The sequence below is a fragment of the Diplotaxodon limnothrissa genome, linkage group LG19 (genome assembly GCF_057381915.1).
Source record: "Diplotaxodon limnothrissa isolate DT_005_m linkage group LG19, D_limnothrissa_male_GT1.1, whole genome shotgun sequence".
Taxonomy (NCBI): Eukaryota; Metazoa; Chordata; class Actinopteri; order Cichliformes; family Cichlidae; genus Diplotaxodon; species Diplotaxodon limnothrissa.
Genome location: NC_140614.1, coordinates 8,012,714 through 8,156,892, shown reverse-complemented (window position 1 = coordinate 8,156,892; position 144,179 = coordinate 8,012,714). Strand labels below are relative to the sequence as shown.

At 41.7% G+C, this 144,179-nt stretch overlaps 1 protein-coding gene across 1 annotated transcript; it reads left to right on the top strand.

Moving 5' to 3' along the window:
• Positions 1 to 53,090: 53,090 nt before the first annotated feature.
• Positions 53,091 to 116,414, top strand: fgfr3 (fibroblast growth factor receptor 3). The gene is made up of 19 exons (XM_085342938.1): positions 53,091 to 53,493; positions 57,814 to 58,039; positions 75,352 to 75,624; positions 78,818 to 78,883; positions 87,576 to 87,745; positions 95,954 to 96,077; positions 96,239 to 96,429; positions 100,616 to 100,760; positions 103,212 to 103,387; positions 108,019 to 108,024; positions 108,120 to 108,265; positions 108,450 to 108,571; positions 108,743 to 108,853; positions 108,941 to 109,131; positions 109,497 to 109,619; positions 110,026 to 110,096; positions 114,660 to 114,797; positions 115,786 to 115,891; positions 116,198 to 116,414. The coding sequence occupies exons 2-19, from the start codon at positions 57,892 to 57,894 to the stop codon at positions 116,360 to 116,362; spliced, it is 2,472 nt and encodes an 823-aa protein (XP_085199064.1). The 5' UTR covers positions 53,091 to 53,493; positions 57,814 to 57,891; the 3' UTR covers positions 116,363 to 116,414.
• Positions 116,415 to 144,179: the final 27,765 nt, after the last annotated feature.

The following is a 144,179-nucleotide window of genomic DNA, read 5'->3' as shown; positions in this document are numbered from 1 at the left end:
TTGGATGAAGCTGGAGTACCTGGTGAGAACCAACGCAGTGCTAACCAGTGTAGTTCCAGTTAACGACAAATTCAGATTCATAACAAACCGTGTATGACAGCTTTTTCATGTCTCTAAATAAATGTTGGTTTTTCAAATGGAACTGTTCCTTTCTAATGTGTCCTTTCCTCTTTGTTTTTTTTTTTGTTTTATTTTATGCCAACTGTCTACAAGTCGGTACATCTGCTGTAGTGGCCTCGCAGTGACTAAAGTTAGAGTGTTTTCCTTTTCTCCAGGTCTTTCACCCTCTCTAAGTTTTACTTTCTGGAGCCACACTATATAATTTTCTCTAAGCCAGCTGAGTCTCTATTTTTTTCCAACCACTAATTAATTATAATTCAGCGCAGTTTGATGCAGTCAGGCCAAAGGAATGCCGGAGCCTGCAAGTCGAGTTGGAGAAGAGGAGGCGGCTGACAGAGGGATGGATAGAGAGTGGGAGGGGAGGGAGGGAGTTTGTGGTTTCTATCTAGCTTGAATGCCCGGCCCATTGAAGCGAATTAATTACTTATATGACCAAAGACTCAGAGGCAAGGACATAACATACTGCTGTCTGCAGAGGTGTGACTATCGCGCCACAGACGATTACCGAGCCTTGTCTAACCTCGAGCGCTTAATTGCTCTAGTCCCGAGCTGGTGTTTGGATAAACCAGAAGAGCTGAGGAACAGACACTTAGCAACAGGTCTGAACTCTGACAAAGCCACTTAGCTGCCACAATACACTGTGTATGAGATTCATGTTTCCAAGCAATTATGGTGGAATCAACACATGTAAATGGACAATATACATATACATATGTATATATATGTACACGATTAATCCAAAACTGGGGAAATTTACTTGTAAATTTGAGACAGAAGAATAAATAAATAGAAAAATAGACACAAAAAAGCAAAAATATTGTACAAGACAAATTAGAGTTACAAAGTTACTATACACAGTAAAGTCCACTAGAATACATGTCACAGAGATTTTTATATGGACATAAAGTGCAGTGGATTAAATACACTTTTTTTTTTAGCAGGTGTTTATCAGATATGGTATTTTACAGTCTGACTGCTGTTGGTTCTACATCATCTGTTGAACCTTTAATCTAATGTGACGTCCCATGCCATGGATCAAACATAATTTACACAGTGATACCAGAAGAGAAAAGGTAAGAGTTTGTGTGTTCTTTGGCAAACCTTAACATTGCAATTTTTTTTCAGGTGTATTTCTCTCTGCTGACTTGACAAAACTGACGAGACTGCAGTTATTTCACTCATGTTACTTAGGACATCAGCTCCAGGTATGCAAACAACCCACCTGAATGTCAGGCAAGAACATCAATATTGACAAAAAAACACCAATAAGAACTCCACATTACAGCATATGATTGCATTTTGTATGACCAAGGGCCTGCTACTCTTTTTTAAAGTAAAATATAGTCTGCAGCACTTGTGTGTTGAGAAAAATGATAGATTTGCTTCTTAGAACAGTGGATCAGTGTGTGATTGCAGAAAATGTGAAAAGCATGAACAATGTGCAGCTGAATTGTGGAGTTAGACAATTCAAGTGTATTAAACAGTTTTGTTTGAAGAACTTTTTGGGCTGAGCAGAATCGGTCCACGATAACGTCCCAGGGTTGTTTCTCTGGCATGACCCGCCCCTTAAAACTATAACGTTATAAATACCAGAGCGCATTGGCACCAGTGGCTCCCGCTCCCAGCTCGACTACACGTATCGTTTACACGTCTAAATGTTAGCATTGGTTGACAATCATCAGGTGCCAAATCACCCACTGAACTTTAATTCCTATGAATTATAGGCTGGATATACTAGTCGCAGTGACACTGCCAGTATTTCATTTCCAAGAGCAAAATAATGAGTGAGGAATACGATGTAAAAAATGGTGCGATGACCCACAGCAGAAAACAGATGTTGTCAGCTATATGTTCTGACACATTGATTTTGAGTTTATTTCCAACAAGATCTGAGTCAGTATGATTTGGGGAAAAAACATTTGCTATAGGTTTAAAGAGCAAGCATCCTTTAATACAAAAAACATATGTCCATTTTTGCAGTGCTTAAAGTGGTAATTTATGGATTTGATTTACTGGAAGACGATATTAATGAAATGGGCCGCTTGCACTGAGGTGTGAAACCACAGCGTGGACTGTTGCACATTCTAACTGCTCACCCTGAGAGTGCAGTCAGAGAGGACGTGAAAAGGGAGAGACGCAGTCCACGTGAGCTCTTTTCTCCTCGTCAGAAACAAAAAAAAATTGCATCTCCAAGAACCTACAGTAGCAAATTTTCTGTGATTTCTTTTCTCTGCACAGCCACGGAATCAGCAGTTTGCCAGATCTTTCACCAAGCACACGTGTCCTGTTCTGCTCAGTAAAAGCTCTGGCTGCTGTTTGTGCACGGTAGCAAGAAGTACTAGCTAAATAATAAATATTCAAACCCATTTAAGGACCCTCAAAGCTGATGATTGAAATTCAGATGTCTGAAGGATGTGCTCATGTGTTATTCAGAAATATGGCCAAAGAAGGTATTCCTGCATGATGGAATTAGTGCTGTCAAAATTAACATTATTGTTTTATGTACTTTTATTTGTATCACTATATTTTATTTATTTGCCAGTGTTGATGTCTAAAGTTATTTTCTTTTAAGAATTAAAACACAACTGTGAGTACTGCCTGGAGGACCTATATAATCTTTTAAAGAGGATGAAAATAATTTCTCTTTTTAAATGTTTTTGAAAACGTATCACTGAGGGTGTCAAAGAACAATTTTTAGATTTTGGGAGTTGCTGATGGAAGAGTTTTGGTTTTTTTTAACACCTCTGTGTTCCCACAAAGCAAATATCAACAGAAAGTCTTGATGTTCCAGAGCAGTTAATGATACATTAAATTTCACTTTGTCATTTTCGTGCAGTCCATTAGAGAACCAAAAATGCCCCCATTTCCCATGTTCTACATTTCTGCGGTAAGTCTTTGTGCGTGCACTTACACAGCCTCAATAAAAATTTCCTCATTGATTTAGCAGACGGATCTCAGCTTCAGCCTGCTAAATCAGTGAATTTGCTGATGTAGGCCCGTGTGGGTGGTCTGGCTATTCTGTCTTACATTACGACTTGTTCTACGGGGCCGACGATGTCATCACTGCCTTGTCTGCATTGAGTTCACACAGTCATCACACACTTAGGGGTTGAGGAATATGATGAGGAGGGGGGGAGGATGATTTATGAACACTTTCAGTGTGTTCCAGTTTGCTTTCACACTGTCACTGACTGTAGTGCATTCAAGCTTGAGATACACATTATTCATCTTTCGCTCTGTGTTCATGAGAAGAGCAGCAACCAAAACAGAACTTAGCCGCAGGGCACTTTGGTCAAAGCAGACTTTAAATTGAGCAGAAGATTCTGCTTTGCAAATATTTTGTGAAGCTGAAGTGAAGTTTAATGAGACGCCTGCAGATCTTTGCTTTGTTTAACTGTATGTCAGGTGGGAAAAAAGAGAAATCAGCGCCACCGCAGACGTGGACCAGAATCCCTGTAGGAGAGCTGGGTGCAGAGAATGGGAGTGGATGAGATGGAGCCTCCTGCTGAAAGATCAATATTCTGAGCTAGAGTTGTCACGATAGTCACAGTTATTGTGACCAAAAGAATTCACAGAAATTCACAACTCACAAAAAAAGTCAAAATTATGCTTATTTTTTAGTTTCTTTGTCTTTATTAATTCACTATCCGGTCTTGAAGTGATGACGTGATGAATCCTGCTTCCAGGTCCAAACTCTACTCTGCGTTTATTAAGGCTGTTGTGTTGTTAACATGTTTTAATGCTTTGTACCTTGGTCTATTTAATCTGAACAAGTCCCTAAAAAAGGCAGTGATCACTGTCGGCCTCTCTCGGTTTTTATTACAACTGTTCATTTTAAAGCTCAGTTTTTAAAACCTTACGATCTAACTACAGCCCAGCCCATGCATAAATAAAAAAAATTATAGCCTGGTATTGTGGATGGATTATCTCAGTTGATCTCCTGACTGAAGTTTGGTCCGTTTACAGCATCCTGCCATACAACTGCATTTGTACCTACCACTGGGAACCCTCACGCTAACTTTTATCAAGTGGGAAAAAGTTAGCGTTCATCCTCCAGCTTCACTGTGCAATGTGTTTATATTATGCTAACCATAGCTGTGTAGCTAGCCACCACGTAGCACATCATTATATACAAGCTAGCCCAACTTCAGTAACCCTACAAACGTCACTGCTGTTTAGTTTCAAGTCTTCATTTATGTCAGAAGTGATAGCAGAGCTGTATGTTTTAATTTTTTCAGAAATCTCTCGGTCAGAACATGCTATATTATGTTTAGGTGGAAACTAGCGAGCTAACTCCCTGCTAACTCCGTTAAATTTCATTGTTTCTCATGGATGTTTGGATTTTAAACTTAATTGTTACACCTGGTGGAGCAGTAACAAGGTGAATTAACATGTCTGTTTTTTAATATGTGAACAAAGCAAACAAGCCCCACAAGGCAGTTTTTGCTATTACTGCTTACCCGTAAACTTTGTTATTTTTCGTTTTTGTCTCTTGTTCATGCAGGTTATTTCCTGAATAATTTGCTTACTTGAAATGACTTGAAAAGAATCGATATGATTGAAATCCTTGATCTACAGGAGGCCCTTCACTTCACAGAATTAATAACGTGTCTGACCTTTCTAACTTTACAGCAGGGCATCGGTAACAGTGGGTTGAATCCAGTAAAGTAGAGCCAGTGTTTTGGTCAGAGGTTACGGTAAGAAGCTCCCCGAATTGCCGTCCAGTTATAGCTCAGCAGTCTGAATAACATGCTGCCCAAATAACCCAGCGTACACACATAACACTCATAGAAAATACATGGTTAGCATCCTGAAAAACAGCAATATACTTTCACGCAAGAACCAATGCAGCTGTTTTACTCTCCCATTTTGGGGAAAGGCAGCTGTGCCGTGGGCATCTTCACCACAGGGTGGTTGTTTGCAGAGACCAGTTTAGACCTGTTTGTCTCACATCCATCCCTCCGGGCCCTCGGGTGGAAAAATTTCAGCCCCGTCCTATTACTGTTCAGCACCACAAAACCTGTACCCAAGTGCTTGATCGTAACTTCTTTCAAAATGAGCCCAACAAGAGAAATGCTTGGACGCGGAAGTTTGAGATCTCTGACTCAGGCTGGGTCTTCATAAACACAGAGCTGTATGTTAGAGAAAGACTTTATCCGGGATTATTTTAAACTTGAGTTTACCAGAAATTTCCGTTGCTGGACTGTAAAACTTGCCGTTATCCTCGGCTCTGTCAGACAGGGCATTTAAGGGTACTGATTTGTTTCTGGCAGTGTACAGAGAGGACTTTATTTGAACACCTTCATTCACACTTGTCCACATTTCTCTGACGTACAAAATGTGCACTCTCCCCCCCATTTCTTTCTAATTTTTTAATAGATATAAATACACACCCAGTTAGTCTGTTGTAAACCAGTTTTTAATGGGACATAAAACTTTTTTCCATCAACACCACGCAACTGCTGCTGCACACAGGAGCATTTAGGAGGTTTATACTTAAATACCTCCACTCAGGCTCCAGAGGAATTTGTCCATCACAAATTCACAAGAATTCCTGCATCACAATCTTCTCATTGTTTTCCTGACTGGCTCCTCTGTGCTTAAACTCTCCTGGAGCTCCAGCCTCACTTTCCCTGCACAAATTACGCATTTAACCTATGAGAAGCGTGTCCTAAGGAAAGAAGGGAGAAAATAGAAGTTTGGCAAGGAATCAAGGAATGTCAGTGCAAACAGTGGTGTTGCTCTAGGCGAAACAAGGTGTGGCAATACAAGTTTCAGATTAAGATGATACTATAAATAGATCTAGCTTTAACTCTGATTGCTAATGCCAATCATGTGGGAAACCTTCAAAAGACATTTCCCACCAGAAATGGATTTTTTTTTCAAGTGATCAGACTGTTCTGAGCCTTTTTTAACTGACGATACGTGGACTCTGTGGAATTGCTTTTGCAGGATAATTCAAGAAACCCTCGCAGAACTGTTTAGTACTGAATCACCAGTAAATGCATTTTTAAAAGGATGTTAAAGGGAATCTTGAGTTGCATACAACTTGATCAGTTTTAATTATGAGTGGCAATTGGGGAAAGAGCTATATCGTGTCTTTCAAGGTTACCGAGGAGCGTCAAAAAACTGACCTTGATGTATATTCGCCATACCCAGTTTAAAACCAAAACCAAGCTCAATGGTTAATGACTTTTGAAGTCAAAAATTGTAAAGCGGTGAATTTATTAGAGCCGAGGGCTGTTAGACCTCCACACAACCCAAAGTGTGCTTGCTGCTGGAGGAGTTGCCCTCACGTCTGCCCATTAAAAATAATCCAGGTTTAAGGCGCTTTATTGTTGGCTTCTCTTTACTGACCCAGAAAGCTACATTATATTGCTATTCAACTAGTCGCGCACATCCCCAGTTTATAATATCTTGAACCATGGCTTTGTAAGTAGCCACAGGATAGCACCTAGCCCAATTTCAACAACCCTAAAACATTAAAACATTCAGTAACCCTAATGGAGTTTTCTGTGACAGAGTCAGTCAGAACATGGCAATTTATCTTTAGGTGTAAATTGGCAAGCTAACTTCCTAATAACTTCTTACACCATTTAACATGGTAAATCTTCTTTTTTGCGGATGCCTGGATGTTCAACTGTATTGTAATACCTGGGAGAGCAGCCACACTGGTCGTTCTCTTACAGATGAAAAAATTTGGACTGTTTTTATCTCTCATTGATGAACTCTGTTGCAAAAAGCATGTGTTTGATTGTCGAAACCAAAGAAGAGTTTGGACTCGAAAATGGCTGATGAAGTCAGACTTAAAAATCAGACACTTCAGTATCTCGGCCCCTCCTGTACCAGATTTGTCCAACATGTTGTTGTTGTTTTTTTTTAAAAGAAATGTATCCTGTGTCCTGTTCCGTTGTTTTATCCATACTGTTACTTTGTCATTTTAATCCAGTTGACGATAGCTTTTTAAAAGTAAAAAATAAATGAAGGCTAGTCTTAAACAAAAGGTTTGATAGCTGTCATCAGGATGTAGTGACCAAAATATTAGAAAGTATAAGAGAATTGCCTGAAACATAATGACTACAGGTGATGATTACATATTCAGCACAGTGGATGTTCATTTCCATATGACGCGGCATGCACTGCACCGACCGCTAGCTAGAGCGAATGACCAATAATCTGTGTTGCGCTGGTCGCTGCGCTCTGCTTGTATGTCGTTGTTTTTGTGCCTGCCCTATGTGTACTAGATGTCTCGTAAAGAAGAAAGCTGTGTAACTATCGCTTTCCACTATCAGCAAAGCGATAGGAATGAATGGGTTTTACAGTGCGTGGCCATGTGTGCTGCATCCTTCGTGAAAGGGGCTTTACAGATGTTTTCAGTCAGTCAGTTGCTGTTCCCTTGCGTAATTCTCACTGATGGCTAGACTAAAATAAACACCCACTCTTACAGTAGAAGCGGCCATTACTACAAAGGTCAGAAGTCACAACAACAACCCTCGGATTTACTGAGATAGCAGCTAATAAACATGTCTGTGTTTCGTCATTTATACTACACTTTTTTTTTCTTGTAAGACATGACTGATTACAGCAGTCTGAGAGCTGTTTGTGTTCAGCAGTAGTATAGTGTTACTGCTGAATTGTTCATTTGGCACCGTTAGTGAGGATCTGCAATATGAGTCACACCGTCAGTGAATCATGTTTTGCCATTTCCAGGGATTATCTAAGACTGGCACATGAAAAAGATAAATGTTTCCTTTTTCACCTTTCCCTCCTTTGTTTCGGTCTTTCGTTCACTGCCTCTACTGTGTTTTAAATTGTTTCTGTCACTTTTATGCCTTTTTTTTAACTTCACGCTCCATAGATGCCTCTCCCACTCACACTTGCCTCTTTCATCCTCCCCTTGTGGCCTTCTTCTCATCACATCTTTTTCTTTTTGCTGTTTCCTCTTTAGTCTCTTTTCTTCAACCTTCTCTTCTTCCACCCTTCTCCTTCATGTTTCTTCTGTCCTCCGTCCCCGCTCAAATCCTTCTCCAGCGTTGTTTGTCGTGCTCCTCGCCCCATCAGCTGCTGCTGTGGTGGCTAGGAGGTAGACATACAGCCTCAGGAGATTGTGGTGCCAGGAAGACATAATAAAAAATAAAACCGGAGGGACGGATAGGAAAATCTATTAAAGGGACTTATTCACGTATAATGTGGCAAATATTGCTTTTGGTATCCCTGAATAATATTGTTATTATCCAGCAAAAAAACATCAGCCAAAGACTGTCTAACAGGCGGGAAACAAGAAGAGGCATTTAACTGCTGAATGTCATTCCCAGCTTAAATGAGTCTCTCTGAAATAAGGCGTACAAACAGATGACTTATTCACACCATACAATGCTTAACGAAATATCTGTTAAGTTTGTAGATTGTGTAACTGATGGTGTTTGTTTGTATTTACCAGGAGAAGTTAGGACCTCATGGTTAAAATATGAGGCTTCTTCTGAAGTGTTTAGTGTCTTTTAATTTGAAATTGCACACTTTCTTGTAAAATCTAAAATAGGCAAAAACTTAGAATCGGACTTTCCACATGTAATAAAATCACTAAAACTATACTGTGATGTAATAGGAATCTAAGAGTCCAATAACTGACAAGCACAGTAACTGCCACACACCATTACCACAATAGCTTCCTGTTCAGTGCTGACCCAGAAAGCTCAGTGAATAATGTTTTAAAGAGTAAAGGAAACTAGTATTCCTTACAGGGTATTAGCTTTATCTGATATGAGATAAAGTTGACATCACACTGAACAACCTAGCTCTGTTTGTGCGCCTTTAGGCACGGGAGTCTTTTAAGCTAAGTGTTACTGTTAGCATGCTAACATGCTTGTAGAATGCTAACATGCTACTGTTAGGGGTGGGTTTGATAATCGATTTATCAATTAAAATCGATTCTAGCTTGGATAACGTGATATCGATTCATTAGAATCCTGAATCGATTTTTTAATATAAATTTATTTTGCCCGAAACACCAGAATCTCAGGTTAAACCTCACAAATTTTCAACAACCACCAAACAGCTAAAACAGTAAATGAGAGCACGTACACGGATTCTGCGCAGAGATGTAAACACAAAGCGCGGACCCGACGGATCAGAATCAGTGAGATGTCGCCTTTCTCACACGACGGCACGGACACGGTCGGGGCTGAAAGCCGACAGCTCGCTGATTCTGATGTTTCGGCGGGTCCGCGCTTTGTGTTTACGTCCTTTTTGCGCTAGATTCAGAAGTTGTAGCTTTTATCTCTCTCCAAACAATATTCACTGAACCAGCAGCAAAAGAAGATCCAAACTACGCTTCACATAAACATCGTCATGAATCCCCTCTTCCTTTTGCTGTTTTGTTTCCACCATGATAAAATCACACTTCATGCACAGCTCTCTCTCTCTCTCAGTATACTTCAGGAACAGTTTCCCATCTAAAAATCTGTTTTCTGCATTATTCGCTTGCTTGTTATGCACAAGTCTACCGTTGTTTACAGCGCTGTCGGCCGCCGTTTTTTCCTTTTACTTACTTCCGAAAAGAAATCCTCATTTCTGCTGTTCAATACTGAATAAAATTTAAACTTTAAATTATGCAAAATTACCAGGAAAATCACCTTCATGTTTTTCTGTGTTTTATCCTCGGCTACTTTGACACAAAGGCATCTGCTGTGATGCTTGCACCTTTGATAAACTCTCGCAAGTGTTAGCTTTCTTTTTATAGATATAAAAATATAGTAATGTACTGATGCATGATCTCAATTATAATATTTCTGACTGTCTGAGGCAAAATTTCCCCGATTCGAATCGAATCGAATTGAATGAAATCGTGGGTCGAATAGATTTGGGACCTTGTGAATCGGAATCGAATCGGTTCTACAAATCAGTGACGATACCCGGCCCTAGCTAGCGTGTACATATTTAGTAAAAACAAAACACCAATTATAGCCGAGGCTGATGAAGATGTGAAATTTTGAGGGGCTTTTTTCTTTCACCAGCATGTTGGACAAAATCACATCTTGATGTGATGACAGCATTGTATGCAATCTCTGAACCAAAGTACTGCACAACCAATCAACAGATTAGCTTTCCCTGAAGTAGCAGGCCTTAAGGATGGGAAAGTGACTAAAAAAAACTATAGTTAGGCATGAGAATGTTGTATTATCCAGTTTATACTTTGCAATTTTGTTTAGTGATGATGTATAGTCTCCTATGGGGTGTGTATGACGAGTGTACTAACTGATTTAATATCTTTACTCAGCATGTTTTATCTCTTTGCATCAAGTTGTAACATATAGCTTCATGCTACATGCCTTCATGTTATTATTTACCTAGAGTGCAGCATCTGAAGCCTGTAAGTTCTTTGTATTCCCATGACTGTATGAAGGTGGTGACAGCACCAGTGGTGGCCGCCAAGGTGACGGGATTTTAATTTGTCTCGCTCAGCCTGCTGTCTGGCAGCGTATGTTAATCGCCGAGATGCCACTCTAACGGTTTAACAATAATAACGGACCTGTTTAATAGAAATGAATTACCATCATTATACAGCGAGGGCCTGCCGATCCCAGCAACTGTGAGCGCTGACACAGTCAGGGGGGGTAGACAGTAAGCTGGAGCTCACTTCTCTCCTCTGCAGTAAAGTGATAAATGAGGCTGGTGGAATACTGAAGACCTGGCTGCATAGATAGGCAGCTGTCAGGGTGAAAATATAGTTATACGGTTGCTCTCTTCACCACTTTACTTTTCTTGTTATTTAGCAGGTAATTGCACCAATCAAAGTAATCTCTACTATTTAGTTGATATGATAAAAGTGACTGAATACGATCTAGTCACGGTCACTTTTAGGATTACTGGGGAAATAAAGTTAGCCAGTATTGATTTCTTTCATAGCGTGAAATGGTCCTTTGACAGGCAACACACAAGAGCAGGGCTCAAAATGCATGATGCAGAACAACAAGGGTAGAGGACAAAAGGCAGCTTTTTAATGAGCAAAGAGGGTTCAGTAAACAGGACATCAATCCAAATCAAGCAAAGAAATCCAACACAAAGTACAAGGACAGTCTGGCACGAAGAGAGCAGAAGACAGACGAAATACAAAGAGGGAAGGACAACTAAACACAGATGGCACACTTTAGAGAAGGGCAGTTAATCACACAGGTGGGAGAACACAAGGACAAGGAGTGGACAGTCTAAAACAAGATAAAGTTCCAAATTAAAACATGGAGCTGACAAACACGAACAGAGACAACACATGACTAAAGGTGGCAGTTTTCTTAATTAATTTCAAGTAACTAAAAATTCCTCTTGGACAACGAAAAGTTATAGCACACCTAAATCCTGATGAAGTTCACATTTCAGGGTTTTATCCTTGCTCTGCCCTACATGGATATAAAAGATCAAATTAAAACACTAAAGCTGTGTGCATTTAAAACCACAGTTGGCAGCTCATGGTGCTTAATGACAGCTTTTGGAAAAATCATCTTTTGTTGCTGTCTGTCAAAACAGCCCGGTGACGGGTGTTTGAAATGCTTCTGTTCAGGCAACATTTCATGACAGACAATAAAATTAAATTAAGTTCAAACCACAGATCAACAAAGCCAAAGACACAAGCGATACATTTAAAGAAGCCAGAGCACTGATATGACAAAGAAAGAGGATGTGGCACAAATTTGCAGGTAAACATTTATTTTTACCCTAATATGCTGGATAACAATGACTGGAAGACCTCCAGCTCGTTCCCCCAACACGCAGCGAGCAGGTTCGTGTGCCTGCACATTTATGGCACGCCACCCAGCCAAAGAACCATTGTTTTATTGTAGCTTTACACAATGCGAGTTGTTAAGCCTGAAAATGAACTCACATTGAATCAACAGCAGCTTGGGCTCGGTTCACTTTCTACGATTGCTGTTGCAGGGGAAGAATGCGTCCACTTTAACAGACTATCAGGAGCTTAAAATGCACCTGCAGAAGAGCTGGTTTAATATTTTTACATGTTTTTAGAAACTCTCCAAGGTAATTTTTCAAGATATCATGTCTAAAAAAACTATAATTTGGTGTCCTTTTGTGTTGGCAGCTACTTTGTCTTCATTGTCTCATTTGTAAAAGAACACTTTGCACTCCTCCCACATACCCTCATTTATTTTGCTGAAACTGAACCACTCTTTTTAAAAAAAACCAAAAAAAAAAAACCCAAGAGGATCATCTTTCATCATAAATTCCTGATGAGTGGAGCTGAAATTATCTCACATGTAATGTGGTCATTGTTATGTTCTTACTCCTACAACATTTCAGAACGCTTCCACTTGTCAAAAGCAGAAAGCAGAAGGAAACAAACCGCGAGAGGCTGATTCACAGATCCCACCGCTGCAGACCTGTCTGATTCCATAAAGTTGTATATGCAAACAACTTCCCGTGCAGCCAAACTTCTTTAGGTAACAGGGTTGAGTGATTTTATTTTTGTCACCTCTCGGGTATGTATCTAGGTTGTCGGAACAGGTTTGTGCTCTAGCGCTTGGCGGCCTGGCTCTTTCGGCTCAGCTGCTGGTGATTAATGAGCTGTCAGTGTGGAGGGAGGCTTTAAAAGACAGCCTTCCCCTGGTCAGAAAAGATAATTACTGTTGATCACTCGCGCCGTAAGAGTAATAACTGTCTGCCTGTCTCTCTGCACATCTGCCTCTGCCTACGTGACTGTGTGCCTGCTTTTCCAGACTTTACCTCCTACCTGTCTGACTGTTTAGCTGTCTGCCTGTCTGAATTCGTGCCAGGTGTGTTACCAAACGGGTCTTATTGAAATTTTGTTTCCCATCATTTATGATTAAGCATAACAAAGCCTGGATAATAGATCTGGTTGAATTCTCTCACTGAGCTTTAACACAGAATGCGGGGGCACTAGTGGAAAAGGCTAATCAGAGGAAACTCAGTCAGAACTTTTGTTTATTTCCACATACAAAAATAGAAAGGTTAATAATTTTGAAAAGTTTCAAAGTTACTAAAAATGCAAAAATTTTCAATGTTTTCATTTCAGCATTAAAGGAAATCTGTACATCAATCCGTATCAATACATTGCAATCTTTACACATTTTAAATTAGAGTAGCAGTGTGAAGATTAACCTCAGAGAAAGTTTCAGGCTAAGGTCCAAACTCAGACTCAGACAGGATGAGACAGAGAGAGAACGGTTTATTGGTACATATTCAAAGGGAGACACAGTCCAGACTTACAATTAGATGCAGAACACTTGCAAAAGCAAAATGCAGAAAAAATCGTTTAAAGGTTCAAACGCAGCAGGTATGTCAAAACAGACGAGGGTGAGGACGGGGAAGCAGGGGAGTCAGCTACTGAACTCGCACTCATGCTTTCTGCATCATCAATAATAAGTAATATCAGGTGAAAACAGTGACAGTCTTTTATAGTTTCAATCCAAAAGAAAAAACAGCTTCAGTCTTAGAGAGCATATTGCAACTGAGTTATATAAGGATATAATAAAAAAGGGTGTCTGCAACTCTGCTATTTATAAAATCTGTCTTTTCTGCTGATGCTGTAGGTTTAAAGCTTCAGGAAGCCTTCAGTCTCTCAGACTTTGTTCACAGTCTTTGTTCTAACTAGAAAAACTGAGAGCTTGCACATTGCACTGCAAAATATGTGCTATATTTTAGCTAATGCAGCTGTGCCTAATGAATTACTGAGCTATACTGTTAACTATTAGGTGACACCAGCAGCATACAAAGTGGTTTCAAACTAAAAATGCCATTGATTTAAAGAAAATAGCACAACTTAGCCTGAAAGTTTCCATTTTTCTATGTTTTCTAGAATTGCAACTATAGTCCAGTTATTGCGTTTCTGTCTGAACCCAGGCTACAGCCACACTCTGTGTGAACATACAGGCTTATGTGTGGCTGTAGCCTGTTTTTCCTCCTGATCCTGACTTTGAGATATTCTTACACTGTAAAACAGACAAATGTGGCAGATCTTGCCCGAGAAAGCATTTGTGTGTCTGATTGCCCTGACAGTGAACAAACGTAAAAGGACCCAGTTCCTTCCTGTGTTTCTGCTTCCAAACTATGTGACAACAGGTTCTTTTTTGTAAGCAAAAATCAGCTATGCAGTGCACGCTGCACACCTGGTGGCTGCTTTGAGCTGCTTAGTTCTGCACACACATTTGTCGGGAAAATATACTGAGCAAGTGTTTGTGAAGAGCTGCAAATGTGTAAATATATTATAAATTGATCCTCTGCAAACCAGAGGAGAGGTTTTGCCAGAAAAAAAGAGGCTGCTTTAAGGGTATGAAGCTCACAGACATGCAGTAATGGTCTTCATCTTAAAATATCATGTGCTGTAAATTTTGAAAATCCTAAATTTCAAGTTCAAAAATGTTATTCTTAAATCATTGATGATTGTCCGATGAGCCCCTCATCCTCTCTGGATGCCCTTTTTATAGCACTGATACTGGCACTGACCTTTGTTAGTATTATTATTAAGCTTAGTGCCACTCTCCAAATTTTAAAAATGTTTTAGTTGCATCAAATTCAAAATAAGAACATGGACTTCTAAAGACAATAAAAAGACACAACTGATATCCTGTCTTTATACAATTTTAATTAAATATTTGCAGATCTTTTTTTTGGAAAGAGGATTGTGAAAATCAGTTTCATTTGAAGTAGTTGCTCACTGTCCCACTTTGAGCTTCTGCTTTTTCTTAGATTTTTCTTTTCCCTAAATCTTTTTATGTCCTCCCATTCAAACAGTGCCACTGTGCTTCATTTCCATTCTGCTCAGAAATATAAATATAGAGAGACAAAGATAAAGACCTTATTTGGAAAAGTGCCATTTATTCATTTTTGCACAACTGAGGCTTCACGCATCAAAATCCAAAGACTGTAAAGATAAAACTTTGGTTTAAAAGCACAAGTTGGTATTCCTCTTGAACTTTCAGTAAACATGCTTCCATGTGGCTTTTCTTCTTTGTCATCATTTCTCTGCAATCTTCCTTACCACAGTGCATATAGTAAGTTTACATATAGCTCTATGTTATGAAGCTTTCCATATATTAGCCCATATAAATCATCGCTCTGACAGCAAACTGCTCCAGCGTAATGACCCCTCTTTATGTGGGTTCTTCAGAGCCAGCCCTCGGTGCACATACAGATGCAATTACTTGAAGGATGACATGGCTTTCATGTGGTGCAAGCTTTCCCTCTATTGATTCACTTCATCTTTCAACTTGACTATTATCAGTTTGGATGTTTGTTTTTTTAAATCGTGTGCTCCTTGGAGAGCTCAATTCCTAAATGTATCGCCCTTTTGAATGCACTTTCTATAGCTGATATATAAGTTCAAGTTCAAAATGGCACAACGCTCTCTCTGGTTTAGGGAGAGAAGCCACCTCCAGTGGGGGATTTCACGGTCTCATTCATGTGTGATGGGAAGGCAGGGCATGAGTTGGACTGAGTTGGTGCAACGTCAGCAGTAATGCAGTACAGCAGAGTATTAGATGTTGCAGTGAAAGATTTACCAGTCCAGCTGCATTCCAACCCTCACCTATGGTCATGAGATTTGGACAATGACCGGAAGCTTAAACTTGCAAATACAAGCGGATGAAATTAGTTTCTTCTTTTAGATTGAGGAATTTGGACGGCCAGAGCAATCTCTGAGTTCAGATAATAATAATGGATTGGATTTATATAGCGCTTTTCAAGGCACCCAAAGCGCTTTACAATGCCACAATTCATTCACTCTCACATTCACACACTGGTGGAGGCAAGCTATGGTTGTAGCCACAGCTGCCCTGGGGCAGGCTGACAGAAGCGAGGCTGCCATATTGCACCATCGGCCCCTCTGGCCAACACCAGTAGGCGGTAGGTAAAGTGTCTTGCCCAAGGACACAACGACCAGGACAGAGAGCCCGGGGATCGAACCGGCGACCTTCCGGTTACAGATACGCTTCCCAACCCCCTAGATGAGTTATTTCGATCTGTAGTAGGCTACTGGTGTGAAGTCTTTGACCAAAGAATCAAAAACAGATTTTATGAGGGTCGCCTGAGAGCCATGTGCTATCTGTCTGGCACTGTGGAGCCATAGAGTATCAGAATTGGCAGATCCATCACTGGCACCCTGTGCTTTTCACAGATGAGGGCAGGTTCACCCTGAGCACAAGTGACACACATGAAAGGGTCTGGAGAAGCTGGGGAGAACGTTATGCTGCCTGTAACGTTGTTCAACATGACCGTTTTGGTGATGGGTCACTGATGGTCTGTGGAAGCATATCCATAGAGGTACACCCAGACCCAGGCAACGGCACCCAGGTATCAGGATGTCCTTGTTCCCAATGTCAGACCCTATGTTGGTTCAGTGGGTCCTGATTTCCTCCTGGTGGAAGACAATGCCAAGCCTCATGTGGTGAGATTGTGCAGGCAGTTCCTGGAGGATGAAGGAATTGATACCATTAATTGGTTCCCACGCTCGCCTGACCTAAATCCAATACCACACCTTGGGGATATTATGTTTTGCTCCATCAGATGCAACCAGGCTGCACCTCAGAGTGTCCAGGAGCTCAGTGATGCCCTGGTCCAGATCTGGCTGGAGATCCCCAGGAAACCATACATCGTCTCATTAAGAGCATGCCAATCAGTGAAGTATCTATCTACCACACATCATTCCTTGTATTTTACTTAACACTGTAAATGATTGCAGCATGCCCCCTTCTCAAACAGCCTGAAGAGTTTCCATGTTTTCACTAAAGAGACTAATCAAAGTTTCCCATTAGGATCTAAAGTGCATGGCAGCTGCCAAACATAACATTAAGTCAAGCTGACAGGAATGCAGAAATTTTCTATATATCCAATATCTCAAAAATACTTGTTTTTCTTCTTGATTTCACTCTCACTGTGACCTCAAAGTATTCCTTTTTGAACATCAGGTCATCAGTTCAACACATGCCTCTGAAATTGGCTCCTGGCACCGTCCTGCATTATTAAGTTTAGGGTGGGAAGCAATATTCCTCCTGCCCAAGAGCACTACAGCTTACTGGGACATCCTCAGCTGCTGGAGCCATATACAAACATTGGTTCCTTTAATTAAGGGTGGCAATGAAAGTGCAGAGTAATTAGTCACTGCTCGAGTCTGGGGGAAGAATGCAGCTACACCTCCACGAAGACGGAAAGATTTAAAGCTGCAGACCTCCAATAAGATGTGTTTATCTTTGATTATGTACGGTTCTCCCTTTTCTTTGTTTTGGCATTTAAATTTCTTGATGCGTGAAAATGAGCACTAATTACCCACAGTCGATATGATAGATGTAGACAAAAGAGGTCACATTTTTAAAGACTATCTGCCTGCCTACATTAAAACGGCATTGAAGTAGCATTAAAACTTGATTACTGATGACCTGAAGGCTAGGGATTAACCTCCAGTCTTTGGAGCTGATAATAGTTCATTAATAGAACCTGATATTAATAGCCTCAGTTGCTGCTGCTGCCAACCCACATGCATGTGCAAGCAACAGTTTTGGCTTCTTACAGAGAAAGTAGTTGTCTCTGAGATATGCAGCCAAGAGACATGGATGAGTGTGGGTTGCTGGGTGTTGTCTGAGATGGTATATTAGTGTGTGGGTGTGTATATTGTACTGTATATTAGTGGTAGCAATGTGCACTTTTAGACATCTGTAGTGTTATGTTTGGGGTTCAAAAACCGAACCAGCCACTGCCTAAGGACTTGGCATCGTCTTGCTTTTAGGTGCAACAGGCATGGACTTGCAAAGTATGTAATTACAAAATTGGATGTCTTACCAGCAACACAGCGATTTTGGTCTACTGCAGGTCTGATTAGCGCTCAAAGTGGCTGTAAAGGGATTTCTGGGATACCAGGATTTACAGATGCAAACAAGCAAAAAGCTGTATCCTGAAATGAGATTTGCTCACCTAAAAACTCTAATAGTCTGCCAACACCCATTAACCCCACAGATTTTTTTCATTAACATCCCAAGTTCATCTGCACTATTAAAAAAAAACATCTTAAAAAAACAGTAATGTTCCAGCAGCTGGGGCGCCAAAATAATACCGTAAAATAACAGAAAATAACTTCCTCATAAAAACACGGTTATTTTCAGTAATGACAATACAATTTGTTGCCCTAATTTTACATGGGATTTTGCCTTTTCCAAGTGCTTTTAAACATTAAATTTGGAACATTTTAATGTGATTAAACAATGAAATTACCTATAAACAAGGTCAATGAATGTGTCAATATGAATAATAATGCTTAAATTCACAGAAATATACAGTTAACAGTTGGGTTAAATAACATTATTTGATGTAAAAAAAAGTTGTATATTCAATTATATTTGATGTAATACTACATTATACAGCACAAAATAATTTGATTTATCTTTCAAAACATGTCAAAAAACTAGATATTGGCTTTAAAATTACAATTCACTGTTAATTTTACATAATATCACACGTAAATTTAGATTTGAAGCGTAATTTAGCATAAATTTCCTGAATATTTACTGGACTTTCAGTTTGAATTAAGTGTGCTCCCTGTAAGATTGTGGGTTTTATCTGTCACAAAACACCCAAAGAACCCTTATTAAACAAAACCCCTGATTATAATTACATCAAGATTATGTTAATTCTTGATCATATGTTGTGTATGAGCAGTTTGTAGATGTTTATTTTACTTATAAGACATGAGACATTGTTTCAATCATTAACATGGATTTTACTGACAAAAGGATAACCCTTCCTGGAACAATCCAAGAACAACTAACACTTATGCATAAACAAAGGCACGTAGAAAAAAGAATGTAATGCAAACGCACATTTGAGCCCCAAAGAAGGGGACGATGCCACCTCGAACGTTCATCTGCCTCCCCACATCTGGAGCAACGAAAAGGGGTATATTTGAGGCACATAACCTGCAGGTTTAGAAGTAGCTCTAGCTTTCTGAAAGTCTCACATTCAGGGCTGCTGCTGGCCATTTGGGTTCCCTTGGAGAAATTTGCAAAGTAATCATATGCAAAGAACAACTCGAGTAAAACAAAAGCCTCATTGTTATGCTGATTATACTTAACTGATAAGTATTGATATGTTGTAAGTTGTCACTTTAACACAAACTTTTACCAAAATAACTGAACGAATGGGACTGTGTTTGCAGAGCAAGCACCACAAGTGTCAATGCCTGTTACAATGAACTGAGATGAAGATGATACTTAAGACAATGCTACACCTAAAGCAGGACAGAGTGACAGAGAGCCTGTCAGCAGACAGTAACATACCAACTGGCTAGCACTAATGCTAGCTAAATGTGAATAGGATTTGCAGCCTATATTTCACTTTTCCTCTCTCAAGCAGGCCACCCGTGCTGTTGACATTGACCATGAACCAGAGACCAGTGTTACTGAACAACAGATATAGTTATCCTCAGGATAAAAATAAGAACTTTTTATGCTCTCCACTCATAGTCTGCAATCAACGTCAGAACCTTTGGATTGACTGCAAGGTTTTTCTTAGACGTGTTCCACTCCACTTTTGGATCCCTTGTCGGGGATCTGGCATCTGTCGAATGAAAAACAACAACTTCTTTAAGAAACTGAGGACTGGACTGTATGTGTTTTTTTACATTTGGGCTACTGGATAAGAAATGTTCGTGCAGTAGTAAGAGCCAAACATCAGGATAAGTGCGTCGCTAAAGATAGTGATATGGCCATTCACAATTGCCTGGTCCACAGATAACATGAAGTTCTCGGCTGCCAAAGTAGAGTTTCCTGTTGTGTACATGAACAAGAGACAAGGGGACAAAAAAAACAAGTCCACACATGACTCAAACAACTAACTGCAATGTTACAACTGATGTATATCAATTACGTACACTGGCATGCAGTTTGGGCCCTACGATCAACTACAAGGTGTCTAAACTTTTGCTGAGGGCCTTTTCCTTTTCTGTTTAAAAAAGTATGAAAATGATTTTATTTAAAATTAAATGTCATCTATAACTTTAAGCCATTTGGAGATTATTTCATCTTCTACTTGCTTAACTGTTCACATGAACTTAAATGTTGACCATGGGTGCCCAAACATTTACATTAAAGCACCACAACTGCGACAGGTGTAATCTTTTGACATCCTTAAATGCAGCACAATACTCACCTTTACAGCTTACTGAATAAATTTGAGAACTCACGCTACTAATCTGCAGGGGAAGAAAAAAAACCTTATGAATCATGAAACCTGCCAAAATCCAAATACATGTATGCAATGTACGTTTAAATGTAGTCAAATAATTCGCCTCAGCTGCTTTAGCCCTACTTCCTTTCCACAAAATAGAAGGAAATACCTGGCTTACATGTTCATTTTATTTTACAGGGCAAAGCTAGCACAGTGGGCTACTTCTATTTCCTATTTCTCTCACTTCCTCTCACATCACGCAGCACATCTTGGCACGCACGAGCTCTCTACAAGAGTGCAGGTGCGTTGCTAGAGTGGAACAGGTCGCCTCTTAGCTCTTAAGTTGCATACTTACTTTCACATTAAGACAAATGCATCAGTGGCAGCTGTCATCATGGGCCCCCTAACGGGTATTAGCGGTGTAGGAACTATCCACATAGCAACTGCTGTGTTTACACGGTCACAGAAAGCTGGCAGCTAACAAATTAGCGAACAACAACTCTGCTAGCTAGCAAGATAGCGGCTGGTCTAGCTGTATACTAACTGCACCTACACCTTTGCCTTCAAAGCTAGGGATTCCATGCTCAGTAAACTACGAGCCATAGTGGTCAAGCAATGCCAAGTTAATTCTACTAAGCTGAGTTTGATATACTTGCCTTGCAGCACTGCATGGATGATCTTTCAATCTCTCTCTTCCACCGCGCTTTCCACAGCCATACCCGCGACCTTGTGGTTGTCAGTTCTAATTCATTGGCCGATGTTTATGGTCATGTCGTTATGTGTCCGAACATCCAATGGCATGTCACATTGTTTTCATGACCGCGCCCTCACCCCAGGTGCAATGTATTTTCACAATCTAACTATGCATATGTACAGAGAAATATATTTGGGTAACAAGGAGATTATGTTTTATTACATTTACAGTGATTTTATGTTATTTTACATTTTACATGTGAAATCACAGTCGATTTATGTAAATTTGATGATATTGTGGAAAAACAGTACACAACTGTAAAATACACAGTAAAATAATTTGACATTACTATTTTTTGGAACAGTGTGGCTCATTGAATTGAGAATTAGGATTCATCAGTTACAACCATTTTAAAACCAGACATCTGCCCACTCATAAAGCATGGTAATAACTCGCAAATGTGATGGCAAACTCTAATCTGTTACTGAATAATGACTAACCAGCCCTGAAGTCTTAGTGGCTTTTATTCATACAAATATATTACATGATGTATGCACTTTTAGTAGATGTGTATTTTATCAGCTTTAAAATAATATTATCTGTAATCTGAGCAATTCTTAAAATTATTCAGCTGCTTTCAGATCTTTTCATGCCAAATGCACTGATGGCAGTGAAACTGTTACTTGGCAGCTCAGTAGCCAAAACTTTATACGACTGCAAACACATTTTTATGATTAATGATGCTTCTTGACTTAAAAATAAGTGAAAGTGCAAACAGTTACGTAAAGGAGTTTTACATTCAATCTTTTTTTCCCTATGTGATTCATGTACAGCAGAATGGACAATGCTGATACTGAACACTGTAAAAGTTTGATAATGAGATCCGCTTATGTGCAAATAATCTGAGTGTGTTAAAAACTCAGACTGACCAGCTTCAGACAGTTTTTTCTTACTCTTGGATGTGTTTGATGCCATAAAAAGGAAGCATCCTTAATATAGTCATCCAGGTCAAAGCCATAGCTATGAATGTAGAGGCCCCGCCCACCTGCTTTTTAAACCCACTGTTTATAAGGGGCAACCAATAGGAAGAAGCTGCTTATAAAAGTGGTTCTCAGACTTTTTTAGCGCACACCACTTCAGAAGCTTAAAAAAAAGAGTTCAACCTCTATCAAGATTAACTTTTAGTCCAATTTCTAAAATTAAAATTTCAGTTCATTTTCTCACCAAAAATAATGCTAACAGCTAACGTTTTCCTTGGGTTTATGATAGTTGTCTTGATGTATGCTCCAAGTAAGAAAATCCCAGAATTTTGATACGGTTCATCTGGACGTTGCAATCTAAGCAATTATGCATTTTAAATTTTCTGGGATTAATGTAGGTAATCCCCTGGTCACCAACACCCTGACTACAGTGGCTCTATGCCCCACCCGGTGGGACCCACCCTATCGTTTGAGGAGCACTGGCTTAACATGGCTTATTTCAGGCACTTCCTGAAGAGGCTACTTCAAATATAAGAAAATAAAGGATTATTTTGAACTGACTCATCCAACACCACTCTAGTAGAGTCCATAAATACAAATTTGGAACATAATAGCCACCTATTATGTTTTAAAAACCCAGCCAGTCACATGATCTACCTTATTGATGGGAATTTGCTCACTTGATGTGGAGATAACTTGAATTTTATTAGATGATATACTATCAGATAACAGGCATGTGAAACGACATATAATTGGTACCAACAGTGAAGACATTAATGTGTTCTTCGTTTCCAAACTATACACCAAACTAAAGCTGTTTAAATTAAACCAAGCAGCCAATGGACAAAGAGTCTTGAAAATTCAGCTTGTACTGTGCACAAACCCATCAGAGGTCACCATGCATCACTGCTCTGTTAATTGTTTCTCACCTCTGGTATTTCACACCTGCCGGGAAATGTCGGCACAGACCCAGCAGCCAGCAGCTGAGCCAGGGCATGATTGATATCTGTGGTTATTTCACTCGGTCCCTTCACCCGAAGGCGTGGCTGCACTGCGAGCCTCTTCGGCTGCTGTTGTCTCCCACGCGTGTTGCTATAATTCTTCACCGTTGATTGTTCTGGCACACCTTGAATGCTTTGAGGAAAGACAGATTGATTGCACATTTAAGTGCGAGAGTTCCCGAGCAGATATTCGGAGACACGCTGCATGCACAAACATACATGTGCTGCACGTGACCTAGCTGACACACTCACAGAAGGACTTCTTTGCCCTCTTAAATCTGCTTCAGTCATAAAAGGGCGGTGCAGGAGAGAAGGGTGTTTAAATGATTATTAATCTAGGACACAGTTCAGCCAACAACCTGATACATGGCTGCAAGCCAGCACTGGGAGCTGTAATGGTTTGTGTCTTGTAGAAAGGCGACTAGTGATATCCCAGTAAGAAAACAGGTTAGTCAGAGAATATTTTTCTAGTTTCCTGAGCTTCCAATACTCCCGACAGCTGTTTCAGTGGTAATCAGGTGTACACGTTGTACAGACAGGCTGTACTGAACACACCTTAATGAGTGGCGAAACCAGACTATGAATACACAATCTGCCATTAAAATACATATTTGTGTAACAAAATGAAACAACAACAGATGAAAGAGATTTTTTGAAGTGCATTTAACATAACATTTAACCTTAAACGGTCATGTGGCCACTTGTGCTGAATGAATCATGTTACGATTTTGTTTTGTCATGCAGTTCTTTCATTAAAAGAACATTGTGGTGGGCCTGAGAGGTCAAATACAGCAACTTAAGAAAACCCCAGCAAATAGAAACTGGAACAGAAGCACATAAAACACAGCGGTTTTTGTGTGTTTTGTAATTGAACAGCTAAAACATTCACAAACTACTTTCTTGTGTTTAGTGAGGGTCTTTTTGTGAGATTTACGGCACTGTTTGTTTTTATATTTCCGTTGTGTTTGATCCAGCGTCCATTGTGCTTTGTGTGCTTTTACAGCTATTCACTATTGGGTGTTTTCTTAAACCTGTAATGCCAAGTGTATCATATTTGATATATGAGTTTCTGTGAATCTGTGAGACCTATACATCTAAATTCTAGAATTTTTTTATATTTGGGAGAAGGTTCAATAAACACTCCATTTTCAAAAAATTTTAATTTCCTGGAAATTATTTCACGGTTCAAGCTTTACACACTTGTTTTAAGGTGGATTATATACAGGGGCGTAATTTCCAGGGGGGTTATGACCCCCCCCCCCCCCCCAATAATCAGACCAAACCAATATAACACCCCCAATAAAATTATGAACTATCTTGCATAAATAGGCTGTTGATTTTCTTAACTCATTTCAGGTATTACCAGCAAAATAGTTGCATGTTTAATCATCTGGGAATTTACCCAGATGTATTTATTTAGAGATCTTGACGCCCCCCCACCCCCCCAATGTTCAGCACAAAGTTACACTGATGATTATATAACATGAAAAACTGGTGTCAATGTATTTTGCTTTTCTACATCCAGAGAAATACTTACTCCGCTAACCTGCACCCTTTGTCTCCACGATAACCCACTTCACTGTGATGCATTTTTCTTGGGGAACTGGTATATTCAGCAGGTTAGACAAAGATTATGCGACCACAGGGAGAACATCTGTCAGAGAAATGAGACTAATGTACCACTTATTGCCAAGACACTTTTGATTAAGGCTCATTTGCATTGAAACAGTGAAGGCGCGTAGCTGAATTCAGGAGCTACCACAGCTGTTTACTGAAGTGTACTGACATGCATAGCTGCAAATTCATATTTATGAAAGACTGCACATTAGGAACACTTAACTTAAAGAAGACAAGGAGTTTGAAGGTACAGGGATGGAGACAAACATCCCTTTCTAAAAATAAAAAATACATAAACCTGTAAATTGCTACATTCCCCTTTGTGTTTTCTTCACGTTAAAGAGAGAGTCGAGTGTCTTGTTGCCCTTAACTCTTAATGCTAGTTTAATTGCTCTCTGACTCTGGCAGTGGTGTTGTTGTTAACAAAGCAGGAGAAATCTTCTCCTCCTGAAACAAAGAAATTTTGCTCAAATGAATGGTTTTTTTTTTATCCAGATATTACAAAGGCTCATTATAATCCTTCACTGATGCTCTTCTTGTGTTTTTCTTTCAATAGTTTGAATACAGTTCAGTCATAAGTGGCTAATTTATTTACTTAGAAGTAACATGAGTGAATCTGTCCAGTATGTACCTTAAATTTTAACCAGTTATTATTTAATTAATTAGGTGTTTGTAGTAAATAGTTTCATTAAACTTTTGAGCATTTTATCACACAAACAACATCAACTTGCACTGATTTCTGCTTTCTTTGTATCATTTTTAACAAAACCTCCCCTTGCGGTTTGAGAAATTGGAATTTACTACAAATTTACTCACTAATACAACCTTAAGTCACGACAAAAATACATGCATGCTCATTAGTTGCAGGTGTCTCAAAATCCCTGTCACTGTCTGTAGTATTGGATGTTAAGTTGCATATTGGATGAATGACAGAGAGTGTATTCTCAGCCTGCATGAATTCTTTCTAATAAAGGTACAGACGAGGAGAGACAGGTTAAAGATTCAGTGCAGATTCAGAGTCAGACCGGGCTTTATCTTTGAACAACAGTAGTCAACCGTTTCAGTAAATCCACCAGGAATGAAACATAATACTTTTGGGGTTTATTGTGGGAGGACTGACCAGCACTAACACCCTTTCCTCAAAGATCCTTTTTGTCTTAAGTGTTCAGTGGTGGACAGAGCAGAGCTAACAGGCGCTCCTAGCGCTTAGGCAAGCAGTTGTGAAAACACATGAACCCCGGCGCCAGGGATCTAACTGTGCTTTTTTGACCAAAAGCGAGAAGCTCTGGTTGAGATCACGGGGCTTGGAGGGGGCAGTGGGAAGGCCAGAGTGAAGATGAGGGGCTTGAAATTGTGGAAGATTATTGTCCGAGGCCTTAATCGGGTTTTTGAGGCAAGGCTCAGCGCCTTTAAAGGGGGCGGTTTGGAGTCAAATAATACTCACTCCGTCTGGAGTGTGGAACTCCTGTCAAAACAAGCTATCGTGAGAATGCAAGGCCTGGCTATTAGAGGGCACAGGGGAGGGGAAAAATCCTACCCACAAGACCAACAAAGGTGATTTATATGAAATAAAAGAGTGGAAGAGTGAATTCAAAACGGTTATTCAACGAAAAAGAAAAAATTATGGAGTGATACTTTATACTGGCAGTATTCAAACACTATCTATCATGGTAATATATGAAAAGGTATAAAATCTGCAAAAGAAATAATTGCAAAAAATGTGTTAGTACTTTACTGCTTCACAGTCTTCTCCATTAAACTGCTCAACAGAGAAATATAGTTTCATTAGAAAACAGTAGAAAACAAATACAACAAATTTACTTTGCAGACTAATCATGATCTCATTGCCCCATCCTTTTAGTTTAATTCATTTCAATTTTATTCATATAGTGCCAAATCACAACAACCCTCACCTCAAGGTGCTTTATACTGTAAGGTAAAGACCCTACAATGATAGAGAGAAGGACCCCTACAATCACAACCCCCTATTAGCAACCACTCGGCGACAGTGGGAAGAAAAAACTACCTTTTAACAGGAATAAACTTGAGCTATCAGCTACCTGCCACAACTGGTTTGTGGTGAGCGGAAATACAAGACGGGACAAGAAGATGTGCTGTAGAAGAGAGGCACAGAGGTGGAATCGAGGCACAGAGGTGGTTGTAGCTTAGGAGGTAAAGCAGGTCATGTACTAATCAGAAGGGATGTGGTTCAAACCTTGGTTGCTCCAGTCTGCTTCCCAAATATCCAAATTCTTCTACTCTGCACCTACTGGAGTCTGAATTAAGATTAAAAAGCATTTTTTTTAAAGTGCTTGTGTGAGTATAGGTGAATGCTCAGGTAGAGTAGAAAAGCATGTCATTGGCTGGGTCTTTTGATCCGGCATTTTGAGTTTCATACCTTTTTGTATAATGATGTCCTTGCTTGTATAGTTGAGGCTGTAGTTAGTTCTGTTTCCCTATTTAGTTCTTGTCTGCCGAGGTTCCTCTCATTCTGTCTTCCCCACTATGTTAGTTATAGTGTTGTGTCTTCAGTGTGCAAGTCTGTCATGTCCCCTGTGTCAGTTAGACGCCCTTTGTGTGTCTCAGTGTGCCTTGGTCCTCTGTGTCCCTTTCTGTGTGTCTGTGTTTATGTGCACATGTCCCTTCTCAGTTTATGTCTCCATGTTTCTTGTTTTATTTTGAAAGCCTTGCGTTTCATGTTCAGTGTGTTTAGTTTTGCTTCCCCTGTGGCGTCATGTTCGTTTGTATCGGCTGTGTTTCCCGTGCGTTTCCACTTCCCTCATTACCCTGGTGTGTGTTTCTGTGGTTGGTTCACCCAGTTTATGTTGTTGTTTAGTTTCGCCTTGCCTCTTGTTGTGTATGTTTCTTATTCAGGCATCAATGAATGGCTCGCCCTTTGTTAAATCATAGTTTTGTTACAAGTGTCTGCATTTGGGTCCACCTCCTCTCTCCGCTGTATAAGAACCAGTCCATCTACCATTAATGTGCCGGACAAAGTGCATATCATGAGGTCTGTTTTATTTATTAGTCCTGAATATGTTTAAATTAATCTTCCTTTTTTCTATTGAAGTTCAATAAAATGCCTTTAACTTCAGTATGGAGAGAAAATATTTCTTTGGAATCACGGCATGTATTTATATCCAGACTCAAGATTATTCAAATGGCAAGCTTGGATGGTATGCACTCCTACTGCATTCCAGTGCTTAGCTCGAGTTGCTGTTTTACAGGTGTAGCATGTGTGAGCGAGCATTTCAGCTATACACAGACCTTAATGACTTTACTTATGATTGTATGAAATATTACTTTGCAGCATTAAACCGGCCAAACTAACAATAGAGTGAAACATGAGGCTTTTAGATCAGAATTTGCGCCCTATCTGAAGCACTCTGCTGCTAGTGTTGTTCACGCTGAAGTGCTCTCAGAGCTCTTTCTATTACCATGTGTCATTTGCGGTCTTCTATTTTGGATGCGACCTATTTAAGAGTGATGTGTGTGTGTTTATGCAGTCCTTTCGCCCCCACAGAAACACTAAGGTTACTATGCTGCAGTAATTGCGCTCCCTGCTTTTAGCTGTCATAACACAAAATGTTTAGGCTCAGGGAGAACAGGCGAGGTTGTCAAACTGAACAAAACCGCTAACCAGACATAGTAACCCACGTTTAACTGCAGGGGATGGCTGGGCTGCTATATAGCATCACTTAAAGAGGGAGGGAGCATAAAAGTGGGCAACTGTCCACTCATACCAGACAATAAAAGAAGAAAAAGGGGAGGGAGACATATATATATATATATATATATATATATATATATATATATATATATATATATATACACTGTATGAGAAGAGGCAGAAAGGAGGGAGGGCTGACTGACCGACTTTGAACTTACTCCCAAAGAATGCTTTTGAATGTTGTTTAGCACATTTTAGATTTTGAGAGGCAGACAAAGGAAGTCAGATAGACACAAAAGCAGATGAAGTCTGGTAGACACGCAAGCTGAAATAGATACAGACAGTTAAAAAATGATAGAGCTAGCAAGGTCAAACAGAGTGATAGAATTCCCGATCAGCATGAGCTACAGTTCAGCTGTAACCTTTTTTTATTCAGGCTATCAAGCCTGGTCCACTCTGGTGTTATTACTTTGCCAGACTGGGGCTTTTCAGATGATGAGTGATACTGAGGACTCCTGGCTTTGAGTTAGCTTTGACCAATTTTTTGTGCTCAAACAAAATTTTTAAATGAACCACAAAAGAGAAAATGGTATGAGCTTGGTAGCTGAGAAATTACCATTTCAGTTGAATATGATGGTACAAAATTCCATTTTGCTCATTAAAAAAGTAACAACATCCACTAATGTGTTACTTTTTTGCCTCTGACTCTCTGGCTTTCTGGCTGTATAAATAAATAAAGTTTTAGGGACATGATGTAGTCATCAGTGGATGTGTTCACATCCTTGGCCACAATCTTTCCATAACCTTGTTAAAAAAGTTTATTTATTTGCTTCATCCCAGCTTTATTCATTGACTTCGAGCAGCTCAGAGAACTGCCATGTGCCCCCCCCACCACACACACACACACACACACTATCTATTAGAAAAATTTCTGGGGGGTTTTGTTTTGTTTCTTTTTTCATTTTTTTTTTACAATGGTTTGTTTGTTTGTTTGTTTGTTTGTTTGTTTGTTTGTTTGTTTGTTTAAAAAAACTATAAATTAACATAAAATTTCTGTTTTATGGTTACAGGACAAACTGTATTTTTTCACATTACAGGTGAGTCACGCTGACAAATTTCTTTAATTCATTACATCAGCATTTCTTGAAATTAAATGTCTTTTTATTATTTTAAATATTTTATTATAAATGGTCCTGGGTTCAGTTCTTGTTGTGAACTGGTGCTATAGAAATAAAACTGAACTGAACGTTATGATATCTCAGGAAATAAGTGTGTAATGAAACTTCTTTACACTGACAAAAACAGGCAGTTTCATTGGTCCTGCCCATTTAAGATTAAAGTAGGCCTATGTGGCCCACAATGTAAAATTAGCTTAAGAGGTTTTGATAATATTAGTGTACTATTAAACCCCTTGTTTCAGCTATTAAGGCCTCAGTCACACAGGTCTAGAGACCTGTCAGCGACCATCAGACATGAGGGAAAAGATGTATTCTCTATCTGGTGGGAAAGTAATTGGCAGGGCTAGAGAACAGTCAAAGGCCCCCTGGTAAGCACAGGTCTACAAGGAAAATTGTGTAATCTGCAACCAGTTGGCAAGTGGTTGTTGGAGGTTTCTTGCAGTTTGTAATAGCAGGTCACTGGTAGTTGGTTGCATACTGTAAACACTTGCAAGTATTTACAGTATCAGTATTGTTATGAAACCTAATATGGTCAGTTTTTTGGATTAAATATATAAGTGTAACTCTCTTGTAACATTGTGCAATGTTTTAAATGTAATTTAAAGTGGCTCTAAACATAAAACATTTCACGAGCACTAACATAGGTGACTGAAACCAAACAATTTATAATGCAGCCCTTTTATTTAATTAACAAGTTAATTAAATGCATTCATTATATTTAATTAATTGCTTTTAAAAGGAGCATGGATGGCTTATTTTGTTAAATGCCACGACTCCTCTCTCCTCGTACCCCTGTCTTACCTCCTTTGCTCACATCTCTGGTAGGAAGGACTAAGATGCCAAGAAAGGAGCCAAGGAGTCGAGGAGAGCTGTGCACCTTGAGAAATGAGAAAGTGGGTTACGGTGCAATCGATCTGAAGCGAGAAGTCAGAGATTTCAGGTTAAACGTCCCACTCAGAAGTTGGAGAAGCCACACCAAAACAGACTTCAGAGATGACAGCAGTGCATCTAAACTTATCAGTGGTGTTTTAAGTGTTTGAATCATTTCAATCAAAATCATTCGTGGATTGCATCCCACGTTATTCCATTATTGCACAGAAGCAGACAAAAACATCAGCGAGAGCCAAACATTCCTAGAAAAAGTGAATACTGCACTGAGGTATCTTAATCTATTTTCTTTGTTTCTAACTGCATTAGAGCCCAGTATCTACTCTCTTAAAGGACCATCCTCTTTTGTTTCCAAGGTAACCACCAACTGGCATCCTACTGAACCTCACCTACTATGCAACGTTAAAGTCCTTGCATGCTTTTGTATGGATTTCCAATTAAGGCTACTCGCCATTGTTAATCACACAATTACCCCCGGGACTGCAGAGAGCCTGTGAAATTGATTTTAAATCTTATAATCATGATTTTTAAATTTAGCCTCTTTGTACAATCAACAAATGAAGAATCTTTGTTGAAATAAAATTAACACTTGAGTTATTTGTGTTTGGTTTTGCGGACTGGTTAAGCACTACTAATTAGTCACTCTGCTGCGAGTTTGTTTTAAACATTTGAACAGTCTAATCATTCTTTACAATTACAGAAAGTTTTTAATCACCTGCCGTTTGCTGAAGAATTTAATTTGATCCACAAATTAAGAAAATGTTTCTGACGTGATTACTTTCTTTGTTTCCAAGTTCTTGTCACTGGAACGCAGGCTGAGTGGGTGTGTTGAAGGCAGTAGCTTATCCCCAAGGGAGGAAAGACAGGTACACAAAGAATGTAAAGACTGTGCCATATCAGATCTAAGCGTTGAGCTGTTACCTACCTCCTCTATGCTATACATATCGAGGATTCGGTTGCTTCGGAGTTTTGAAGAAAATGTACATATTTACATTGACAGGCTTCAAGAAGACTTAGATTCTCCCACAAACGTCAGCTGTCTGGAGTGACACTTTGACACCGCATTATTTTTAGCATGAGGTTTTGCATAATGTAAACATGTAGCCATACTTGTCAATGTGAATGCATATAAAATAGTACGTGTAAGCATGCTAGAAGTAGTTTAAGAACCATTTCTCCTGACTAGGTTTTTAGCGAGTTTTGGGGATCACATTTTTGTATATAATTTGTTTTTAACATTACAGATACAAATGCAAGTCCTGTTTGGCAAATATTTGTTTGATTGATAAGTCTGGATGGCACTGACATAGCAACATAGTTGAGGAAAAAGGGAAGGTAGTGATGTTTGCTATCTTGCTGTTAACTTCACTGTGAGATATTAGTTTCACAAAAAGGATCACCTAAAAGTTACAGTGCATAAATTCTCACTATAGATGTTGGTAGATTCCAGATTGTTTTTTACTTATGGCTCCCATTTCAAGTCCATTATCCTCGCTACAGTGACCACCGTAGAGCAAACAACTATAGCCTTTGCTGTAAATATGTCTACAGTGTCAATATGCCAGGTGTCTATATCTATTCTGTGAAATTTAGTGATATTTAGAAAACTCTGATGCAAGTCGATGAGCCAGTGAACATCCCTTCTGACCAAAGACAGTGATACTGAGGTCAGTTGTTGAGGATTCTGTCAGTAAGGACTGCTGTTTTTGCAGTTAGCTACTGTTAGCTGCTGTTAGCGGCTAACAGCAGCTAACAACATCCATTTTCTTTGAAGTAAATGTAACTTTATTTGACTGTGATGCTTAGTGAATAAACTCACATTTAAAATGAGAAAGTAATGAAACTGCTTATCAGATGAAAAGTGGGATTTTTAGGACCTTTAAGCCTAAAAATTATGCCTGTGGGCTGGCATAATGTTAGCTTATAACCAGTTGTTATTGTTGTTTAGCCAGCTTGTTGTCTGCAGTTTGGAGATGGAAGGATGCCATGTCCAGTCTTCTGACAATAAGTAACTGTGACAATATCTATAACAAATAATCCTTTTTATGCATGTTTTTGTATGTTAGGGACCTGACTCTAAATTCAGAAGCTCGGGCTTGAGGTGAGCAGGAAGAAGATAAAGTTTTAGTCAGATGTTAGTTGTGCTTTGTCTTTCCTTGACCTTTTCACTTCTTTGGTGAAGGGAACGCCATCTCAGATAATAAAATATAGGTACAATCCTTCAGTGTATCTTTTTGAGCACATTAAACATTGTTTTTTGTTTCCAGTAACATTAAAAAAATGACTGATGAAATTATGTTGCTTTAGTCCGAGATAATTTGAAGATCCAGCTGATTAACTTCACTGACCAGAAGATTTTTGACATCTTGGTGAAGGCACTTGTTAGCATACACACATTCAAGACAAAACTGATCGCACAGTAATTGTGTATGCAGTAAATCTGAGACAGTAATTTCACATGTTTTCCAGGGAGTTCAAGTGTGAAGCCCACCAAAAATTGACCACACATATCACACGTCAACCCAGGCTGCATTTCATCTTCATCTGAAACATGCATAATGTATAACATTGATTTCCATCAAGCTTTGAAGGTTGCACATAAAAGGTTATATGTTACATAAATGCAGATCTAAAAGTGTTTTATAGAGAAATCTGTCTTTTTATTGCTCCCTGCTGCAATAATCATTGCACTGCACAATCATTATTCAGCTTCTCATGTGGTCCCTGGTGGTCTAATTTACTTGTCTCAATTGCACATGCTTGTTTTAATGCAGGCTTAAAAAAAAACATGTCAGGCGTTGTGACCATAGCACAAGCTTCACAGGGTTAACAAAGAACTTAATACAGTTCTAATAAAGCCAGTGTTAAGTGTTAGAGTTACACTTACACCTGCCTTCTGTGTTACATGAAACCTGGTGTGAAAATAGACTTACTAAAGAAGCCATACATGTGTACATTTGTGTTGCACATCTACTGTTAACAAATCATGTTTGTCTTCTGGTCACTCACACTGAACGGCACATACGTGTGCATAGAGCATGTAAACGCTATCTATGAAAGACGAAGGAAAAACTTTGGTTGATGATGCATACATTCACTTTGAACTCAACAAAAATAAACAATGTTACCGCAGCATGTTTTTCCTTCACAACCTCTTAACAACGTCTTTAAACTGTTTAAAGTTTTGTATTTGTTGTGTCACCAGACTAAGTAGGTCTGCATATAAAACACAGCAGGAAGCTTAAGTTGAGCCATTAAGTTATTCTTAGTTTAAGCAACACAATATAGTCTTTATGTCATTCAAGTTATTGTCTTTCTGATACCTTCCATGCGAGGCTCAATCCAGCTCATGGCGAATTACATTTGATTCTGTAAACTCTTTGCATATTTACTTAAGAAAAACTTAGGGTTACAAAGAAAGTGGTGTAACTGGCTAAGAAACAAAACAGACTCTCAAACCTGATTTATATAGAAACTGAAGGACAGAACTTTACTGTACAGCTCACTTTGTGTGATTGACAAGTTAACAAAGCAAAGAAAGGGCACGCGGATTAGCTCTTAGCAACAGCACGGTGACAAAACAAAGTCAGAAGAATACACAGTAACGCTTGGAAATGAATAGATGGCATTACGTGGAGAAATGTCTATTATTGCACATAAAATACGGTAAGGGCCCTACAGGTATTTTTATTCATATTTACACTATTTGGACAAAAGTATTGGATCGCACCTCTTAATCTCTGAATTCTGGTGTTTATTTTCATTGCCAAATGTGTATGAAATCAAGCATTCAGCCATGCAGTCTGTTTTACAGACGTTTGTCAAAGAATCTGTCTTTCTAAGGAGCTCACTGAATCCAAGCGTGGTGTTGTAATAGGATACCGCTTTTGCAATAAGTAAGTTCATGAAGTTTCTTCCTTCCCAGATATTAGATAATCAACGGCAAGTGGTATTCTTGGAAAGTGAAAGTATTTAGGAACCAAAGCAGCTCAGCCATGAAGTGGCAGACCACGTGACATTACAGAGTGGGATTGTCATGTGAATTGAGCCCAGTGGGAATTCTGGGTCCCACAGACAGGCTGTATGTCCATGTGGCACGCAGATTACAATCAATCAATCAATTATTGATACTCTGCATCTCAACCTGTTATGTACATAAAGCAAACCTGTCTACCTGTTATCTATTCCAGCATCTCCACCACCATGGGCAAGACCAAAGAGCTTGTCAGGGAACTTGTTAATGATCTGAAGGCGTTTGGGATGACGGTCACCAGGAACATTACTGGTAACACACACTGTTGTAATGGACGACCCCCTGCTCAAGAAGGCACGTTTACAACCCAGTCTTAAGTTTGCCAGTGAACATCTAAATGGTTCAGAGAAGGTTTGGGAAGAACAGGACAGAAACGAACAGGACAGGACGACTTCACTACATTGAGGGGCCAACAGACTGGGCTATGTACTGTAAAATTTTGTACAAGAGCTTCACTCCATCAGGCCATGTCCCACTAATATGTTTTTGTTTGAAAACGCATCTTTTCGTCTACGTTTTGGCCTTCCATCCACGTTTTCAGACGAAAACGCCGTTTTCAAATCTATCCGGGCTAGTGTGGACGTAGCCTCAGCCAGAACACTAAAGGTGGGTCATGGATAGGTCTTCTAGGAGTGGCTAAATAAGACGCACATTAAGGTCATCGAGTGCCCTTGCCAGTCGCCTGACAGAAAATTTGTTGAGAGAGCTGAAGCTTCAAGTTGCCACGCAGCAGCCAAGAAGTCTAGAGGAGTTTCTCTGAAGAGGAGTGGGTCAAAATCCCTCCTAAGATGTCTGCAAACCTGATGACCAACTACAAAAAACGTCTTACTGCTGTGCTCGCCTAAGTCATGTTTTGGTTGAGGATCAAATACTTATTTCACTCAGTGACATGAAGATCAATTTATCACTTTTATATCATGTGTTTTTTGTATTTGGTCTCTCTGAATTAAAATAAAACTACCATCAAAAAGAGACTGTTTATCTCTTTTATATATATATATATATATATATATATATATATATATATATATATATATATATATATGTATGTGTGTGTGTGTGTGTGTGTGTGTGTGTGTGTGTGTGTAGTTGCTTTTTTTTTAACAATTTGGAATATTCCATTATAGTCCTGCACTTTCCCACAAGTTAGCCCATAACGTGGAGAATATGCTTAATCCCATGCAAAGTTATGACATATGGTCAGCGGCTTAAGTGATCTGGAGCCATCTTAAGATGTTAGTGGAATGCTATTCCCAAAGGTAAATAATGGAGACAATGCTCAGAAGATATGGGAAAATATTGACATGGCTGACCTCGCTACTTAACTGATTATGGCCGGTAACATGCCACAGCTGTTTATCTAATAGCTAGCAGTGTTTTGTTTTGTTTTTTAAATGTCAAAATCTCTGCTCACATTTTGGGGGAAAATCACAATTTTAAATTTGAAAACCAAGTTATGTGTTGCTGGTTTTGTGGGGACTATGTGGTTGTTAAAATCATTTTAACAACCACATAGCGTCGTTGTATTTATACACTTTAAATGCAGAAATACACCAACAAAATGAAAGAGGACAAACAGCCGGTGTAAACAGCGTAGATCTCAAAAGATTTTAGGTTTAGGTTTACATTGGTAATATAAATATAAATTAGCCTGTTTAAATGCTCTAAACTGGTACACACATCAATCAACACTCTTTATTCTCCCTCCTTTTCCCTCCGTGTAATCTTTGATAAAGGAACAGACAAACATCAGGAGACTTTTCACTTCACAAGTTACACTTCTGCACAAATAACTCAAACACAGTCAGAGGGCTAATCCTGCAGCCACAGGGCAAGAACTTAGCACAGCCTGCACAGGTCACCACAGAGACACAGATAACCATTCATACTCACATTCACACTTACAGGTTAGAATCACCAATTAACCTAACTTCACTAACCTTGTCTTTGGACTGTGGGAGACCAATATGACCCAGTATTGGACTGGTTTTAGCTGTCAGACAAAAGGTCTCGCGGTTGAGTCTAAAATACTTTGGTATGCTCAGGTCCTGTGGCTGCAAAAAACAAACCAAAATCATCACCCGTCCACCACTGTGCTAGACAACTGGTATGAGACGTTTATTCGGATATTCTGTTCTTGGTATTTCCCAAACGAACAGACATCTCTACCTTGGTCTCATCTGTCCCAAGGACATTATTCCAGAGGTGGTTTGTTCAGATGCAGCTTTGCAAACCTAAGCATGTTTTTTTAGAGAGAAGAGGATTTTACCAGACAACCCTTCCAAACTAGGAGAGGTTGGTTTTTCACACTGCTTTTGCATTTTGGCTTAGTTTTGTTACACAGATAACGATGCTGTATATTTATCTAAATTTAAGACCTGCTGGTGATCAGGTCATTTTTATCATGTGCAAAACCTTAGAACTGAAAATACTTTCTCTCACAACGACTGGCGGTCTGTTTAACTGAGATGGGTGCAGCTGTGTAAAGCACATGCTAAATTCTGATCGTATTATTTGTTCTTGTTCATACGTTCTTACTCATCTTTCTAACCAAAACTGGTCCAAGGCTGCTTCCAAGGCTTCCAATTACTGATTACCTGTGTGTTTCTCCTGACCCCACAACCCACACCATTACCGGGTTCCTCTAGTCATCAATGACGATCAATAGTCAATAACTCTGAAGGACACTCAGAATGTGCATGAGAATTAGGATTCGGGGTTTTATTTCAACAGCTATTCAGAACCAGATTTTAAGTGTTGATACAATAGAAAAACAATTATTCCGTTTTTTTGATTGGCATTTATCAGATAATTATGCTTGGCAACAGTTCTGCTAATTTAAATATGGGCTGCTGTGACAGTTCTTTGTTAGGCAGACATTGCGAAACTCTACTGTCTACATTTTGTCCTTTCTCTTAGTTTAATAGCAGCTGTGTGTTGTTTGGTAAGTTAACAACTGCAAACTGTAAAGAGGTGAGCACTGCAGGGCCCCCCTTTGTACCTTAGCAGAGCTGAATGGGAATTTGTCATCATCTGAATGAAGACAAACGACAAACAGTGAATAAAACCAGCCTGCAGCATGGCCACCTTCTCTAGAGCGTCATAATGTGCGACTGCAGATGTAACTACACATTTTTAAAGAACTATTGGGGGAAAATGATGGTGGTGGAGGTTTAAATTGTCTAAAAGCGAGAGAATAGCAGAAACTGAGCTGCACTGCGGTTTTAAATGAGACGTCTCTAATTGACAGCCTGCTCCTCCTCAGTGTTTCAGACGGCATCTTGTTGAGGGTTCTTCTCCGTTACGCCTGTTTTCTTTGCTGGCCTGTGAGTGATAACAAAACCCCCTCTTTAAAACACTCCTCAACACAACACCCCGCACCCACACCCCCTCATAAACACACAAACACTCTTGGTTTCACATGCCTGCGCACAGCGTGAGATGCAAGCAACACAAACCCCCCACATACATCATATCACACTGAGAAACGAGTGCAAGCGTGCACACGTTCACGTGCACGACGCACATGGACACACACAGCCGCATAATTTGCCATGCACACGCTCACACTATCTCACACACATGCACACACTCACTTACTCACATGCAGGGAGGGAGGAGTCAGCGCTAAAAGACTTGTAATTTGTGTTTTGCCAACAAAGGCTGGCTAATCCTGCAGTGGGCTTTGTCGCAGCTGCTATTTTGTGTGTGTGTGTGTGTGTGTGTGTGTGTGTGTGTGTGTGTGTGTGTGTGTGTGTGTGTGTGTGTGTGTGTGTGTGTGTGTGTGTGTGAAAGAGAAAGAGAGTTAGGGACAGAGCGAGAGAAAGACAACGTGGGGGTTAAAGAGAAGACAAATTTAAGTGAGGGATGAAGAGAAAACTCGAGGGAAAAAGTGTGAAAGAGAAAGCCAGTGTGAGAGTGTGTGCGTGTTACTCTTTGTCCCAGCTGTGTGTGCATATCTGTGGGGGGTGGCAGTGTGTATTTGTCGCCTCCTCCTCCTGCAGTTTTCTGCATGACAGAGCTCATTTCGGCTCATCTCCTTCTTATTCCCATGGCCAATCCTCCTCGCCCTAGCCCAGACCTCTGCTCCTCTGGCGGCCCATGGTGCCGAGGGGTCGTGGGGGTCATGGGGGGAGAGGAATGGAAGAGCGCAACGCTTGTTGGAGTCGTTTAGCTTAAGATGGAGATGATCTCTCTGATATCTGCAAGGGGCCTCAGCCGAGTCCAAATAAAGTCACCAATGTGTGACAGGTGGAAAGAGAGGGAGCTAATAGCTTTGGAGAAGTGAGGGGGTTTTCCTCCTCCAGCCTCCTGCCCATCCGACTCCATTCACAGGCTTAAAGAAACCACTGAATCAGAGTTATCCAAAGAAAGGCAAACCAGCGGGAGACTAATCAGATTTAGCCAAATTCATCAGCTGCCACAAAGTGTCTTCAAGGGGCACAGGTATCCTAGTTTTCGCTAGTTTTTATACTTCGGTTTTTTCCCGTTTTAGTTCCACAACATTTTGTTGTGTCAGGTTTGGGTTTTTTTTGTTTTTTAAGAACTTGCTGACAGGCTTGTGCACTCGATCCAGTGGCCTGAGGGAACCAACTGACGTGCAATCTGTAAATGCTGCTCTTTTCAACGAGCGGCGAAGTTGCGAGCCGCTCTTGGCAAATTCCCTCCATGTTGGAGCAGAGATTGTAATCTGCGTGAGGGTTTTTAGTGTTTGTGCGCTGGTATGAATGACAGAGTACAGCTCTGTAACAGTTTTTAATCTTTAAAAAACTGACATGCAGCAATAAAGAGGAAGATGGGTAGACTCTAGCTCAGCGGTCCCCAACCCCCGGGCCTCAGACCGGTACCGGTCCGTGAGTCGTTTGGTACCGGGCCGCGAGAGTTGAGGCTCAGGTGTGAAATGTATGGTTTTCAGGGTTTTTATCGGTTTTCAGCGTTATTTTGTTATCGTTTTTATCGTTAACTCGGTTTTCCTGGGTCTTTTCACGTGTGTTATGAATAAATCTTCTTTTTTCGGTACCGGTACTAGTTTTATTTTGTTGTATTTATCTGCGACACCATAAAGGCCGGTCCATGAAAATATTGTCGGGCATAAACCGGTCCGTGGCGCAAAAAAGGTTGGGGATTGCCATCTCAGCCACGTCATCACTTTTCTATGTGTTTTTTTTGGGGGGTTGTTTGTTCCTTTAGACCAATTTGAACCAGCGATCCCAAAAATATTCAAGCATATGTTGTGGCTCTGACAAATGCACACAGCACAATTTCACAGCAGTTTCCTCTGTGTGTTGCTGGGCATATCTACTTGTTACCAAAGTGAAGACAGAGGTAAGTGTATGTAGGTAAGTTATTTTTCTTGGCTTGTTACACTACGACATGAACTACCCTGGAATTTGTTCAAGAGTTCTGATAGGTTGAACCAGAAATCATGTTGTCACTCTTGATTGAAGGGTTAACAAAGTTGTGATGTTGTGAAATGTCACACACGTGGGGAGGAATAAAGCTTCGGAAACCTGATTGTAAGGCATCATACGTTTTAAGTGGTTTCTGTCAGCTGACTGTCTCTCCTCATTTACTTAAACCTAATGATCCTGACCATTGCCTTTATGCTCCAAAATCATAACCATGAAAGAAAAGGAAAGAGAAAGTATAGACATTAAAAGCATCATGACACTAAAACAGTAAGAAGGCCCTGGTTAGGGGATCGGAAAGGTCGGCTGCAGTGATAAGGTTTCAGAAGCTCTGCTATATCAGCTCTGTCCACGTAGAGCGTTACTTGTTAGTAACTGAATTTTAAACTCCATTCTGAATTTCCCTGGAAGCCATTGAAGGGACACGAGAAGAAGTGTGACATGTGACTGGCAGCTCGTTTTTGTTAGCAGGATTTCTGCTGCACTCTGCAGTAACTGGAGACGAGCTATGGACAATGCGCGTGAAAAGTGAATTGCAATAATCAAGGTGGGAAAATACTAAGGTGTGAGCTAGAATTTCCACATGACTGAATGACAACAAAGGATTAATACTGAAATATTTCTGGTGTGAAGGAAACAAGGCCTTCAAGAGTGAGCGCGAATCACCTAACCAGCAAACTGAAAGGAGGTGAGCACAGAAATAGAAGGTCTGTGGGCTGGTTGTTTGCTTTGTCAACTTTATGTTTATATGTAAAAACTACAAGAAAGATCATATGTGTGTCCTGATTAGGAAAGGGATTTATGTTGGTGTGTGGGTGGTGAGTTTCACATCATTTTATGGGGTAACAAGAAAGTAATGTAACAAGTAGTATAAGGCGATTCATAAAGTAACGCACTGCACGTGTGTAACAAAGTACTTCTCTTAGGTAACGATGGCAACGCTGGTCATAGAGACAAAGTTTCAGTATAAAGCTGCACCTTCACCTACAATATACAACTGTGACGTGTTCGGTGTTTCTCTGCCTTTAAGTGACAGATCGGGGACGGGTGAAAAGCACTGATGATTGATAAACGCCGTGACATACCTCCTGTCTGCCAGCAGCACTCCTTCACAGGCTCGTGCACTGCTGTTTCACAGGAATGCAGCTAAAACCAACGACCAGCAGTCGTCTATATGCAGACGCAAGGCTTTATGAATCATCAAATGCTCTTTGTTACACACATCAGAGACAGATAAAGCTTTAACTGACAGTTGCATGGAGTCTCGTCTGGACATATTGTTGAGTTCATCAGTATTATGCAGTGGCACAAGTTCATATAAACTATTGTTGCCACATAGATATGTCTGGACAATAGTGCCAGTTTTCAAAGTCGCACTGGTTTTCTTTTATGGATCAGTAAAAGAGAAGAAAAGACTGCGATTGTGGTCGTGGTTCAAAGAAATCTGAATTTCCCAGATGTTATTTTTCCTTGGGAAGCTTATTCCTAGTACAGTCCCTTTGTAAGTTTTCCCACGTTTGCTTTTGCACAAATTCTGTGCAGCCCGAAATCATAAAGTTCAAGTGTGACGCACAAGTAAATCGGTAGCATCGAAACAGTTGATGGAGTACACGTGAAGTCACCGTTGATGTGCTCATTCTGTGTTTAAACAGATTAAAGAATAAGTGCAGAGCAAAGCATGTGTGCACACCTGTTTGGAGGGTGATGAGGTAACAAGGCCTTGTTTCACTGCACAGCAGATGAGATAACATCTAGCTTGACTGGCGGATTGTAAATCAAATCTGACTAAAGTCAGTCATCAAGGCACTCTGTATGCCTGCTTTCACCGGGGCTTTACAAACAGGTCTGACAAGCAGTGTGAGTCTCTCCTCCACCTTCACCTCTCCTCCCACGCTGCTGCGCTTGCTGTACTGCAATCCAGTGGACGAGCCCAGTTCAGTGCGTAAAAACGAGAAACCCGGGGCACAGTTCCGCCTCTCCGCCCTCCCACTCAGTCATTAAAACAAGCCACATGCAGCCAGCGGAAAGAGAGAGAAACTATCTCGCTCCCGTCAGATGAAGGCAGCACGGATGTGCTCGTGTGATGAGAACATCTGAACAGATACCACACTGTATCACAACAAAATTATGAGGGAAGGCGGTGCCATTGTGTGTGCAGCCAGTATTGTTTTCACTGTTAAGCTTCATTAAGATCGCAATACCCACAAAAATTTCTACCCCTCCCCCAGCTCTGTGGTCATCCCTGCAACACTGCCACTCCTGTGTCGGTGTAATAGCATGGATGTGCACTGGATGCATATTCTGCTGCTCTGCGAAAACCCATCTCCTTTCCCAAATGTATCTTTCTTCCAAGGCTCTTGGTTGGAGCGGAGGCTTTTTGATGTTAGTAAAAAAAACAACTGAAGGAGCGCCTAAGAAGAAAATAGCGGGCTAAAAATAGCCTTTGGATGAGGCGCAGGCGGAAAATAGCCTTTCATCTGTCTTTGCAGCGTGCATTTTTATTTTTGCTGCTGTCCTCTTTGTCAATCACAGGGAAGTAAACCCTGATAATCTGCATGATAAATGATTTTTTTAGTACAGGTGAGATCAGTGAAAAGAGGTTCCAGCTGGACAGAATGACACTTTTTCTTTTGCAGCTGTTAAAATAAGTTGTTTTGTCAAACTGTGTTAGAGATTGTCTTTTTAATTGAAACTGAAAATGCCAATTTTACACCACGTTCCATGAATAATTGAAAATACTACTCGATTTATTTGGATGAAACAAAAGCAGCAACCCCTGAAGCTGCAAAAAATTGCAGTTCCCCAATTGGCCACTTGAGGCCTTGTCCAAAATATCGACTTCCATGTTAAAATGCCCAACTTTAAAGCATTTAAAAGCATTTCACATTCCAGTAAAAGAAAAAAAAGCAGCAGCCTATTCCAGCGTATCAAATTGTAACATTGTAAATGTAACCAGTAATGTAACCAGTATGTCTTTATGGCATTTTGGCTCTTGCTGGTAAGCCGAAGAATGGAAGTGCAGCATCTAATAAGGTTATTATTATTATGAAAAGGTTTGTTTTATCCACACAAAAACGTTTAAATAGAATAGAAACAGTAATTATTTTTTTAAACCAACTTAAAACTAAAGTTTTGCTGTTTGTGGCCCTGTTTTCTAACCATTTGTAGTCTTTCTCGCACAACAAAAATGATGTCAAATCTGTGGTGCTCAAATATGTGCACAGTATATCACAATGTGTTTCCCCCAGCTGTTATGCTGCTTAATTATTTTTATAAGAGGACCTTAAGCAGTTCCTGTACTTGATTCTGGCCTATTTCATCATCAGTTTCCACAATGACAGACTTGAAATGATTTCTCCTCCTATTACTGCACAGCAGAGAAAGTTACTCAGTCTTTGTTTTAGGGTGAGTGACACAAAACCAAACAAATTGGCATACAACAATGGTGCTGCTGATGTAGTTTCCTATCATACTTGCGCCATTCAAGCTCATCTCTCGCTATGATGCCATGATCCTCTTGCTTATTATCCTCGCTGCACGACCTCCACCTCCTTTCCACTTCTGTGTCACTGTATCAGCAGCAGCCTCAGTGAACATGCGACCAGATGCCTCTGTGCCTTTTAAAATGTAGCAACGGTGTGGCGTGATCAGAGCGCTGCCAAGGTAGAACTCAGATGCTCTGATAATGTGAAACTTTAAGGAGAGACAGCCAAGTTTATATAACCTCAATAGCAAAATGTACACACTGTTTTGGCTATGTGCCCGCTCACCACTGTGCAGTGCATGTTTGAGTAGTGAAATGTATAGTCTGCTGTCTGATGTGTGTCTTGGACTGTCCTTTGGAGCCGAACGTGGAGTCGTTTTGAATTTTCATCAGCTTCGGAGACAAAAAAAACCCTCCAAGTTGTCACTTTAGTAAAAGTAAATAACTCACAGTGGGAAATGACTGCAGTGCAAGAAAGAGAACGATACAGGATAGCATGCATTCTGATAAGCATAGGTAGGTCAAAGAGGGGAACACATATGAAATAATGAAGGGACAGACTGTGCAGCAGTGAAAAGAAAAAGAATAATGGAAGGATATACGAGAAAGGCTCAAAGGATAAAAGAAAGGACAACATAACAGTGATGTGAGCCCATAAAATCCTTAAGAATTCAACAAAAGGTTAAAATCTGCCATCAGTCAGTCTCATTTCACTAACTGATTTAAGGAGATTGGGTTTGTTAAACTGTTGTACTTCCTGCTGTATTTCGGCTGCTGTGTCAGTGTGGAGACATACAACAAAATGTTTCTCTGTAATCCAAACACACAGCAGCGCGTCTGCCATCTCCACCTTGATACGCTGAAGATCAGTAAAGCTTTTTGTCACACTGGCTGGCTGGCAGCAATGCAGCTGGCAAACTTTAAAACACTCTACAGCTGATACACAGCAGGCAGGGGTGATTTTTCCATACTCTATTTTCTTCTACTCTCTGCTTCTTGCCAAGAACTTCCAACTGCCTACTTAACCGAGATATTACTTGACATACAAGGCTAACCATCGGATAACGTTACTTCCTTTGATCAGTTTGAAATGTTTAAGTGTGTGCTGGAACTTGAGAGAAGACTACATATCAATATGTAGAAAAAGATGCCTTCCTGGAAATTATTTTCATTTGTCTGATTTTGCTTTCTTTTCTCACTCCTACAAATCTACAAAATATATATTTTGCCATGCAAGCACGGTGAGAAACTCATGCTCTGCGTCACACTCTGGCCTCACATAGAGCATTCTCTGTTGTTTGAGTTTGCTTTAAATATAAATGAATATGTGTGGCGTAGCATTTCTTTTTGTTTGCTCCTTGTAAACAGCAGATTTTCTCTGAGTTTTCTTGGATGAGAGGTAGAAATTAAGCAACCTGCTTTTTGACTCTAAGAGGTTTTGGGGGGTGAGTAGAAATACAAACACAGCTGAGGGCTTGCTTTGTTTGATCTGTTGACTCTCTGTTTTACACCTCAGCTCGTAATCAGAGCAGAAGGGAGGTAAAGCCGAATTTGGAAATGGAGACACGCGGAGTGTGCCAAGTACCCGGCATGGAACAACCAGGCCACTGTACACTGGGATAACAGAGAGATTTAGTATCTCAGTGCTTCTGTGCCAAACTAGCATTGAATAGCAGTCATCAAGGAACTTATTTTAATTCACTCAGAGGGCTGTTTTTATCCACATAAGAACATTTGCAACCTCGCACCCTCAGCCTCAGGAAGCTCCACTGTCACGCAGAGGGAAATAATCAAACTCAGATTACAAATCATAAATTTGGCCATTAAAATATGCAGATTACAAAAAGTAGCAAACATCTATACTGAGAATCTGTGTGCTAAAAGTTCAACCAAGAGATGCGTTCCTCATAAATGATGTATTCATATATTCCATCTAAAACTAAACTACAGGAAAACAGTCCGCCAGATACAAACTGAATGTTCATTAGTTTTTCGACATAAGCATAGATGAGGGAGGGAAGTGAGAGTAGTGCTGACAGCAGGAGTTTCCACACTACTGTAAAACTTGTATTTAAAAAAAAAGTGCTTTAAAGATATTCTTTTCTAAATATTGAATAATAAGCAGCTTAATAAGTAAAATACAAAATTAATGTGGGTATTGTGAGATGAGGCAACAGAGATGAATCAGATGTTAGAGAAATGTGGTGCAGTTTCTGCACCATCTGATATTTGTGCAGAGGATAGTCAGGACCTGTTTAGGGCCAAATTTATTAAATGGGACAAAATACTATGTGAGTGAAATCTCCGAGCAGCGTTCATAGGTGTGGTTAGCTTTACAGGTTATTTACAAAAGATGCAATGTTTTTAACATCAAGCACAAGAAATAAGACTTTCTCTCTGGTTTTAAATATTGGTGCAATGAGCAGCAAGCAGAATGACACAAACAGGATTTAAATATTCTCCTAAGTAAGACAGGAACTCCCATGAAGTAATGATAGTACTTTTTCTATGCCATTAGTAAATCTGGCTCTTAACATCCATAAATCTGACATCAAGTCAGCTGATAGAGGAATCCACACAGTGTGATGCTTCAAGCTAATTTCAACCAGCAGTGATGGAAGAAAATTCTCTCAGCAAGTAATACGAACATATTTCACAGCTAGCCGTTGAATATCTGTGCCACAGAAATGTTCCTTTACAGTAACATGCTTGCAACTTATTAATTACAGCTATTGCAACCCATCCACATTTCTTCCTACTGCTACGATTAATGTCACTGTCCACCCTGAAGGTCCTGAAGCCAAGTATGGTCACACTGTGGTCAAGCAAGTTCCTTCCTTCGTAGCTCCCCAAAGGAAAGTCGACCAACAGAGCTAGCATAAAAATGGCTTGTTGTATTAAAAGATTCTGCATCTGCAGGACTCTACAGAAAAAATGCCCTTTTATAATGCTGTTTTCTACCTAAATAACACAACAGTAGCTCAGCTTATAAGGCATGAGTATGTCTTTGATGTAATTAAAACCAAGAAAAAAAACCTTTAAACTAATTCTGTAGCCAACAGGTAGTCAGTGTGCTATAGCAAAGATGAAAGTGATACGTTTCATTTAGCTTGTCAAAAGTCTGGTAGAGAAGTTTGGAACAAGTTGGAACTGAGGGCGTAGTTTTGGCTGAGCCCCAGTGGAATTACAATAATCCAGACATGACAAGACAAAAGCACAGATGATGTTTTTTCAAGGTTCACTTAAGATTAAAAAAATATCAACTACAATAATACATTATTCAAGATCAATATAATTTTTTAGAGTTTGGTTAAATATAGATTTATTATAAATTTATTATAAATAAATAATAGATTAGTATAGATTTATTTAAACGATTTAACTTTCTTTGATATTCGTATGTCAGAACAAGGTTTAAAGTTAATTATTACATCTAAATCTAAGATCACAGGTTATATCAAGTCATAAAATAACAAAACATCTCTCCATTACTAACACTCAGGGGAACACATAGTTGAATATCATCTGCATAACAATGAACATTGATCCTATAGATTATTTCTCCCAAGGAAACTATAAATAGAGTATAAAATGGGGGTAAAAATGGGGAAATGATTTCTACTAAAATTACAAAAAGGAATGAAACTAGACAACAGCAATATGATTTATAACAACATCACAATCAGTTATATCAAATGCAGAACTCGTTCAAAAGAACATGATCTGATATCGGAATCTTCCTGTTTCTGTGCTGTGGGTTTGGAATCTGGATTGCTACTGCCCAAAAACATTTTACTTCAATAAATGTGTAAGTTTAAAATTGGTTCGTTCAGAAAAGGTTAAACTCCTGCAAAGGTTATAAGCAATAAAAAATATATTAATAAAAAGATTTTAATGGCCAAAGGTCGGGTAGGGTAAATTTTTAGTAATCAAAGTGGAAAAATGTGAATTCTCTGCTTTTTAATCAGGACAGTGAAAGGTCAAAATCAAGCAGATGTCTGGAGAAATATTAATTTTGACTATTCCATTTATGATTATCTCAATTATTCTGTACAGCATGCTTTACTGTTTTACTTTTTCTCTGTAAAATTGTTTTTTAATTGTGTTTTTGGGTTTTGCACAGAGGAAGTTTACAAAATGCAGCAGTACCGAGCAACCACATTAAAGCCATTCATTTGCCATTAACAAGGCAACTTAATTTCTTTCTCAGCTGCTCATTTTGCACAAGTGACTAAACAAGAATTTTATGCCCATCCCAATCTTTAGCCCTCCTGCTGTCAATAACTTAAACATTGCCTGTTTGCTCTGATCTGTTTGCAAATGTGCAATAGGCACCCAGGGGAACGGAAGCTCAGTATGTCCAAACTTTGTCTTGACGGGGCAATGAGTATAATCAAAAAGGAGATTTCATTTTTAATTGAAATTTGCAACTTCCAGCATAGTTCTGAAGTATCATATACTGCGTTGCCATCACAAATTTCCCAATTTCCTAGTTTTTGCATATTTTTCACACTTGAACGTTTCAAATCATCAAATAAGTTTTAATATTAGACAAAGATAACCTGAGTAAATACAGAATGGAGCTTTTAAATGAGGATTTCATTTACTAAGGGGAAAAATTATCCAACCCTGCCTGGCCCTATGTGAAAAAGTAACTACACCTCCCTTTAAATCGTAAATTAACTGTGAGTAACCATATTTTTTTAAAGCTGAGTTCAATTTCACTAGACACACCCGGGCCTAATTACTGTCAGACCTGTTGACTCAAGACATTCAAAATCATTTCTAAGGCTTTGGCATGATGACAGCCCTTATCTACAAATGGAGAAAAGGCGGTGAATGTTCCCAGGAATGCAGGTGTGACGTCACTCAGTCAAGGTCAGCGTTCATCATGAGACAATAAGAAAGAGACCAGGGCTGAAACCACTGCGGACCAAAGCGCACAAAGCCTCGTCTAACTGTTGCCAAAAAACATCCTGATGGGCCTCAAGACGTTTAAGAAAATGTTTTGTGGACTGACAAGACAAAAGTAGCAGGTTTGAGTCCTGTTACATCTGTCGTAAAACCACAGCACTTCAAAAAAGAACATCATACCACCAGTCAAACATGGTGGTGGTAGTGTGATGGTCTGGGATCTTTACCGGCACAACCACCTACTAGGTTTCGGGGTAATTACTTTTTCACACGGGGTCAGCTACGTTAGAATAATAGTTTTTCCCTTAATAAATAAAATATTTTTTTAAAACAGCCTTTTGTATTTACTTGGGTCATATTTGTCTATTTTTGGGGGGGAATTTTCTAAAACATGCAACAAAAATGTAAGACTAAGGAATTAGAAAGGGGGAAAACTTTTCTCAAGGCATTCTACTATTAATTGTCAACCATATTCTTATATTATTTAGAGAAAGTGACAATCGAGGAGTTCGTCAAAGAGACCACAGAGTCCTTGTGCGGCTCAATGCCACATTGAGAGCACAGTTATGTTGTGATTTACTCTTTTCGGTCTTTAGATGCATTGCTCTGCACAAACGTCCAGGGGCTCAGACTCAAGCTGTCTGTTTTGCAACTTCACCAACAAGCTCTCCACTCTCACAGTGACGAAAACACTAGCCCATAGAGCGAAAATGACTTGCAGCTCAGTGGTCTTCTAGAGAGGTGTAATGGCAGTGACTGTGCCAAACAGGTGGACTGGCTGTGCTCTATAACCTTTTCTCTAAAAAGCTCCCATAACGCCCAGCAGAGGAGAGACAATACAAAACTGTGTGCTGGAACCCCGCTGAGCCTCAGGAGAGTGTTCAGCTCACCTCACACTGCGCCTCAAACCTGTCAGCCTCATTCCGCTTTGAGGTGTGGGCGCCCATCGCAATTTGTGGTTACAAGGGAGTCGCTGCACGCATGCACTCGCATCGACTGTTTCCCTGTGTTCTTGGGTTTGGTCGCACAACTACTCGATTGCCAATAAGCTTGCTCTAAAAGATGCTGGGGGAAAAACGCCATACTAGCAATGCCCCAAATTATTTTGTGATCTAAAAAATAGTATTAGTATTATATTGTTGCAGGTGAAGCCCTATTGGTTGCACTGATCATGGTACATAGTAAATAGGTTGTGCTTATTATGAACCTGGCAAGCCTGTTTGTTTTATTAGCCTGGATTAATAGTCACCCATACTTCTTGAACTAATGTAAATTATGCAAATGCACCGACGTGTGATTTTGCTGCAAGCTGTCCTGTTTGCACTGAGATCTGAGGAAACAGAGCCTGATGACAAGCTGTCATGTTAGCAGCATAGCACCACTGTTTTCAATACACATAAATGGCCTCAAAAAACTCTGGCACGGTTTGCAGCTAGTGATAAAACCGAAGTGAAAGCTACAAGTTCCAACAAGTCAAACAGATATCCAACAGTCGGGGCTGTGTATAAAATGTAAATAAAATTAGAAGCCAGCTTGTTTTATTGTATAACCTCGCTTCCAGATAATTGACCTTTTTGGATTGCGCCTGCTTGGGCGCGCTTGTCTCTGGTTTCACATACTTTGTGTCTGGGAACGTTTTCTCTCAGAATAAAACTGTTTTTTCTCGTTTCCAATCCCATCATTCATCTCACAGCCCCTGTGAGTCATATAGTGTCTCGCTGGAGTGGTCTCAACCCCCTTGTTGAGAGCCGCTGATATACAGTATGTTAGCGGGTGCGTGTGACGACAGCAGTTGGTCACTAGCGTATGTGCAGGACCAAGAAAGCACTGCCGAGTGGAGTGCGAAGTGACCTCGGAGATCGACTCCCTCCCATTGTGCTGCATCTTTGTCTGGCCCGAAACTCCGGTGTTAATGATTAGCCCTGCTGCTTTTGTGCACCTCTTACAGACAAAACCAGTGCGAGTCAATTGGCTGTTGCCCACACAGGCAGTGTGCTGCGACGAGGCCCAAAGAGAAAACAATCAGGGCTGCCTGCTACTCGGGGTTATCAGTGAAAATATGTGCCGTGATAAGCTGAATAATGTAATGGGTGAAAAAGAAAAAAAAGAGAAAAACACAGAATTTATTAAAGCTGTCAGTTTCTTCTGGGCATGCCAGGCTTCGGATAATCAAGTTAAACTCTACGGACTCAGCGTTGTTGTTGTTGTTTAATTTTTAACTCCATTTTAAATGAAAAGGCCTCACCTTTCATCTCCTGCTGATCTATTCCCTCGAGGGGTTGGGTGGGGGGTGGGGTGTAAGTGTCTGTATGTGTGTGTGTTTGGGTGGAGGGGGTGTGTTATGTGTGTGAATACATATGTTTGTGTGAGTTCATTAGAAGTTAGAGTGTCGTGGGGGAGCTGGGAGGAGTTTTGTTTACGTGTGTGCGTGTGTGTGTGTGTGTGTGTGTGTGTGTGTGTGTGTGTGTGTGTGTGTGTGTGTGTGTGTGTGTGTGTGTGTGTGTGTGTGTGTGTGTGTGCACAAAGAGGTCATTTGGTCAGTTTGCCCATCAGTACTTGAGCTGTCTGACTGAGCATTCTCACCATCTGTATGACCTCTCCTCCCGACCGACTGGCTTTTGTTCCCGAGCTTGCCTGCCTCCCACCAGCGTTTCTCACAGAGCTCTGTAGTACGAAGGGTCACCGGGACTGGCCTTCATCATTAGTCTGCGCTCTTCGTCTTCACCAACATTAATGAGGACCTCTTTGTTCTTGTACCATTTGACTTTCCCATGAGGTCGGGCACGGGTACAGTATCACCTGTATGCATGATGTATGTAGAAAAATACAAAATAAAGCAGAATTCTTTGTCTATTAAAGCCAATGAGCAAATATTAAAGCACCCAAACATCTATATCATGTATGTAATTTAGATTCATGTCTAAAAACCTTCATTCACTCTCACACGTATGTCAGTTCGTGCACGTCTGACACATATTGTCACAAATCACTGCCGAGGAGCCCACCTCTGCTGAACAAATAGCGGCACACTCCTCAACCTTCCTCGCAGCCACTTAGCAGAGGTCTGCTGCGCTTTATGGTGTCATAAAGTTGCCTTCTCAAAACACAGTTTAAGAGATGTCGGTAATTGGTGTGTTGTTTGACGCAGAGTCGGGTGCTATCGCCTCTGTCCTGACTGCGGTAATTAGCCAAAGGCTGCAGTATATGGCAGATTAAATGGGTGGTTAATGGTAATTTGCTCTTCACTCAGCACACTTTGGGGTCTGAATGGTCAAACGTTTGCATTGGCTGGTCTCAATCTTGAATGACAGTTCTGACAGATTATCGCATGACTTACAGTTTCCACAGTAAGCTGTAATTATTAGACAGCAATAAACCTACTTAAGGGAAAAGTACATATTTAATAATGTTTAACAGTGGAAAATAGAGGCGGTAAATTTTGAATCAGCAGATGCAAGACAAAGATCAGCAAAGCTTACTGAAAATGCATTGCTTTTGGCATGTATCCCTCAGCTTTAATGGTGCTTACGCAGAGCTACGCTGTATGCACCATGCACCCCGAAAACCACTGGCTGCAACATTCTTTGATATTGAGAATCATAGAGAACAGTCAGGGAGACGAGCAAAAGAAGTGATGGCAGCCATCAGTATTACTTAGAAGCTTTTTGAACATTGGCTACACCAGAAGCTCACAAAGGTGGGTGTTTTAGGAGAGTGTGTTTTATTTAGTTTCCCGCCTTTTTAAAAAAAAAAAAAAGATAAATAAGTTAAAAATATTTTACAGTGGGGGTTTTCTCATATTTGTTATATCCAGGACAGATGGACACAATATAAATTCAACAAACTTCTGATCCAAAGACGTTTTCTGGTGTAAGTTTTTTCAGTGAACGGAACTGGTTGAGATCCCCCTCACTCTTATAGATAACTAAAAGTCTGCGGTCAGTCACCATGTGCGGACACTGTATTCATTTCCATACAGCACGCTTGTCTTCATTACATCTCAGAGCCATCTACTGGTGCCTCTGTACCCACGCTGAGTGTCAGACAAAAAATTCGGGGCTCATAAAGCAGCTCAGGATTCTCAAGTTTGAAAGAAAGAGATGGGAGGCGCTTGGACCATCCATCACTGGCTGCCTCTAGCGGACCCCGGAGGGGCGGCGCGCCGAAATCTGATCGCCCTTCCCCCGCTGCTGCTGTTTGTCCCAGCGGCGCGCAGGCTGGCAGAGGGAGGCATCGTGGACTCAAGAGGAGTGATGAGCGTCACACAATCGTACACGCGATGGTTCCGCCTTCAAAATAAAAGCTTGATATCTAATCGCCTTATTGAATAGGACTCTTTTTGATGACTCAATTGAGTCCGCCAGGCTGATTTAATTGAGTTTGCTGCTAACGACAGCTAGCTGTGCTTCACTTATTTGTCTCCTCAGATGGCTCTGTTGGTATATCATTTTAACATATTTTAAATTTAAATTTACATATTCATTTATTGAAGAATGCAATCAGATTTTCATCAAATACACTGATTCACAACTTAACAATGATGACAGGATGTGAGCAATTAAGCAAAAAATACAATTAAAAACAGAAAAACATAATAAAGACTCTTATTTAAGTACACACAAGTACTAAAGTGCATGAAACGATACGATATAACCATTGCTGCATTACAGAGTTCCTTTGTAGATGGCTCATAGGCTGGCGAGTGCTTTTTTCCCCTTACCTTTCCTGCATTTTCATAATTGAACGAGTGCCTCGGAGCAAAGCATGCGTCATCGGATCCGAGCCAAGGATTTTATTTTGAAAGTAAACCTGGAACTCCTCGTGTTTCCCAGCGGTGCACGGTTGACGGCAGCACCTTGCAACTCCTACTTCACAGACAGCGAGAGGAGAAGAGTCACCACTCTGCGTTGGTTGATCAGAAGCGACGAAACGCACCGAAACTGGCATCTGCGCCGGAGGAGACGCAAAGGAACCGCGCATCCCGCGTCCCCGTCCGCCTCGTCCACTCTGCCCCCTCGCAGGACAGGATGAAAGGACTTTGGAGGACTGGACACTTTGGACAACGCGGACAGCAGCGCGCGGCGGAGGACGGGATTTAGTGGAGAGAAGTTGGCGAAGACACTCGCATTCAAGTCGTGAGGGGGGGATTTGTGACTCTTTTTTTCCGCTGTCGCTAAACTGCTCTCCAAGCGCTGGAACGTGAGGATTTAAAAGTAGTTTTGTGGGTTTTTGTGAAGTTTACCGGAGACTAGAGGCTATTTCACCAAAGGAAAGCTTGGTGCCATCTAAACTCTGAAGGCTGATCTTTTCTGTCAAAACGGGATACTGTGGGTAAATATTATTATTATTATTATTATTATTATTATTATTATTATTATTATTATTATTATTATTATTTACAAGCAGGTTGCGCAGACTCAGACACATAAGTCTCACAGCTTCACTTCCTTGTAGATGAGGACAGGTTAGAGCTTTGAGCACTGTGTACACTGCGTGAGTCGTGAAGCAGCCCCGCGGCTGTGCCACAGCACAGGTGGCGTGGAGGTCCCTGTTTGTGCGCAATTGGCGCATCTTGGCCAGTGTCAGCAGACTCTGGAGGAATCAACAGTCAGTGCGCAAATCTATTGCCACGGGTTCGGAGCAGGAGCGCAAAGCGGCTTCTGTTGTAGCTTGTGGAGGTGTGTGTGTGTGTTGCTGAAATTACGCACGCTGTAAGAAAAAAACGAGTGGAAAAAATACTGTAAAACATATTTGGGTTGGGAAACGTGTATGCTTTTTCCAGCAGTTGATTGAGTTTGGTTGATTTTTCAGTGAGGGGAAAAAAGTAATTTGCGCTAAAGCGTTCTCTCCACATCCAAAGTCATTCCCTTCATCCTTTCCAGTTTTTCAGTATTTACAGAAAAATCCACGAATGAGGGAAACTGTGAAACTGAGTGTTTTAGAAAGAAAGAGGCCAAATGAAATCACGCACGCTTATCCTTACACAAAGGGTGGTTTGTGGTGATACCTGCCAGATTTCGTTTGAGGTGAGCTCGCTCTTCATTCAGAATGAATCGAACCTATCCTGATTTTATCTTGTTTTTTTTTTTTTAAATAAATAAATAAATAAAATCCAGCCATCCCCGTGCTCGTTAGGATGGGCACGCCGTTTCTCCTCACCGCAGTAGTGACGTCTTCTCAGGTTTGGCGCTGAAATATGAATTGCACATCTCTTTCACAGAGCCGCACTCCCCCAAATCCTCTGATCATCTCTGAAGTTAGAAAGCGGCGGATTGTCCCCCCTCCTCTCCCTCTCAGTGAATGAACTGTGCGGTTCTCTCCCCTCAGCAGCAGATCACTCATCCCCTCTTCAAACACATGCGCATCAATGGGATTCAGATGGTGATTTTTTCTTCTCCTTCTTCTCCTTTTTGGCCACTCAGCTCGGCTTTGACTCCCACCATGTCAACTCCCAACCCGAAGAAAATTATTAGATTATTGCGTCCTGCGAGAGAGACGCTGAAAATGAGATTTGGGCTCTGTTGCTTTAGCTTATTAAAAAAAAAGAAGAAAAAAAAATGCTGTCATAAACAAGCGTGCGGCCGATAATAGTTGTGCTAATGCTCCAAATTAATTGTATCTATTGACCCGAGAAATAATGCGTGCCAGTGTGCAGCTTTTTCAATCAGAGGCGAGCCTCAGACACTTTCGGTTCCAAATGAGACTCTGATTGCCTCTTTTCATTAGTGAAATTGGCCCGAGACCATCGCTCTGCTCCTGGTTTAGTGCCTTTACGTTTTCCTTCTCGTTCATAAAGAGAAGGGTTCATTAATCTGCTTCAGCTTGTCTAATTTGACAGAGAAAAAGGATCATTACTTTCATGCACAAACACTCATTTATTATTTAAAGAAAACAAACTTATGTGACCTTATCTGAGCTTTACACTATACCTCTGATATAAAATTTGTGCCTATATATGTAAGGACTTCTAGTCTTTCTGTTCCCCTGTAATTAGGATTCTCACATGTCTGAGGTAGTAAAAGCTGAGTTTATACCAACCTTAGTACGATTTATAACATTTTAATGTCCCCCAGTGTCTGCTAGCAGCACTTCATGTAGTCTTTATAATTTCAAAAGGGACTTCGCTGTCCATCTGTATCTTCTGCTTTAACACAGAGGACAAAGCCCTGGCGTTCGGATCTTTTTCCATGTGCAGGCTGAGTCTCAGACGAGACGCCGCCCGTCTGAGTGTCAGCCCGAGGTGAGCTGAGCCCGGAGTCACCCCTGAACCTCTGACAGCTCTGAAGTGCCGAGCTCTCCTCTGCCTCTCAGCTGATCAATATCTCTTCTCACCTGAGGACTCGTTCGAGCGAGCTCTCTGAAGAGAGGGTGGCTCAGCTATGAAGGCAGGCAAGAAGTCGTGAAGGGACAGGCAGAAGGGAGATGGTGGGTGTGAGACATGCATTGCATTGCAAAAGAAAAAAGCTGGAGTGGAGAAAGGCGTGCTGCAAAGGAAGATGACCCACTTGTGTGTCTCTTTATTACCCATCTAACCTCCACTTGGCTCCACTCTCCAAAAAAAACCTCTAATCTCCCTTTTTTCCCCACCAAGAACACAAAGCTGATCCGGCCCCAGCCGCTGATTATCCGACTTAATTATTAAAGATTGCTGACACTCCATGGAGGTGTGACTAGCATGTGACTTCCTCACGTCGCTCCTCACTGAGGATAGAGGGATGGCAGGGATTTGAACCCGGGTTGAAGCGTTTTTCCGCCCCTGAGCTATTACAATGTGAAGATAGTCCTGCATGATTAATGCTCATGCCTTATTCATTGCCGTAGTTGTGTTTCCCTGCCATGCTTTAAGAAAATATTAGCATGAAAATTTGAGGCTTTGAACTCCTCTCTCGGTCTTTGGGATCCATATTACCTCATGTTCTTCTTCTACTCAGCTATTTGAGGTTGTTAAGTGATATCAAAGTGTTTTTAGCTGGTTGTGCTGTATATGAGGGTTTCATTTTCAGTGAGGATATCAGGTAGTTGTGTGTAATAAGGGGCACACATTAATTACTGCTCTTGCACATGGCTGTCATTTATTTCACCCAAATGCATCAATTACACTGCAGCACTTTGCTGCTCTTCAGATTCAAACACTCGCCGTGGACTCTGGCCTAGTCTAAACCCCTACCTGACACCAGATAAGTCAATGCTGCTATTGTATTAGATCTTCTTCTCACATGGTTTGAGAGGCTGTCATGCTACTTGTCTAAACAGATCTACGGGTTGATATGAACCAACTCTGAAGCCCTGTCAGCTCTCCAAGTGTACTGCCTTGTAAAAAGCTACTATTTTATATATATATGTATGTATATATTTATTTCTGTGTGTGTGTGTGTGTGTGTGTGTGTGTGTGTGTGTGTGTGTGTGTGTGTGTGTGTGTGTGTGTGTGTGTTTCTGTGCCTGCCAGAGAAAACAAAAGTTTAGATTTAGAGAGGCCTGTAATCAGCAACCTCCACGGCCTGAGAGCGAAGGCCTTATTGTGCTATATAAACAAACCTCAGCAGCATGTAGGCGTCTCGTGTTGTAAGAAGGTGAGGATGGGCTGAGACGGGAATAGAAGGACTCCTGGGAGTTCATAAGGAGAACATTAAAGGCTGAAGTATGTTGACGGGTAAAAGGTGCGGTGGCACTGTTTAAATTAGGACACCGTGTGTGTGTGTGCTGCTTTATTTATCCACGTGTGTCTTGTGAAGTGTCCCCAGTCTGTGTTTTTCTTTACTGAAGCTCGATAACGTGCAAATGCGTCCTCGCACTTGTGCCAAGCGAGGAGTGGGTCACAGGTCCTGCAAGGGAAAGAAAACAGTACTGTTAAGACTTAAGACAACACAACCTTTCTTTTGACTGTGTGTCTGTGTGCAATACACCTCAGTGTGTGCAAGTGAAGCTCGTTCTGTAATGTTAGCATGTGTATTCAATAAACGTCTCCGTAGGAGTGTGTGTGTTAAGGTAGACGTCCCACAACCAAAGGTATTCAGAAGATTCACAGACCCTCTGACGTTTAGGTTAATAGTGGTACCATGTGTGTTTACGTGTGCTCGTGTGGGAAGATTTTTCTTTTACTTTTCTGGGCATTTCACTCACATCTCACTGGGCATTCCAACTTTTCCTTTCTCGGGAAAACTTAGGGGCTGAACACTCTGCTATCCCTTTCTGTAGCCACCATGCTGCAGTCTGATAATGGAGGGTGACTTTGTCGAGAAGAGTCCCCGGGAAAAGAGCGTCAGGCTGTTTAGCTCTGTAACAATGAGCAAGTTAACTGATTGATTGTTGAGCTTGTGATCTGAACTCACGGTAGGGTACTGAAGTTTTCACTTTGAGCTGTTCGTGTGTTGGAATTTCTGTTTTCCCATCCTAAGAACCAGGTGCTCAGAGAAGGTTTCTAAGAAAAAACTTTGAAGAGGGATTTCCCGTCTAATCTTTAAAATCTGTGTGGACTCTCAGGTCAAAACAGGTTAGCATATGCACAGACCCCAAGGCGCTTTGTTGCACTGCGTTCAATGTACAGCCATTTGATGTTGGTTTTTTTTAAGTTTCAGACTGTGTTGATTTCTGTGTTTATAGTCTCAATGGACATCCTGGCTTCTCTTTGACAGATTCTGCTGCTTGTTTCAGGTCCGTGGTGGGGAGCTGTCGGACAGATTCTTGCGGCATCTGCGGCCGCCCTTCTGCTGGACAGTATGCGAACGGAGGATGTTGTCTAAGTTGGAGTCGGGCCTCGCTGCTCTGCGTCTGACCTCTTCGCCCAGAGGAATGACTGCTCTGTGGTGCTCACTCTGGCTTTCTCTCCTCCTTCCTCTCACCGTCGTTCCAGCCGGGCTGCCCACTGCTCAGCCCACAGGTAGGAGACAGACATCCAACCCCACACTGCTGATGCCACATTATTAATTGTCCTAAGTCTGCTTAAGACGCTGAGAAAACTCATTTTGAATTTTGTGCCTCAAACTTATTGCAACATAATTTTAGAGAACAATTTGAGCAAAGATGCCCTTTAATGCGTTGTGATTTATATTATTAGCTAAAAATACCAAACTCTGAGTGGTTCCAGCTCCTTTTTTTAATCGTGATTTGAATAATCCACATGTTGGCTTTACATTGAAAGGGTAGAAAAGGTCATTAAACAGTGCTTCTTGTGCACTCTTGTTCATTGCTTTCTTTTCCATGTTCTTTGAAAGACATTAATTTTTCTGTGTTCATCACTTCAAATAATGGTATTTAAAAGTCCCATTTACTGTTTATGCGAATGGAGTCCTTTCTCTTTTTCAACAAAAAATTTTTATGACGTTTTTTGTCCGAGGAGGATTTAATTGGCCTCTTCTCGGTTCGCTGAGCTTAGTGAGATTTTCCCTCTTTGTTCTCGAGGCAGAGAAATACCCAAAGATCAATCCAAAATAAACTTTGACTGCGTTTGCTTTAATCTCTCCATATTGCTATTAAAAAAAAAAAAAACAACACAGAGTAATCTTTATTCGTAGGTGTTAGCCAACACTTCTTTCTCTCCCCTCCCTTTTTTTTCCTTTTTATGTGAGGGTTATTTAAAATGAGTCTTTGACACTCTTTACACGGTACAGCGCATTAAGAAAGACGAGGAGCCGGGGCGCCTGCTGGAGAGGGCCCAGCTGTCTTACGCAAGCTGAGACACTTTGTGCATGAGTGTAAAAGATCGTGGTATTACAGCTTTTCTAACTGCTGCTTTTGTGTGTACAGTTTGTTTTGGCTGTCGCCCAAATAACTGAGGTCAGAGCAGAGATGCAGACTTTGAGATTCAAGACTTGGACTTAAGTCACTAAAGTGGAGACTTGTGTTTGTGGGACTTAATCTGCTGATCAGTGATAATGAACACAGCTTTGAGAGATAACAGCTAAATAGCCACATTATCCTCTGCATCCAGCGACTTAAAAAGAGACTTGTCCCCCGCCCTCTCTCGTGTAAAACGCATAATGTAAGGAAAGACAATGTGTGATTCTGTCTGCCTGATTGCCTTCCCTGCTGGAAGCCATCACAGTCTCTCATGCGTGGGATCTGGATATTATTTCTGAGACTTGTTTCACTTGAATATCTGGCACAAATTAATGTTTGGGGGGGGGGGGGTTGTCATGGAAGTGTTGTTAGCTGTTTTTCTTTCAGTCATAGCAGAAATAGTAGTAAATACAGGTTGGTTTTGTTCACACATCATCTTAAAAGTGATCAATGACATTATCTGAGCATTGAGTTAGCATTAGCCAAGAAATTGGCTAATGCTAATGCTAAAACAAACACTAGCACACCGACAGTTATCAAGCTAACTTGACAACATGTTTATTGTGTTGTGTAAATTAATAAAGAATACACTTAAAATGCTTATCATTGGTTCAAGAATAGACTTTAATATTTAAAAAAAAACAGTTTTCCCGTTCTTTCCATTACAACAATGTGATTGGTCAGTTTGAATGTTGATCCCAGACCAACATTACTATGAAGATGCAGAAATACCAACAAGGGAATATCAGACACACCCTTACTTTGGCTAAGAGGACTACTCTGCATTCGAGGGTTGAAGCTACATTTTTATTTTATGTGAAACTATTAAAAATCCCCAAATTTCAGGTTCAAATTGATTTTTAAAAAAGTAAGAATCTCAAGTGTTGACAATTCATTGCTGTCCAGTTGGGACTGCTCCTCGTAGGCGTCTCTGGCCTGCGTCTTGTCTCCCCCGTGGCCCTCTGGCCTCCAGGAGAGTTCTCCACATCCACAGATGGACGAGCAGTAGGGGTAAAATGAGTGTTGTTTAATGGCAGATGGCACAATTTCCCCTCAGCAACCGCAACACCGGGCTGCAAAGTTGTCACTTAGGTTTTGTGTTTTCCGTGTGTGGCACTGTGTGACTTTGGGGGGAAGTGTGTGGATTAGTGTGTGTCAGGATCAGCAGGTGTTAAGGACAAATATGCCCTTGAAGGTTTACAGCTGGCCTCTAAATATCAATTCAGATCTTTTTCAGTATGTTTAAAGTGTGTAGTTGTTTTGGTTGAACTCTGGTTGTGATCACTGACCTCTGTTGGCTGCTGGATAGAAGTTATAGAAGGAAACCGCTTTATTTTTAAGCATAAACATTTTCCACAATGCCTTCTTAACAAGTAACAGTAATAGATCATAGTAGAAAAAAAGGTCGTAATTACCCTTTAAAAAGTCATCTAATGGTAATATAGTGGGTCTTTAAAAATCCTGTTTAAAGTCAAGCTGTTTTCTGGGTGTTTATTTATGTGTGTGTGAGGTAAGCAGGCCTTGTGGTGTGTGTTAAGTTGTGTCGGTGCGCAGCGTTGTTTATTTCTCCAAGAGCTGGTGTCATTTGCTGTGACAAAAAAAAAAGTTTGAGAGGCCAAGTTGACTGATGTGAGAGACTGATGACATAGAACAGAGACTGTGTGTGTGTGTGTCATTCGTAACCTTCCCTGAGTATTTACTGACCACACACACCCCCTGCTGATATCCCCGCGGAGCTCTGATGGAAGTATACGGCACATGTGAATCAGCAGACATGCACATTCAGTTTTGCCATTGCATCGCTGTGTGCGCACATTTGTGTTTACGCGTGAGCAGAGTCTGCAGTTAATGCGACATTATAAATAAAAGAAGGCAGAAGAAGAAAATGTGTGTCCGCATGAGCGAGAGGAAGACGCACCGTGGTTGTGTGGTCACCGTGTCCTTCAACTAGAGAAGAAAGCAAGTTGTTTGCCCCGTTTAGAGACTGAAAATGTGTGCGTGTGAGCGTGTGTGTGTGTGTGGTCACGCCACCCCATCGGCAAGGACTGTAAATGTCAGCAGGAGGTGTTTGGGTGATTAGGCGACTCGTTAAAACCTCAGCATTTGCCGATTTACGCTCATGCTCTACAGTTCACACACACATCAGTACACAAACAAGCATGAGTGCACACACACACACACACACTCTCGTTCTCTGCCTCTCCTTGTTTCTTACTTTTTTTCTACACACGCTCACTTCTACACACTTTCGAAAACCTTTGATGTGTGCTGTTAGTCTTTGATGGTGACAGCATCTTCCTGAAGGTAACAGATCTATACCTGCGTGCGTGCGTGCATGCATGCGTGTGTGTGTGTGTGTGTGTGTGTGTGTGTGTGTGTGTGTGTGTGTGTGGACAGAGATAGTTTCCAGTCAGCATTTATGGTGTGGTCAGCTGTTTCCCATCTCATGTCTGGAGGAAGAGTTCTATGTAATCTTTGTAATGGATGTATTGATGTGTTTAAACAGGATGTTGCTACTGTCACAGCAGAAGCGCTTTACTGTGCTGCTGTAGTGCACGTTAGTTTCTTCTATATCCACCTCTAAGCCCTTCTTCGCACTCTGAGTTTGCGTCAAGCAAGCACCCCTCTAGTCAGATGTTTATTTTTATTATTATTATCATTATTAATACCCACCCACAGCAGCTCTTTCCTTTCCAGTATCCCTGAGTGTCCCTGAGACTTCTGGTCAGTCCGAGTTTCCCCTCTTTCTTGCTCAGATGTCCCTGTGGAGAATCCAGTTGGCTCTATCATTCTAGCACCATCAAGTCCTTTCCTTGTCACCTCTTACATGAGCTGTAAGTGATCTTACAGCTCATGTAAGAGGATTGTTAGTTGCCTTTGTGTTTACCTACTTAGCTCAAACGCTCTTATGTTCATAGGTCTGCACATGTTGCCAGCTGTGCAAAGTTTTCCTTAAACCTTCTTGTTTTTAACTCTTATTTTTTAGTCCTATTTCTTTATAGAGAGTGACTAAAAATAAATCATCTGATCTTTAACAAGCATCTATTTTAAATCACACCACAATGACACTGATCGTGTTGACGATTAGTCATCCGATGCACTTTCTTTTTTTAAGCCCTAAAGCAATACTCGTGTACCTTCTTGGTCTTATTTTGCATATTATTAGTATTTTTATTTCTAATTGTTTATGGTGGAGCAGTCTCCACATCGCTAGCCTGTAATTAGCCAGTTCTGTACATGTGTGGGCTCAGCGTGGCTGCCTGTTCATCACAACTTCAGCGTAAAAAGTTCCTCCGTTGTGTTGTGTTTTGGTTTTCACAGTGTCTGCGCGAAGGCTCATTTCCCCGGCAACATTATCGAGAAATCTTTCTGGCAAGTGGAGTAAATGTTCAGGCCAAACAAGCTTTGAATGATGATTTGTTAAACAATGGCACTTCTGTCCTCAGTCTGTCAGGCATTTAATCCAGTAGGCATTTCAGACACGTTTGTGGATGGGAATTAATCATTACAAACAAACTCACAAGGGATCATAGCGGGGTATTTCTCCTAGACTCTCTGCAGTTGTACAAACACTGGCACCAGTGTTCAGTTTTTACATCTGTAAACCTACACATGTTACTGTATTCACACAGTTTTTTAACAAAGAGTAATAAATGGTAGTTGATCATTTAAATCAACATTAAAACATGTTGTGTTGTCTCGTCCTTCTAAGCACGTTATGCATTAGGCGGCACTGTCTAGACGCAGTGTTTTTCCAAGGATAACACACAGCTGAGCATTAGTGGAAAAAGCCTGTTGCTTAGCAAAATGTTATTAAAGGTTTTCATATCAGATCACAGACTGAAGTGAAAATGCTCAGATTGAACTGTGCTATACTGTGAAACAAAAACCGGCTTGTATGTTGGGACCTCTGCTGTGTGAAAGAAAACCCGTCTTTGTCAGGTACGAGTTGGATGCACACCTTGGTGCACCTTCACTAGGTAGGCAAAAAAGAAACACAAAAAATTAGCAGACAGCTGTAGATCAGTAGGTCATTGTCTGCCCGCGGCCTTCGTACGAGCCGTGTCTGCAGGCCACAGCTATGCATGTATTATTACACCTCATTAATGCCCTTTGAAATCCTCTCTGCACACCGTTCAATGAATTATGGATGAAAAAGGCCCGTCTGTGTGTTCTGGTCACGTCTAACTCCCCGCCACCTTTTCTGCATTCTTCTTTGCCATATTTGAATGCATACATATCGTTAGCTTCATAGCATAATTGCCTAAGTCATTTGACTAAGTCAATGACTTAGGCACTTATGCTATGAAGCTAACGATATATTATACAACATTTTAAGCCTTAAAGCCTCCTGTGTATCTGCTCATTTTTCTCCTCTCTGGCAAGTTTTCAAATCTCCATCAGTTTCTAAGCTCTGATTCCTGCATCCACTGCCTGCTTTTTTTGTTTCTGTTTTTTTTTTCTCCACCAGATGATGTTTGCAGCACGTACGCACACTCGCCTGCCTCGTACACACCTGTGCATGCCCTTTGCTCTACCCCTGGCTGCGGTTCAGGGCGGTTCTTAGCCCGCTGGCTGACAGTGGCATTGACATATGGTCGGGCTTTTAATTACAAAGCTTCCCCTTAAGGAAATTGTTGAGATACTTAACAGATAAGGCAGACATGGAGCAGAACAAAAAGGCTCATTGTATCACATCAGGAAGACCGCTCTCGGAGGGCGCACGGGGAAAAGAGAGTTGGCGATTAGTCAACTGGAGCCACAGTTGAAGCTGACAAAATATTTTTGCACTGTGAAGTGATGGGTTGACAGGATTTTTTTTTAAGTTAGGTGTCTCACTCTTTCTGTTTTGCCTTCTGTCCTGCTGACATGTGGATTTATTGCCACCGTTGGTTCAATTGCATAATCTCACCTGAATCTTCAAGATGGATGATGATTGCAAAATGTACCCAATATACACCGCGCATGTCTAAACGTGTTTGTATGTGAACAACCTGACTGTAAGCGTGTGTGTGTGCGCGCGGTTTGAGCCAACCCCATTGGAAGAGGTAATTTTGTTGCTGGCAGAGTCAAACAGATGGCAGGTTGAGCGCTGGGCTGTTAGAAATCCAGCACACACAGACACACACAAGTACCAAGAGAGTCACAGTCCTGGCTTCATGTCCCACCCATCATTAAATAGTAGCTTACGTCTGTCTTTCCACTTTCTTGTTCTTCTATTTGCACCAATTACCATTTTTAATTGCATTTACTCCACCGTTCTCACTCATACTCATCCTTACAGTGATATGAACAGCACTCATGTCTTTATTTCCTCTATACAGAAACTCAACTCAGTGGTACTTCATTTGTCTTACAGGTCTCCGCTGTATCAGAGGACACGCTGTCTAACTTATAATAAAGGATCTCGTTAGCGGGAGTCAAAAGCATATTGAGTCATTAATAACGTGTATTTTCAAGATAATTAGACTAATAAAAGTCACATGGTGAGCAAGTTTACTCCAGGCCTCCCACGTGCACTGATCACTCTCCTCCTAACAGGTCCATCTCTCTCTTTCTTTCTTTCTTTCTCACTGACCACTAACCAGAAGCAGAGCTGTCTGGCTCTGCTGCACCCCATTTACATTTCTGTGAATGGAACCAGAGAGCCAACAGACAGTGTTTAATGCCGTGTGTGTCGGGGAGCGAGGGAGGGAAGCAGTTACTGCGCAGTATGAGATTACCTCCTTGCTTGTGATTGTGTGTGCGTGTGTGTGTGATTGTGTGTGTGTGCATCTCTTTCATATTCTTCTGTCCTCTGTCTTCCTTCCCCTTCATCCCTCCTTTCCCTGTCCCGGTCTTTGTGTCTTTCCTCTTCTTCTGTGTCTTTCCCTCTGCTCTTTTATTTCGTCTCCTTTACTTTAACAGGTGACTGTGATGCAGTAAGACTGAAAAAGGTTATACATGAGCAGTAGTTTCTTTCTTTCGTTCTTTCTTGGTTGAATCATCTATTTCCTGCCTTGATCCCCCCCAAAAAAACCAAAAATAAAAGACCTGGGGTCTCCACTCACACCCTTGCATGCGCTTCTGTTTAATGCTCCCTCGCATCCAGGGCAGCTGACACATCTAATATTGAAACCAAACTCCCTCCCACGTCTCGCTCTCTCACCCCTCTCCCCCCTCTCCCCCCCTTTATGTTATTTTGCCAGGAGAGCTAAAATAATAAAGCCTTGTGCCCTCTGCAGAGCGTAAGGGAAGCCTTTTTCCTCCCTGGAAAGAAGAGAGCGAGAGCGCTCGGTGTGCTGGCTAGCAGCAGAGCAGTGACAGAAGAGCTGACTCCAGATTTGTTTTTATGTTGGTTTTTTTCTAAACCATCAGATTTTTTTTCCTTTTTCAGAACTCCCATGAAATGTTAGTTTTGAGCGCGGTGGATGTGTTAATTGGCCGTCTTTTCGCCTTGTGCGCCGTCTTTCTCCCCGTCGCCCGTGCACCATGCAGTCAGTGGTTTATCTGCTGGCTGCCGTCACAATCAAACCAGGAAACAGCCTCACTTCATTTTTTATATTATTGATTCTTTGTTTTTCCAAATGTGTCCGCTCGCTGCATTTTGGGGCGTCACCCTGCATCAGACTTCGTTAGGAGCTATGATGTCATCGGTGACCTTTATCGACTTCCTCGGCTGACAAGGAGTAACTTCAACAACGCTGATAGAACTGAACCCGATCTTTACTTTTCTGACACCCTGCTGATTCGGTGGCCTCTAACTGACAGAATCTGTAAAGTCAGACTTCCACAAAGGAGAGCACAGCTCCAGCTGATAAAGAGGCAACACGGAGCACAGCTAAATACCAGCAACCCACAGCAGCGCTCCAAAAACTGTACAGCAACACGCTTCGCTCATATGACGATGCTTTGAAATACATTTTTTTATAAAGGCTGGAAGAGCAGTTAATTTGTAATTTTATAAACTGTTGAGGCATTTCTCTCATTTTTATTTTCGCAGATAAAAGCCGCCTTCAACCCGCCACCAGCAGCAGCTTTTAGCTATCATCCGTCTCTAGCCGTTTAACTGTAAAAATCAAGTTTGAATTCTTTGCTCAGTGACAAGTTGGTGCTGGTCGAACAAGAATGCAACTGAAATTTTTCATGTGTATGCAGTGCTGTGGAAACACCAATGGATGCTAAAGGAGCGTAGGCGATCACATGCAGGTTTCAGCCATCCTGATAACTGATTTGGTTACCGCAAGTAAATCAAGCTGTCTGGGCAACTGCTAAGTAGTTAGCAATATTAGCTGCCCATGTCTTGTACTTAGAATTATTAATAAAATCAATTTTTTTCATTAGTGAGTTTAAAATGAAATCCAGGCTTTTTAAAATCATCCCTGGCTCTAAAAGCCTTTTTGCACAGTGGTAACAATGTAACAGTGTAGATGTCTTCGGACAACTGTGCTCCAGTTGTTCTTCGCCCCAAACAGAGGCTCCTCTCTACGGTCAGCCTGTGCTGTGAGTGGAGGCAGGACCTGGAGGGAAGCAGGAGGCAGGGATGATGGGATTAAAGGGCTTTTCCTGCCCCTGCCCTGCTCTCATAAGCTAACATACTCTAACAGTACTTCATTCAAGGCTTTCACCGCGCTCAGACAACGACCCGCAGGGAGCTGTAATCTTGATACGTCCTCTGTGACATGTTCCTCATTTTTCCTTGTCAGGTTAGAGTGAGAACAAAAAAACGACTATAGGGAGAGCAAGACGAGAAGAAGAAGAGAGAGACGAAGTGACGAAGTGGTCGGTTGCCCAGAAAGCTTGGGATGTTTTTGACCGTGCGCCAGGTGATCTGAACCATGTGGCTGAGCCCAGCAGCAGGTTTCAGAGGAGGCAGGTTGGAACCAGGCTGAGGGAGAGACCCGCACGGTCCCGCCGCACTAATAAACCGCATCATAAACAGAGCAGTAAACGCTTTCACGTCCTGCTGATCCCAACCCCAGGTCTCATGCAAACATACACCGCAAACCCCCCCAACCACCCTGGGACACGAGTTAACAAAGGTAGACCAAATAATGCTGATGTATGCGCTGCTTGATATCAGTTGAGTTTCAATTAAATTCCCCAAAGGAACACAAAAGACATCAATCTAAAGTTTACTTAGGACACATTTATCTCCTGCAACATGTTTCTGGTTCCAACTGTGCTTACTTGAATTCACCTAAACACGGTTAATGCTTGATAGGCTAATTACCAAAACCCCAGTTGAGGTTTTAATTTTCAGCTCTTTGTTAAGTGAGAGAGAGAGTAAATACGATTACTGTAGGTTTCTTCACCAGATGAATGCACAACGCCGCCATCAAAGTTTGCACCGTTGCCAAGGGGAACAGACTAGACACGGAGCGATCCAGGATTTAGGCTTGTTTTGTAAATGTGTGTCTGAGTGCTCGAGTTGAGTACTGTGATCAGTGTTAAGGCACACTTTCCTTTTTAACACACACGCACACACATCGCTATCATTGTCGAGCCAGAGATTTTGCGGGGGAGGGTCGTCGCCGCTGGAGAGTATCAGAAGTACACTTGCCACACTGGGAGGTCAGAGTAGGGTCCTGGTCGGGGTCAGTTGAGGTCAAAGTTTAATGTTTGAATCAAGCATCTCCATGAGGTGTGTTCGGAGATGGTTTCCATCAGCTGAGACGCCTTCAGGCATCACTTTGAACCCTTTAAAACTCTGTTTCAGGTCAGATGTGCAGTAAACGTGTTTGTGGTCCAGATGTTTAGCTGTTCATGCGTGCATTCATTTGTCTTGTTGCTAATCACGTGATGAGTTGTTTTGTAAAAGACGAAGAACATTGATGGATTTAAGCAGGAAAAGAAAAAAAGTTCTCACACTACATTTTCAGTTCTTGCAAAAACGTTTGTTTTTCATGCGTTTGCTCAGATTTTTCGAGTTTTACCTTTTTTCCGATTTCCCACATTCACTAAGTGTTTTCCGAGTACCGGTCTGCCCCCCTCCTCCTCAAAGTCTTTGGGAAATCATGAGTGATTTGACTTTCCAGAAAGTGGCACTAAAATTACTACTACTCGACTACTCGCTCTATTAGGAACACTCGAGTAAGAAGCTGTGACGTATGAATTCAAAGCTCTCAAAGCTGTGCTGTAATCAGATTGGTTCCTCCGCGTTGTTCAGGGAAGGGTGATTATGTTGTTTAGTAGGCCCCCACACACACACACACAGACACACACACTCCGCAGACATCCTGGCCGTTGTGGGGCGAGCTTCTTACACTTGTCTGTTGAATTGAAACTAGGCCAGTTCGTCTTTGGAATTACAATTACCGTGGACCAAACCCCGGTCCTATTCTGAGGCTGAAGGGATGAAGGCGAGGTGGGGGGTGATGATGAGGGTGTGAAAGGAGCAAAGACGATTGGGCGCTGCCAGGATACCCTGTATGTACAGTAGCTTCCGATGCTCGTTAGCGCAACTGAGTAGAGGGCCAGCCACCGAGGAGGGATGAGGTGGAGGAGGAAGGGAGGGTGAAGGCTGGCACAGGCCGGGGCGGGATGTTTAGAGGCAACGTCTATCTTTAACTTGATTTTCGAGGCTCTTTTGAGAAGGCGCGGCTCAGGCTCACAGAAGAATAGAGGCAACAAGCTGGGGGAAACCTCACCCCTCTCTCTCCTCTCTTTCCCCCTTCCTCCTTGATCTCCACCGAGCCATCCCTCTTTTCTCTCCAGTCTCCTCCTGGCAGGCTTCTCCACAACGGTGTGAGGTTGTCAGGCTGGCCCAGATTAGGGGCATTGTCCGAAGGTATTTACATCCGGCCAAACCATATTAAAGAGAGATTAGCGGTTTTGCAGCACATTTCGAAAAAAGAGAAAAGCAAAGTGTGGGGGGAGCTTTTCTAAGATGAGCAGGATTTACAATTGGCATAGCTGTGAAATGGAGGAAGAGAAATGCGCTCTTTATGGCGAGGGGAGGTGATGGTTGTTGTTGCTGTTGGGGGTGGTTTGTGGGGTGGGTAGGGGTTCCACAGATCCTGTTTGAAGGTCATGTGATGCTGGCTCGTCTGGTGGGGGTGTTGAGTTTGCCAAACGGTTGGCAGCCGGTCTGGATTTACAACATAGGAAGCAGAAGTAAAAGAATCTGTTGGCGGGACACAGTGAGCAGACGGGCTGCTGTGGAGGACATCATGGTCCGAACCAAGCTGTCCGTCTGCGTTCATCGAGCTCTTCGGGAAATATCTTTAGAGGGTAATTTAGTGTTTTTATAACTCAAAGTAACTTTATTTTTTTATCTTAGTGTTTATGATTTCTTTATCACGGCTGATAATTTAAAAAGTGAGAACAGTGCACGTAAAGCATCTGGCGGAGTCATAGCGAGCATGAGTCATGTGTCTTTCCTCCTGCACGCCCGACCCAGACAGGACCTTAGCCTAAATAAAAGTGATTAAAAGTGATCATATTAGTGTAATTTGCTTACTGAAGATGTGTTTTTATAAATTTCTGTCTGTTGTTTGACCTGTCCAGGATCTGCAGATTAAAATTAGCTAGTAGCTAAATTTGACACAATGCATCTTTTCTCTGAGGAGATTATGAAAATCTCCTGCTGAACAAATTGAAAACATGTCCTGATTCTGATCTGGGCTGACTACATCTCAGGAGGAAGAGCGAGTCATCCACTCATGGTGGTTCATTCCCTGGCTGCTCCGGCCTGCATGCCAAAGTATCCCTGGGCAAGAAACTGAACCCCAAGTTGCTCTGTGATGTGTTCATCAGAGCTTGGATGTGTGTGAATGTTGGATAGAAAGCGCTTAGGCATAGAAAAAACCGCTTGTATGATTGTGTGTGAATGAGGGATCTTGAGTCTTAGAGTAGAGTAGAAAACCATTTTCCTAACATTGCACGTGCATATGTGTGAAAACAACTTAAGATTCAGCAAAAGTTAGTCATTCTCTGTGTAAAATCCTAAAACCTGTTTGTTGCCCTGTGTTGAATTAGTGATGTATTTGCTTAAAAAGACGAAGTCCGGCCTTTTTCTGCAGTAGAAGCAAACAACTAATTACCTTCTTGAAAAGACCATTTACTGCTAAATTGTTTGCTGCTGGTTTAGCATCGGCACGCTCCGCACATGTTGGAAACATGGCCTTGTTGTGTTATTAGCTGTAGTGAGGAGGAGGAGGAGGAAAAAGAGGGCGCTTGATAAAGATGAACGTCTCCCCGGCCCATCTGGAATCCATCACTTTCAAGAGCAGTTTAGAAGCAGATATGGTCTGAAAAAGTATGTGCTCCTGCTTTTGTACCAGGCTCAATAAAAGTACCTGTTAAGCCCTCCTTCCCCGAAGAAAGTGAGTCCTGTTATCGGTCACCATTTACGATCCCTCTTGCCTCTTTGAACCAGTTTGGATTCTGCCTTATGTAAAACAGCCCGACTGAAGCAGCTTCATAAATCAACCCGGACCATCATCAGCAGGAAGTTAGGAAGGGTACTTAAACAACCAAACTTTTAAAGGATTAGTCTCTCAGCGCTGAAAGATGAAACTCGACGTGTTCGCCTCCTTCAGAGCAGAAAATGAATTCATCAAAATGCAGCATCGTGATGCATCAACGTACTTGTTTACTGACGGATGTGAACTTCAGAAAATGCTCTCTTCACTCTGAATGTGTCAAGAAGGATACGTATCAGGAAACATCCCACCCAAATACAGAACGTAATATAAAACCGCATCTTAAGGATTCTTGCTCGACTCGACCCTGCTTGATCTTCCTCTTTTCCCCCATCGCTCAGACGTTGGCGTCAAAAGCTTAGATTTAGGGGGGGAAATCAGATCTAGACATGTAAACAAATATAGTGAAAACAGGGTGGCAGACCACAGAAACAGGAAAGCCCAGGGATGCACATGCACGCACTGAGAAGGCAGAGAGGAGCGTGCCTTATTCAAGACTGCACCGTTTTTTATATTTGTGATGTTGGCCTGCATTTGTTCACATCTCTATCAAAACCTCGTGTTCTTTCTCAGAGCGAAAACCTTTGAGATCTGCTGACAACTTGAGAATTTCCCTTAAAAAGTCCTGATATGACAGCGGCCACGGCGACAGCTTCTCGGTCTGGCCTACACTCCTTCCTGTTCCTCGGGATCCGTCGCTCAGTCCTTCAGTGTGTGCGCTCGAGTGGGAGAAAGACAGGCGTGGAAAGGTTCCCCCACATAAAGAGGCCTTTTCATCGAGAAGTTTGTAGAGGATAAATAAACCTCTTCAGAGGCGCAGAAAAAGATGGGGTCTGTGAGCGGCACGTTAGCGGACAGCGCGCGGTCCTATCTCAAAGACAGACTTTATATTATTCTGAAGGGCTATTTGTTATGATATTGAGCCGCGAGGGTTAGAAGGGCCAGGAGGGCAGGGGTCTCTTGATTTATGGAGTGACTGTCCAGCCTGTACTGCACAAATATACGCACACATATCAGAACCCACATCCACTCTAGCACACACACTCAAAAACACACATCACACATTGCTTCCAGCTGGCTGCAGGTTCCGTTGGGAGATTTCCACCCTCAAACACACACACAGACACACACGGCAGGAAGATCTAGATCAGGGGTGTCAAACACCAGGACCCAGAATCGTCCCTGCAAAGACATCCAACTGGAGAGCTTCGGTAAATGTGAAAGAAGGCACTCATTTTCAACATTTAACTGTATTTTCGTAACTTTTATAGCTTTATCTTTACTGATAAAGACCTCCCATATGACCATTCATGCGGTACCAAAGATTACACAGTGTATCTATTGGATACACTTCTTCTGTAACTCAACGCATTTGTTTCTTACAGTTTGAGAGTCGTGCTGACAGATTTCTTACTACAGCATTTATCATTTAAAAAAACTGAGGTGTACTGTTGAAATTGCACTTCTTTTTCTTGTATCTAGGATATCTCAGTGATTGACTGTGTTGTTAAACTTCTTTACACTGACAGAAAGGGGAGTTTCACTAATATGGAAGCCTGTTTCCGCCACTAAAAAAAAAAGGATCCATAACTCAAAATTTCGAGTTACTTTCTCGAAATTTCGACATATTAACTCGAAATTTCGATTTATTAACTCAAAATTTTGAGAAAAGCAACTCGAAATTTCGAGTTAGCGCTGCCAATCAGTAATCTACGTGAATGACGTCATTTCCTTGTTACCCGGAAGCTGAAGCCCTCAGCTACAAATGCTACAGCTAAGCTACCGGTATTACATCCAGTCGTGAATGCACAGATTGCTGAGTGTTTTCAGCCTGGCTTCACAAATGATGAAATCCCTGTGTTATTAGCTGAATCACATGGTGTTACTATCAGCAAACGTATTCGCAAAAGCGCCAATTTGTTGGGATCCGTTTTTGAGTGCGCGTTCCTCTGCGCGATATGCTTCCGGGTAACAAGAAAGCGACCTCATTCACGTATATTTTGGATTGGCAGAGCTAACTCGAAATTTCGAGTTATGGATACTAGCTTTTTTGTTTTTATTTAGTGGCGGAAACGGGCTTCCATTCACTAAGGATCAAAGTGGTCTGTATGTGAAATGAGTTTGTCCCCGACCCCTGATCTAGACTGGATGCTGTCAGCAGGATAGTTGTGCTCTGGATGAATCGCCTCTGGTTTGATGATTTTCCCTGCGTTTTCATCAGAACTCGTGTTTAATATCTAAATTTATTTTGAAAGTCTGCATTATGATTTTTTTTTCAAAGTAGCCAATTATTCTTTAGTCTGAGTAGCGCTGTACTTCCTCGGCTCCTGCTAAGGTTTCTGGGAAAGCTTCCTGTGGTCTTTCAAGGACTCATTTCAGATTATTAGGCCTCACTCTTTCAGATGCAGGGAACCACGTGAGACGCTGTGGCCGAGTTTTATTTCATTCTGCTGAATGAAATGAATCAAACTACCTTTGATTCGTTTCTTATCTTAACTTGTATGCAGGAAAAAAGTGCCCGAGCAACACCCTGCTTCACATTTAGTCACTTCCATAAGCACCCACCCAGACGCTGCCTATTAAAACCCCATTCTTCCACAGCTAGGCACACAGCAGCCGGATTTTTTTTTCTTTAGGTTATCAGCTGCTAATTAAGGAATATTTCTGTGTGACTCACCACCACGAGCACATTTTATTGCCGCTCAAAGAGCCGTCTCTTGTCAGTGTGATCAAACACATCACTTCACGTAGGAGAAGTTTCACTTGAAAGGTGCAGCGTGGAGACCCGGGTCTCCACCCGAGCTCACCGGCTGGTACATCTGTCCTGAGAGGTTGTGCAGCCGGCACGGCGTGAGGCTTTTTCAAACCAAAAATCCACTTTTTATTCAAAGCACTTTCCAAATCTGCATTTCAAAGTGCAGGATCTGAGAAAGAAACACATATTTGGTCATTGATAGTGACTAAGAAAAGGGTTCTTTGCTCCTTTGTGCAACATCTGAAAAATTGAGGGTTTTTTCCTCCCTTAACGTCCAAGAAGTATATTTTTTCTTTGTTTTGCTCTTTCTGTAAATTGCATTTGTTTAGCCTCTGGTGGTGTAAACATCCAAGTGGTGTGCAAATGTTTGTCCTATCCATTTTCCCCAGGATCAAAGTGAAAAAGGAAAAAAGTATTGTTTTGCAAGCTGGATCACATGAACGCCTCGCCTCGCCTTGCTATTAACAAATCCTAATTAAATAAACTTTACTGTTTAATCCAGATTTTTCTCCACTAAAGCCATAATCTGCTTAGAGTAGATTTGTACACATTATGAATATTACCAGTTTTCTGGAAAGAAGGGCAACTTTGTGGCATGTTTTAAGCCTGTATGCTAATATTGGCCAATCCTTTTGTATATATATCAAAACTTTAGCACATAAAAGTGAGACTCTTTGAATGGTTGCACATTATTGTGTGCAAGGAATAAAAATGGTTCTAAACCAAGTCAGTGCCTCATACAAAGAAACACTTCTAGCTGCTGCTGCTGCTCATTCAGAGCTGCCATACGAGGTTGTGCTCGAGCGCTCGCCTTCCATAAAGCACAAGTGAGCTATGAGTCTCTGGAGATTATTATATCTATGTCATAAACCCAAATTTCCCATGTTGTAAGACCTGGAGATATTCTGTGGCCTGTATTCTGCCTTTGTTCCATAGCCATTCATTCATTCATTCATGCTGGGCTTGGATTTATGCGTTCGGCACTGTTGCCTCAGTGTTTTTCTTCTCCTGAATGGACCTTTTTTTTTGTTTGAACAAAAAGCATTGTAAATGCGGCTGTCAAAGCCAGAGGCTACGCAGAGAACTGCACAGCGGCGTTCAGCACATTGACTTAATATCTCCAGGATTTTTTAATGGGTCGATGGATGCAATAAGACAGAGAAAAAGACGCACAAATCATCTGTCCCGTTCATTTTATTCATGATCCGCGCTACATGGGAGAAATGCGTTGGGCTTGTTGACTCCAACACATTTATCTAATGGCTGAAGTTGCTTTGTGCGTTACTTGTTTAAGTTTAATATCAGGGTGATAGTTAGTAAATTAATTGGCCTTTTTTTAAAATCATGGAGCGTTTCTCCAGAGGGCTGCGTTCACGATCGCTGCTTGAGTAACATCGTTGCCCTTTTAGCGGGTCAACAGTGGGTGTATTTGCCATCGCAAATCACACTCTTAACACACCTCATTCACTGTTTCCCATGGGTGGGTGGGTGTGCACTTGTGCGAGCAAACAAGTGTGCGTTGTGTACTCTGTTGCCTGAGCAGCTCATTCGAAGACTTTTACAGTGGCTACATTCCCGCGTGTGTGAAAGCGTCTGTGACGTCCTCGTAAGTGTCCTAAATGTGTGTGTTTTTTAAAGTGTGTTTGCTTAAATAAGCTAGTAAATAAACCAGTGGGCGCATAAGGCCATCTTTCTTGTGTCTCTGCAATGGGTGATGACGTGTGATTAAGTTCAGAATAAGAAGACATCTCTAATGAGGGGACTGCAGGAGACACGAGGGGAGCCAGAGTTTGTTTATCCAGACGTGTCCCTCCATGTCTCCACCGTCCTCCAGTGGAGGCTGGCATCCTTAGCAAGGCTTGTAAACATGTTGATTTTTCCTTGGCTCTAACCAAGCTGGCTCGCGGAGCTCGCGGAGTAAATGAGCTGGTGTTTGACCAGGGCCAGCTGAGGAGGAGGCGTGGAGACGAGGGAGGGAGGGGTGAGGGTGGGGAGGTCATTTCCACACAGATCTGCATACTCGACAATTAAAAAAAAGTTGCACTTTTCTGACTCTCAGGGTCAAATTACTTAATTCTGCTACTTTATTGCTTTTTTGAAGGTTGATATGGGCAGAGGTGTCCGATCTTGCTTTATTATCAGATTGTTTTTTGACTTAGAGGTGAGGCTAAATACTGACCCCGTGCATGAAGTTGATTGCATTTATTAAAAATTTCTTCTTACATAAACCATTCCTTCTTTTTTTGTTTGCAGACCCTGTATCCAGCGAGACGGCCTTCCTGGAGGACTATGTTCTGGGCATCGGGGACACTCTGGAAATGTCATGTGACCCGGAAGAGCAGGAAGACCACACGGAGCCTATTGTGTGGTTAAAAGACGGCGCTGGACTTGTGCCTTGCAACCGGATACGGTTGGGCCAGAGGATACTCCGCATTATCAATGTGTCGTATGACGACTCCGGGGTCTACTCGTGCCACCTCGCCCGGAGCAACACGCTGCTCAGCAACTACACCATCAGGGTGACAGGTGAGAGCGTGGGGAAAGTGTGTAGAAAAGACAAAAGTTGTTGAGTATCTGAAAACTTTAAGTAGGGGCATCTAGCCTTATATTTAAATGCAAAAGTGGAAGGCAGATACTTTAACTGTTGAGCTTTAAATAGGATACGAGACTCACAATATTTTTAAGATAGTTGAGTTACTAGCAGAGCTCCAGCAGAAACAGGCGCTTTGGCTGCACCTCGCAGAGCTCTCTGAAATCCGACCTGTCTCGGTTGTTCTGCCTGTCTGACAGACAAACCGAGTCTGAAAGTATTTTCTATCAACAAATATACTCAAACAGTTACAGTAGCGCTGTCTCTACATGACAGCTGTTTATAGAGAAACACTGAAAACTTAGCTCAGGAGGAAATTTCTATTATTTGCTACTCCTGCTCAGTTTCAGCTCCATGTCATCTGCCTGCCAAGCTGCACACACACACACACACACACACCAACACACACACAAGCACATATCCAGCATACCGGTACAGGCTTTCACCAGCTAACACCCAGCCAAGCTTCACACAGATTCCCACCTCCTGATGCATAGTCAAAGGTGAAATTCATTATCCGGCGAGGGGATGGGAAACATTTTAAACAAGTGTGCGATGCAAGCGGAGCTCTAATAGGAATGCTTGTGTAGGGGGTGGGGGAGGCTCTGTGTGTGGGTGTGTGTGTGTGTGTGTGCTTAAAAGTGGAGCCGCATTTACCCGTAAAACTCATGGACACCAACTGAGCCTGTTATTGACAACTAATTAGAAAGCAATTAGCTTGAAACATTTCATCATTGAAAGCAGATGGGGTGGCAAGAAATGAGAGAGTTCACTCTCAGCTCACTCACCCCACCTCCTCTCACACACACACACACACACACACACACACACACACACACACACACACACACACACACACACGGATGCACTTGTTTGGCAGAAAACTGGGGAGAAAATGGGCATTTTCGATTACTGATCAGAGGTGGGCAGGTTCTCCTCCCGGATCTTCGTATCAGCTCCAAACTGCACACCAGGACACTGTGCAAACACAGTACCTTCATCAGTGACTTAAAAGGAAGAATAAGAGGCGTTCTCCTTTAAAATCTGACTTTTTTTATGAAGAAGTTGATAAATAGAGATAACTGAAGCTGGTTCCACCTCCACTTAACATGTCTCAGGTGTTGCACAGGCTGCCAGTTCATTTCACACTAATGTCTGACATTTCATATTGTTTCGGCTCTCCGTGCATGTTTAAATTACTCAAGAAGCCAGACTTCTTCCAGTATGCGTTTCAGTATCCTGTTTTTTCCCCCCTTATACCGCCGATTCTCCTCCCTCTACTTTAAACATAGAGCCTCCGTTTTATCTAAAACACACATGGACTATTGTGTTTTCCCTCAAATATTTGAGCAAGGTGTCAGAAATTTAGGGGCGGTATCAGATTTAGCACTTGGACAGCTTCCAGGCAGTAGAAAGGGGCCAAATCTCACTGTACACACACAGCACACATGCAACAAGTACAACTACAAACTGAGGTTTGTACAAAGGAGTGCGTGAATTACTTATTGACAAAAATTCAGTTTTATTTATAAAGCGCTAAATCACAATAAGAGTTGCCTCAAGGTGATTTATACTGCAAGCTAAAGACCCTACAATAATACACAGAAAACCCCAAGAATCTGGTAACCACCTATGAGTAGGCACTTGGCGAAAGTGGGAAGGAAAAACCCTTTTAACAGGAAGAAACCTCCAGCAGAACCAGGCTCAGACACAGGCAGCAACTGCTGCGACCGTTGGGGGTGATGGGCATGACAAAAGACTTATGACTAATGATTAAATGGTTTAAACTCTTACGAGTTTATGGACTCCATCACTTGTTTCAAGTGCTGTTTAATATAGCGTTAACAAAATCGATCCGAATACAGTAAAATAGACAATAAACTGGGATTTACGATGTGGCTACTTTGTCGGTCAACCTTTTCACGTGATGTCTGATTCCACAGATAACAAGATGGCAGCTGTCAAAATGTTTAAGGTGGTTACGTCCATCCTTTATGTCCAGTCTATGGCTACACTGTATCCTAACTGTATGCTAAAGCTAAACTAATCCTTTCATCTATTGAGCTTTATCAGTGCACTAAAATACATGTGCCTGCTTTTCTCTATTATTTCTCTCTTTTATTCCAAAGTTTTCTATTATGTAATTCATTTTGACAACCACTATAGTGTGTTAAATACTTGGTTTACTGATACAGTGCTGGCACCCGTCTGATCCGTCAGTCAACTGTAACTGCTGCCTTGCTTCTAAGGTGCAAAGCACTAGCAGAGTGGAGTTGTGGGCTGAGGTGTCCAATAATAGAAACAAAACCCGCTAGTTCCAGGAGCAGTTTGAGTTGTCGAGGTAACAGCTGGCTCTCATTAACCAGACCCGTGGAGCTGAACCAGAAAACGTTGAGGTCACATCGAAAATAATTACAGCAGCGGAGTGAAAACGTGTGATACAGCAAACCTAAACAAGATGGAGAGCAAGATGGAAAGTAATTTGGCGTAAACCGGCGTGCTAACCGTTAGCAAGAGTTAGGGTCAGTGTGTGTTGCAGAGATAGCTAGAAAGAATAGTTTTTGTGCGTGTATCAGCACATGTGCGCACACTCTTGTGCAAGTGCGTCTCAGCGACACTAATGACCCTCTTATTTGTACCGTCTGTGGAAATGTTTGGATTGCAATATCTGAGAGAGCTGCCACGCTACAGAGAACGGTGGGCTCATTCATGAGTTTCTGAATGAACAGCTTTAATATGCATTCATGCGTCTGTGTGTGTGTGTGTGTGTGTGTGTGTGTGTGTGTGTGTGTGTGTGTGTGTGTGTGTGTGTGTGTGTGTGTGTGTGTGTGCTTGTTTGTCTACTCGTGCTTGGTTGTGAACACCCCCTTTTCCCTTTATCTCCCTCTTGTTGCATAAAATACATTCTGGTCTACAAACTTTCCACATGTAATTTCCTTCTTATCCAAAATGCAAAATAGTTCAAGGAGTTGTATAAGAAAATACACTGTATTATGTGTTTTCTCATACAACTGCTGTATTTTTTAAAATGAATTATTGCTCATTTATATTATTTTAAATGAAATAATTTCATTCCAGCCATAAATTAATAATTAATTAAACTCTTTTTTTTGTATTTTCTTTCGTCAGATTCTCTGTCGTCTGGTGATGATGAAGATTATGATGAAGACCCTGAAGGTGCAGGTAATGAAAATGGTGAATTCTTTTCTTAAACCACATTTCACAATCAGAAAGTATGATACGTCTCTCATCAGGAAATGCAGTATTGTGCAAGAGTGTTGAACCAGTCCTCATCTCTTTATAGTTTGCAAGGAAAATGGTAAATGGGTACAGCGATTTCTTGAAACATGTTCAAACATATGTGGAAACACAGAACATAGGTCAACAATAGAGTTTGTAGAATGATAGCTTAAGTCCATATTTATTATGAACACCTTTACTCTGCAATGCCGATTGAACTCTCTTAGTCAAGCTTTCTTTAAGCAGTCTTCATAAATGGTTCTCCAGGGTTCTTCAAGGACATTTAAGGTTCTTCAAGGTTCTTTGGTTTGTTCTGTTCTCTGTAAAGATGATTCCACACTGCTTCAGTAATGCTGAGATCAATAACTGATAGGGGTCTACTGTGTGTTTTTATATTCAGGCATGTTTTTATTGGATTGGCAGTGTGTTTGGGTTCATTGTCATGCTGAAAATGAAGCTGTTGCAATTCAGACACTTTTCAGATTGCACTGCATGGTGGGTCAAAACCTGATGGTACTTTTCTGCTTTTAAAGCTCCATCAATTTTGATAAGATCTCCAACAGCACTGGTTGAAATGCAGCCCTAAACATGACAGAGCCTCCACCGTGCTTTAGCTCTACACATCCCTCTGTCCTCACCTGCTCCATATATATGATGTAAATTTGAACCGAAAAGTTTTAAATTTGGATTCATCACACCATGAGACCTGTTGCCACCGACTGCCAGTAAAGTTCTTGTGTAATTTGCCATACCTCAGTTTTTTCCTCTGTTTCATTCCATAAAAATTCAATTTTATTCAGTTTTATTTATATAGCGCCAAATCACAACAACAGTCGCCTCAAGGCACTTTATATTTTAAGGTAGACCCTACAATAATACACACAGAGATAAACCCAACAATCAAATGACCCCCTTTGAACAAGCACTTTGGCGACAGTGGGAAGGAAAAACTCCCTTTTAACAGGAAGAAACCTCCAGCAGAACCAGGCTCATTGAGAGAGAGAAGGAAGAGAGAAGAGAAGGAAGACAGGATGAAAGACATGCTGTGGAAGAGAGCCAGAGATGAATAACAAGTGTGATTCAATGCAGAGATGTCTATTAGCACATAGTGAGTGAGAAAGGTGACTAAAGAAGAAATACTCAATGCATCATGGGAATCCCCCAGCAACCAAAATGGCATCAGAAATCAACACCATTTCTGATGAGGCTTGGAGGAACTGAAGGGCCAAATGCATCTTTAAGGTCCTGTGTCAGATATTTATAAAGTTATAAATTCCCTATGTCGTACATAAATGAGCTCTTCATATTATTTACACCACACTTGCACTTTTATCCTCAGAAGTTAATGTGCAGTTTACAATTTAAACTCATTTCATTTGTCATAGTGATAAAAGAGTTCATCTGCAGGAGCAACAGCACGTCCCCACAAAGTTGCTTTTATGGGCCACTGTGTGACTACAAATGGATTTATGCAGGCTTGTATGAGCGTAATCAGAGTTGTATATCTGTAATTGACATTATATGGCTCTTATAATCGCTCGCATTAAACCTTCCCCCACAAGCACAAAACTAAATGCCACTGTCGCACAGATCAAAGGCTGCTGTTTCTCCAGCAGGTAACAGCCCCTCTCACTGCTCTTTTGTGATGTGAGCTGTTTTGGCATTCAGAGACCTGCGGAGTTCAGGTGTAGGTGAACAAAGAACGAGGAGGGATGGCTTTCACTGGCTGCACACACTTTACACGCTCTATTCTGTCAGCTAGCATGACTCCAGAGAGACAGAAAGCACCTCCACCCCTCTCGGCAAGCTCTCGACCAGCCAGACGCCACACTGTGCTGCCTTTGTTGTACCATACGGAGCGAGACAGCAGAAGGTGAGGTGCTGACAGTCAGAGACGAATCTAAAAAATGAGAGGAAAGAGTTGATGGAACTACAGTAATAAAGGGAAGACAATGGGATGTAAGTGAAAGGTAAAAGATAGAGTGTAGGATGCAGAGACAAAAAAGGGGGAGTCAGCAGACTGTATAAAAGTGAAAGCCCAAAACATGCTAACGATGTCAAACAGACCATGATATGTTGAACCAACTCCCAGTCCACCCTTAACCACTCAACAAAATTGGTGCCAAAAGCAAAATGCGCAACTGTTTCAGTGACAGAGCGACAGGCGCACGCCCAGCCGAAATCAAAGCCCCTTTGTGAAAGTCGCTACAAAGATCCAACCAAATCAAACGTCGTCACACTCAGCTCAAACTAAAATAAAACTGAAGCTGAGGCAATGATTGTGGGAGATACTGCCGCTCCTGAAACTCTCAGTGCCCCGTGGTCATCATTAACAGTTCACCCAATCGTTTGTTATCCAGCTACAACGATTGCATGGCGAGAGATGGATCGGGAAGGGGAGATGAACTGGTGTTCAAGAGAAACAAGAAATTTTAAATGTTCTAAAATCATGTGAAAAACAAGCAAAGCTATTCCACGGAAATATAAATGTGGCCACTCCAGAACCAACAGCAACTAGGTGTGTCCAAAAAATAAATAAGAATAAGAATAATGCTTTTTAAAGTGATCTGGAATTAAGATGGTGCTCATTTAATGATTCTGGGGAACTTAGTTGCATCTTATACCAGTTTCTAAATGTTTGATCTGAGGTCATCTTACAAATGTTTTACTTCTGTCAATATCAACATTTAAACTATTCAACCTACTCAATATGTGTGAGAGACTCAAACCTAATATTGCTTCGTTTTCATGTTTGACTTTTAATCTTTCAGACTTGATTCAGTTCGACTTCAATTAGAATTGATTTAATTGATTGCTTTTATCCAGAGAGATAGAAAAAAATGAACAAAATAAATACGTTTTCTTAAAGAAAACTTCCCGATGCGGTCTTTGTAGTGCAGGCCGCTTTGGAAAAGCTTGCTAACAGCTCCAGCGTAAAATCTCTGAATGCACAGCTTCACGTCGCAGTGAAAGCCTGCAGTGTGTTTTTTCTAAACAGGCTGAAGTGGCAGAGGCGGTAACAGCTTACGGCAGACATCCTGAATGCCGGTAAATAGCCTCAGACTGCCAGACTTAATCTCTTAAAGTAAGTCTACCTCATGACATATAAGGCTCTGATTTCCTGACCAAAAGCAGAGGGATTAGCCCAGAAACTTTAAACCCCTATCGCCGCTTAATGTCCGCAAAGCCAATGCTAATTAGCCAGCTGTAGCAGGAAGGAGCCATGTGACAAACCACACAACCAGACAGAGTCCCCGAAAGAAGATCCACATCTACAAGCTGAGCAGACGATAACAGATATGTGGAGATGGTGAAAATGTCGGGGTATTAATTAATGAGAAGAGAGGGCGCAGGAAACAAGGAAAGGAGGCAGCATTAACCTGACCACTTTAAGAAAAAGTTTCCAGCTGGGGAACTAAAATATTTACTGAGTAATTATTCATCAATGAGAGTTGCATTGTTGCTGTCGGTAGGCTTCTTTTGTTAGCCTCAGCAGCATTTTGAGATATTGAGAGTGAACAAAGATATCAGGGAAACAGGTGGCCTCCTCTGTGCAACACATGTCCAAATTAATTAGCGGTACCTTTGCAGCTGAAACAGCGTGGTGTGCATTGTTTTCAACATGTATTTCTGTGTTTGTCATCTTTGCAATTTTATGGTCTTGGAGACACAAATTTAGCAGAAACCAACACAGAGACAGTCTTGATTCATTTGCCAGGTGCTCGTATGAGAGGTTTTCTCAATAGGATGTGGATGTCGTCACGCAGTTTTGCAGGTGGATTTCAGAACAAGCTGAAGGTTGCATTCAAGTACGAGTGCGGTCCGACCCAGGAGTTAAGAGCGCTTGAAGTGGGGAGGAAGAGGCCCTACCTGTATGATGACCTACATGATCTTTAGAGCATGGCCCTAAAGAAAACTGTTGGAGAGCCAAGGTGGTTTCAAGGACTTTGCTGTCTGTGGACTATTTTTGCAGTCACAAAACTTGTGTAAAGTGACCAGAGCGATGCCAACTTCAGCAATGAGTGCGCAAGAACCTACCACTCGAATCTCTCAGACCTGACGTTTGATCTCTCAAAATATGCGTAAAAACTTGAAAAAACATTTTAAAATGGAGTGCCCTGAAGATGCTGCGCTGACAGATGGGCAAATACAAAGTGAGCAATTTTTGAACAGCCGTCCGCCCTCACACGATGAATGCGAATTGAGTGTGTGAGTATTTTTTGCAGCATGGAAAGCAGCGAACACACTTGGAGCCTGTGCGAACTAAAAGGGCAGCGTGTATGTGAACGAGGGTGGGAGGGTTAATCTGTGCTGTGCTGTGCTCCTGAGCTATGCAGCCTCCTTGTTTACCCTGGCAGGAGAGCAGAGAGCTGGACGCCGGGCCACGCTACGCTGCTCCACAGCCGCCATTCCTCCTGCTCTGTTTGCCTTGAGTCCCCGCAGGCCCTCCAGGGCAGTGTGCCTTCAAAGAGCCCCAGTGTAATCTGTAATGAAATCTGCCTGTGTGCTCGCAGGCGTCAGTGAGGGCAAATTATACAATTACACAATTAGACCCCCCCTTTTTTTCCCCAGATCGGTGTCTGAGCGCTGAAGAGACTTGTGCCGTGGCGATCAGCACTGCACTGTGTCGTGCTCCAGCTAATTGCTGTTGTACTCAACATAGCTGATAGAGGAGCCACAGTCATGCTTCTCCAACCTGCAGCACAGATCCATGAGCCAGAAATACGTGAGCGCACTAAGAAGTTTATGAGAAAATCTTGAAAATTCCAATTCAGTTACGTTTTATTTAGGCGCTTTATATTGTAGACCCCAACAATCATAGGAACCCCTATGAGCAGGCACTTGGTGACAGTGGGAAGGAAAAACTTGCTTTTAGCAGGAAGGAACCTGCAACAGAACCAGGCCCATCGAGGGGCATGGGGAATGGTTGGGGGTGAGACAGACATTAATAATGACTAATAATGAAATGTAGAGCAGTGTATAAACACAAAGTGAGTGGAAAACAGATGAGTGAAGGAGACTCACAGCATCATGAGAAGCAGCCTAGGCCTATTGCAGCGTAACTTAAGGGAGGATTCTGGGTCACCATATCCACCCTAATTAGAAAAACAATATAATAATAATAATAATAATAATAATAGGGGAAATCCCAGCTCCAGACCAAAAAGTGGACGGTCTTCCTATGTTAGCTTGTGCTTTTTGCACAATATTTTGCACCATATCACTGAGTTTGAGTCTTACCTTAAGGGCTGCAGCCGCAATGGGGAAGAATATACCTGCTGACAATGTGACACTTTGTGTGCCTGCGGAAACAACCTTCTTCCTTTGACTGATCTCTACCCCGTCTGTGTTGGTGGGATTTCTCCAGCCACACTTTGAAATCTGTTATCAAACATGAAGCAAGCAAGGCGGATCACGCTCGTGTATTTATAGGCTCCCAGAGAGATTCCCCTCGCAGTTAGCCTCCGTGTCTGACAGGTGGGCATGACACTGTAGCTGCTGAGTTGTGCTAAGATGTTATTGTAAACCAGTTTCCACTACAGCGACTGCATATCCGTGCAGGGCAGGGTTATCTGTCGAGTCCCTTCTAACCCCCCTCTGCGAGGGGTTGAGGGGTGCCAGCCCTCCCCTCCTCCGTGCCTCCTCGCCTCCCTCCCAGAAAATCCCACTCCCCTCTTCTGCTGAGGAAATACCATCCTGCCAATTAGACACGGGATGGGATTCCTGCGTGTTGCTGAGCATACAGAGCAAGGCTGCGCAGTAAATCAAAAGCATGCTGAAATCAAAATATCGACGGCTTTTTCTGAACTGGAAAAGGCTGCGGCTCTTTCACTTTTTTCCTTCTGGTGGAAAGTGTCTGCATCAGCTCTCTGAAAAGTAAGCTGTTTTAAGAATCGGCAGAGCCAGCATATCGTATTTTTGAAGCACCAGAAAGAAAGCTTTTCAGTCTCGCGAATAAAAAAGATTTTTTTTTTAAACTGTTAAATCACCGTCCCCGCTTAATCACGGCATAATTTCACGTGGAATAAACATTTGTTTCGGCAAGCTACTAATTGGCTTAATGGTTCACAGGAGGTGATTGTTACATCTGGAACACGTTGAATGAGAGGAGACTTGCTCGCATGAGCGACAAGTACAACAATGGGCAACAAATTACGAGAAGATTTCAAAAGCTTCATCCAGACTGCCTGACTGACGGCTGATCTCCTGATTCCACAGAGGAGAGCGTCAGTCAGAGCAGCTGAAGGTCCGCGAATAAAACAACCTTCGTGTGTTATGGTGACAAAACCACGGAGACTCCTTTAGTCCGTCCTGTGAATCCACCTAAGCATCTATTTTGGGTTATAAGCGTCATTGTGGCTGAAGGATCAGCAGCAGGAATATGTTTTCAGGCCCAGATGAGTTCAGGACCCACAGCAGCAGCAGCAGGGGAAGGAGGAGGATGAGGAGAAGGACCACACATTGGGTTAGAGACTTGTTTAAAACCTCACTGAGCGTTTCTGTTTGACTGAGTGTGTGTCTGTGTGTCAGTGTGTGTGTAGGGTGGCTGATTACCATGCCAAAAAACAATGTGTTCAGACTGCTTTTGGAGGATTGTCCCAGTGTGGAGTGTGGAACTTCGCTCCAGAGACAGAAAAAGAGAGATGGAGGGAGAGAAGTCATGAATTCAAACAGACACTTCCCTTTTAAGGTGGAAGCTGTGTGTGTGTCTGTGTGTATGTGTGTGTGATTGCACGTGGAGGGTGTTTGTCTTTGCGAGCTGGGGAGTCTCTAAGTCAGCCAGTGGTCTGTGTGCTTTATTAGCAGACACACACACACACAGTCTGTTTAGAGGGTTCAGTAACATCCTGTTTGTTTGCTTTCTAAGAAGATAGGTAGGTGTCTTTAATCGCTGAACATCTCTCTCAGTCTGGTTGCAATTACTCTGTGAAGCTGAAGCCAGAGTTTGATGGTAGGAGCCAAAGTGTCAGAAAAGTATCAGAACACCCCAGACATTTGATAAATAGACACACAGTAGATCAAAGGCATTTATAGGTAGATGTTATATCGAACGGTGATTGACATCTCACCTGAGTTGCCAAGATGAGACGGGAATTTGCCCGTTCAGCGCTCGAGGGTGAGAATTACTTTTTAACTATTGCCTGACTCACTCAAATACACACACACACACACACACACACACACACACACACACACACATACACACACAAGCGCGGCTATTGAGATGGTAATTAGCTCCACTCTCTCCTGCTGCATTTAGAAAGTAAAAGAGACATCTGATGACCGGTCAGCCAACTCCCCAGCTTTTGTCCTGGGAAGCACACACACACACAGATTATACCAAGAGGAGAGTGAGCAAGCCATGCCTCGTTGCTCTCACTCTCCACACCCACACAGCATGGACAATAGCCCTTCCTGACTCACTACGCTCTCTTTGTCCACCGTCTTCTCAATACAACTCAATAAATCGCCCTGACAGGTTTCCAAACTCTCAAGATCTCATGATTCAGACCAACTCCTCATCTTGTTATAGAGGAAAGATGGTAAGATGGTTTTGTCTGGTCCCCCCGTGACGCTTCATGCGTCCGTTTTGAGCTCTTTCAGCATCCGTCAAACTGTGTTTTACACCGCTGGCGCATCTTCAACTTAACTGTATCTCTGTGGACAGCGGGGAAGGGCCGACTTGGAAGAAAGATTGTTTTATCGGTAAAAAATGAAAAGGTTTCATTCAAACATCTATAAGCAACTCTTCCTTTGGGATCCATCCATCCATTCGCTTCCGCTTATCCTTTTCAGGGTCGCGGGGGGCGCTGGAGCCTATCCCAGCTGTCATAGGGCGAAAGGCGGGGTACACCTTGGACAGGTCGCCAGTCTGTCGCAGGGCCAACACACAGGGACAGACAACCATTCACACTCACATTCACTCGCACATTCACACCTAGTGGCAATTTGGATTATCCAATTAACCTATCCCCACAAGCTGCATGTCTTTGGACGGTGGGAGGAAGCCGGAGTACCCGGAGAGAACCCACGCAAACACGGGGAGAACATGCAAACTCCACACAGAAAGACCCCGGCCTGATGTTGGAATTGAACTCAGGACCTTCTTGCTGTGCGGCAACAGTGCTAACCACCGTGCCACCGTGCTGGGATATCAAAACAAAAGCCTCATGATTTACTCAAGAAAAACATCTTGAAATCACAAAAAAAAAGAGCTTAAAATGACTGAAAATGAATCACAGAAACCTAACAGTGTACATGTGTATTAGTCTCTGTAAACACTGCAGGTACTCTGTGTTGTTAGATGAGGGAAGACCTCTGGTGACACCACATCTGTTCTGGTATAGTGCATAACTCATCCAAGATGAAGCACTCGTTTAAAAAAAAGGGCAGAAGAGCAACTTGTCCCATCTGTGCCGTCTTTTAACAATTACAAAAACATGTAACTGTAAATTCCTGGAGGGTCTTTCCCCAAATGTTTTATGATCTAAGAGTAAATGGAAAACCGTAGACAGATCTGTTTGGAGAAAAAAAAAAGTGGCATCTTCGTATTGCGTGAGTCTGCCTTATCTATTTAATGTCTTTGAAATGGAAATATTTAAAAGTCTTAAGAGTTTTCAATGAGTCTTTTGTGTTTTCCCAACAGAAGCGCCATATTGGACCAGGCCAGAACGAATGGACAAGAAATTATTGGCCGTTCCTGCGGCCAACACCGTCAAATTCCGCTGCGCTGCGTCTGGAAACCCACCACCAACCATACACTGGCTGAAGAATGGCAAAGAGTTCAAGGGAGAGCAGAGAATGGGAGGCATCAAGGTGAGAGCAATAACATGTTAACACCTAAAGGTTAAAGGAGCAGGACTGTGATTTATAGATTCAAATCTTCACACAGCACCAAAAAAATCTGCTTGGAGGAGTCTCATGTTCTTCCCTGTTTGAGCTACTGTCAAAGTGCCTTTTAGCAAGGCATTTTAATCCCCTGCTGCGTGTCCATCAGTAGATCAGTGTGGGTGTTGCAATGTTCCCTGGTGTGAATGTCTATAACTGGGAGACTGTGAAGCAGAGTGCTGAAAGAAACTCACGCTCTGTGAATCTTCTCACGGTAAATAAAGGTCAGGAAACACGCCATAGTCGAGGACACCCCCGGCACTCAGAAACGGATAAGCTGAATATGAATTTAGGGTCAGACCGCTGTGCTGAAATCAGAATGGTTCACAGATACATGCATGCTCGCGTGATAGCTCAGTGTTGACAGTAACCCAGTGCAGCAGACAGCTGTTGTGCTCAGTTTTGTCATCGGATTCACTCTAAACACTAGGCTCTCGGGTGGAATGGCACTGCTTAAAGTAGCGGGGCTTGGTTTACTTTTGTTTTCCCTTAATGGCCCTGAGCTGCAGAATTAAAGGACAAACTTGGTGTGGTAAGACCATCGGAATTCAAACAGTAAAAACGTGTGTTTTGGTTCAAAATAAACTTCAACCTAATGGCACATAAATTCTAAAATTATGCCCAGAGATGTAAATTCTTTTGAGGGTCATTCAGCCTGTGTCTTATTATTTTGTCCTTCTCATTCTTCTCAGTGCTTTCCTAAAATGATGGTGGGGAGACTGTTTTAGATGCTAACATTCACATATGTGGTGAATTATGTAAGGGAGAGCTGCATTAATTTGTTACTTTCTAACCTGAAATTGCTGTCATTTCAGCAATTATGATTTATTAAAATGTAATCAAGTCATTACTAATGTTCCAGAAAAAAATGTACATGAGGTTTGCCAACATTTAGTAACATTAGCCACCCTAAGTTAATGCTTTGTCTGCACTTCTATACTTAAACTCACTAATTTCAGAGTATTATAGCGCTCAAATTACTAACTGTGGCTACACTGAGGGCTCTAGAAATATCGAATAGTGTCTCCTAACAGTCACTGTACACGTGGACAAACATTTTTCAGCCAGTTAAAGGAAGTATATATTATCAGATAATGACGGCGTTGTTAGCTAGCCATTACTAGCTAGCTAAGAGCTAGCTAACAAACTTTTTCATTTCGAGGCATTGCAGTTAAAACCCAGTTAATAAATGCAATTGGGTTTTTTATAAGCGTGTTAAACTGTCATCTTCACTGCTAAAGAATTTAGTATTATGTTTTGTGAAAGCACCACAGTTGTGCTAAACGTTAACGTTATTTCTAGATAGTGTTACAGTAGGCTGTCAGAATTCACATACTACACAAGTAGGTATGTAGAGGACATAGTACACTAACTGAGAGTGTATTTGCAGAATAATTGCTGAATTAAAAATGAGAAAGAGTGAGGTTAAAGAGTCAACTGAGACAGGTTTTTTATTACAGAAGAGAGGGAAAGTGTCCATTTGAGCTATTTCCTATTACTCTAACATTTCATCTTCCACTTTCAGCGGGGTAATCATGTGTCAGACTGCTATAGAAGCAGTGAGAGACATTTGGCCTTTAAAGAGTTAAATGTAATGAGACTCTTCAGCTATTAACAGTTTACAGAGATCTTCAACATCTGCTCCCAGCAGACCAACAGCAGTTGTCTCCCTCTCTCTGTCCCCACTCTGACACACACACAGATTCACACACACCTGCCACCAGTCCTCAGGACGTTCCAACTTTGACTGGAGTGGTTCCCTGACAGCAACTTTTAGCATGTGTAGTACACATGAAGATTAATGGATGAGAAATTTTGTTGTTAGCAGCAAATTAATCCCAAACTGAGCGCTCAGAGCACTTAGATGTTTAATCCAACTGTTCAACAAATCTCTGAGTTCTCCAAATCCCAGAGTTGTTCTGTACTCACCAGTGTCCAGTTAAAGAGCACAGCGGAGGTGTTTTTAGCATTAAGGTCTGGTCTTAATGTCAGCGCCATCTTTGTATTTTCCTCACACAAACTCAGCCTATGCAGTGTGTATAGCTTGGTGTGTTTGCCCCTGAAGCAGCAGTAACCATTTTGTACACCTTTATGCTTTAATACATGCTCCTATGGGATGCTCCATGTATAGTTAGAGGTCGATATGTATAGCTGCCTCTTCATACTAAGCCTTTACGAAGTATGTAAAGTCACATTGACCTCGGGCTGGCTTTATTTGAGTGTGAGCTGTGACACTAACAAGTCATTAACACAAATTCCTGTACATGCTCTGCTCTGTGTAGCTTGAGCAAAACAACCACTGCTGTGGGTTTAATTGTATCTGTGGCCACTTGTACTCTAAGGATAAAATGATCCAGTGGAATGGGACGTTGTAGTTGCAGTACAAGCGTAGGGACTGAATAGGTTCTAGTAGTGGCTTGGCCATTTCTGCACACTATGGCCTCAGTTATTTCACTGTTATAAATGGTTAGCATTAGCACACGTAAGAGCACGTCCTGTGATTATTAAGACATTCCTCTACGTGTCTTTATCAAGACGTTTTCACACGCTCCCCTCGTCCCTCCCTTCTTTCCCAGAGATGCTTCGAAATCCATTTAGCTAATCACCATGTGACCACTGTTGGCCTTAAGGGAGGTGAACAGAGAGGTCATCCTCTATAAAATCACAGTGCCGGGTGACAGACAAGTCTGTGACCCAGCTACGTTTCAGTGAGGTCAAGGGTGACAGCTTCAGTCCATCTCAATGCCAAGAACTGCTGCTCGTCATGTTATTCTGCTACTATGCACGCCACAAATAACGCCCTTCTTCAAATGCAGACCAAGAAATTTCCATAATGGCTTAATTTGCACTAAAAGATATTAACACTGAAAATCTAGTCACATTATCCTCGGTTAAGTTGATTGATGTGCCTGATAGTATCTAATATAATTTAATTTGCCTTTTTTTTGTTCCTGCCATATGCTTGAAGTTGTTAGTCCACAAACTACTTTTATGCTTTATTCCTTAATCCTCCATCTCTTATTTTTTTGTCATTTTAGACACAGTAACTAATGCCGGTCATGTTAAACATGATCTATTGAGGATACTTCTTTTCTCAAAAAAGTCTAAACTTGTAGCACAAAATGATATTTACAGGTAATAGTCATTAGTCTTTCAAACTAACAGCTAAAGTTTGAATAATAGTTGTGTTAATAGAAATATATTGGTTCATCTTAGTGGGCTGGGGGTGGTTAGGGGGGTCTCGGAGTCCTGACAGCCTGACAATGGCCTCTTAAAGACTCTATTCCTCCAACAGGTCGTCAAGGTGAAGTCGCTTCCTCCAGCATCTATACTGAAATGACAAGATCATTTTTGATGTGACAGCCATGGTTAACTTTGGCTGAACGAATTGGCTTCGGATGGGGGGATGAAACGACTCTGTCGCACATATCTCAGGGCTTGGAGTGTGCTGGTTGGGGACTGACTTGCTAACTGATCCATGCTGACGGGCACAGTGGAGTCCACTCCATGTAAGCGCTGCCCACCAGCCAGTTTGTCATTTTCTCTTGAGTGCCTTCAGATCTGCGGACGTGTGAGAGAAAGGCACTGACTGAGTGGACCATTAGGGTCCATTAGCCACCTACAGAAAATACGTCCTGTCTTCACGCCAGAGTGCTTGAAAACAGCCTTTCCGAGGATGCACTACGTTCACCTTTGTTGCTTAAAGACTTCCGCTTTAACAGAGGGTTTGACAATCGCTCTTTTCTTTTGCAAATATGCACACGTCTAAACTAGTCTCCGGTTTTACTTTTCTTTTGAAGAATTTATTGAAATGTAGGGGGGAAAGTGGCACATTGACTCTTTTGTCGATCACCATCAAAACTCTCATATTTTAAATACAATTAAGATGTTGACATTGAGCATTTATCCTGAAGGTATCTCAAAGCAAAACAGCTTACGTCTATTTTCAGTGGTTACAATGTAATCAGGGATAAAAGTGCTCTCTTGAGATTAAGGGTATCTTTTACAGGAGGCTGAAGTAAAATGATGGCAGAGATAATGTCATCTCTGTGGTAAAGAGATTCAAAGGTGTTATTGTAGGGTCTTTATCTTACATGAAGTGCCTTGAGGCAACTGTTGTTGTGATTGGGCGCTATAAAAATTAACTGAATTGAATTTCAGAACAGGCAAGAAAACAAATGGCAGAAGGCAGGATTGTATTAATATTCCACCCATTTTGAAGCATTTTTTCTGGCCACACAACACTTTTTTTTTATTAGATCAATGGATTTTATACTTTATTTTGCATAACTAAACTTTTTAAAGCTCTTTCTAGATTTTTTATTTTATTTTATTTTTTGTAGGTCAAGCTGCATTTACCAGCTGCTAACAACGGTATTATCAGACAGTCTGGCTTTCAGTGTTAATGTCTTTCACATGCTTTCCATTCTGGAAGGTAATGTATTTCTGGGGGAAAATGCTGACTACAACAAAGGGATTGTTTAATTTACAGAAGAGGATCAGCAGAATGATCCGTGTGTTAGCAGCTCCAGTGTCAGTATTTGATAGTCTAACCCTACAGGCCTGTATATTTGTACACTGACACCTTTTTCCCCATGCAAGCTGGAGGCTGTTTCAGATATTCGCTTAAAATTTTGCAAGCACTTTACAATTCTGTTGAAATGCAACCGAGAGAGCTAAGCGGTGCATTAGCTGAAAACTAAAGGAAACTAAATAGGATGTGTGGCTCATTTATAAAATGGAAAATAAAATTCCAGCAGTGCGATGTGCCGGAGCATTGTTCGCCTTTCCAGACAACTGCGGCGCTCCTTATTGTGAAGGCCAAGCCCTAAAGGTTAAAGTTCAGCCGTCTATTGAGCCATCAGATGGACGTGGCAAGAGATGGGCGTGTTGTCAACCCATTGAGCCAGCCCGAGCCTTCGACAGACAAAGTCATCGCCGTTGTATGATGCCACATATGGCGGATGGGATTTTGTTGTGCTCATGCTAAACTTCGGCAGCACAAGCGAGGCTAAAGCTGACAATGTAATTATTGTGTTTCATTCCTTCCAGGTCGCTCAGCACTTAACTGATTTTTCAATCCCTGTTTTGACAGCTTTCCAAGACGGGGCTCTTAAACTAGCTCCACACTGTTGCTTTTTAAGACTTTAAGCACTTTAAATCCTTGTTTTTTCCACTCCGGATTTTAACACAGCCTGGATTGTGAGTCTCAGTAGGCCACGCAGGAATTTCTACACATTGCAAGATTATTTTTGGACTCCTTTTTTTAATTTTAGACCAGCCGCACGTCTTTTTCCCCTCTCGGTCATTTTAATCAAACACATCGCAGATATCAAAAGATAGACGATCCAATTTTTTGTTGTTTTTTTTACTCATATACTTCCATTTTTACAGCCTTCTGCTGTCTTGCAAAGCTAAACTTTACCAGCTTTAATAGCAACCCCCTTAGGGCTGCATCTCTCTGTTTCTACCTTCTCTATGGGTCAAATTAGACGGTAGCGCAGATCCGGGCCACTGGTCCGCTCTGACACACTCATAAATTCTGGTAACTGGCCCCGCTGGTTCTGACAGAAGCTATTTTGTGAGGTGAAGACGGAGAGTTTGGACTATAAAGGGAAAAGAGCTTCCTGTGTTTTCTCAGACAACTAATACACTGCAAAAAATGTCAGCATCTTTGCCAGTCTCTCAAGCTCGCTCAGAGTCCAGAATTTGATGAAAAGACGTGAGAGAATCTGCCCATTGGATGAGGGAACTGAAGTGTTTTCGATGGCAATCCCGGTGAAGCAAAAGGAAATGCCTTGAAAGGCAGTTTACTTTGTCCCAAAATATTTCAGAGAAAAAATTAACACAGAATACAAATTTCAAGTTGTTTCTCTGTCCTTCTCAGACTCCTGAAAAGCTGGTAATGTCTCTTTCAAAGTGCACTTTTTGCAGTGTAAAACTGCCTGTCCATTCCCATGGCATGCTCTGTGCGCTCCGTACATCCACAGCCAAAGCCTTAAAACCTTTAAAGCCTTGTATGACTCTAATGTAAGCTGCTTAATAATTTAATTCTGGTTGGAATCTGGCATGATTGGAATGGATAGGATTATCACATTTGGGGACTAATGCTACGAGTTCAACAGGGGTTAGCCAGTGTAACATGGTAATAAAAGCCAGTGATGTGTGTTTAGAAAATAATGAAAAGTGCCAGGAGGAATTAAAGTAGAATGGCACTCAAAGTTAATTATTACCGCAGACAAGAAGTTCGGTTTCAGTAGCCACGATATTAGTGGCAGTTAACACTTTAAAACCGAGTGCGTGTATCAGACACAGATGTCTCGGGCTAGGTGTGAAATCAGAATCTGCAATGTAACAGCAGCTGTCGTATAAATGTAGTTGCGCAAAAGCTCCATCTGAACTGAAAGTTTGCAAAGAGTTACAAAGCAAAGAAGTCATGCTTTGGATCGCTCTCTTTCTGTATCTCCTGGTGGTCTTGCCCACTACTGAGCTTGAACTTGTTCTCATATTTTACCACCTTTTCGGTCCCCTCTGCATGTGTCGCCTGTTTTCTGGGGGGTTTTTATCCCTTCACTCCCCTCTCAGCTCAGCTCAATCCCAGCCACCACAGCACAAGGCGTCACTCAGCTGCTCATGAGAGCAGCCATTGACTTCGGTTTGACTCCTGTCTCTGAGAGGGGTAGACGGGGTGGAGCCAGCCCCTCTGAAGAACCATTTGCCAGCGTCGAGCGAGCCTATGTTACCACGCAACTGCAAAAAGCACACACAGGCATAATATTTACACTGTTACATTATTTTCCGTACACGCCTCCAAGAGTGGGAGTCAAGAAGTGTATACTGTAAGACAGACAGAGGAGAAGAAGAAGAAGTAGGGGAGGAGAATTTGATCCTCGGCATACAAATATATACATATATATATATATATATACCTTCTGTGAATGGCTGGCTGGCCACCAAAATGTGTGGGGTTAAATGTTTACAAAAACATTAAACCTTCTCTGGGTCGGCACATTTTCCTTTGCGGGTGATGTTAAGTGTTCCACCCTGAAAAGCCTCCTTGTTGACATCACTCACTCCCGTCGTTAGTAATTCTGACCTCTCGCGGAGGAGTTCACTCTGCTCCTGTCTCGCAGCGCTAAGCGCCACACGTTTCCACTTAAACCGTGGAGGTCATTCCTCTCGGCCCGTGGAGACTCTGCTTATCGATGCGTGGCGGGTTCTGTCTTCGCGCCTCGCGGTGCCGGACCACTCGTACGTTCGCTCTCCCATCCAATAGACTTCTGAATCTGTCAAGTTAGTATCTGTCTGCTGCTGCCATCCAGCCACACCTGATTTGAATTACTACACACAATTCAACACTCGGGTCTCCGGGGATGGCTTGCTCCTGAGTGGCACAGTGGAACCACTTTCAGAGGTGCAAAAGAAGAAAAAAAATCCTTCTGCCCTCACTGCAGGCGGAGAGAAGAAAATACTTCTCTGCTATTTGAAAATGTCATATTTCATCAAGTCATGATTCCAGTTAGTTTAACTGGTTTCTCAAACATATGGCGTGTGCTGCGTTCTTTTTCTTGAAAAGGCCGTTCCTTGTGATTTATTCAAAGCGATACCTGATGGCACCACTCTCTGCAGCTTCCCTGGCCGCTGCGGGCACGCGGAATAATTTCCCATTAAGACGTTTACACCACGTCAAAATATTGCGTTCTGCTAATCACATCTGTTCTGCATCAAGCGGGATGCAATTAATAAAAAGAGGTTACAGTTGTGTTGTCGTTTGAAATGTTTGTTCAAAAGGGTTTGCACCTCAGTAAACATGCACTGCACAAAGGCCTCTCCTGTTTACCGAGCGGTGCGCTCTGTGATGTTTTATACCAAAGGATATCAAAGGAGGGAATAGCTCTGACAGTAGAGAGGACGCTTTTCTATAGCAATAGCTGATATTTATTGGAGCAATTTCTCTATGGTGACCGTCTTATTAAACGTAGGAATATACTAAATGGGTATTTGTGTGTTGCTCTCTTGAAAATATGAAAGCAAATTCTCCCAAAGACTTCTGCACCCTTGTCATTTTTTATGACATATACTAAATATTCTCTCCTCTCTCATCTCCGTCGTCCCTCCACCCCATCCAACCCCAAGCTGAGACACCAGCAGTGGAGTCTGGTGATGGAGAGCGCCGTGCCGTCAGACCGGGGAAACTACACCTGCGTTGTGCAAAACAAATACGGCTCCATCAGCCACACCTACCAGCTCGACGTGCTCGGTGAATGTCTTTTCTCTTCTGCTGTTTTAACAACACATAACTTAACACACAGCAATTATAAAAGAGCTTATTTTTAGCTGTACCTTAAGTCTAAATTTCCTGCAGCATATTATTGCCACAAATGAGTTGTGGTAATGACTCTATAATTTCTTTTTCCTCAGAGCGTTCACCTCACAGGCCCATCCTCCAGGCTGGTCTGCCAGCTAATCAGACGGTGGTGGTGGGCAGCAATGTGGAGTTTCATTGTAAGGTTTACAGCGACGCCCAGCCTCACATCCAGTGGCTCAAACACATTGAGGTGAACGGCAGTCGCCTTGGCCCCGACGGTGTTCCCTACGTCAACGTGCTGAAGGTGGGTCTGTAGCTCAGAGCTCTTTGTTTTACATCTGTAATGAGCCTGAGTCTCACTGCCTGGAGTCGATCTCAGTCTGCGATAATTCTACTCATAATTAATCTCTCCTAATAGTTCTGTTTAATGAGCTTTTACAGTAGGTGGGTCTGTGGGGCCCACAGGCTGTTTTCGCTGCAGCCTGAACCCGAAGAGCTCATTCCTCAAACACCATACCTTCATTATGGGGAAAAAACACACACCTGCATTTTGCGACATACCACACCATATAAAAATGGATTCTCATAAACCTAATAATAGCCCTGTAAATAATTTTCTCCACTTAACCACGGCACCTGCACTGCTTCAGTTTATTCTAATGCTGGCCTGAGCAGTGTGGTTCCATACTGGTGATGATGGAGCCAGTTCACTTATAATTACAGTGTTTTATTTTCTTTCTCCTTTTTCTTATTTGTTCCTTTTTCTTTTTTTCTACTCATTTATGTCATGATGAAACAGTAAGAGGATATCATTTTTAAGATTGTCTCAGACACACAGCTCTGGCTGTCAGCACAGACGTTCTAATTCAATTCAATTTCAAATCAGTTTTACTTGTTAAGGTCCAAATCGTAACCGTTGTCACCTCAGATCACTTTATATCGTAAGGTAAAGGCCTTACAATAACACAGAAAAAACCTAAACAATGAGATGATCCCCCCGTTAGCAAACACTTGGTGACAGTGGGAAGGAAAAACTCCATTTTAACAGGAAGAAACCTCCAGCAGAAGCAGGCTGAGGGAGGGGCAAGGGGAATGGTTGGGGGGTGAGCACCTATACTAACTTAGTGCAGGATTGTACCCAGTGATTGCGCATTGTGTCTCTTCCACCACTCTAAATGTATTCATGTTTCTTTAATAGGCTAACAGCAATTAATCATGCTTAACCAGCATTTCCACAAGCCAATCAGTCGAGTGCCGCTTACTGGTTACATTCGATTTGAATAAAATATGTTAGGAGGAAGTGCACGAAATAGGCAATAGCTGCATTTGCAGAGAAATATTTGTTATTGTTGAGATAAATGTCATGGTTTATCCAAATATCAGCTGTTGGTATTTCAGTCTCATTGCAAATCCCAGATTTGTTTATTTAACCACTGGAAAGGAGATTGCCAAGGCAGTCATGTTTGCATTGTTTGATTCAGTAAGTGACAGACTGACAATCACAACAACGAAAAGGTTTTCTTTGTCAGATTTCCTAAAATCTATATTTGGTTACAGCATTATAGAGAAGAAGAGATACTTGACTTTTTTTTTTATTGCGCTTTATTTCGTATTGAGTCAAACCGTAATTCAACTAAAGAATGTCAGAAAAACAAAATACATGAATAAAGTGAATCAAAAATCCACCCTAAAGGTTATAAGTCTGATCAGTCAAGGTGGCCCTACGTGTTTACTTGCTTGGGAAAGAACTATTTAATTATAAATCGAGCTGGAAAATGATGTATACGTGACTTGCATTTTCAGATGTCCCTGTAGATTAATCACAACTTTTCTGAGCTATTCAGCGTTGCCCGTCTTCAGTTTTTGTCCTTGCCCTGATGAAGCATCTTTTAGTTTTTAAAAAGATATTTTAATCGCATACTTCCTCATGAAGTATTAGGAAAGTGTAGATAGGATTGTCCTCAATCAATCGAAGAGAGGGCAACAACCTTAAACCCACTTCGAGGCGTGTTTTTAGATCTGGGGTCTAGAAAGGAAGACTCCCATCCACATCGCAAAACCCGAGAGGGCTTAGCTGTCTCATTTTGACCGCCCCCCCTCCTTTTTTTCTTTTTTCTGCCTCTGGAGAGAGAAAGAGGAGAGGGTGAATAAAACAAACATCTGGTTTGGACTAAGTTAACTGCTGTGGTGGCGGCAACGCAGGGAGAGAGGCAGGCTCTGCTAACCGCCACTGCCGTCAGATGTGCTGCGTCGCGTGGTTTGAGGAGGAGGAGGAGAGAGGAAAAAGGGAAGAGGCAACCAAAAAAGCCATGGAAAAAATTAGTGGAGGAACACGAGGAAGGGCAAAGTCAGCAGGGAGAGGGAGAGAATGTGTGACAGATTGGTGGGCAAAGATGGAGAGCGAGGGCGAGAACGAGTGGCTGGGGTGTCAGAAAAGCAGCGAGACGGGCGGGAGGAGGGGACGAAGGAAATAAGATGCAAACGTGAAACAAGAAGAGCAAGAGATAGAAGCTGAACAAAGCGCATGGAGAAACGTCACAGTGTTAGCTTTTCACATATGAAAGTAACTGTCCAGGTACAAGAGTGCTCTCAGGTTGCAAATAGATTATTTTGGAGCTGAAGCCTTTAGATGATAACCTTCCTGAGTTGAAGAGATGCTCAAGGCCTGAGTTTCTAATCTTCTAACACATTATTAGAATTATTATTAAAATTTTTAAATATCTTCACACTATGAGTCGTGAGCTTGAAGGTCTGGGTTACTCCATCTTGACATTAAAGTTTCATTGACTTTTAATGTCAAGTCATTTAAATAAATAAATGAATACCTTCACTTGTTACATGAGACGCTCTCCTATCCGCACGTTCAATATGAGGCTATATGAGCCTGGTAGTTTAGCGAGGTGTCCTAGGTGCTCACTCATTTAATGTTGAAATGTCACTTTAAATCTGCTGGATTCACAGTTATTTTATGACTTATTAAAACACTGACTGTGCCGAAGCCTTTTACATCAATGTAGTGTCATTTAATTTATGCTTGAGCTGAAACACGTGGGTCGTTTGTGGATAAGAGATATGGTTGTGGGTGCAGTATGTTGTCTTCGTAACTTCACGACTTCAAACACAAGATCAGCATATAAAGTGTCCAGCAAATCTTTAGAAATGTACGTCTGAGAAGGTGGAGTAAAATAGAAAGCAAAAGGACTGAGAGAGTGAGAGTAAGACAGAGCGAAAGAGGAGGAGAAAGAGAGAGGCCAACAAAAAGAGAGAGAAAGAGGGGGGAAAGCAAGCCTGTCAGCCCAGACTGCGGCTCCACGCTCTATTTTCGACTACCGCATAATTGAAACAGTATTTACTGAGATTTGTGTGTGCCTCCCTCTCTCTCTGTCACTCTCAGTCTCTCTCTCTAGGCCCACCACAGTTCACTCAGACATGATATGCTCTCTCGTGTGTGGCATATACTGTAGAAGTTAAATACAGCTTAGGGTGAGACGAGGGGGTCAAAAAAAGAATTTTTCTTTTCTTTTTTTTGAGAAATGCCTGAATCGTTCTTTTGATGCCTGGAAAAAGAGTTAACGATGAGTGACTCGCCCCGCACGGGGGAGGGAGAAGGAGACGTCTGGAGCCAAGCCGTGGATGTTCATTAAGCAACTATAAAACATGATATGTTTTCTCCTTTATGCGCCGGACCCGTTTAATAATTTAGCAGCAGTTTCTCTGCGAGCGAAGCACCCAGTCAGATCGTGAGTGTTTACACTCACAGGTTTACACCCTTATAGGACTGACATACTGTAATGCCTTTAAACTAGCAACAGACAGCGCGGATTGGTGCGAGTCTGCAATGTATGGTTCGTGTGTGTTCCTGTTGTTGTGTGTTTATGATCTTACAGGTTTGACATGTTGCTTTTAATCAACAAAACTGACAGAATGACACTATGCCTCACTGTATCACTCTCACGTCATGTTAGCATAGCTTAGCATAAATCTGTAAACAACTGGAAAGTCATAGCCTGGCTGTCTCTGTTTTTTTTTTACAACAGCAGCTTATAAAGAGGATTTATTCATCATGCTTTTCATTATTTTCTATCACATATATGCTGTTACAATAGTGGACTAAATGATGAGGATGATAAGACTTCTTTAAATGTTCAGCTTGAGGCAGTTTTTTCCACTGATGGCTCTCTGTGATGTATGAAAACACACGGATCGGCCAATCAGAAGAAAGTTTGCCTTAAAGGGAGAGAAGCTGGATCGTTTTTGAGCTGTGAAGCACGTATAGCTATGTGGAGATAAGAATGAGCGTAAGAGGTCCCCTTTGTTCACAATAAACAATGAAACTAAGCTAATAACACAAAAAAATGTTGTAAATGTAAAAACCAATGTGCAGTGCTTCTTTTAGATGTGTGTGTAGTATGTAGGTTTGCATGTTGTTACTATGTGTTTTTGCAGGAGCTGTGAAGGCCTCACTCTGCCTTTCAATTTTCCCTTTACAGAGTGTTGTCAGTAAACACATTGAGACCCACAGTAAGTTGAAACTGTCCAACGTGACAGAGAAAGATGCCGGGAAGTACTGGTGTCGTGCTTCAAACTTTGTAGGAAAGTCAGAAAACGCTTTCTGGCTTAACATATACAAACCAGGTAAATTCTGAACTCTGGGCGAGAACCGTCGTCACCACATTTGATCTGCTGTGCCTCTTCCTCTCTGCAATGTTCCTCTTGGTTGTGGGTTTTGACTGGCTCGCTGGCTTGCTGACACCTATACACATTCATCAGTGAGGTTTGAGTTCTAATGCTCGCATTTAGTTAGCTAATGGCCATCATCTATTTTAGCTCCACTTTGTCTTCCTTCCCGGTCGATAAGAGAAAGACAATATTGCGCCATTAATTAATGCAAAAACTTCAAAAGTCTCTCACACACACACACACACACACACACACACACACACACACACACAGATTAAAGCCCACATAAAACCTTTACTGACCAAAGCGTACCCGTACACAAACAAGCCAGTATTGATTTCTCTGGGAGAGCATCCTCCTGCTATATTAATGTGCTTTTATATGAGAGCATGCAGCAGGCGTCTGGATGTCAGTGTTCATTACTGAGGCACGGGGAATAAGTCCTCCACCTCAGCCTTTACTAAGCCACATCCAGCACTGCCTTTGAATCAAACTAACCTAGCGGTCATCACACCAAATGATATTTGAAGAAAGAAAAATCGCAACTGCAGTGATGCACTTTTTAGGCTGGGCTTTGGTGCTTAAAAAAAAAGTTGTAGTTGATGATACTCTTGATATTTACAAAAAGTGCACAGTGACAAGATGGCGTGTAAGAGGTGGGAACTCAGACCCTGTTGTATTTCTGTGAGTTCCTTTCTCAAGGCACAAACTATTTAAGACTAAGACTGTTTAAATCAAGCGTGCAAACTGATTTACTAACGTTAAATATCTGCACAATTTAAAAAGCTGGGGGGAAAAAGGGTTTTTTGTGCTTTATGGCGCTTTATTAAATCACCCATAAAACTAACCAGGCCTCTGAGCTCTATTTGGGGATTGCGGACCATTTAATAAATCTGGCTCTCTAAATTTTACTTGTAAAAAATTCAGGTGAAATCCCATTTTGGTAATGACATCTTGCAGCAGTAATCTTAAACTAAAAATATCTTTTTAAAACATCTTTACAAAACCCGGTGCTCATTTGAATTTGTTTTCTTTTAAAAACATAAAGGATCTAGGACTGATCCTTGAGGCATTCCTAGAAAAACACTGATCCAAAGGCGCAAATCACTTTCCTCTCACAAACACACAAAGACCTTCATAAGCAAGTCCAGAACCAAAGGCAAGCTTTGTCATCAGGTCAACTGTACGTGGTTCAGTTTAAACTCACGGGTGCATTTGGAGGCAACAGAAAACTCTCCTTATCAAAGAAGCTTACAGAAGTCTGTAAGAAATATTTTGTGTTAGGAAACTCTGTTATGACACTTCTGCCTGTTCTAAATGTGGAAATGGATGCCTGTGTCTTACGATTCCACATATGAAAGTAAATCACTGCTACAGTCTAGAAAATTCTTGATAGGAGTTCATTACATCAAAGAGTGCCTGTGGCGTTAGGCTGAACCAACGAGCTTGTCTCACAGCGTGGTGTAGGTGCTGCTTGGGTGTTTTCAGGTGTGGGTGATGGTGCTGACAACAGTAAACAGGACTGTCCTTTCCTCCAGGGTGCATTTGGTGTTTCTTCTAAGAAGCTTTCGCCTTACGATATATCTTCTCTCTCTGTCTCTTTCTCTTCCCTCTCCTCCCTCTCATCCTCCACAGACGGCTGGCATTAACACTACAGATAAGGAGCTAGAGGTTCTCTTCTTGACCAATGTGTCTTTTGAGGATGCGGGCGAGTACACTTGTCTCGCAGGGAACTCTATCGGCTTTTCTTACCACTCTGCTTGGCTGACGGTGCTTCCAGGTATACTCTTCACTCTGTGGGTCCATTTTCTCCCACCTGTGTTACCTGAAATGTTAGAAACGCCACGAAACTTGTTTTGCTCTGCAGCACAATATTTAACATCAATTTTCAAACCTAATTATCATAGATTGCTACTTGTAAGCACATATTTTAAGTGCGTCGACGCTCTGTCACCATCCCTTTAATTTAACCAACCGAACATGCAATCCATCCTTCACTGAAAGGCGCTTTTTAATCAGAGCAGATCGTCTGCTCAGATGTCTCTGGGCTATGAGGCAATTTAACGACACTTCAGCTTTTGCTTTTCAAGACAATAATTGCCTCCCTGAGGAAAAGCGTATCACAGGTGCAATTACCTGCAGCAGGATAAAACTACACGATGATCACACCGTGGGTTGCTGCCCCAACCCACGGTGTGAATGCGAGCTTTCAGTGAGGAACAACAAGTTTCTGATCTGTTTCTCTTTTGATTTATGGATATTTCTTCACAGAAAATGCTCACTAAAAATCCATTTGGTTGAAGTGTGCTACTGAACAAAGCAAGCTATTTTTGAGTGGGAATTAAAACAAAATGCTGTGTGAATTTGGTGAATTTCAAATGACTTTTCACATTTTCCCTCCTAAAGCAGTGAGTCCACAAAAGGAAGACTACTACGCCGACATCCTTATCTACGTGACAGGCTGCGTGCTCTTCATCCTCGCCGTGGTCATCGCAATCCTCTGTCGTATGAGGATGACCACGCAGAAGACTCTGCCCACGCCTCCCGTGCAAAAACTGTCAAAGTTCCCCCTCAAGAGACAGGTAACAGAAAGTAGATACAAGATTTGCACAAGACTTTCCCAAAACCCTTCTTCTCTCTGCTTGTCTGTTTAATGCAGCTTTTAGTATATAACCCAGGTCAAACTAAGAAAGGAAGAGTTTGGGGTATCTGTCATTTAAATAATAGAACAAAGTATAAATTGGTTAAAGAAGGTTTCTACGCGTCTGTCTGTCCTGTTGTTTAATTGGCGCTGTGTTGACGATGGACGGCAGCACACTGGTGACATGTGTTCACATTTATCTTGGAGCAGATTTGGTTCAGGGATATTTATGCGCTCCTGTGACTGTCAGTGTTGGTTTTAGATTTCACTCTGAGTGTATCACACACTCTCTCTCATCAACTGTTTGCGAAGAAACACAGAGTGGAGCAGCTGCATTGCCGCAGCTTTTAGTCCGAAGAACTCTTCGTGACTTCAAGCTTAGATACAGTATCTACTAAGATCGGGCTAATCATGCTCAGTTTATTATCGAACAGGCTGTTATTGAAATTAAAGCAAGTCTCGAGGGCTGAAGGAATAATTTATTTTGTAAAAAAATTGTTGAGCACTCTTCCAACAAGAGTTGAGACAAAGGATTGATCATCTCTTTATGTAAACACAAAGATAGAGCTAGTAGCGGGTTAGCTTAGCATAAAGAGTAAAACCTGGGTACGCTAGCTTGACTTGTTAGTAAACACTCAGAGACAGACCGACAGATACAGGATTTTTTTTTAGACTGATGTTGATATTTTAACCCTTCAAGCTCTTTTTCTGACCTTAGTGGTTTCTGTCATATTTCAGGACTGCTTATAGAACAAAATTATTGGGTGCACATCAGACGTTAGCATAGCTGGTCTCTGCTTATGCAGCTACCCTTGAAAAAAATAACAGAAACTGCTTCTAATGGTCATCAAACCACATCCTTATTGATTTATACTGAGATGCTAAAATTCGTCATTATCTGTACGGGGGACGCTGTCAGATGTCATCTTTTTGGGGGTAGAATTAAGACTAGAGATGGCACGATACCACTTTTTTATGTCCGATACCGATACCGATATCATAAATTTGGATATCTGCCGATACCGATATGAATCCGATATAGTGTGTTTTAATCAACAAAACTGTTTTTTAAAATATCTTGCTGCATTTTGCAAGTCTGCAAGTTCATACTCAAGTTTAAAACAACAACTACACTAAAGCTATTCTGTTATACCTGTATACAAAAAAAATATTTCATAGTTCAGCAATACTGATCAATCTAATAAACTTAGACCTACACCATCCTCCCTATTCTGGTATTTTAAAGAGTACTTAGCGTAAATATTAAGCAACCTAACTAATAGGGTTCCAACTCCCAGCAACAACAAAAATAAATAAATAAAAAATAGGGAACCACCCCTCACGCTCCACCTCATGATGCTTAATCAACGTAATCAACCTTAATTTGATGCAGTGTGAAAAAAAATGCACAGAAATCAATTATTTTTCAAGAAATATTAAATAGATTCAACATCTTTCTTCAACAAAATTGCAGACTGCACAGATGGTACCTTCCCAAAGGAAAAAGTACTATAGCTTACTAGGGTATATATATTAGACTTAATAGTCACTATATACAGTAATTGACTTCTATTCATTTTACATCAAATTAAAACTTTGGGTGTCAGATAATTATTTATTAAAAGCTAGACATTTTAAATGAGAATAAGAAAGAAAAGTATGTCTTTGTGCCCCCTTTTCCCTGTTAATGCCCTATCGGCCCCCCTGGCTAAACTTTGCTAGATCCGCCCCTGCACAGTTACAGCCGTCAGCTACGTAGAAAAAGATCCTGGTGTAGAAAGAAATATTAAATAAATTCTAACAACAGCTTATCAAGCTTAAACGTGCTGCTGTTGTTCAGCCGCTGGTTTGCTCTTTCTGGCGCAAAGTGGACCAAAAACAAACCAGAGAGACTCACGACAGAAAAGCCGATCAGCTGATCATTAGCAGTTTCACGATTGAAGTAGCAGCCGGAGAGCGAGAGGCAGTCGCTCGTTAAGCTTAACGCAGGAATGCTTTACAAACATTTAGAGATGGACTTACACACTTGCTTTACTTCTCTCGGGGATAACTTTGTCGGAGATGAAATGCCAGGTTGCTAGCGAAGCTCCAAATGCTATCCAGACCACCGACAGGTCCCGCATGCCACAGCTGCTCTATCACGTGATGCATACTGTTCCGACGTTCTGAGGCGAGTTACGGCGTGTTGCAAGTTTTGTGAGGTGCTTTCGTGATATTTAATGGATCGGATTACATTTTTTATTTTTCTCCGATATCCGATCCAGTAATTTAGGTCAGTATCGGACCGATACCGATACGTAATATCGGATCGGTCCATCTCTAATTAAGACGCACGAAAAAACATTTCCTCAACATTTGTTATGCAGTTACTTATTCATGGATCATTTGCTAAGATCATTTGCGGATCGGATCGCGAGTCGTCGTCACCATTTTACGCTCTGTTGTCATCAGTTGCAGAGCGCCCTCTTGTGGACTAACTATACAACGTCAGCACTGATATAATGGTTAAAGTGTGTTTTCTTTGTCTCTTCTTTACTTTTTTAATTGTTATTTATATGCCGTTATAAATGCTGATTCTTATATGTTGCCAAATAGCTAATATAAACCAATTTTTACTGTGCTTTACTGTGAGCAGCTCTAATGCTAACTTTTAACAGATATATGAAGGGGGCTTTCAGTTTTTAGGTTAAATCAAGATAATTCTTCTTTTTTTTTTTTTTAATAATTTCTGCTACAAATAGCATTTTGTGCAATTTATTGTTCACGGTTTGTTTCCCTTAAACAAGCAAAATCATATTAGGAGAAATGAAAACACACTGATGAGGCTTCAAAAAATAAGATATCAGATATGATACACTTGGCAGTACGGGGTTAAAAGGGAACTATTACGCTCTTTTATAAGTCCAAGTTATTATTTTTGGACTCTAGCTTTGCATGAATCACAGTTCAAGAAATCCTGATTTATCCTACGTACTGTAGTTTATCTTCCATCTGAAAAAAGCTTTTTTACCTTCAACCTTTTCTCTAAAGAGAAGGTCGAACAAGAGGTGGGACAAATAGGCTTCTGTGCTCAGAGCCAGAGCTGTGAGTCTGGGTTGAGCATATTAAGGATAGCCACTTTGAATGACATCACAGAGAGCCAAGAACAAAACAAGACAGTCAGAAACAGATTATTTAGAGCAGTCGCACTAATCCCTGTGAGCCTTTAGCTCATTACTTTTGGTCTCTTACAGTAATTATAATCCAGGTAGGGATGTGCATCTTACCATTTCTCTCTGAATGCCAAGATTGTCTGAATGTCTAACATGTAGACGAGTTTGCGATTATCTCTTCGGCCCCACCCTGCTGGCTCCCACTGTGTGCAGGACATAGCCACTATGTGTGTCTGTGTGTTTTGTGCAAAATCCAGCTTTCCGACTCCATAATTAAAGGGTTGTGCATCTCAAAATGGAAACGATGCATTTTTAGAAAAGAAAATATTATTTGAAAGCCATAATGCAGTTCTTGGAAAACAAACAGACTTTTAAAACCACGTTAAGGTTTCAGCTGTAAAGGCTGTTATACAGTCTGAGGTTGGGTTTTTTTTGGTACATAAAGAAGTATTGTTAGGTTATATCAAGTAGAAACCTCAACTATCGAAACATTTTTTAATTGTAGCCTCTAAATCATTTCTACTTGTGCGGCGCTCATATAAATGGTCTTATAAGGTAGTGCAGGGAAAGTTCTTATTGCATTTTTCTATAATCTTTGCTTCGTTTTTGTAAAGCTAATCTCCCTGTTCTCTCCTTTTTTTTTCATAACTCTGAGTAAATCTCCTGTAAAGCTCCTGGCATGTTCTATCAGATATTACTTTTCATGCCTCTGAAATTGTGGTCAGGGCCCTTTTTCTCATTTTCCTCCAGTCAAGAAGTCTGGTAAGTGGACATGTTTGTTTCAGGACCCCACCTGAAGGGTCTGAGCCGGCAGACCCTGACATAAACAGATCTATCAAAAAGCAGACCCGAGCCATCGTTTTTTTCCCCAGCAGTCAGATAAATGGCGGGAGGATGCCGAGCCCAAGGGCTCAGCGGAATGACCGCAGATCCAGAAATGGAGCTTGTTGATGGATGGAGATGTCCACCCCACCTCGCCACTCACTCGCCCACCTCTGCATCCTCCTTCATTCATCTTTGTTACCTCTCGCTTCCTCCCGTGCGCAGCCACAGGCCTGCTGTTTGTAAAAGTCACTGACATTGGTCTGGTCCCGAGATGTGTGATGTTTCCCAAAAAGGGTTTTATCTCAAGTCACTGAATGTTGTTCTTTAAACTTCAAAGCGGTTTTGAATTTGACTGGATTTTGCACTGGATGTATTTTTGTCAGTTTTTGTTTTTTTTCACCCCCCAAAAGAGTGTCAAGATTTTCAGTGTGTCACGAGAAAAGATTTCTTTTGAATATATTTTATGTTTCAGGGGCTGGTTCATTTTCAAAAACATCAAAAATATTAGGACTGTTTGAATAAATAATAAAGAGTCAAACTGATCTGAAAAAGGAATTACTTATTCATTATTTAGTTAAAAAATATTTGGTCAAAGATCACGGTTAGATTTCTCTTTTCCCTCTGTCTTTATTTGAATGCCTGTCACCAAACTCTTTTTCAGAGACTATAACAGTTTATTCTTTTGTACCCAAGCAGGTGTCCTTGGATTCCAACTCTTCCATGAACTCAAACACGCCGCTGGTCAGGATCGCCCGTCTGTCGTCCAGCGACGGCCCGATGCTCGCCAACGTCTCGGAGCTGGAGCTGCCGTCCGACCCCAAATGGGAGTTCCCTCGGACACGGTGAGGAAAAAAGCACACTGCACGCGCTCAAAAAAAATTATTCAGTCAAGTAAATTATATTTCACACTTTACATTGTGCTTATGTGACAAAATTACATGTGAAATTTACATGTAATCAAATTACTTAAAGTCTTATGAGTATACACACTGAACTCCAAGTCTGAAATCTGGCCACTTGTTTCAGGCTAACTCTGGGTAAACCTCTGGGAGAAGGCTGCTTCGGTCAGGTGGTTATGGCTGAGGCTGTTGGCATCGACAAAGAGAAGCCCAACAAGTCGCTCACTGTTGCTGTGAAAATGTTGAAAGGTAAGTAATCACTGTGGCTACCCTGCAGGAATGAATACATGACCTTGGCAGTGACAGTGCTACCATGCTCGCTGTTGTTCTGTTTGTCTTGTGTACTGGATTTGCGTTGGTTTGATTGCTTCGGTTCGTATTTTCGTCAGTACAAATGCTCCATTGATTTTCTTATCTCAGATGACGCCACAGATAAAGATTTATCAGACCTGGTGTCAGAAATGGAGATGATGAAGATGATTGGGAAACACAAAAACATCATCAACCTACTCGGAGCCTGCACACAGGATGGTGAGCGCAGAGTGCAGTAACAACAGAATTAATGCAGGACTTAACCATTGCCATGAAAGTCATATTTGTTCTCTGTTTCCCGTGCAGGTCCTCTGTATGTCCTGGTGGAATACGCCTCCAAAGGCAACCTGAGGGAGTACCTGCGTGCACGGCGGCCACCGGGCATGGACTACTCCTTCGACACGTGCAAAATCCCCGATGAGCAGCTCACGTTCAAAGACCTGGTGTCCTGTGCCTACCAGGTTGCCCGAGGCATGGAGTATCTTGCGTCACAGAAGGTTAGCCACGTTGCTTCACTTTAACTCAGTTATCATATAAAAGGATGCTTTGGCCTGCACTTAACTTCTCAATCAGACAACCCCCTATGAGCAAGCACTTGGCAACAGTGAGAAGGTAAAACTCCCTTTTAACAGGAAGAAATCAAGTCCATTACAGCAATGTGTTAATTGCGAAATTGAAAGATAATTAGATTAGTGAATTAAAACTCTAAGTTTAAACTAAATTTGAGGCTTTTAAAGTTCAGTTTGTGCGTTTCATAGTGCAAAGTAAAACTTGTCAACTTGCATCAGTGTTTCAGTATATTTGCGTGTATGCGTGAGTGCAATGCGCCGTGTGTTTGATGCATTTGTTCTTCTTCCCTCAGTGCATCCACAGAGACCTGGCAGCCAGAAACGTCCTTGTGACGGAGGACAACGTTATGAAGATCGCCGACTTCGGTCTCGCCAGAGACGTGCACAATATAGACTACTACAAAAAGACCACAAATGTGAGGCTCATTCCTTCAGTGCTGTCCTTTAGGAAAATATTATGTGTTTGAAGCGATACGATGGGATGGTATTGAATACAGCAGCAGCTTATTACATATGGCTGAAAGTCTTTTCTTTCAGTGTCACGGTCGGGTCGCATCTCAAAAGTAGAATTGAGCAGATTGAGCAAAATTAAAAGTGTATATGCGGATTCCACAGTGTTGATATGAATGTGTTTTCAAGCAAAGGCGTTGCTGCGAATGAAGCACCGAAATGGTCATCAGATTTCTGAAGCTAGCTGAAGTTCAAGCTGTGGTGGTGGCAGCGTGACTAGGCTGAAGTTTGTGTGTTTGTGTGAGTGTTTGGTTGTCAGCTCCGTACAGAGTGCTTCTGCTGACCCAAGCGTTTCTGTCTCCTTTGTTTCAGGGTCGTCTCCCCGTGAAATGGATGGCTCCAGAGGCTCTCTTCGACCGGGTCTACACGCACCAGAGCGATGTGTGAGTTTGCACAAACTAACCGTCACATACCAACTGCCCAGTCGCGTGTAAGCGAGTGCACCGGCGGAATCCGGGTGTTGAAATATCGTGACTGAGCGTGTTAGCATCAACCGTGTGCGAACATGGAATCATAACATTCCCTTTCCAAATATCTGCGGTTCACCTGATAACCCCCGAGGTTCTCGCGTATTAGCCGCGGCGCATTCCTGCATTTGTTCTTTTAATCTCTATCCAACGACAGCAGAGAGAGATAGGAACACAACAGAGTCCCGACATCTTAGTGCTGTTTTATCAGTGAAAATCCAACCTGCCCCAGAGCAGGAGGAGATAAAGAGGGTCAGTGGATTTATCACAAGGTGTTCCCTCGGGGCACTTTCCCCACAGCACTTCAAAAGGAATCTGGGCAGCAGAGACAGTTTTCACAACCTCTGATTGCTTCCGTGTTGGCCACGATCAAGAGAAGAAAGGTGAGGAGGCGAGGCGGCCTGCCTTGCAGTAGCTGTAACATACCACCCCCCACCCCAAAACGTCTTCTCAACCCCCAAGCCCCGCCGGCTACAGCCAGACGCCGTGTCCCCAGCACAGCCATCCAAGCCAAACACAGGCCCCTGTCAACACTGGCTCGCCGTGTGATTACACTAGACTGGGAACAGGCCGAGGGGAGAATCAGGCTTCTCTGTTATTTCAGCAGGTCTGGATTACACAGTCAATCCTCCCGCCAAACCTCCTCCTCCTCCTTTTATACAGTAGTCGCTCTGAAGCCAGTTTACTCTCACACACCCTGGGGGACCTTGACTTTTGACTCGCAATGATTTCTTATTTTTCCCCCTTTTTTTTTTTAGGAAATATGATGGCGAATCAATTAAAAAACAATGAAAAAACTGTAGTGCATATTGTTTCTCCTGTCAGATTCATGCTTGTTGAAACCCTCCTGGCTCATTTACAGCTGTAAAGGCAGAAAACACAGTGGCAACATTTGGGAGCCATTTTTATAGGATTTTTGTCCTTTCGCACATTTTTCATTTTTCAAGAAAACGTGTAAGTCGTCATTAACATCACCAGTTCTCTTTTCGACTTCAAACACCAGAGTTATTTAGTGCAGATAGAGGCTCAGCCAGCACTGCGGCCGCTGCCAATGTCACGGAGGTGAGGATTTTATTTTGGACAGCTTCGGAGGTGTCAGCCTATAAAAGCTGCAGTGGAGAAATCTCACTGCAGCTTCACAGTGACGCACTAGCCCATTAAAAGCAGGGAAGGTGGGGAAGGTGTGGGCCAAAAGCAGCTGGGTTGTAAAAGCAGGTATGATTAAGACTAAAGCTTTTGGCACTGACACGTTTGCAGAAATGATTTTAAAGGGAAAGAAACTTACCTGTAACTAAATAAACGAATTAATGTCCAGTAGAACAGTAAATGTAATGCTGGTAGGCTTAGAGCAAAGATATGGTCACAGATAGAGTAGATGCCATTCTTTTCATTTAAGCCAGGGGTGTCCAAACCCAGGCCTCGAGGGCCGGTGTCCTGCAGGTTTTAGATGTGTCCTTGCTCCATCACAGCTTTAAATGGCTAAATTTCCTCCTCAACATGTCTTGAAGTTCTCCAGAGGCTGGTAATGAACTAATCATGTGATTCAGGTGTGTAGACCCAGGGTGAGATCTAAAACCTGCAGGGACACCGGCCCTCGAGGCCTGGAGTTGGCCAAGCCTGAATTAAGCAATGTCAATATCTTTAGATGAAGATGCAATTCTAAGTCCCCCTATGAAACATTTTAGCACAGCTTTTCCAAAAACCAAGGCTTGCTTTGGATTAAAATTATTAGCCCCCATGATGCTGATACTCAATTGTATATGTCCTCCTGAGCAGTCCCAGCCTATTCTTCTTTTGTGAATCTCTCGAGCTCCTCCAAACTTCCTGCACAGACCCTGGTCGTCAGTTCACCCCACAGTCAATGACACTCACTGTAGACTTCACCAGGACTGGGACACTCCTCAGTGACGTGTGTTGCTGTTTTCTTTCAAAATCTTCACATATCCTTCCTTTATGATTCCTTCTACTGTGAACATAATACTCCCACCACCGTGTTTGACTGTGAGGACGGTGTTCTTGGGGTTGTTCGCCTCTCCCTTCTTCCTCCAAACACAAGCAGTGCCTCTATGATCAAATGGCTTTATTTTTGTCTCATCTGACCAAAGCATGTTTTTCCAGTATGCAGTATCGTCCTCCAGGTCATCCTTAGCATAGTTGAGTCTGGGTTGATGGTTTCTCTTCTGCAGAAGTGGACTTTTTCTCGCAGTCCATTCCTGTGCAGAGTTTGTGTGCGATTGTCTTCTTTGCGTTCTGGTGTTCTGGGATTATTTGACACTTCTCTCAAAGAGTCTTTGAAATCTTCTGCTCCCTACCTCTGCCAGGCTCGTTCTGTACGGTGTGGCTCTCTTTGAGTTTCTTGGTGATACTTCTCACTCCAAATCTTGACACTTGGAAACCCTCTGATAACTTTTTATGTCCACCTCCTCTAAACCAATTCCCTTTTTGTTGGCACGATGCTTTCACAGCGACAGCTAAAAACCCTTACTGAAGTTTTTATACTGTATATAAATAGAAAGATACATTTTACAAGCGTTGAGCATTACAGAGTTAAAGCACATCCTGTAGTGGTTTATGCTATAGCTCAGTAAAAGTAGTATGTTTAGATATACTATGTTAAAAAGACACATGGGAAAAAGCCTTTCAATAATTTTGCACTTATCTGCTCACAATATTACTCAAAACTTCTTTAACAAAGTCGGTCATTATATTGCGACGCTGATATATTCTAACAGCCTTCATTTTCTTAATTTGACTCATGCCGCTGCTTATATGAGTGGCTGACGTTTATTAATGTCTGCTGTAAGAATACACGATCAGTGGTGTGTTGATTGGTATCATGTGCAAATATTCTTTATTAAAAGTGTCTACAGGACTGAAATCACAGATGGATACCATTCGTCAGAGTCTATTATTAGCCCCAGAAACAGATGATGTTGTTTTTCCGTATAAGTCACGAAGAGAGTCGGTGCTGAATATGAAAACAGCAAGAAGCAATGCTTGGGCAACAAATAAAGCCAATAAAGTTGTGGCTGACTTTTCATTAACTCTCGTCTCCAACCACCTAGCACATGCAGTACTGCCAGATTGTCAGTAACAGGTTTGGTATGATTGGTGAAGAGAAAATCCAAGTTCCCCACTAACGAAATTAGTAGTGGCAGCATGGCCTTTTTGCTACTAAGGCAGCGTTGTTCCTCTTCGTCTGTTCGCACATGTACTTTCAGTGGCTTTTCATCGCCCAACAGGGCTGATTGATGAACACATTTGAAGTCGATAGATATTGCCACAGCTATCATTGAACCAGCACACCAAATGCAGGATTATATTCATTCCTCCCCAAAGTGATTATCCTTCTAAATCTCACTAAATCAGCCATCGGTGAAGCTTGCATTGAGATTCCGAGACTGTCAGCTCCCGTTGCTGCAGGTGCCCAAATGAAGTGTTTATATCTTCATTGCCTTCTTCTCCTGTTAGTCACCTAATAGCCTGTGAATATTCATTCCTAGCAACCATCAATAAATATAAGCAGCCTCTCTTTTCTGCTCTTCCTTCTGATTCCGACTATCCTGCTGTGACACTGAACACCTGATTTGTTGACATGTTTCCCTCTCTTTGAATATTGATGTCTCTTTTTCACCACAGTCGTCTCTCAGGCTTTCATCCGACTCTCTCCCTCTCTGTCTCAGGCGTGCGCCGTATTCGGATTTAAGACCAGCCGGCTAAGCCAGTGTAGCGGCCCTTTTTTTTCATTTATTCACCCTCTGGACCAGAGCGCGGATAATTAGATTAGACCTAGCGAGAGCTGCAATAGAAGGAGGGGACTCATTCTGATTCACTGGACGAATAGCCAAACAATAGTATGCTGAGTTAATAGACTGCCCGTTATATGATTACTGTCCCTCATTTTTTAGACATTAAGAAATAATACGGGGGTTCATTGGAGCTGCTGCCACCGAGAGACAAAGAAAGAGAGATGATGGCTTGGTTTAGATAGCAGCTGCGCTTTAACGCTAGATGCTGTATAATAAGTTTTCCCATTTATCTCTGCTTCTCCCTTCAGGTCAGGCCTGTGTTGGTGTTGTGGAAACATCATTATCTGCGTCCATAGTTAATAGCTGCCTATTTACCACAAGATTTTTGTGCACGCTTCGTTTTTTTGTGTTGTTTTTTTTCTTGAGCCATCAAAACAACGAACTGATGATTACATCTCCTTCTTTCGTTTACTCGTCTTATTTCTTGCTTGAGGCAAGAGAAGTAGATTTTTTTTGTTTGTTTACAAATATTGACCAGCTGTCTGAAACAATAAGAATTTCAAATGGATTTTTTCAAATTGAGTGCAGTTAACATTACCGAGGATCGATTTTTCCTTCAAACAGGTCGATCGGTGGACAGAGCGCATCTGTGTGAACTATGACTGCCTTAGACCGCGGCGTCGCTACGACCTCTGATCTATATTCCTCGTGTGTTTGCGCTGCTGTTTAGGTGGTCTTATGGGGTACTGCTGTGGGAGATCTTCACCTTGGGAGGCTCGCCGTACCCAGGGATCCCAGTGGAAGAACTCTTTAAACTGCTGAAGGAAGGACATCGAATGGACAAGCCTGCCAACTGCACCCATGAACTGTAGGTGTCTGCATGAGTATAAGTGTGTTGCCTTTGTTTACAGGAGGCTGTCCAGATGAGCCAAACAACAGCAGGTTACACCAGGGCCCTGTTATGTTCCTCAGTAATATTCTGTTTATCTGTCATACTGTCATACATTTGCTGACATTCCCAGAAAGCCATAACTTTATACCTCTTTTTTGAAGTGTTTTTTGTTAGGAGGGTTTCGATGTTTTAATGAGTTGTTCTGTCATTAAAATACTGTATTCATAATATGTTTGTATAAGGCAGGGGTGTCCAACTCCAGGCCTCAAGGGCCGGTGTCCTGCAGGTTTTAGATGTCCCCGTGATCCATCACAGATAAATACAACAAAATAAAATGATATGATAGGACGAAAACTGTGGTATTTTGTAAATATAATAATAAACAAGAATTTACTGTGTAATTGTGTAACTTTATTAGCAGCGTCCCCTTTTGAAATGCGCCAACAAGAGAGTAACGTCCTCCTCTCTGCCCCTTAATGCTCTCTGGTCACTATGGTAACACGTAAATATATTTTTCAAAATAAGACACACAACTACAACACGGGAAAAGATCCAGGGAATCCAAGTTAATGATTAAAAAAACCCTGAAAACCTTAAATTTCACACCCGAGTCTCGTCTCTCACGGTACCAAACGACGGCCCGGGGGTTCGGACCGCTGTTGACCCAAGGTGATATCTAAAGCCTGCAGCACACCGGCCCTTGAGGCCTGGGGTTGGACACCCCTGGTATAAGGGAACCAAACAGCTTGTTGGCCCTGTACAATATAGATATGAGATCATTTTCAACTGTGAATCACTCAAAGCTAAGAATAAAAATAAGGAGCTGGAAATGAGCCTAATAGGGACCTTTTGTGTTATGTCTAGTCTGCTAAAAAAACCGAAACAGTAAAAACAGTCCATCTAAGACCGGAGAATGTAGTGAACGAGATGCAGTGTGACTAAATCCTCGCTGTTGGGATTCCAGGTACATGATCATGAGGGAGTGCTGGCACGCTGTGCCATCGCAGAGGCCGACCTTCAGACAGCTGGTAGAAGATCACGACCGGATTTTATCAATGACCTCCACAGACGTAAGTCTCCCTGCAAAGCTGCAGAACACACACAACACCAGAAATAAAAGCACACGCAGCTTATTGCGTCACCCAACCATAAAAACACTGCTAAAGAGTCGCAATGAGAGATTCTTTAGATGTTTGGGTGTATTTTTAAAGTTGCATGCGAGTGAACAATGTAAAGCAGCATAACATTTCCAAAGTATTTCATATTCTGAAGACCTGGAATAATACGCTAAACTTTTTTCCAATCATCTGACCACCAAAAAGTGAAAAAGTTTGACTGTGACACCAGAGTCTAACCTCTGACCTCTCCTCTGACAGGAGTACCTGGACCTGTCGGTGCCCTTCGAGCAGTACTCGCCCACCTGTCAGGACTCCAACAGCACCTGCTCCTCAGGGGACGACTCCGTGTTCGCCCACGACCCGCTGCCTGACGAGCCCTGTCTTCCCAAACAGCTTCCCAGTAACGGGGTGATTAGGACATAAAACCTGTGCCGGAGGAGGTCGGACATTAACCTCTTCTCACAGTTTGTGACAGAAATATCACCGCTCACTGACTCAAGCACCTCAAGATACGGAGAGGGACAAAAAAGAAAAAAAAGAAAACTCAGCATGCAATACTTCCACAGTGCTTCAGCTCTTTTTGATTTGTCTTAAACTCTCGGACAAAGCTCTGTTTCGTGTTTTCTTTTTCTCCTCATCCCCACGAACTCTCTTTAAACATTGAAGGATTTTTTTTTTCTTGCCGTTGAACCATGTTTGTGTTCTTCTTTTCAGAAATGAAATTATATTTTTGTACTCGGGCCAGTCTTTTGTTACAGACAATCTGTGGGGTGAAACCATTCCGTGCCTACTGGGATTAAACCTCCTGAGACTGGATTTAGGAGGAGGAAATGAAGGGCATTGATGAGTGACTTGTTGGTGATCCAGTGGGTGGGGGTCCTCCAATTTTCGGTTTGTTTTTTTTTACTACACGGAGCCCTTTTATCGCAATAAAGCGATCTGAAAGAAAATTGATGAACGAGATACCAGCAAAGCCAGCGTGAGCTCAATGACAGGATTTGTTCTTCCGCAGAGTTACTAGAAGACGTTCAGCAACAGAGAGGATCACGTGAGCGTTTCCTCGTGAACGTGTACGCCATCATCCGCATTTTAGCTTCCTGGGAAAAAGAAAAAGTGATAATCATGGAACAAATTTTCCTCATCAAAGATGAGGCAAAGCTTCAGGGCCATTCAGTAATAAGAACAGCGAGGTTATGAGGGGTTTTTTAAAAATGTATCTACAAAGTGATTTATTGTAAATATATAAATGCAAATATGTATCATAATGCTGTCCACAGCCGTGTACTTAAAAGACAAAAAATGACATTTTTTTAAGATATTGTTTTAGGATTGGAAACTTTGCAATCTAGGAGACACTGTCATGAACGTGTAAAACACTTAATCAGAAAAGGTTTATTTGAGTAATTAACGTGTATATTTGTAAAGATATTTATAGACTTAACATGTGGTTCTTAAGTTCGAAAGGTCTAGTTTAGGATTTTTAGTACTGTACGCAAAGATTTCTATTTCAATGGGTTTTTTCCTTTTGTTTTTGTAACTTATTTTACAACCAAACTGCGATATTATTTTCACAACTGGCAGACTCCTCTGGTTTCTGATCCATCTTTTTATTGGTTTGTTTACAGTTTAGAATGTATGACACGAAGATGATTTGTTTTGTTTTGTTTTGAGAGCGAGAGAGTGCGATTTGACTGCCGGAGGAGGACTCACGAAGGCTGAAGGCTCCTGTTGAGGAGAACCGGATGTTTCCAATGAGTTCTGAGTTCTGGTTTAGAAAAGTTAGCGTTTGCCGTATCAAAGCGACGATTCACTCTTGCTGGGCAAGAAAAAGCAGGAGATGCGTACCGGGGAGACCTTCTAGTACTTAAACACATATTGAACATCAACAACAATGACTAGCTGTGAATCATAAGAAGCCTTCAGACCCTTTGTAAGGGAAAAAAATCCTCCTGTTTGGACTGTTTTACTGTTCAGGCCATGAAAAGATTAATGTGTTTGCTTCTATTATTTCAGTTCAATTTATGTAATCACCAAATCACAACAGTCTTCTCGAGGTGCTTTATATTGTAAGGTGAAGAAACTACAATAATACAGAGAAAAAGCCAACAATCAGAGCGAGCATTTGGCGACAGCGGGAAGGACAAACTCCCTTTTAACAGGAAGACTTCTGCTAGATCCAGGCTGAGAGAGGGGCAGCCATCTGGATCAATTGTTCTTCCAAGTTTTGGCATTATAGTCATTTTTTACATCTGACCACAAAGGCTGGTGTCAGAGTAACATCTCACCTGCAAACATGAAGGTGTTAGCCTGTATTGACAGTTTTCTGTAGAGGGTTAGGGTTAAGATTAGCAGCTACGATGAGGGTTAGAAATGGGCTTCTTCATGTGTAATTGTTAAATGTCACTTGTTTCGTAGTCTAAAAATGACCAAAAAGAGGAATTCAAGTTGCATCGCCTGTAGCTGGTGTTGTTTGAAAAGATTTAACGTAATTATAGGGGGATTTTTTTTTTTTAAACATGCTTCTGAAGGCTTCAATTGCTTAACTCGTAAAGGTCACAGGGTCAGCGCTAACAAGCTTCAGTCTCAAAACTCTGAGCGCCTGTGTACACTTTCACGGATGAAAAGATCAGCTTGAAGGCAGAAATGTAAAGCTGTTGTCCTTTTGTGCTTGAGTGTGGGGGAAAAAAACACTCTGCCCAAACGCTTGAGATTTTATCGCTGCTCTGTAGTATTAATACTGAAATGAAGGCATGCTGTGCGACTTACAGATCACACGGCAACAAAAGAAACTATATATACAGTATATATATATATATATATATATATAAATATATAAATATTGGTTTGTTGAATGAGACTGTGGTGGGTCCTTCTTCAATTTCCATTTGTTGAGAAAAGTGCCAAATTAGTCTTAAAAGTGTATTTTATCAAATTCTTCATATCTCTGAACCAAATACTGCACTGGTGAATGTAGGCGGGCAGAGGTTTACACGTGCAGGGAAGGATCATGGGATTTCCAAGATGGATGGATCCATCTTTTTATTTTGTTTTTGTTTTTCTTTCTTTTTTTTAATGCAGTCATCTGTCTAGCCGACTCCTCCCTCCCCCAAAAAAGCAAAAGCGTTGAAATGTTTACAGAATCTGTTTTCAGAAAAGTCACAAAAGGGAAAGCGACGTTCAAGTGGCATTGAAGGGTTCACTAACACATTTTACTCGCTGCTAAATGGAAAAGGTGCAGACACGCCGCTCTGCAAAGGCCTCGCTTCAGTGTGTGAGATGACTTTAAACATGTGGTCATCCCTCACCTCACCTGAAGTACTTTAAAGTGTGAAAATTCATATTTTAATTGATTGCTTCACTGGTAGAGCACTGAAACAAGGCCTTTGCATAGTGAGCAGCCACACAAAGTCGTAGTTATTTCTGTTTTCAGAACAGTTTTTGGCCCAAATCTGTAAAGTGCCTGGAAATAATTTAGGACATTGGTTCATTTTGATCACATTTTGAATGTATAATTACCAAAATAAAGTTCTCACTAGAAGCGGGCAACTATTAGCCTGATTTTTTTATTTCGTTTCTTTCCCAAGTGAACAAAACAAACAAAAAAGGCACTTCGGTAAAAGGTTGGATGGATCTAATGAAACAGATGATGTTTTGTTGTATTTATTCTTCCATGCTGGGTAAAAGCTTTCCCTATGGTGAGAGTATTTTTATTCTTAACTATTTCAGTTTTTCAGTGTTGTTATTCATTAAAGAGCCAGAAGAAGAAGAAGAAGATGATGATGTAGAGTAGTAATTGTACTAGATGCTGATGCTCCCCATCAGGATTTGCTCCTGGCATAGTTTATCTTTTATTTTTCATGTTATTTCTGTGTCCATGTCGAGCTTTTTACTCTTGACACTGATGGGCTCTCTCCGTTTCATCACTCTTAAAATGAATGTGTTGTATTTAAGACGTGTCCCATTTTTGGCAATAACCAGGACCTCGTTTCCACGGTTTTGATTTTGAGTCATGTGATTTCAGCAACCTGTCAAACACATCTATTAAAGATAATAAATCTTCTATCAAATGTGACGGTGTTTCACAATTCAAATAAAATCGGAATCGGGAGTTTTAGTGGAGACGTTTCCGTATTATTGTGCAGAAGTATCTGCGACACATTAAAAACAACACATATATTTGAGTGAATATGGTTGCTTTGCTACTAAACTGAACAACCCCCACAGCCTCAGCAGGGAGCGACTCTTACTGTACTTACAGTCACGCGTTGACCTTTAAACGCTTGCGGTCACTGCTCGGATTTATTTATTTATTCTCTCGTTTCCGATCAGGAGGGGAGGGAGAGGGGTGTCATCTTAAGTATACGTCTTTCCTTCCCTATATTGCACAACTACACCCAAACATTCACGTCCTTTCTCACGTGGATTGTTTTTTTTCAGTAAGTTGTCAAGCAGCTCCGCACTATTTTCATTTTTCTCTACGCTTCATATAGTTCTAACCTCGCGATGAGTTAGTCCAGCATAATTTATAGTTTGAAATGCGCTTTTACGTTGCTTAAGTATGCACGAGTAGAGCTGTTTTGTAAGTATCGTTTTCATGCATTTGTTTTATTGCCGCCATTTTGCATTCTGCAGGGTTTGTTTGTCGGGGGTTTTGTGTTTTTTTGCAAAAGTTATCCTCAGATTTTTTTTTTGTTTTCACAATCCCGCACTATTTATTTTTCCTCCCTCTGTATTCATGTTTCTAACATAGAAAGGTGGAACTAACCATTTGGCATTATTTGATTTTTTTTTTTTTTAGCGTGTGTGTAATTCATAGTTTTTGTTGTAACGTACCTGTTCTGCTCATGGTGAATCCTCTGTAACATTCCACCATCACACCCCCTCTGAGCAAACAAAACAACTTTCCACAACTCTCTCTTTATGTCTCTCTCTCTCAGTTTCTCTCTCTCTCTGTGTCTCTGTGCCTGACAAACTATGCTGTCAAAAAAAAAAAAACGTTTTCAATAAACAATATAATAGCGTTTGCTGTCAGCAGTGTGTCTGTCGCTAAGAGTATGAATTTGCAAAAACAAACTGTTCCTGTGGCAAAAAACGAGTCAAACATTAAAAAAACCCCAGACAGATTTTATGATTCATGGTAGAAGTTTGGAAGTGTATGTCAATGAAATGGAGCTAAAATACCACAAAAGTACAAATGTCAGCATGTTTGTTTGCCCGCTGTCTCAGGTTGTTTCGTCTGAACGTTGTCAGTACAGACGCAGATTGCGGGACTTTTCCCTTCTACGCAAACTTACATAACTGAGGGATGAAATGCAAGACTTTAACAAAGACAAAGAAGTTGCTGCAAAGAAACACACTCACTGGAGACTTTACTACATCCATGTCACTAGTACCCAGTTCAGCCTTATTTTGTCTTCAGAACTGGCACAGATTCTTCAAAGTCCTGGAAACATTCCTGACAAATTTTGCAGACTTGTCGGTTTACGTCCATGATATAAATCTTGTTTTCTACCACATCCCAAAGGTGGACTGAGACCGGATCACTGCGAAGGCCAGTTGCATTCAGCGAAGTCATTGTCATGCTTGAGAAACCAGTTTAAGGTAATTTGAGGTTTGTGACATGGTGCCTTATGTCAGGATAACACTGTGGTGTAAAGGACACTGTAAGCGATGCTCATTTAAACTGTGGCATTTAAACGATGCTCACGGGGTCAATTTGATGGCAACTTATCAACGATGAGGTAGCCATCATGGGGTAGCCAAGCTGATTTTACTCTAAAAGGAAACATAATTTACAAAATGACTATCATGCTATTTTTTATTATGAGATCATGAAAACAAAAATGTGTTACAAACATGAAAAGCCAACATTTTTTGTCATTTTTGTCACTGATTTCTACACAAATATACTTGTTTTTGCATGCAGAGGAAAATTGGCCAACAAAGACTTCAGCATTAGATATACTCAGTTTGTAGGGCCAACCCTTCAGGCCGTGTCACAAGCATGGCTAAAAATAAATATCCATGCATCCATCCTCTTCCATTTATCCAATTCAGGGTCACGGAGGGTCTGTAGCCGATCACAGGTACCATAGGTCGAGAGGCAGGGTACACCCTGGACAGGTCACCAGTCTGTCGTAGAGCCAACACATAGAAGCAGACAACCATTCTCACTCACATTCATATCTACGGGCAATTTAGATTAACTAATTAACCTAACCTCACTAACTGCATGTGCTGCAACAGTGCTAACCATTGCACCAGCGTGCTGCCATACTGTCTTTAGCAATACCTAAACACGGTTTTTCAGTCAAGTAAAAAGCAACTACAGATAACTGTCGTTACTGGATGGTATTGTTTCCTTCGATTCCCGAATATCTCCATCGACAAGTGGACACATTACTGTGTTATTATCTTATTTAAAGGAGCTTGAAGAGAAATAAGAGACCGAGCGTTTATGCCACTCTGCATAAAGAGGCTCTTATATGTACAGAGGAGGATTATGGGAATTCGACCAACACAGAGACACACTTCCGTTGTCCAGCAACAATGGCGCTGTGTGAAAGTCAAATGCTGATTGATTAACAAGCCGAGTCAGCAAACCAAGGATGCCGAGCAAAGACAGTGACCGTACTGGTTATTGTGGTGATATTTAATTTGTAATAGAGTGCGTCCAGTTAGCTTTATGACAAAGAAATTCTTTGTATATTATGACCTCGTCTCCTCCAAGGTAGGGGCTAAACTTAAAGGTCCAAAACCAGTACATGCAGGTATGTAAATCAGCTGAATGTGAAGATGTGTTATTACAATTTAAATACAATAATTAATTGTTTTCTTCAGTAAAATGTGTATATTATCATGACATGGTATGTGTACAGCATGCAGAGAGGGAAACTAAAGATGCTGAGAATTTGAATAACACCTTTAAAGTGCAACAGGAAATGCAGTGAGCAGAGATTTTGTTGCCCCAGTTCCTGTTGATTCTGTCACGCAGTGAACAAATTAGCCTCTCATAGCATCTTAACTGCTCTTTAATCAAGTAAAGTCTTTGCCTCTCTGTCTTTGTTTGCTGAGCATGGTTCCACGCCCTCCCTCGCCGCCTCACTGGCTGCAGCTCAGTAAATGGCTGGTAGGAGGGGAAGATTTTTTTCAGAGGGGTACTGAAGGCACGGCCAGGGTGGGAGGGCAAAGCTGGACAGTGACAGAGGGAGAGAGAGGGGTCTATGTATTCAGGCTTTTGGCCCTCAGCCCGTCTCAAGTGCGTCCTGAGGGGAACATCCTGCCCCTCGTTGGAACTTCCTCAGCCTGCTGAAGTGGCCCATTCATGGAGGTCTTGTGAGGGGGGCTTGTTTTTGCTGCTAAATGGATGTTTCTGTTTCAGAGGTGTTTGTGCTACTGGACGCTTTCCACTCCACGCCATCCCCCAGACACACATACTTACGCACACACCCTCTACCCCCACTTTTCTCCTCCTCCTCCTGTTGACTTCCCATTTCCCCTTCTTCTCCTTCTCCTTTTCCCTTCTGTTTCTCCTCCCTGCTCTCAGCTAACTACAGTCTCAGCTGCAGTTCATCAAACTTACACTCCCACTTTAGGCTCCTGTTAGACCTTTAATCCACCTCTCAGCACAGGAGGAGCTGGAGTCGAGGAGGGGTAACTGCAAAGCAGATATAAAGGGATGGATACTTGTTTCACTTCTCTAAAGCAGAAGTGGTGAGTCTGCTAATCAGCCAGCTACACATCTGTATCTTTTCATGTAAAACAGTGCACATGTTATCAAGTGTAAAATGATGAGAAACAGTTGCTTCAGGAAAAAGCTGCATTAAAGAACTGCATCTGTGGACTTCCAGTTTGGGCATCATTTACGTTTTGTTCCCTGAGACTGTTTAATCTGTGAGTCTGATAAGTGCTGCCGTCACATTAGGGGAAACAGTGGTTGGAGACAACAACAAGATCAAAAGTGCAATGAACTTGCCATTTCTTTGTCTTTCAAATGGCTGCTTTGAAGTCAACTTTGGTCACTCAAGAAGATAAAGCAACAATAACACAGTCAGTCTACTACGTGTCTATTAGTTTGTGATTAAAAACGGTCATATTGGTCAATTACAAGTAATCTGTCTGCAACAATATGGTGACGAACGGCAAAATCTGTTGCCGTCTACATACAATTTATTTTTCTGTGAATGTTCTGGCAAGACATTCAGAATCTCGCCAGAACTTCATAAATGTGAAAATAGTGATGTAGTTACTGTGTGATGGCAAATTAACTGCAAAATGGCATAGGCACTTGGCAAGCTTTCTGCTTGGATATATAATGGATATATAAACAGAATAGAACCATTTGGCAACCAGCTGAATTCAGTCCACTGTTGCAAAGAGATGTTGCACAGAAAAGTTGCACTCATTGGCACAGACTGACTCAGATTGTAACGAGTTGGCAGTCTTTCTCCATTTATAAATTAGACAATTACTCATTAACCTTTTCCCACTGGTCTGAGACCAGTCGTGGTCAGTTTGAAATGGCTATGACAGGTTGCCTCTCACCAGGCAAGCTCTGCAATTGCCTTGCTATCAAATATGGCTGCACAGAGCAGCGAGCAAAATCTACTGAGGAGAACTTTGAAATGTTACTAAAGCCCTATGATAAATAAATCATTTAGCCCAATTACATTTTTTTGCAGGTTTCCTATTTCAAAGGAGGCAGAAAGTTACCCGACATCAGGGCAATCTACCATGGTGACAAACCCTTGAAACTTTTCAAGAATTTGAGGGAAGTGCACCTCGGGATTGTTGGTTCACTGCCATGGAAACTGCTGACATTGTGAGTGTGTCACTTGGTTGATTCTTTGTGCCGTGGCTCCTGACTTCAAAGAAACAGCAGCGTCATCAGGCACGGGGATGCCCCAACCTTGATTTTGAGCATCATCACTGGTGTTACGAGTCGGTTGTACAGCTATGACACAGCTACCAAACAGAAACAGAGCCCATAGTCTCTGAGGAAAAAGAAGGCACACTAGTTAGGAAGGCAACAAACACATGAATTTGTACTCGAGGGTCAGTTTATCAAACCAGAGTTCTACTGTTGCAACAAACGCGCTCGTAAAAATGCACTGAGTGGCAGCGCATTAAAAACACGGATTTTTCCAAAACAAAAACACACAATCGTGCTCTCCGTCAGCTGAGATTTAGCTTTTCATCTTCCTCAGAAGAAGAAGCTGGAACCATCTTTCTCTAAAACCTTGCATTAAAAAAGGACCCTGCAGACTATTAGACAATTCTGCACACAGCTGTTTCTCTGGCAACACATAAAACCAGTTTCATTATGATGGATTCCAGATGTTAGAAAATGTTGAAAAGTTTATGTTGTCAAAAATTTCAATAGAATCGTCCTTTCAACAACTAGAGCAGTCATGAGGCAGGTCTTTGCAGTGCATGTCAACGCTCATTTAAATACCCAGGGTTGTCAATGAGCCCTCACAAATTTGCAAAGCTGAAGTTGAAGCAACCACCTTGAAGGATTAATTAAAGCCTCGGCGTAGGCCCAGAGTAGCTTCTAGCCCCCATCTTGAGACTGGATCTGTTTAATCCAGAACAGGCTAAATCTAGAGCTATTTTAAGACAAGTCTTTGCAACTAGGCTTGAACCTTGCCTGTGAAACCTTCCCAAAAAGAGATTAATCACTGCACAGAAAATATTCAATACGACAGTCAGATTAGTTCACTTGCCTCAAGATTTGAAGGAGACCACTGGGAGTCTCTAAAAGACACATGAATGAAAATAGCATAATAAGTCATGCAGTTACAACGTTACAGTGGCTAGCTACAGCATGATTAATCCCTTTCACGTAAATTAGCTCTGATAACTAATATTTAACAAACGTGAAATGAGTACAGCAGCAGAACTTTTGTATTTTTGTCCCTAAATAATGAAACCCAGGGAGACCAGGAGGAAAGTTTTCTGGAAGATTCTCAGACCTCCTGACAGGCCAAACTGAGAGGCCTCGCCCGTGCTGAAAAGTTTGACCATTTTTATCGCTGTCTGGCTTCATGTGCTGCCAAAAAGTTCTTTAATTGTTTCCCATTCAGTCAAAGCCACAAAGCTTCACAAAGCGTTCCAGTATATACAAACTGTGGGTCTTTTTTTTTCCTTTTTTTTTTTTGCAGGCAACTGAAAATAATTGCACGTTTCAGGCTGGCTTTGAAAACGCAGCCTTATGTGTTTCGCACAGTTTGACTGTGAGTCAACATTGGGAGGAAAATCAAAGATGTCTGCGGAGCAGAGGGACTGTTTGTCTCATCATGAGGTCTCAGTGTCTGTTACATACGCTGTGTGCCTGTGACATTAGCATAATGTACATGTTTCTGCAAAATTTTTTGAATTGTGTGTGTGCGTTTATCTGTGTGCATCCAAGTCTGAAACACTACATGCGTGTGGGAGACTATAAGAATGACAGTTTGTTTTGTGAGTGCGCGACTGAGTTCCTGAAACTGGACCTTGGTATGTTGTCACTGTAAGTGTGCCAAATCAGCGATTAACTGCGCTCCCTCTGAGACAAGCGTGTAGCTGAGTGACATTTTGAAACAGGTGTGTGTAAAACAATCCGGTTTTCAGCACTCCTTGGAGAACTGCTGTCCCACTGAAAAGCAGGAATAGACTTGATGATAGTTTAGGGACCAACATAGGTTTGTCTTCGCTTAGCTAGATGCCCTTCTAAAAGCTGGCTTCTAGAGTGGCGGGCGCAGAAGCAACAATTGGTTAAAGAGGTAAAATAACTGTTTAAGTGATTAAAGAGCATTAAATGACAAAAAATCAATAATCTGTATAATATTTCAAACAAATTCAAATTTAAGTCTTACTGTGTGACTGAACGTAGCATAGATTTCGTTTTTGATTGTGTTTTCTATTTCAGGAGAGAAGCTATCAGAGCTCCGCCCACAGTGCTTGAGGGACAGGTGATAATGAGGTAAGGACACACAGCCTGACTTTGAACTTAGCTCATTGTAAACAGGGGTGAATGGATGGCTGGAAGGGTTTTTTGTTTTTGGAGTGCACAAACATTTGTGTTGGCATGTGTGTTGATCTGCCAGTGCAAAATTACCGATCATGATTCTGAAATTGCATTGACCGCATTGTTTGAACTGTGGAGAACTGTTTTGTATTTTATGTCATACATTATGTTTATATGACGAAGTATAAAGAGAGGCTCTCAGTCTTACCACAGAAAAAGTGTGTCATCATTAGGACAAAAGAACATGTTGTACGTCTCCAAAACTCTTGGTGGATATGTACTAACCAGTGCTTTGTTTAAAATGGATTAACTATTCAAGTCAATTCAGTTTTATTTATAGAGCGCCAAATCACAACATCAGTCGCCTCAAGGCACTTTATATTGTAAGGTAGACCCTATAATAATACATACAGAGAAAAACCCAACAATTATATGACCCCCTATGAGCAAGCACTTTGGCGACAGTGGGAAGGAAAAACTCCCTTTTAACAGGAAGAAACCTCTGGCAGAACCAGGCTCAGGGAGGGGCGGGGCCATCTGCGACAACCGGTTGGGGAGAGAGAAGGACGACAGCATAAAAGACATGCTGTAAAAGAGAACCAGAGATTAATAACAACTTCAGTGCAGAGAGCACAGTGCTAATGTTGCTAGCTGGGAAAGACAATACGTAAAATTCACATTATTTTTTTTAGAAAGCTACACACTATTTTTGTGAGGAAAAAAACTAGCTGGTAGCTGTCTCACTAGAGCAATAGATAAGCACCCAACAACTCCAAAAGTCTGTTTAGTAACACTTTCACCAAAGTGACCAGTGGTGGACTGCCTGTCCAGAGAACCAGGACATTTCCCAGTGACGTGTCAATCATTTTGGCCTGCCATGAACAGTTAACACAGTGAGCAACAGCAAAGGATGCCATTGATTGACATATGGCAGGGTGATACAGTATGTTCATCAGATGTTTATCTACGCAAGTGGTGTCCACTAATTACCAACCATCAGCTACAGTGATATACACTGAGCAAGTTGCTTCCTGTGTGACCCCATCTGTATGTGCTATTCCTAGTAAGCACTATAGCTTCACTTTGGATACTTTGAAAATCCAGTGTTCAGGTTAACTGGTTTGTACCAGGCCAGAAGCAGCTATCCACTGCTGCTAACGCAACACCCACAAAGTGTTGTGTGATACATTCTTTCCTTGCAATCCCAACACTAGCCAAGTAAAAGGGCAAATAACACTTAGGTAAGTTAGATTATGCTTTTGTATAAGAGCAGCGTTCTGTATATTTTTGTGTAACAGTTTTCCGTGTGATGTGGCGTCATTATGTGGAGCAGTCACAGATATCCACACTGTGTTCATCAAAGCTAACTTTTTTGTGTGTGGAACCTGTTCGGTTATCTTGCTCTCCACAAACATGTGGTTCTTTAGTTTTGTTAGTGTTTGATGAGGTAATGACCAGTTCCTTTGTTCTGTCCCAAAGGCTCTTTCCAGTTGAATCAGATGCAGCAGAAGTCAATATGTGAGTTTGTAGCCATTACCATGTACCTTGCTTGCTAGCCACAATGTTTTTAGGGGTGGGTTCCCATTTCTTTTGACACTGTTTGCTCCTAGGCAAGGAGGTAGTTTGCTGTATTTCAATTTATTTTAGTTAATCTACCATGGCTGTGTTCCTTTGATGTGTTTGTTGGCCTGAGTTTGGCTTGAGTTCATCCTAAAGCTAACTTAAATATATACCTATGGGTATGTAGACAGGATTTAGGAAGCAAGTCGTTATGTGGCTGCTTGAGAGGATCAGTTACGTTAACTTTCAGGACATCGCTTCCCATACCTGAGAAAATACAATGAGCAAAGAAAGAGCCCAATCCAGCGTGTACATGTTGTGCACAGTATGCAAAGTACAAAGCTAAATTTAAATCAGATAAGGTTTTTGCAGTGCAGTAGCATGGCGGTTAGCATCACTATGTCACAGCAAGAAGGTCCTGAGTTTGACTGCCAACATCTGGCAGGGGTGTTTCTGTGTGGCGTTTGCACGTCCTCCACAGATTTTTCACTGGGGGACTCCGGCTTCCTCCCACAGTTTAGAAACGTGTCTAAATTGGCCATAGGTGTGAATATGAGTGTGAATGGTCATCTGTCTCTCTGTGTTAGCCTTATGTCAGAATAGCGAAGCTGCCTTTCGCAATCTTGCTGGGCTAGGCTCCAGCCCCCTGTGACCCTGATAAGGATAAGTGGAAGAGAATGGATGGTTTTTACAGGCAAAGTTGCAGAAGGTCTTGATTGCTCAGGTCTCCTGTTCTTTTTTGTTATTTCAGTAACACAGCACTGCCATATTCAGTCCCACCAAATCTTCCAAAATCATGAATCACTCTTCTTCTAATGACCAGGTACACATGCTTATTGTATTGTTGGTTACCGTAGATCCTCCAGTTTTAATAATAGAAGGGTGAGCGAGTTTGTTGATTAAATAAGCACTTTACTAGATTCAAAGTGACCCTCTTACAGGCAATCTCAACTATTTTTGGCTGCCTGTCCAGATTAAATTTAGCCACATGAATTATCAGTAGACTATTTGAAATCCGTCTGTACTACAGGAGGACGGCTGTTCTCTTACTCTCCTTGGTCATCCTTCTTAGAGAGATTAGGAATACCTTTGATGGCCAGGACTCCCTCAGCCTTTCCCATTTATGGAGCATCTGCTCATCTCTCTGGCCTTTTCTCTAATTGTTGGATTAATGGTTGACGGGAAGGCCCTGGTTGTTAAGAGTTGTCTCAGAGCTGTTTTGACAAGTTCACCCGTGATGTGCAATCATGGGGGGAAAATGCCTGTGTAGGTCACGGTATCACAACATTCAATAGCATTTATCAGGGTGGTTGAAGGGAGTGGAGGTTACAACGTGTTTGTGGTTCTTTCTTGTCATTTTCTGAAAGTGTCCTTGGTTATGTAAATACATTTTTGTGTGCTGTTTGAACTCTGATGTCTCACGTATTTGATCATTCCTGCACACATTATTGTAGCAAAGCACACATCAACAGACATGAGGATGAGTGTTGAAAAGTCAGCTATGATGTAAGATGTATTTCAACCTAAACTTGGATAGCTAAGGAAAAGATAGGAAAAGGAAAAGAAACTCACCATCTATCTTTAACCATCAGGTTTTCTTTATTGGTCACAGTTGCACCATTTGTGAGAGTAAAACACGCACACACCGATTCTTGTTTAGTAAACCGTAAAAGCATTTTGGTAGGCAATAACAGCTTCACAGTAACAGAAATGGAAAACTTTTAACCCATCAAAATACATTTACCTTATATTAAAACTTGCAATAGATAATTTCCATGTTCTCAGTATAGATCTACAGTTACGTCAGATGTTCATAAGTAAGTAAGAGTTAAGTTACAGTTAACTTTCCCAGGGGAGTCAGTAACTGGTGGCAGAAAGAAATGGCCAGTGAAAGCAGATTTATAGGAAACAACACTGGGGAAGTTATTATCCTGTTATTACTCTGTTGGCACTATATTGTACAATCAGCATTTATTTCATGATGTGTTTGATGCACTTAATATTAAATTCATGTATTAAAATGCCACCGCTGAGTTTTCCTTTCTTTATGGTAGCATTAAAGACCAAATGTGGTAACACCAAAGTTGCTCTGTTGTGTTGCGATCTGGTTACTGTGCAGGCCGATTTAAGAGAACTCAATTTCCATGTTTAAGCAAACCGTTTGAAATGATTAGAGCTGTAAGGCAATGCATTATCCTGCTGGAAGCAGCCATCAGATGATCGGTACGTTGTGGTTATAAAGAGACATGGTCAGCTCAGTTGGTACTAAGCGGCCCAAAGAGCACCAACAAAATTTCCTCACACTAACACACCACCAAACAGTGGCCTGAACTGTCGTACATGGCAGGATAAATTCATGCTTTCGTGGTGTTTAAATTCCAACCCTACCTTCCAAATGTCAGAGCAGAAGAGACTCGTCAGTCCAATGTTTCTATTGTCTCATTTTGGAGAGCCCATATGAACTGTAGCCTTGATCTCAGAAGTAGCACCCAATGCAGTCTTTTGCTGCTGCCGCCCATCTGCTTCGAGGTTCAGTGTGATGCGCTTTCAGACACCCTCTTCTCTCCTGTCCTTTGGTCCTGTCAGCTTAAAGCAGTTTGACTATTCTTCTCAATCGATGATCACTGGATGTTTTCTGTTTTTTATACCATTCTCTGTAAACCCTTGACTTCCTTGTGTGGGAAAATCACAGTAGAACAGCAGTTTCTGAAATATTCAGGCCAACAACCATGAAATTCAAAGTTGAACATCCAGCCATCCCTCCATCATCTCACAAGCCTATCCCAGCTGCCATAAGGTGGGAGGCGGGGTACACCCTGGACCGGTCTGTTGCAGGGCTAACACTGGGAGACAGACAGCCATTTGTACTCATATTCACACAGATGGGTATTTAGAATCATCAATTAACCTAACCTCACTAACTGCACGTCTTTGGACTGTAGGTGGAAGCTGAAGTAAGAACCCACACAAACATGGAGAGAACATGTAAACTCCACACAGAAAGGCCCTGGCCAGATGGTGACTTTGAACCGAGTACATTCCTGCAGTGAGACAACAGTGCTGGCCTATGTTGCAAAACACACACATATATATATTTATGCACTGGTCCACAAAACTAAATCCGGCTGAGTGCACTCACAGGTCGATTGGTAGATAAGAAAGGAACATTTAAGCTGCACTTTAACTGGAAAAGAATGTGATTTTGTCTTGTAGCATTGCTCTATAAATGAAGCGAGACTCAAAGACATCATTGTTTAGTTTATTTGCCATGAAATTAGCAGTCATTAAGGCTGGGGAAAATGGTTCCACATGCGAAAACTGTCTTCAGTCTCACGTTCAAGGTAAGCAACAAAGACAGCTCTCTCACTCACATTCACTCTCCTGCCCTCACTCTTTTATTTTTATAACCTTAAGCTAGTTGCAGGTAGCCCCACTGAGAGCTCAAATCTCCCCTCTCACTAGACGTCTGACCTAGAAAGTAGCATCAATGACAAACTTAACAACACACTGCGCCAACAATACATCTTTTTCTCACCCACACATTTCACATTTTCGTTTGACCTTGCAGGATGTTTTGATCATCCACAGCAACGCACACACACGCAGAAACACTCGAGAACACTTCCTCCACTTTTTTGCCAGACAGGAATGAACATGACTGATGACACTAAGGTAACACAGTGCTACCAATGTGGAATTTAAAGTGAGCCTGTGAAACTTAGCTGCTACCATCAAGACAGAGCTCAGGAGGTCTGTGTATGTGGGGCCAGGTGGAATGTGATGGGTAGGAGGTGTGGATGAAGAGCTGTTTCACACAGTGATATGGGAAGTTTCCACAGAGTCTGACGCATCAGGTCAAATCACAGTACCTTGATGTTGTTGATTGTCATGTGGGATACATTTTTGACACCAAAAGGTAAAGCCTGGGGGGGAAGGAGGCATCACAGTTCGGAAAATTTAATCTAGCGTGAGACAGAAAAAGTGAATGCATTACCAGAGAAAAATATAATGATTTTTTAGATTAACATCTTTCAAATATAGGTGGGCAGCTTGATCCACAAACCAATAGCATCGTTACTAATGCTGATATCGGCATCGGATTACATTTTTCTATCTACTAAGTTTAGTATGTAAAAATATACCTAAAATATGCATTAAAAAAATAGATGAAGCTTTATTTGTTGACTGTCACGTTGATTTTATTTATAGCCTATAGCACATTTAAACAACAGAAGCCTAAAGTGGTAAATGGACTGATTGTTATATATCCGGTTGTTCAGTGATGACACGACGAATCCTACTTCCGGGTCTAAAGTAGTCTGCGTTTAATATGGCTTTTATGTTGTTAACATGTTTAATGTTATGTATTTTCTTCTATTTGATCTCAAAAAGCTCCTAAAACAGTCAGTGATCACTGTTGACCTCCCTCGGCTTTTATTACTGCTAATCATTTATTTAAGCTCAGTTTTTAAAACCTTAGGATGTAATTACAGCCCAGCCCATGCAGCAGTATATGAATGACTAACCTCGTATTGTGGATGGATTATCTCAGTTGTTCTCCTGGCTGAAGTTTGGTCCTTTTACAGCATCCTGCCATGCGATTACATTTGTTCCTGACCACCGAGAACACTCACGTTAACTTTTATCGAGTGGAAAAAAAGTTAGCTTGTTTATATTATGCTAACATAGCTGTGTCGCTAGCGGTCACGTAGCACATCATTATATACCAGCTAGCCAAACTTCAGTAACCCTACAAACGTCACTGCTGTTTAGTTTTCTGTCTTCATTTATGTTGGAAGTGATAAGAAAGCTGTACGTTTTAATTTGTTTCCAAAACCCACAGTCAGGACATGCTATATTGTATTTAGATAGAAGCTAGCGAGCTAACTCCCTGCTAATTTCTAACTCCGTTAAATGTCATAAATTCCGTTTTCATGGATGCCTGGATGTTAAACTCAATTGTTACACCTGGTAGACAGAACTCTGATCATTTTATTAAAGATGAAAGACTTTAGACAGTTTTTCAACTCTCAATAATGCCATAGTGATCGTTGGATATATGGACCTGCAGCGGAGTTTAGGCCCAGACACGGCTAGTGACGTCAGACTGAACAACCGGATAGTGCTTTTCTACTCTCCCGGAGTACTTAAAGCGCTCTATTTAACATGCCTCGTTCACCCAATCACACAAGCACTTTCTTCTAAACTTCTGAGTGCTTACTAACTACATTCCTACACATTCATACTCCGATGGATGCATCGGAGAGCGACTTGGGGTTAGCCAAGGATATGTGACATGCAGATCGGAGGAGCCAGAGATCGAACCACTAACCTTCCGATCAGTAGATGATCTGCGCTACCTCCTGAACTATAGCCACCCCCAGCTTCCCCAAACTGCTTTAGAGACAAGCACATTTACATTCCAGGTGTCCAAAAAACACCCAGTTTAAAGTACCTGCAAAGCTGAAAAGAGTGGAGTTTTTTAATTATTGTGAAAAATAAAAAATTCTGTGATTCAGAGGTCAATAAAATGTGTTCAGAACTTGTAAATAAATTGTATTTCATTTAATAAATTATCACACACTGCTCTCCTCTACACAGACGGCCTTTATAGGTTAAAAGCATCAATATTGGTCTCGGCAGTGCTTCCCCTGTATTTATTTACGTCGTATTGATCGATACCAAAATGTGCAGTATTACACAGCACTACCTTCAACAGAACACTGTAAACTTTGAATCTATGACGTCTATTTTCATCAAGTCCAAATGTTATTTTGTTGCGTTCTGACTTGCTGACTACAGATTTATTATCTTGTTTTAACTGCTCAGTTAATGTTGAGAGAATGTTTAAGGGTATTTTGAACTTATTAGTTTTTGTCTTAATAAATCAGTTCTTGACTATTTATGATTTCTTTTTCATTTTTTGCCTCAGTTTCATGTCTGCTTTTTTCTTTTCATACTAGGAATGAGCTTCTATAGCGAGCCGTATCCATCACAGTAAATTAAACTTGACTGATTACTCAGCCAAATGAGATGATAACTTTTATCTTGATATCAACAGATCTGTAGCAGAGAGGGAGGAAAACATCACCCCCTGTAGTTACCACAATGCAGTCATCAGCCAAAATTGTGTAAGGATGATGAAATGCACCTATTTATGCTGCAAAATATAAGAGTAGCTCATGTATTTTTCAACAGTGCGGCCAACTTGTTCTCCACTCATCCTTTTTATCTCTTCTTTTGGTTTGTAACTTAGAGAAACCACTCTTGTACGCCACAGCTATTAATTTACATGAAGCATCAGCTCTGACTGATCAAGTCACTGGTTTACGTGGATTTGCATGACACTTTTATGTAGTAGAAACAAAAGATAAAAAACAGCAGCATTAACATTTGTTTCATAGATTTTTTTCCTGTTCATTTAGTTTGTCACCGATTCTGTTCGTAATTTTTATGGACAGAATTTCTAGCTGTAGCCAAGTGGCGGAGGGTTTCGTTTAGGTTGTCTCAGAATCTCATCTCTGCTTTTTGCGGATGACGTGGTTCTGCTGGCTTCATCGGATGATGGCCTCCAGCTCGCACTGGAACGGTTCGCAGCTGAGTGTGAAGCAGTGGGAATGAGATTCCTCACCTCCAAATCTGAGAACATGGTCCTCAGCCAGAATGGTAAATGGACTGATCCTTATGTAGCGCTTTTCTACTCTCCCGGAGTACTCAAAGCGCTGTATACAACATGCCTCATTCACCCTTTCACACCCACTCATACATGCACAAGTGCAAACTAATCAACACTAACACACATTCACACTTCGATGAACGCATTGGAGGGCAACTTGGGGTTAGTATCGGGGAAGGCCGGAAAAGGTAGAGTGCTGACTCCAGGTCAGGGATGAGTTCCTGCACCAAGTGGAGGACTTTAAGTATCTCGGGGTCTTCTTCACAAGTGACGGGAGAAGGGAGCGGGAGATCAACAGACAGATTGGTGCTGTGGCTGCTGTGCCGCAGACCCTGTACCGGTCCGTTGTGGTGAAGAGAGAGCTGAGTGTAAAAGCGAAGCTCTCAGTTTACCGGTCAATCTAAGTCCTTACCTGGTCACGAGCTGTGGGCAGTGACAGAAAGAACAAGATTGGGCCTCTTCCAAAGGGTTGCTGGCCTCTCCCTTAGAGATAGGGTGAGAGGTTGCGCCATTCGGAAAGGGCTCTGAATAGAGCTGCTGCTCCTCCACATCGAAAGGAGCCAGTTGAGGTGGTTCATCTGGTAAGGATGTCTCCTGGGCAACTCCTGGGTGAGGTGTTCCAGGCGTGTCCCACCGGCAGGAGGCCCCGGGGCAGACCCAGGACAGGCTGGAGAGATTACCTCTCTCAGCTGGCCTGGGAACGCCTTGAGTTCAGCCTTAACTCCAGACTGAGCAGCTGCCTCAATGACATCCAAATATGGCTATGTTATAAGTTTTTCAAGGAAATGTATATTGTTAGGTTCCCTCAGCAGGCAGCTGTCTGGTTAGGAAAATTAGTTTGACATATTAGAAAACTGTATTATTAAGTGATCACTAATAAGCTAACAGAGAGTGACGAGAGTGTTGAGAAGATGGAAGGCATATTTTGAGGAGTAGTTGAATGAAGAAAATGAGAGAGGAAAACAAATAAAAGACAGCTGGAAAATCAGCAGAGGATTAGTAAGGAGGAAGTACGTCAGCCATGGAGAGGATGGTCTCTTCATAGAAGAGTGGAAAGGTGGTTGGTCCAGAGGACATACCTGTGGAGGTATGGAGATGTCTGCGAGGGAGGGCAGTGGACTTTCTGATCTGATTGTTTAAAACAACTTGGTGCCTGTGGAATTGAGAAGAAGCGTACTGATACTAAATTTCAAGAACACAAGTGATGTGGAGAGCTGTAGTAGCTACAGATGGACGTGGATGAGCCATAGGATAAAGCTACAGGAAAGAGTTGTTGAAACTAGATTAAGACTGGAGTTGACCATCAATGAGGAGCTGTATGGCTTCTTGTTGAGAAAAAACACTTTAGATGTGATGTTTTGCTTTATGAATGGTCAGCAAAGGACAGTGAACAAGGGAAGCGAAGAAGAGAGAAAGATAGTAGCAAGAGGGACAATGAAGGTGATGGTTCATCGTTTGGAGACATTGGCACTGTAAAACAGACAGGAAGCTAAGCTGGAGGTGACAGAGTTGCTATGCTTTGTTGGAAGTGACCAGGATGTAAAAGATTAGAAACTAGTATATCAGAACTAGAGCTCAGGTTTAGTGGCTTAAAGACAATAGTTAAAGAGGCAAGGATGAGATGGTTTAGACGTGTGGATATATTAGACAACGGATGTTCAATGTGAAGCTGTCACATAGGAGGGAAAGAGGAAGGCCATAGAGAAGGTCCACAGATGTAGTAAAGGAGAAAATACAGAGAGTTGGTGGGACAGAAGCTACAGGATGCGAGGAGTAGATGGAGGTAGATGATCCACTCTGGCGATCAGTGAAGAGAGCAACCAAAAGAAGAACAACTCCGTAAAATGGGGGACAAATGGCACCGGAAAAACAGTAAACATGGTAAAGGGTTATGTCATTTTTCAATACCTACAGCTCTGAAAATGGGTAAAAAAGAGGTGAGAAACAGCATTAACCGCTAAATTTGTAGACAAAGTCACCCTGAAGGCTGAACTTACCATAAGAAAACAGTGTAGACCATTGCAAAGTTCCTGTGTGGGTCACATATTAAGAATAATTATTCTGGCATGATTTTCTTTCAGACATAAGAATCCACTCCTATTTGTTCTATTTGTAACCTTTAATTGGAGAACATGGATTTATCTTAGTTTTGTCAGAAAGGTGCTGTAACTCAGACCTAATCAGCCCTCAGGCATGAAGTCAAAAAACAATTTAATGATTTCACCTACACTGTTGTTTTGCAGTGTACATCCAGCCCATTCATGATGCTAGAGGGGGAAAACGTGCTACTTTTGGCCTACAAATAATGTAACTGGGACTTCCTCTGCCATCTAAGAGGAAAAAAGAGGCACACTAGTTTGTAAAAGCAATGCTGCCAGATCCTTTAAATAGTGTCAGGTCTGTATTAAATACAATATAACCATCTTGACACTCCCAAAGCCATTCAAAACACAATGGAAATCTATCGAGCACATAGTATTGGCACTTAGCACAATACTCTATATGTATAGGTCTGCAAAGCAGTGAAAAATACATGTACAGAGCCACCCAGCTATTGGTCATACTTAAAGTATTATTCAGGTTAAGCTTCCAGACTCTACATGAACCTTTGATACTGTGGGATTGAGTTTCCCTCTTGTCAAAAAAACAGTTAATAGAATATTCCTGTCTGCTCTGAGCCTGCTGCTCCATAAAATATATGAAAGGATTTGGCTGCCAGCTCCCTCAGTGACCGAGGCTTCCTTTAATAGCCTACAGGGTAAATAAATGAGGATTTCCATGGCAGCGGTGATAGTAGGTACTGCTCGCGTGCCATGCCTTTTTATTGACATCCAAATCTACCTATAACCCATAATTAAATTATAAGCTTAGCAAGGTCATTGAGAGTGGTGTCATTTATATGCACCGATCCCAACCAGGCTGCTTCCGTGCATGGAAATGAAGTATCCCCACAGAAAACGTTTCTCAACATTTAGATGTCTTATTCTTGCTTGAAAGTGAGGGCAGCACATCCATCATCTATACATATAAATTGTCTTCAATTATTTAGAGATTTTTTTTATCGAAATAGCTCTTTACTTGTGCCTATGACAAAAAAATTGATCGCGGTCGAGTAACTAGGTTACTTAGAAGTGAATGCTCTGTGCATGTAAACATAGTGGCTGTCTCCTGTGGTGTCAGCGTTTGATGGATGAGCTGTAGTGGAGATTAAACGCTCCTCAGTGCGCAGTGACAGGTGAGTCCAGCGGCTCTGCACTCCACGCACATTTCTATCTGTCTGCAAACGGCTCTTTGTCAAAAGCTGGACTACAAAGGCCTTCAGGTCTCTATTGTTCTCTGCGATCAATATGGAGGTACAGTGCTAGAAAGCACCCCCAGCACTGTTTGGGGAGTTCAATTAAAATGCTGGTGAAATATAGAGTATCATGGTAGAGTTCCTTCATAGTGCAAATATGCTGGAGTGTGTAATGCAATGTAGGTTACAGTAATGGAAAATATTGCAGCCTGCTTAAGACAGTAGGTAATATTACATAAAAGCTTTTTTGTATATTTTCATTACACTCTTCGCACACTTCAAACATGCAGTGAAAATGTAAGTAAAAAACTTTACAGATATGTGTTGTCTAAAGATTTTCTTCATGCCACACCCAAGTATAACGGCACAATGCAGGGCTTTTCCTTTGACGAACACAATCCACCATAATACCTCAGTCTGCGACTGGGGAGAGTGCCCGCCCTATGGAAGACATCCTGCATCGTCCCGGTCCCCAAAAAGAACCGGCCCAATGAGCTGAATGACTTCCGACCGGTGGCACTGACGTCACATCTTATGAAGACTCTAGAGCGGCTCTTCCTCAACCTCCTCCGACCACAGGTACAACATGCCCAGGACCCACTACAGTTTGCATACAAGGCGGGTGTCGGAGTGGAGGATGCCATCCTGTACCTCCTACACAGAGCCCACTCACACCTGGATGGGGGAAAAGGCACGGTCAGGATCCTGTTTCTTGACTTTTCCAGTGCCTTTAATACCATCCGGCCCTGTATGCTTCAGGAAAAACTGAACAGGATGGAGGTGGACCCCTGCCTGGTGGCTTGGATCTCCGACTACCTCACCGACAGACCACAGTACGTCAGGCTGAAGGACATCACGTCTGACACAGTGGTCAGCAGCACAGGAGCACCACAGGGAACTGTGCTGTTCCCTCTTCTCTTCACCCTGTACACCTCTGACGTCTGCTACAACTCTGAATTATGCCACATTCAGAAGTTTGCAGACGACACAGCCATCATGGGGTGTATCTGGGATGATCAGGAAGAGGAGTACAGAAGTCTGGTGAGGAACTTTGTCGCATGGAGTCACACAAACCACCTGCAACTCAACACCTCAAAGACTAAGGAACTGGTTGTGGACTTCGGGAGGTCCAGAGAAGGTCCACTGCCGGTTCAGATAGAGGGGGAGGAGGTGGAGGTGGTCAACAAGTACAAGTACCTCGGGCTGTGGGTGGACAATAAACTGGACTGGTCATGCAACACAGAGCACCTGTATAAAAAAGCCCAAAGCCGACTGTACTTCCTCAGGAGGCTGAGGTCTTTTAACATCTGCAGGAAGCTCCTGAGGATGTTTTACCAGTCGGTGGTTGCTGGAGTACTTTTCTATGCTGTGGTGTGCTGGGGGAGCAGCACAGCAAAGAAGGACTCATCCAGGCTGGAGAAACTGATCAGGAGGGCTAGCTCTGTGGTCGGCATGAAGCTGGACACTCTGGTGACAGTGGCAGAAAAAAGGACATTAAAGAAACTGCTGGACATTATGGACAATGCCAGACATCCTCTGCACACGGCCATTAACAACCAGAAGAGTCTGTTCAGTGACAGGTTGCTTCTCCCAAAGACAAGAACTAACAGACTTAAAAACTCCTTTGTCCCACACGCCATCAGACTGTTTAACTCCTCTCTGGAGGGGAGAGGGAGGGGAAACAGGAGGACAAAGGAGGGGGGAACAACTAAGCTGTAGTGCCTCTTCACCTCACTGTGCAATACCTTTTGTGCAATACTTTTGTTAATAGTCAACGGTGCAATAGACTCAATACTTGAAATGTGCAATTCACTTGTATTTTTATTTTTATTCCTATTTATTCTATTTATCCCCTTCGTATATTTTATTTATATTGTCTCTGTATTTATATATATGTGTGTGTGTGTGTGTGTGTGTGTGTGTGTATATATATATATATATAATATTCTGTAACTCTGTAACTTCTGTCGGTGCTGTGCTTTTTTGGAAATCGAATTTCCCAGAGGAACCCACCCGAGGGATTAATAAAGTTCTATCTAATCTAATCTAATCTAATAAGGTGTTCTGGGGTATTTTATATGCCAATCAAAAGTTAAAAACTATGCAGTTAGAAAGATAATCTTAAAATTATTTGTTTGATCGTGTTTTTATTGTGTTATATGAAAACCCTGGGAATTACTCAGCTGTTTTGTGAGGTTCAGCATCACTTTGTTATCAGCATTTCACATCATCCAATAGTTGTTGAGTGGATTTGAAGTGTAGAGGGTATAAAAGCCAGTGTTGGGCAAGATACTTTGAAAGGTAATTAGTTATAGTTATCAGTTACTTTTTCAAAAATGTAATTGAGTTAGTAACTGAGTTACAGTATCAAAAAAGTATCTAATTACTAGAAAAAGTAACTATTGCATTACTTAAAAGAAAAAATGTAACCCTCTGGGGCAGGGGTGGCCAACTCCAGGCTTCGAGGGCCAGTGTCCTGCAGGTTGTAGATCTCACCCTGGGTCAACACACCTGAATCATGTGATTAGTTCATTACCAGGCCTCTGGAGAACTTCAGGACATGTTGAGGAGGTAATTTAGCCATTTGAATCAGCTGTGTTAGATCAAAGACTCATCTAAAACCTGCAGGACACCGGCCCTCAAGGCCTGGAGTTGCCCACCCCTGCTCTGGGGTATAATTGGCCATTTTTCATTACTTTTGAGCAGAGATGGGCAGTAACGCATTACTGTAATTTGATTACTTTTTTCAAGTAACGAGAAAAGTAAGGGATTACTAATACCGTGATTTTTTTGCGAGAAAGTCTCATGACAATGACGTAAGCGAGTGCGACGTTCGTGACAACAATGGATCATATATCGAGTGCGGGACAGAGTATGAGCGTGCAGCGTTTAAAGCGTGGAAGTACTGACCTTACTTTAAGTTTGATTACATAAAAAGTGACAAAAACATTAGCGTCCGTTGTGCGTGGGAAGAAAACTTCTTTTTACAGCGAAAAAGAAAACCCTAAACAAGCACCGACTGCGCAACGACGTAATGGGAAATTCACAGAGAAACTCGCGGATTCTTCCACTGACCGCTGCGGCACACCTGCACCAGGGTAAACCTCCGCCTATCCCACTCCTGCTTTACAGGTGAAAATAGAGCAACAGGACCGCTAGTCTTTGATTTTATTTTTTTTCTGCTGTTTTACTTGCATCTATTTGAAAGACTGAGTGTAAACACAAAAAATATTTTATTTTATGTGCTGGAATGTGCAGAAAATAGGTTTAAATGTTAAACTAATTTCTTCCAGTCAGAGAATGTTGCATATAATTTCATTTTTGCTTGATGCATAAAGTTAAAAGATTAAAACTAATAAAACAAGTTTAAGAAAAAAGCGACTTTTCCATTTGATTACATTTTGTATGATGGATTATGCAGAAAAAGTAGAATTGGGCTGAAAGATCTATCGCTTTATCACCTATTCAGGTTGTAAATCGTGTTTTTAAAAAGTAACTAAGTAATTAATTACTTTTGAAAATCAGTAATCAGTAAAGTAACTGGATTACTTTTTGGGGGAATTAATCGGTAATTAGTTACTGATTACTTTTTTCAAGTAACTTGACCAACACTGCTTTTGATTTTACCTCTACATTTCACTTTAAAGACTATTTACCTTTCCCGGTTTGGTATCATCCTTTTCAGCACAAGCGACTAGTTGGTTAGCCTTGCCAGGAACATCCCCACTGTGCTAACAAGAATGGTTAATGCTATCACCACCATTTCTGGCTAAGGTTGTTTTTATTTATTTATTTTTAATCTGAGTGGAGATCTCGTCATTGAGAAACTGATACTGCAAACCTGAACCAAACCTAGGCAGGTGGGAAGTAACAAAGTACAAATTAATGTGTTTAAGAAGAATTTTCAGGTCTCTGTATTTTACTTGAGTGGTCATTTTTCTGACAACTTTTTACTTTTACTCCTTACATTTTCAAAATGGGCTTAGTACTTTAGCTTTAAGGCATTTGAGGGAAGGTATTATTTCATCACTTTGGGCATCAGGAATTCCTTACTTAAGGCCAACAAACAAATCATTTTCAAGAGTAGGTAGCGGGACCGAAGTGCAGATGTGCAGACGGTGGTTAAAATTGGGACTGAAGGGGCGTTTTACAGACACATTTTCAGACACTCTCCAATAACTTGCAGTCTTTACAGTGATGACCCACAAACATTAACCTGACTGGAGCATCGCTGTATGAAAATATGTGATCTGTATTTGTCTGAGCTTCATAGCTACACTGTTTTAAAATCAAACATTAAACCAAACAGGGGTAATTACTTGTCAGGCAGAGATCTTGTTTCATCTCAAGCTCAGTTAAATTCTTTCTGTCTGCTTTTCCTCATCGGTCTGTCTTTTCCATTCGACTTGTTTCTGCGTGCTTTCCGATCAAGTCAGCCCCCTCCTCAGGTGTGCATGCTCTGCAGCGCATGCCCAACCAGGTCTGTGCAGCGCCTGCACCACAGGTGTGGAGAAGCACTGATTAGTGTTCCACTTTCAAAATAAAAGCTGCAAGAAAGCCAAACATGTTCCCTTGAAGACTAAAGTTTCAGTGTTTCAAACAATATTCCACGGTTTTTAGTTCACCATTTATGAGATTTCAACAAGAAAATAAAAGACGGATCTGAATGTTTGAAAATGTTTTGGAAAAATTAGATGAAAAATATTCAAAGGATCAATTAAGGTTGGTTGGTTTATTATTTTGTTTGATAAACAAACAAGTAAATAAAGAAACAAGGTAAAAAAAAAAAAGAGGTCAAAACGAGACAGAGGTGAGAAAACCCCAACAATCCCCTCTGACCCAGCCTGTGTTTGTCCAACCAATCAGAGAGCTCCTTACATCGCACCACGTGGCTAATTTGCATTGCTTCAGGATTTCAGAAATGAGATAGCCACCCCAATAGTTAGTCCTAAAGCCTTCCCCTTCCCCCTAAAGCAAAAGAGGTTAATTTTAAAGTCATAAATGAGATTTACCCAGCTAATGAATTCCATCCATCCATCCATCCATCCATCTTCATCCGCTTTGTCCGGGGCCGGGTCGCGGGGGCAGCAGCCTAAGCAAAGAGGCCCAGACCTCCCTCTCCCCAGCCACCTTCTCCAGCTTATCCGGGGGAATACCAAGGCGTTCCCAGGCCAGCCGAGAGATATAATCTCTCCAGCGTGTCCTGGGTCTGCCCCGGGGCCTCCTCCCGGTGGGACATGCCTGGAACACCTCACCCAGGAGGCGCCCAGGGGGCATCCTTGTCAGATGCCCGAACCACCTCAGCTGGCTCCTTTCGATGTGGAGCAGCAGCTGCTCTACTCTGAGCCCCTCCCGGATGGCCGAACTTCTCACCCTATCTCTAAGGGAGAGGCCAGCCACCCTTCGGAGGAAGCTCATTTCTGCCGCTTGTATCCGCGATCTCGTTCTTTCGGTCACTACCCACAGCTCGTGGCCATAGGTGAGGGTAGGGACGTAGATCGACCGGTAAATTGAGAGCTTCGCTTTTACACTCAGCTCCCTCTTCACCACGACGGACCGGTGCAGCGTCCGCATTACTGCAGCTGCAGCCCCAATCCGTCTGTCGATCTCCGGCTCCCTTCTCCCATCACTCGAGAACAAGACCCCGAGATACTTGAACTCCTCCACTTGGGGCAGGAACTCATCCCCGACCCGGAGTGGG

Excerpts from the sequence above, each read along its gene's own strand:
- fgfr3 (XM_085342938.1), top strand. The coding sequence starts at position 57,892 with ATGTTGTCTAAGTTGGAGTCGGGCCTCGCTGCTCTGCGTCTGACCTCT. Across the intron at positions 96,078-96,238 it reads CTACCAGCTCGACGTGCTCG|AGCGTTCACCTCACAGGCCC; the intron begins GTGAATGTCTTT and ends CTTTTTCCTCAG. Across the intron at positions 108,572-108,742 it reads TGCTGTGAAAATGTTGAAAG|ATGACGCCACAGATAAAGAT; the intron begins GTAAGTAATCAC and ends TTCTTATCTCAG.